The following is a 127500-nucleotide window of genomic DNA, read 5'->3' on the forward strand; positions in this document are numbered from 1 at the left end:
CCACTTACCAGCTGTGAGACCTTGAGAAAGTGTATTTCGTCTCTATAATGGGCATAATGCTCCATTATATCTACTTCCACACTTTGTGAGGATTAAATGGGATAACACATGTAAAGTGCTTAACCCAGTTCCTGGCACACAGCAGAGGCTCTGTATGTTTTAGCATTTTTTTAATGCAATTACTTGATTGCTGTGCACTTATTTAATCAACGTTTATTCAGAGCTTATCCTGTGTGAGATATTTCTCTAAAGTACTTAAGGTACCCAAAATGATTTAAAATTTTAAACATTGAAGTGATACTTAAAAGTTTAACAACCATCCGAGTTATACTACTAACTTTTTGAGCAAAGCCCCCACAAATGCAGAATCTTCTAGGATCAATGAGTTTGGGTATTGTTCTAAGCTACAGACCAAAGAAATTCTTTCTAAAAAGTTCATGACAGTGAATTGACGTAATTGAGATGGAATTTTTCTTGAAAGCAAATTTTTAAGTAATGATTAAAGTTCATAGTATTTAAATAGACTGGGAAATTATGCCAAAAGAGACACCATCAAGCTTCAGAAACCATACACTGCTTAAAAGTTTTGAAACTGAATAATTTTTTACATGACATTTCTTCTCAAAACAAACATTTTTCCCCCTTGAATGAAAAATGCTATGCTAACTCATATCCTCCCCAAACACTCCTTGCCCTGCAATAACTTATCAGTGTGTGCACAGGATGGGGAAAAAAAAAAAAAAAGCTAAGGAAGTAGTTTTCAGTTTCAAGTTTCCAAAGTGTGATTATAAATAACAACCAGTGTGTTTGAACAATGGTGTTTTCTAGTTAATTTAATTTTTTTGTTTACTTGGGAATTAACTCTGATACCCTTTCCATTTTGATCCATGTTGAAATTTACTGGAGGATGGTGAATGGTGCGGGGTCATGAGCAGGGCTCTTAATTCTTACACAAGACATTCAAGAAACATTTGTTGAGTGTACTGAGCTATAGATGTACACGGTAAAGAGGACTGGGCAGATGTGTTGACTCCAAGATATGCTCGAGGAGTCTTCAACCCCTTTTATAGCAACCCACAGTAAAAAGATACATTTTATATTGCAAACCATTTACCAACACACACACACACACACACACACACACACACACACACACACCCATATAAATAGTTGAAAGAAAGCTTTTGCAAACCTGTACTTACCAGCTGCAATGCTGTATTATTTTTACACTAATCTATTCTATTTCCTTTTTGAAAAGAATGCTATCTGTGACCTACTAAATTGATTTCATGACCTGTCATTGAACTATGATGTATAGCTTGAAATACTCTGTTTTGAAAAACAATTCTCTTATGTTGGCCTGTTTCGTTGTCATTTGCATAATTCACCTAAGCATAGTACTCAGGAGGATAAAGCTTTTCTAGTTATTTCCTTTCTCTTTAGAAAAACTGAACCAAATTTCTTGTTTAGGTTACTATTACTTCAGTGACAGCCTATTCCTGAAGATTTGACCTTAAAGAAATTGCTAAATTTGACTTACCAAAGTATCCAAAATGGAGAGGATTCAATGGTTAATGAAAATTTTTGAAAGTGAGAAATTGTAATATTACAGTAAAATAACCTTGAAGCACCTGACATGAAATTAAGATTTAAAAAGAATCTAAGAAAGAACGCCCCATCAAGCTAATGAATGACCTGAATACATTCTAGAGTCCTTTCTTTTGTGGTCTACTCATTTTTGCTTTTTCCTGGCATCAGGAATCATTACTGTGGTATCCTGGTCCGATTCCCTGTTACGGGGTATGCAGTGCATATGTTTTTCAAAAGAGTTTTTTTTAACACAAACCCAGTATGTCAGAGCCTTGAGATTTGCAGAGCTTAAAACCTCATATATGGACAAAAAACAGCTTCTTCCACTTTCTTTGGCTCTTTGATTAAAGGCTTAATTTGTCATGGGTGGGGAGGTGACGGAGGGGTGGAACAGAGGTGGTTTTCACAAGCAATGATGTGGCTAGTTGTCCAGGGTGGGAATGTTCTATCAAGCAGGCAAGCTCCCAGGTATTTATTGAGTGCCTGCTGGATTCTTAGCCAGCCTCATGCTGCTAAAACCATTAAGTGCTAAACTGTCATGGTACACATTGCAAAACCTCCAATTTCTTTTCCTACATCTGCCGTGTGGCTCTTTATATAGCCCGAGGGGCGTGTTGTGCAACAAAATCCTGCACTCCAGGCATTGTGTTCCTGGTGCCAGAGGAAGTGATGGGGCAGACCTGAAGGATCATGGAAGCAAATATTCAGTGCACATTTATTCCCAGGCCTGACTCAAAAGGGCTGTGTGATTTGAGGAATTACCCCAGCCGTGCTTCCTTATTCCCAGAGCGTCAAACCACAGGGCAGTTGGGCTGATGCGTTTGCACCTGTGTGGTGTCTGTACCATCGTTACTGTCACCCTGAGTCACTGGGCGTTAGTGACCGCCTTGTGGGCTGCAACAGTGTAGGTGGGGACGTCGGTCGCCGTAGGGCTGGGGTGGGTTGACTTTGGTTCATATTTTGATCCTGCCACACCACACCAGCTCTGTGACGCCCGACACTTCACTGGAGTCCACCAGGAACTGGTTTCCCTAGCTATAAAATGGGGCAACAGTACCTGCCAAGTAAGGTTGTAGAGAAGTTAAAAGAAAATAAAAAATATGAGTTACCCTGTATCTACTGCTTACTCTGTGCCTGGCCGGCACAGTTCTGAGGGCTTTTCCCATTACACGTATGAACTCACTCAATTCCCAGCCTGACCCTATGGGGTAGGTATTATCGTTTGCATTTTCCAGAGGAGGCTGAGTTGGATTTGTGCAAGATGGCACAGGCAGGGAGCAGCAGAGCAGGGATACGAACCCAGGCAGCCCATCTCCAGAGCCCACACTCTTCACACAGAGTATTGGTGTGGACCTCAGGAACACAAAACTGTTTTGGAAAGGTTCCGCGGCATCCCAGATTCATTCGTGAATAGTCAACACACTTTCCTCAGTGCCACTTGGGTGTGAGGCCCTGTGCTGGGTGCTGTGGGAAAGTCCAAATAGTACGTTGTTGTCACATATAATGGGTTTCCCTCTAAGGGAGGGAGCTAAGTGGAGATGGCTACATTAATTTTGGGGATAAGCAGGGACTGGTGATGAGTGGTGGAGGCTGCTGATTGGCTAAGGGTGAGGTAGAATGAAGGGAGGGCTCAGGGATACTGCCGAAGTGTCAAGGCTTGGACGTTAAGAGAATGGAAATGCCATTAACGGCATGGGGGAGGTGCAGTGGAGCCTAGCACCCTGGGCAGGGGGAATGGTAAGGGGAAGGTGGTGCTGGTCACGGTGACTTTACCTCTAGTGTTGGTTGTCAAACAGAACATGCAGTGAACACGTTTGTTCCTTGTTAATTCACTCCACAAATGTTTAATGAGCATCTATTTTGTGTCATGGGCTCTTAGGCAGGCTCTGAAGTCCTTCCCATCCCAGAGCTCACATTGATTGTGAATTTATAGCAAAAGGCTTTAAAACTGTTAGTCTTTTGTGGGTGATTTCCCCTCTCAATTTTATTTGCTGTCTCTGTCTTCACTGATAGCTCACATTAGTACCTGGGGCGAGAGCATAAAATAGGGGTCTAGGTACTCGTCACTGCACACCTCTTAATTTTGTAAGTTACAGTCAGGATAACAAACTGTTAGATAAAAGACATTCTACCTTCCTACTTGGACAAAAGTACCCCCTAAGCACTTGGGAGGCCAGGTTTGAGTTAACCATAGTTACTCAGCTTGGGGTTTTCTGTACTGTTTAGAGAGATAGCACAGGTCTGTGGCCCCTCTTCCTCCCTGCCTCAGGCACTAGTTGAGCGACCTTGGGGGCACGCAAGGGGGCATCCCTCCTGCATGTTTAAGCCTTGTTCACCTCCCACACGCCACTAGTAGCCACTTGGTGGCAGTCCTTTGGGCCTAGCCCAGTCTGCCCTCAGGAGAACTGACCCAAGAAAGGCTGCAACTGGCCCTAGAAGTGGGATTGAGGCCATTGGTTTAGGAAATTCTAGAGTTCCAAGAACCTGGAAGTAGGGACACAGGCTCTGTGGACTTTTTGCCTCGTGTGGAGGAGCCGATAGCAGAGGCCTGAACGTAGCCTCTAAGGTGTGAAGCTGAAGACAGGACCCCACTTGCCTTATGTCTGGGATGTTACTGCTTTATTAGGATCTTGTTGTTTGTGCTTTGATAATCTACCAGTAAACAGTACAAATATATTCCTACAAGATTAGTGTGAGCCCTTATCTAAACTTTAATGCCTGTCATAAAGTAAAGTTTTTCAGATATTTCTTTTTGTAAACCTTGCCCAGAAAGCAAGCAAACAAGCAAGCAAGCAACCAAGAAAAAGAAATGGAGGGAGGGAGGAAGGAAGGAAGAAAGAGAAAGAAAGAAAGAAAGAAAGAAAGAAAGAAAGAAAGAAAGAAAGAAAGAAAGAAAAGGAGAAAAGAAAAGAAAAGAAAAAAGAAAAGAAAAGAAAAAGAAAAGAAAAGAAGAAAAAGAAAAGGAACAGCAAAAAGGCATTCATGACTCTGGTCTTAGTTTTAGCAGCTGCTAAAAAAAACGTTCTTGGGTATTTAACAACCAAACCAAACTGAGACAGACGCTGCTCCCTTTGCTGTAACTTCTGCAGACGTTGTCATTCCACATAAGTTCAGGGAAGCCCCTGATTTGCATTGTTGCAATTTTCCGTTTACTGCAATTTATCTCTCTCACGATTCCTCCTAATAATTAATTTCCTACACTTGTAATTTGTTGCCCGTTATCAAAGCTGCTTCACAGCACCTCATTGTTTGCTGAGATCTCAGTCTGAAAATCAGAAAGCATCACCTTTAGATGTTGTTAACGAAGAGTTCATTAGTTCCGTTAAGTTCAAAACCATGCACTCCACCCATTGTGCCAGATTTTGTGTTTGCCCGTAGAAAGATCTGAATGGCTGGGACCTGGTTCCTCCCTTTCAAGAGCTCACAGGCTGGTGGTTGAGACAGACGTGTGAGCACATCAATTACAAGAACACACAACAAATATTACTACAGGGGGAGCTCTGTGGGGAGGGAGGACTACAGCGTTGACACTTAGACCTGGGGGATTCTGAGAAGATCTCACTGAGGAGTGGGCATTTCCGTTGGGTCTTAAAGATGAGTAGGAGTTGGCCGGACAAGTAAGATGATCATTGTTGTCCATTTGCCTTTTGAATTATTTTTTTTTTCTACTTGTATATAATTCATGAGATGTCTGGATCTTCTAATGCCGTTGCTCATGAATTAGATTTTTCTGTGTTTTCTTATTGTTCACCCAGTGTCTCACGTATGGAACAGAGTTTTGTGTATAAGTGTCAGTGTTATCATCTATAAAATGGGAACAACTAGTACCTACTTCATATAGTTGTTTTGATGATCCCCAAAAATATGGTGTGTAGGTGCTTAGCACTGTGTCTGTGTGGGAGTTAGACTTGTGTTTGGCTCTTAGAGCTCCAACTCTCATGGCTTAACAAAGTCGGGGTTTGTTTTCCTGGCGAATTAGGAAGTCCCGGGGGAAGCAGTGCAGGGCTGGTGTAGAGACTAGGATAGTTCCAGTGTCCCAGAATCCTGTGAACTTTCGTCTCTGCCTTTCTTAGCATATGGCTTCCTTTTTTATGCTTGTTAAGTCATGGTAACAAGATGGCCACTCCGCCTCCAGCCTCATGTTCTATTCAGGGAGAAGGAAAGAAAAAGGAAAGGGATGCCTGTATCGGGAAAGCCAAAACTCGCCCAGAAATCTCTACGAGACTTCTTCTATTTAGATGTCACAGGCCAGGACTTTTCTCATGGCCTCCCCTGACTGTAAGGGAATCTGAGAGGGCAGATATTTCAATCCACCCATTTTGACATCATAAGCAGGATTGAGGGTCTCATAGTAAAGAGAAGGACCGAGGATATTGTGCAAGCAGCCAGCAGCCTCTGCTACCCTCAACAGTTGCTATTACCTTGCAGAAGACTCTCGATAAGTGTTTGTACAGTTGGATTAAGCCATCACTCTTCCATTCTGGTCCAGGTTGCCATCATCTCTTGCTACGGTAAGAGTGTCCTAACTGATCACTCCTGCCTCCATTCTTCCCTTTCTACAGTCCATTTCCCACTGGGGGTCAAAGTGATCTTTTAAAAATGCAAGTTGAACCAAATGTAAGAGCTAAAGCTATAACATTCCTAGAAGAAAAAATAGTGTTAAAGCTCATGACGTTGGATTTGGCAGTGATTTCTTGGATATGTATGACAAAAGCATAGACAACAAAAGAAAAAAAAACAGATAAGTTGGACTACATTAAAACTAAAAACTTGTGCATCAAAGGGCGTAACTGAATAAAAGGCAATTACAAGAATGAGAGAAAATATTTGCAAATGATATATCTGATAAGGAGTTAATATCCAGAATATATGTGAAGAGCTCCTACAAGTCAACAACTAAAAACCAAACAACCGAATTGAAAAATGGGCAAAGGATTTGAAAAGAGACATCTTCAGGGATGATATACAAAAGGCCAACAAACACATGAAAAGCTGCTCGATCTCATTAACCATTAGGGAAAAGCAAAGGAAAACCACAATGAGACCCCAGCTTACCTTCATTAGGATGAGTGTGGAAAAATAGAAAATAACAGGTGTGGTGAGGATATGGAGAAATTGAAACCCTCACGCACTGTTGGTGGGAATGTAAAAATCATGCACCCGCCGTGAGAAACAGCATGGCAGTCCTCAAAAATTAGAAACAGAGTTACTTATGTTCCAGCAATTCCGCTTCTGAGTATATACCCCAAAGAATTGAAAGCAGGGTCTTGAAGAGATATCTGCACATCCATGATCGTAGCAGCAATATTCACAATAACTAAAAGGTGGGAGCAATGTAAGTGTTCATCAGGAGATGAATAAACAAAATATACACACAAGGGAATATTATTCAGTCTTAAAAGGAGGGAGATTCTGATTCAGACTCATGGTACAACAAGGATGAGCCTTGAAGACATTTTGCTAAGTGAAATAAGTCACAAAAGGATAAATATTGTAGTATTCTATTTATATGAGGTTAGGTATCAAAAGTAGTCTCATTCATAGAGCCAGAAAGTGCAATGGTGGTTCACAGGGGCGGAGGGAGGGAGGCAGGAGGAGTTTTTTGTTTTTTGTTTTTTGTTGTTTTAGTGGGTATAGTTTCAGTTTTTTGATATGGAAAAGTTCTTCAGATTGGTTGCACAACAATTGTACACTTAAAAATTAAGATGGCAAATGGTACATTTTGTGTTATATGTACTTTACCATAAAAAAGTAAGTCAGATCACAGCATTCTCGCATAGAATCTTCTAGTAGCTCCTCACTGCACCGGAATAAAATCCAAATGACCCCTTTTGAACTATAGGCCCCACTGATTTGTGAACTGCCTACTTCCATGACCTCATGTAATAGCACTGTCTTTACATGGAATGTGCCAGTGTCACTGATCATCTGTCTCATAGATCAGACCTGCTAAACTCCTTCCCGCCATAAGGCTTTTGCTCTGCTTCTGTCTTTGCTTGGAACATTCTTTTCTATTTCCACACAGTTGGCTCCTCACCATCCAGATGTAGGGTCAAATATTTCTTCTTCAAAGCAATCCTTCCCTAACCCTGTCTAAGGGAGCCCTCTGTCACACCTTAGTCACCATCTATCATATTGCCTTGTTTAATTTATTCATAGCCCTTTTTTGCTGTGTGAAATTATCTGATTTGTTTATTACCTGTCTCCTTCAGCAGAATCGTAAAGCCAGATGAGAGCAGAGACTCTGGTGTGCTGCTGCATTCTCAAGGTGGACACACATAGGCCCTGAATAAATATTAAACAAATAATTGAATTCAACTAACATTTATTGGGTTCTCATTATGTTCCAGGGAGTGTACTAGGCACCAAGCAAAATTAAACATTATGTGATTGGCTTCATAATGATCTAGCAGTAGGGTAGAACTTTTCTTAAGACCGGAATCTCAAGGACCACCACCTGTTGAGGACCTGCCTTAGAAAGAAAGCAGACCTGTGTGATGTAGGGAGACCCCGATGGCTCAGTTGAGTCCCTGTTTCAAGTTTCATCCGTGGTTAGCACCCTTAGACTTTTTAATTTCATGAGCCCTTAGATTCCTTTGTATGCTTCTGCCAGTGTGAGCTTGGTTTCTGCCCCTTGCAGACCAGAGTCCTGACCCATAAATATGTAAGAGAGTTGTAGTGAAGAGGAATGGGTTCCGTGCATTGTGAATGTAAGTGGACGTACATACAGAGATGGAGACAATTGTATTTTCTAGTTCCTCTTAGGAAGGACACAGCATTTATTTGAGAAGGAGAGAACTGAGAGAGATAGAAGTTGAATTTCTTTACATGTGAGAGAAAATAATCCCCTTATTAATCCAGTAGGAGAGGAAGGAGGAAGAAGAGAGGAGGGAAGGGGTGATGTTGGAGGTCATGAGATGATGAAATTAATTCAACCTCATAATCCCTACATCATCAGTAAAGTCGTTAAATCTTCAATGCTTGGGTACAGGTGGATTTGTATGGGTGGGAGGTCCAGGGAACATGTTGCAGGGGCTGGACTTTGTAGTCTGGGTGGACAGGATATAGGCAGTACAAAGGGCGGGGTAGAGAAAGGCCTGATGAAGGACGTCCCAGAAGTCATAGAAAATGTAGAGGAGGCGTTGGAGCCTCTCCAGGCTGTGGATTTGGGCTCCTGTTACGTTGCTCAGGATCTCCCAAGAAAGTGCGAGGGGCCCAAGGTGATGTCTATGTACATGTTTTTTGCTTCTATTAAATATATTCTCAGTACCCTGTATTTCATTCATGTGTTAACATAAATAGTTATGTATATACTTATTACAGTCTTTTGACCGTATGTTTATTTTTTATTTTATGCAGAACTTTTCTTCCAAAGCCTTTCAGGCTCTTTTAGAAGTTTCAGTGTATTTTATACGTTTCAACCTATTTTAGAAGCTCCATCCTTCTGTTCTGTGATTGCCATAGGGTTGCTGTGATCATCCCACTTTGAATGCTTTCACAGGAATTTGTTTTTCTTCTAGAAACATGGCCCCATGCCAGAACCTGATTATAGAAATCTGAGCCAGTGGTCAGTGTCAACTCCAGAAGGAAATGTTATGAATTTCCAACATATTGTATAATCCAGCCTTTCTGAAATGAATGATGCCATTTTAAAAGCAAGAAGTAATCACAGCACATGCTGTGCTCTGTGGCTCGTCGTCATCGTGGATCCGAAGACAGACCCTGGACGGATCTTGTACCTGGGACCCAGTCAAACAAGACCCGAGGACAGAGCTGCTGTCCTCTGTGAGGAGAGGCTCATGGCCCTCGGGCTGGAGGATGGCGGTGCCTAGGGATGCCGGTCACACTGCTCTCACATCCTTGTCATTCGGTCCTTTTGGCATCTATACCATTTGCTACAGAGAGTAAATAGATGGAGGTGATAGGAAGCAGTTAAAGACAGGCTCTGGTTCAGTGCTAGTTTCCTCTACTTGGAGCCTCTTTCCTCTTTAAGCCCCAGTTTCTTCATCTGTAAAATATGCTAGTTAACACCTATCCTGCAGAGTGTTGTAAGGATTAGGCACGGATATGGCATACAAAGCACGTAGCCTGGGGTTCGTACTTAGAAGCCTCTCAAAGGGAAGCCATTAAATGTTCTTACTATCATCAGTGCATGGAGGAAAGTTTTCATTGGTGTGAAAAGGCAAATGTATGGAAATAATGAGAGACTGGCAGTAAAAACAAACAACGGGTAGCAGAAACATCTACACAAAATGGGTTACTTTACTAATAAGAAAAAGAAAAGAAAATTGATTTTGAAAAAAATTCAGTTTACTAAAGCATCTCTGGTGGCCTTATAGCCAATAGTCATGACTCTGAAGATGTATATTTCTTCCAATATCTGACTGCACTAGAACAGATGGTTTGAAAACAATACAAGCTAAATTCCAGGAAATTCTACATATTTGGGGGATGATGATGTGCAACATTTTGAAATAACGGGTAACAGCGCTCACCTGAAACGACCTTGAAACTTGACAAAGCATTTAAAAATAGACTGAACCAAATTTTAATGTTCTGGAAATATGCAGCATCATGAGGCTAGAGCAAGTTGTTCACGGATTAGTTTCATGTCCTGTTCTGGGACTTTATCTATCTGTTTATTTTTTTGCACTTAATACTACCAAATGGTAACTTGTGTTATTCTCTAGTGGTATCATGTGTTTTCATTTTATCACAGGACGAGATTATGTTGTCCTTCAGAGCAGGGACCAGATCTTAAAATTCTTTTGCCACAGTTATAGTACCTGACTGTGAGAGAGTTCGGTATGTAGGAGGTGCTAAGTAAACACTGGAAAGAGAGATGTTTCATCTTTCTTTCAGGCTTATTATCCAATTAATTCATTCTCATTCCACATGAAAACCCTAAAATGTCTTCATTATTGTACTAGGAGATAAAGTGTAGAAGGAGCTGGAGAAGTCTTAATCTCAAAATGTTTAGTTATTCCTGCAGATTAAAAAGTAAACCTAGGGGCGCCTGGGTGGCGCAGTCGGTCGAGCGTCCGACTTCAGCCAGGTCACGATCTTGCGGTCCGTGAGTTCGAGCCCCGCGTCGGGCTCTGGGCTGATGGCTCAGAGCCTGGAGCCTGTTTCCGATTCTGTGTCTCCCTCTCTCTCTGCCCCTTGCCTGTTCATGCTCTGTCTCTCTCTGTCCCAAAAATAAATAAACGTTGAAAAAAAAATTTTTTTAAAAATAAAAAATAAACCTAAGCTTCTCTTCCATAATCAGATATAGATGTTTATTACTCAAAAACAAAACAAAACTTTCTCACTGATTTAGTGGCTGACAGATCTCACACTCTATGGTGCTAATTGCCCTATTTATGTCTGTTTTTTTTTTTTCCATTTGAAACAGAAGTACTGAAGCAAATGCATGACCAGACTGAAGGATGGCTGACTTTCTGTATCAGTTGCTATACTCTGATGTCTTCTAGAAGAGAGGAGAGTGAGACAGGAGGCCGCTGGAGTATCTCCAACAGGTAAAGCCCATGTTCTGATAGGGCAATGGCGGTGGAGATAAGAGGTGGGGCCAGTTTCCAAATCTGGATTGAGTTTGTTTGGTTGGAAAGACAGAATTTGTCGATGGCTTGGTGCGAAGGAGAAGGAAGAGTGGAGGGTGAAGCCAAGATTTCTAGCTTGGGGGACAGGAGACTGGAAAGACCACCCACAGAGTCAAGGACAGAAGGAACAGGTTGAAGCATGGTGAGGAACTGGGTAAAATAATTCATATAAGGACACATTGGGTGTGAATTCATTCTGAGACATCTATGGTGTGTGAATACCCCACCTCTTGGTTTTCTCACCTGTAAGGGGTATTATCCCTCCTCGGGCTTTCCTCCACACTCCTCCCAGAGGGTGGAGCCGAGCTCTGATCTTAGCATCCCTTGATTTTTTTTCACTTGGCTTGAGTGTCTACTTTCTTCATCTTCAAGATTTATTAGAAAGATTCCAAATTATCTGCAGCCTCTTCCTAAGGACATTATCTTGGAAACAATGTTAGAACATCTGTTTTTCCAACTCAGTATGTGATCTGAGTATCTTCTATTTCCATCTACCTGGAAAGGTTTCAGATTGTGCTTACGTTATGACCTCCTTGAAGGCAGGAAGACTCTCTCTCCTGACAATTGGTTTGAAAGTCTTGCAAGCAAATGGAAATTGTATTCCAAATCAGGGGAGCATTTCATTGAGATCCTGGGGCACGAGAATAAATCCAGTGCTGTAATAGGCAGACCCCCAGAGTGAGGCTCAGAATAATCTGATTTATTGCAGTTGCTCTGCTCCTAATTAGTTGCTTAAATTATTTAATCTCTCCAGGACTCAGTTTACTCAATTATAAAAGTAAGGGACAAGATAATCACAAAAAAACCCCAATATAGTTAATATGTTATAGTTAATGTTAATAGTTCTATGTTATAGTTCTATGTTAATAGTTAATATGTGTATAGATTACTTACTACATGATAGGCACGGTGCTAAGCATATACATGATCTCACTTTCTTATCAGCAATCCTTTGAAGTGGGTACTATTTTCACTTTCCAATTGCAGATGAAAAAACTGAGGCTCGGACAGTTTAAACAAGGTACTGAGGTTCAAAAGCTAGCAAGCGTTGCATCTGAATTCCAATCTGGATCTCTCAAACTCCCAAGCCTTTGCCCTTATCCACTGGATCACTTTTTCTCAAGGTCCCTACCACTTCCTTCTGACATTTTCAAATTTGAAACAACAACACCAAAATTGCAGTGAACAGAATCATGGTGATTTCTTCTCCCCTTGCCCAAATCTAACAAGACTGCTGGAGAGCCAAAAAGTCCTTAAAAATGTGAACAAGGCCAGTTCTCGATTTTAATTGATCCTGTAACATGTCGGGAGTCTAGCCCTGTACCCAGGCGAAGATGGGAACCACACACCTCCCTTGTTAGCTCTGAAGGCAGGCCAGGAAGTGCACGAGTGTTTATCATAAGCTGCCACTGTCCTTGCCTCCACGTACCGCTCGTGATTCAGAGGAAAGCACTGTGGACAGGATGTAGATATCATAGCACTGCTCTGAAGCTTCGGTGGGTGCCCTGGTGACTGAGAACTGTTGCCTTGGGAACATTCCCGAAGTGAGTTTAAGACATTGCTTGTAGTTACTTGTTGGATGTTGGTTAATGATACCTGCTAGTGCAATAGAGTCTAACGTCTGTGTCGAATCAGTAAGTTTAGAAAAACCACAACACCCTCCCCCCACCATTAATGCAATCCCTAAGCACCTCCTTGGGACCAGTCACAGGGTAGGTATTGAGGACACAAATCTGCACTAGACGTTGCATGTACCCTCGGGAGCCGTGGGGAGGAGACAGACACACCAAAAATACAGCCCTGCTGAGGGAAGCACAGTGCACTGAGAACAGAGTAGGCTGAACCTAAAATAATTCCATGGAGGAGTTAAATTTGTGGCTGAAGGTCCCTAAATAGAGGTTCTATGTCCCCTTTCTGGATTCTCATCACTGAACTAGATATAAATCTATAGCAACTTTTATGCTGCTATCTAAGAGAGAAGCTGATGGATAGATGTGGCTGGAAAGTGAAAAATATGCCATCAAACCAGAGAAGACCCTTCAGGGTCTTATGAGTGCCCGTGGAAGGCTTTCTGTCAAGAACCATGTATTTTCAGAAACTAGGCCACAAACACTGGCAATTTTTAATATAACAAGACTGTAGAAATGGAATGCAGGACTGTGTTACCTCAGACTTGTTCTTCAGTCTGCTACAGCATGTAGCGAAGCCCAGATGGTTCCAGGTGGGTCTGAGGACTGTGCTCTGCAAATGACTTAGGGGCCAAGGTTGATGGAGGTTCCACCCCCTTTAATACATACTTTCCATCATTGTCCCGGGCATACATATCTGGCCAGGGTAAGGGGAAAGAGCATAGGGGATATTACATAAGAGGATTTTACAGGCTAGGCTGACCGGGAAGTGATACAAATCACCTCTGGTCACATTCAGTGTCCGGGCTTACTGCTAAGTGGCCAACGGTGGCTGGGAAAGGCAACCCACCCATTCGTGATGCCAGGAAGAGAGGAAATAGTTGGTGGATAGCAAACAGTTTTTGCCACAACCATGAATGGGGAATGGAGAACTAAGCCAGAGAGGCTTCTGGAGACCCACCTGAGAGAAGAAAAAGCTGGAGGGAAGAGAACAGGATACCCTCTGCTGAAACAGTTTATGTTCCCCACTTCCTCTCCCAGGGAATAAGGCCGAGTCACAAAGCAGCAAATGCCTCCAGAATTTGCAGCCTGAAGTCGTCTAGAAACCTGCGTGTCTATATGCAATTTATACCTTTAGTGTATGCTATGAGTATTACATGGTGTATTCTGATTATTATGCTCCTTGTTGGGAGTTCAAATGTCACCCATCCCTTAACCATAACCATAACCATAACCATAACCATAACCATAACCATAACCATAACCATAACCATAACCAGAAGAAGGAGGAGGAGGAGGGGGAGGAGGAGGGGGAGGGGGAAGAGGGAGAGGAGGAGGAGGAGAGGGAGGAGGGAGAGGGGAAGGAGAAGGGGAGGGGGAGAGGAGGGGGAAGGGGAAGAGGAGGAGGAGAAGAAGAAGAAGAAAAGGAGCTATTAGATATTGAACTATCATTGGCCAAATTGAGTTTTCTCAACAAAACAATCAAGTAGCTACTATTATTATAAAAATTTTGCAGATGGGTGTGCCTGGTGGCTCAGTTGGTTAAGCGTCCAACTTCTTTTCAGGTCATGATCTCATGGTTTGTGAATTTGAGCCCCGCTTTAGGTTCACTGCTGTCAGCGCAGAGCCAACGTCTGGTCCTCTGTCCCCCCTCTCTCTCTCTGCCCCTCCCCTGTTCATGAACGCTCTGTCTCTGTCTCTGTCTCTGTCTCTCTCTCAAAAGTAAATAAACTTAGGGGCACCTGGATGGGTCAGTTGGTTAAGTGTCTGACTTCAGCTCAGGTCATGAGGCCGCAGCTCTTGGGTTCGAGCCTTGCGTTGTGCTCTATGCTGATAGCTGGGAGCCTGGAGCCTGCTTCAGATTCTTTGTCTGTCTGTCTCTCTCTCTGCCTCTCCTCCACTTGCACTTTGTCTCTCACTCTCTCAAAAATAAACATTAAAAAAACTTTTAAATTTTATATAAGTAAACAAACAAACAAACAAACCTAAAAAAAAGAATTTTGCAGATGAGGAAATTCAGGCTTAGGAAAGTTGTATTATGAGCGGTTAATATAAATCAGATAATGTTACTCTTATGCTTAAAAAATTTAGTGGCTTCCTGTTGTGATTAGAATAATCCAGTCTCCTTACTTTGGCCTCCATGCTCTCTATAATATGGCCCAACTTATTTCTGTCGTTCCTTTCCTTCTTTCTCTATGCTCTAGTCTCAAGGGCCTTCTTTTTGTGTGAAACCCCAAATTAATCTTGCCTTAGAGCCTCTGGACTTTCTTTTCCCTTGGCCCCGGATTCCTCAAATGCCTAGATTGTTTTTGTTAATCAGATTGCAGGTCAAATCCCATATCTTGAAAGAGGCCTTCCCTGACTATTCTATTTAAATTAGCATTTTCTTCCCCCGAATTGTTCTCTGTCATCTCCCTCTGTATCATTTTCTTCATGGCATTTATCTCCCTACAACTATTTTGGTAGTACATCTAGTTTGCTCTCTCCCCTCTCACTATAAAGCCCCCAAGAATGATGCCCCTGCCCATTTTGTCCGCTGCTGTGTTCCCAGAGCCTAGGACAGCACCTGGCACAGAGGGCACCTAGTAACTATGCTGAATGAATGAAGAAAAGAGTAATGCAACCCATGTTGTAAGATTAGCAAGGGATGGAGCTGGTATTCAAACTCTGTTCTTGCTTATGTTAAAAGCAGTTTGTGACCATCTACTATAAAGCCCGCTAGGCATTCAGTAAACACTGTTGTTTGGACCCAGCAGCAAGAGAACTTGACACATCTTAGCGCCATTAGTGACTGCTGGTCAGGATGCCCCATTTGCGGGCTCTGTCATTTGCGACAAGCTACACAATCCTCCAAATCTGAATTTCTCTGTCTATGCAAAGGGGTAAAAATACCACTTATCTCATCCGTGTGGGGATTAAATGAGACAAGCATATGAAAACTTCTCTGAAGACTTTAAAACATGATATGAATGTTTATTTTTGTCAGGAAGAAAAAGAAATACGCATTGTCTTCCTCAGTCCTTCCCATGGCGTTTTGTAGGAGGGCAGGAGGATGTGGTGGGAGGAGGAGGGGGTGGGAAGGGAGACGCTGAGCTCTATTTGGACCATCTCAGCCTGGACGGGGCACCGAGGTTGGGCCTGAGTACAGTCCTGTCGCAGCGTTCACGTCCGCTGATGCTGGGCATGGTTTCCGTGGGGTAGACCTGCCGAAGGGAAAATTAGTTTCCCTGAGAACGTGACCCCACCAGTGGTTCACTCCGTAGTTGGAAGAAGTCTCCATGTCCCAGTGTGCAGACCCAATTGCGCCCAGTAGGGAGATGCTATGGGGAGGGTAAGTAATTGCATTTTGTGACACCAGGTTCCGGTTTACCACCACACAGCTTGAAGCGAAATTGTCTTTTTTTATTTTTAAAAATGTTGTTTATTTTAAAAATGTTTATAAATGTTTATTTATTCTCTGAGGGAGGTGGGGGGAGAGAGAGGGCAAGAGGGCCCGAGCAGGGGAGGGGCAGAGAGAGGGAGACACAGAATCTGAAGCAGGCTCCAGGCTCTGAGCTCTCAGCACAGAACCTGACATGGGGCTTGAACCCACAAATGGCGAGATCATGACCTGAGCCCAAGTCGGACGCTTAACCAACTGAACCACCCAGGCACCCCCTGAAGTGAGTTTGTAATAACAGTGAAGGTGACACAGAACAGGTGGGATTTTGCCAGATTTCTCTAGCGATTCTTTGAAGACTTCAGGACACTGAATTGTCTTTGCTACCTTTTTACAAGTTTGAGAATACACAAGCAAGGTGATTAATTTCTGCTTTAAACAGATTCTTAACTTGTTTTCCTGTGTGTTGAGGAGGAGTGGGCAGGGTCCTAAATGATCTCTTCCTCTTGCTTATTTTACAAAGAACACAATGAGATGCTTGTCTAAGCTTAGAAGCTCTTTGGTGGCAGAGTTGGGACTAAAACTCAAGTCCTCTGACTCTCAGAACAGTGTTCTAGCCACCACATATGTTCCACTAAATGTATGCTGGAACACAGTGGGTTTTTTGAGCTTGGACTTGTTCCCTTATTTGTCTCCTGTCACATGCGGTTCTTCAGTTTAACACTGCCTCCGGCAGAAAACTATGGACACCTCTGTCTCGTAAGCTTCTGTGTATTCCCCTTTCTGAAAATCATCACAGATTTAGAGGTTTGCTTGAAGAAAAGTCCAAAAGTTTTGGAGCTGTGACAGAGCTGGGGAGCTCAAAGTGTAAGTGGAAAATATGCTAAGTTTCTCCCTAGTAGTGCTTTTCAGCTGAAGGAGGCAATGACATTTTATTTTTTTTCTATTTGTTTTTCCTTTTTTATTTTAGAGAGAGAGAGTGAGAGAGTACGAGTGTGGGAGAGGGGTAGAGGGAGGGAGGGAGGGAGGGAGAGAGAGAGAGAGAGAGAGAGAGAGAGAGAGAGAGAGAGAGATTCCAAGGCAGCCTCTATGCTCAATGTAGAGCCCAACGCGGGGAGACACCAGGACCCGGGGGTCACAACCAGAGCCGAAATCAAGAATCAGGTGCTCGGGGTGCCTGGGTGGCTTGGTCCGTTGGGCGTCTGACTTCGGCTCAGGTCATGATTTCACGGTCTGTGAGTTCGAGCCCCGCGTCGGGCTCTGTGCTGACAGCTCAGAGCCTGGAGCCTGTTTCGGATTCTGTGTCTCCCTCTCTCTCTGCCCCTCCCTGTTCATGCTCTGTCTCTCTCTGTCTCAAAAATAAATAAACGTTAAAAAAAAAAATTAAAAAAAAAAATCAGGTGCTCAACTGACTGAGCCACCCAGGTGCCCCGAGGCCATGACATTTTAAAGAATGACTTCATATCTTCTATAAGCTTGAGTTAATAGAATTTCTAAATTATTTGCGTTGTAGACTTTCTTTCTCCTGCATGAATTGAGAAGCTAGTATTTTTTTTCAATTCAAAAATTCTAATTGTAGTAAAATACACGTAACATGAAATTAACCATTTCAAGTATACAATTCAATAGTGCCAATTATATTCACGTTATTATGCAGCCAATATCCAGAATGTTTTCATATTGCAAACCTGAAACTCCATACCCATTAAATAGCAACTCCCCATTTCTCCCTACCCCCCACCCCCTGGCAATCACCTTTCCACTTCTGTCTCCATGACTTTGACTACTCCAGGTACATCATGTAAGTGGAATCATACAGTATTTGTCTTTTTGTGACTAGCTTATTTGACTCAGCTTAATGTCTTTAAGGTTCTTATATGGTATAGCATGTGACAGATATTCCCTTCCTAAAACTGAGTAAGATTCCATTGTCTATGTATACCACATCTTGTTTCTCCATTCCTCTGTTGATGGACACTTGGGTTACCTCTACCTCTTGACTATTGTGAATAATGGCTTCTATCAATATGGATGTTTGACTATCTCTTCAAGACCCTGCTTTCAATTCCTTTGGGTGTATACTCAAGGAGAGGAATTGCTGGGTCATAATTAACTCTGTATTTTATATTTTTGAGGAACTGATAGGCTGTTTTCCATAGTGACTGTACCACTTATATTCCCACCCTCAGTGCCAGGGTTTCAATTTCTCCACATCCTCACCAACAAGTATTTTCTGTTTTTTTTGTTTGTTTGGTTGGTTTTTTTTGCAAGTAGTCATCCGAATGAACATGTGGCATCTCACTGTAGTTCCTATTGTATTTCATTAATGACTAGTGGTGTTGACCATCTCCTCATATGCTTACTGGCCATCTGTATATCACACCTAGAGAAACATCAACTACAGTCTTCTGCTTGTTTTAAAATCTCGTTATTTATTTTTCTTGATGTTGACTTGTAGGAGTTTTTTATGTACTCTGGATATTAATCCTTTCTCAGACATATGATTTGCAAATATTTCTCCCATTCTGTGGGTTGCCCTTTCATCTCTGCTGATTGTGTCCTTTGATGCGCAGAAGTTTTCATTTTTCGTGTGATCCATTTTATCTATTTTTTTTCTTTCGTTGCCTGTGCTTTTGGTGTCCCATCTAAGAAATCATTGCCAAATCCAATGTCATGAAGATTTTCTTTGGTTTCCTTCTAGGAGCTTTATAGTTTTAGCTCTTAGGTTTATGTCCTTCAATAATTTGGAGTTAATTGTTGTATAGGGTAGAAGGTAAGGATCTACATTTACTCTTTTGCATGTGGATCTCCCAGTTTTTCTAAAACCATTTGTTGAGACTGCCCTCTCTCCATTGAATGGTCGTGGGACCCTCGCGTAAAGTCATTTGACCGGGGCACCTGGGTCGCTCAGTTGGTTAAGCGTCCGACTTCAGCTCGAGTCATGTTTTCACAGTTTGTGGGTTCAAGCCCCGCATCAGGCTCTGTGCTGCTGGCTCAGAGCCTGCAGCTTGCTTCGGATTCTGTATCTCCCTCTCTCTCTGTCCCACCCCCACTCACGCTCTGTCTCTCTCTCCCTCAAAAATAAACATTAAAAAAAAAAAGGGAAGTCATTTGACCATATATACAAGTATTTATCTCTAGGCTGTCTGTTCTATCCTCTTGGTCTATATATACATCTTAGGCCAGTACCGTACTGTTTTAATTGCTGTAGTTTCATAGTAAGTTTTGAAAGCAGGGAATGTGAGGCCTCCAACTTTGCTCTTCTTTTCTCAAGATCGTTCCCGTCTCTTCAGAGTCCCTTGAGATTCAACCTAAATTCTAGGATGGATTTTTTTCTATTTCTGCAAAAATGCTGTTGGGATTTTGATAGAGATTGCATTATATATGTAGACTGCTTTGGGTAATATTGACATCTTCACAATAGTCTTCCAGCCCATAAAAATGGATTGTTTTTCCGCGTCTCTGTCTTTAATTTCTTACAGCAATTTTTGTAGTTTTCAGTGTATCAGTCTTTTGCCTCCTGGGTTAAATTGATTTCTAGATATTTGTGTGTATGTGTGCTATTATAAATGGAATTGTTTCCTTTTTGGATTGTTCAGTGTTAGTGTATAGAAATACAACTTTTTTGTGTGTGTTGATTTTGTGTCTTGCAACTTTGCTTGGTTTATTAGTTACAATAGCATTTCTGTGGAATCTTTTAGGTTTTCTACAGATGAAATCATCTTATTTACAAACAGAGATCATTTTGTTTCTTCCTTTCCACGTGGGACACCATATGTTTATTTATTGCCTAACGGCTCTGTCTCGAACTTCCAGTGCTGTGTTGAATAGGAGTGCTGAAAGCAGCCATCCTTGTTACTGAATAACACAATTATCCTGTGTCAAAGGAAATAGCAATATATAGCAAACTGATTTCAAAGGAGAATATTGAAGCTGATAAGAGCCAGACAGAGGGATTTCTGTAGGGATGTTCTTAGACTCACATTGCTTTTCCCCTCCCTGTGTGCTCCAGCAGGGGCAGTGACCTAGGCCATAATCATATTCATCAAATATTCATGGGTGAACACATGCTAATCTAGGCAGTGAAGGTTTAGGGAACAAGACGTCAAAGTCCCTGCTCTCATGGAGCTTACAGTCTAGTTGGGGCATATGTGTGTGTGAGAAATAAACTATAAGGAAAACTTGGCAAGTGTTAAGTCCTACAGAAAACGTGCAGTGGGGTTGATGAATAAGTAATGACGTGGAGGCAGTTAAGGGCATCTTATTTGGAGAAGTGACACTTGAGCCACGATGTAAATGAAGCCCCTGTGGCCTTGTGACAAGTGGGAGGCAGCGTTCTAGACAGAGGAACCACAAGTGCATGAGTCTATGGCAGGAACAAGTTTGGCATGCTCGAGCAGGAGAAAGAAGGCCAGTGAGGCTGGCGCAGAGTGAGTGAGGACAAAGTGACAGGAGATGAAGTCAGAGAGGTTGGCTGGAGCCAAGTCCTGGAGGGCCTTGTGGAATAAGGGAAGGATTTATTCCTAGAGTGGTGTGATTGGAATCTACATTAAAAAAAAAATTTTTTTTAACGTTTATTTATTTTTGAGACAGAGAAAGACAGAGCATGAACAGGGGAGGGGCAGAGAGAGAGGGAGACACAGAATCTGAAATGGGCTCCAGGCGCCGAGCTGTCCACACAGAGCCCGACGCGGGGCTCGAAGTCATGGATTGTGAGATCATGACCTGAGCCGAAGTCGGACACTTAACCGACTGAGCCACCCAGGCGCCCCGGAATCTACATTTTAAAGGCGTTCTCCATCTATGTGCTGCCATACAGAGTCAGTATGAAGATAATGGATCGTACCCATGTTGTTCTCACACCTTCCCTTGCCCAGTCGTTGTCATTCATTGAGCACAGGGCCCTGGCCCAGACAGAGGCTTGTCTTTATTCTCATACCAGGCATGAATTTCCAGCCAGCTTTCCAGGACTGCAGGGGTGATGAGAGAAGAATGGAAACAGAGACAGTGAAGAGGGAAGACCAAAACTCAATTTTCATATGTTGAGACTTTCTTTGACTAGAGGTGAAAATACAGTCGACACCGTCAGCACCTTGTCCGGAGGCCCTTAGCCCGCACCACCCTGTGCATTCCAAGAGCTTCATGGACTTCCCTTGACTGAAGGCAGGCCAGGGAGACATTTGCCAGGAAGCAGCCCTCTGCCAATGACCGGATGGGAATTTCAAGAGGAATATTCAAATTTTCTTGTCCTTCACGTGGGAGAACTCCGATGTGTTGTATCTGGTTTTCCAGAATTCCCCAGCAGGATTGAGCCCCAGTTGCCCACAGAAGAATCTTTCTTGCTTGATAATACGCCATTTCTGTCCCATTTCCTACATCCCTCATGTTCTTGTCTCAGATTCTGCTTCTGGGGTAACCCAACCTATGATAGAGAATATCTGGCCTGAATCCTGCTAACGATTATTACTTTGGCTATTGGGATCATGTCAGAGGATCCATTTGTTACATGCTTCCTGAACATTTTTTCTATGAACTTCTAGACATGGAAGCTTGAAAGCTTTAACTTGTGAAGAGATTTTGTAAATTACAAACTGCTCCTGCAGACTGGATACAGGGAAACAGAGTGAAATGAAACATTTTCTTAGTTTGTATCTCCAGCATTTAACTCAGTGTCTGACTCTAGTAGGCACTGGAGAAATATTTATTGAATGAGTGAGGTAGAAACTATGGCAACTATCCGAGATGAGATGAAATGTACATACTTTGGTATTTCTTAGATTCTTGGGAAATCCAAGGCAGCACAAAACCTTCCTTGATTCACTTTCCTTTTTTTTTTAATTAAAAAAAATTTTTAACGTTTATTTATTATTGAGAGACAGAGAGACAGAGCATGAGCTTGGGAGAGACAGAGAGAGAGGGAAACACAGAATCCAAAGCAGGCTCCATGCTCCAAGCTGTCAGCACAAAGCCCGACGTGGGACTGGAACCCAGAAACCGTGAGATCATTACCTGAGCCGAAGTTGGATGCTTTGCCGACTGAGCCACCCAGGCACCCCCTTTTTAAAAAAAAATTGTTTATTCATTTTTGAGAGACAGAGATGCAGAGTGTGAGCAGGGAAGGGGCAGAGAGAGAAGGAGAGACAGAATCCAAAGGAAGCTCCAGGCTCTAAGCTGTCAGCACAGAGCCTGGCGCATGAACTGTGAGATCATGACCTGAGCCAAAGTTGGACGCTCAACCGAGCCACCCAGGCGCCCCAGTTGATTCTCCTTCCTTTTATCTCTCTGTACGCAAACTACAGCTAGGAGCTGGGAATGAGGTGTGCGTTGGGCTGTAACATTCACTTAATTTTTCACTGCTAATTTATCTGAGCTTAACTTTCATCTAACTTATTAAACCAGTATTATCCAAAACCTACTTAAATGTCAGGTACTCCAATGAAATATGGGAATACATAGTGAAGAGAGACAATTGCTTCCCTCTGGGAACATAAAGATTGTTGGGGAAAGACACTGCACCATTTATTACATCATCTACTTTTTAATTCTAATCGTATTAAGTACTATAAAGTAAAAGTACATTGTGTCATAGAGCATACAACTAGAAACTTAATCCAGTCCAGAAACCTAGAAGAAGTTTATTTGAGAAAGTAACATTTAAACTGAAAATTACAAAGTAGAATGATTGAATTAAATATTTTGCTATTTCCTCTTTGGCTTTGAAATCCTGGGACCATATTCCCCCTTTAAACACTGTTTAAATTCTTATGCCAATCTCTGGACACAGCGGTGGGTTGTGGCTTTAAGCTCTGAAGCCAACTTCTTGTACCACAGACGACTCTGTAACGAGAGGCACACCGGTTCCAGGCCAAGATCACCCAACACTGTTCCCAGCAAGAATGTCTTAAGGATTTTAAAGACACGAGGTCGTGGTGTATCTGTACTTGTTCGGTCAGTTTTTCTAATTTCCTGTGTATTCATTCTTATTGGCCTGCCTTGCCTCTTCTGTTAACCCATCACCACATCTCTAGTTTGAATACTGAAAGGATATGACGGGGGACCAAATGCACACTTTTGGAGATGGAGACAAACATGATTCTGAATTTGAAAGAATAGGTTCAGAGAATTCTAGTGGACAGTCTCCATGTACTGGTGAAGATTCAAGCAGCTGTAGAATATGTCACTTTTCTGGACTCCCTTTGTGTGTGTGGGGGGGGGGGCTGATCACACAGTATTCACCATCACAGTAACTGGAGGATACTAAATTCTTCATCTGCAGATACAGCTCTTCTAGATCTATTTTCCTCCAGGGCCCGGGCAATGCAGCCTAGAGCTGCTGTCCAGCAATTGTGGTGAATCTTCCTGGCATTTTGTTATGAAATCTTGGAAGAATAAGGTATCTTAATCCAACTTTCACTGATTTTTAAATTTTCCTTACAATTTGCTGACGAACCAGTACTTCAATAAGCCAATATAGAAAGCTCATCGCCTCTAAGGCAAGTGACTCATTCCATTCTGCCAGTGGCTCTATCCCTGTGCTTAACTGATATCTATGTCCCTATATTGCTTTCTCCATTGCTCCTGTGTATTCCCTGTATTCTGCTCAAACTTGGGTCATTTTACGCGTGGCGTTTGAACAACACTGAAGTCTTCTCTTCCCTGGCATGGTCATGCCTAAAACAAACAGTCCGTCCACACAAATTGCGCAAACAGTAACTGCCTGGCATGCTAGAAAAGTGCAATGAAAAGAAGCAAAACAAAAACAGAAATAAACAAAAAACACCACAAAACCAAAAATACCACCTCAAAATCACCAGAAGAACGTGCCTTTTCACTGCAAATATTTTAACAGGGCCTGCTTTCTGCCCAACGGCAATCTTAGGGAGCCCTATGTTCAATGCCCAGAGCAGATCGAAACCATGCATGGTGAGCACCAAACACAGTGGTTAGTGGAACCAAAGAGAGAAAGAAAAGTCACATGTGGGTAGTAATTATGCTGAACTGGCTGCCCTCCTGGGGTCATGGTGCAAGCAGAAAGAGAGGTACCCTTCCTAGGAGAAATAACTAGGGCAAGGGTCTTTTTAAAAGCAGAAGATTCTCTCTAACGTCACTAGGAAGTAAAAGCATGTTTGGTGAGAAATAATTAGCTGTGCCAAATATAGGACATACTATACAAATGCTCGTACTTAAGAATGGCTGTCTAAATACCAAATGTACATTAAGTGTAACCATTAAAACAAGAAAGTATAGAAATAGAGACAATAGGGGGCGCCTGGGTGGCTCAGTCGGTTAGGTATCTGACTTCAACTCCGTTCATTATCTAACAGTCAGTAAGATCAAGCCCCGCGTCAGGCTCTGTGCTGACAGCTCAGAGCCTGGAGCCTGCTTCGGATTCTGTGTCTCCCTCTCTCTCTGCCCTTCCCCAGTCACGCTCTGTCTCTCTCTGTCTCAGAAATAAACATTAAAAAAAAATTAAAAAAAAAAAAAAAGAAAATAGAGTTAGTAGATGCCTGTGCATTAAATATAGCTTAAGAAGTTTACTTTTTTGAGCAATCTAGCTTCTCAGCACTAGAGGGGCAATGTTTGCACTGTAAACACTGGTTCTTCAAATGAATCTGTGACCCATACAACTGTTCTAAGGATCGTGTTAATAGCTAGCAATTATGGGCTGATATCTTTACACCATCCCATTTAGCCCTCAGCCCCAAAAGGCGGTAGAATCATTTTCTCACTTTATAGAGGCGGGAACGAAAGTTTTATGAAGTTAAGCAAATCGCTCAGGTTCACAGGATCAGCAAGTGGCACAACCAGACTTTGAGCTCAGGTGAGGTGACTCAGAGCTCGGGCATGGGATGTCCCTCCACATCCAGTTGTCGAATGAGTAAGGGAGACCAACGGGAGGAGGGAGGAAAGCAGGATGAGGTGGACCCTGCATCTCTTATAAGGACAAACTTGGATCTGAAGGGAGTGGCATCTGAGATGAGGCTTGAAGGACAAAGAGCAGTGAGGGAGAAAAGTCAGATACTGGTGGGAGCTAGAAGACAGGGGAAGATGCCCCAGTCAGGGGAATAGTATGTGTAAAAGCATGGAGGAAAGAGAGTGTATGTGGCACTGTGATGCATCTGTATGGACGGAGCACCGTTATGAGGCTGGGGACGCAGGAGTGATGTCACATCTTCTGCCCTGCACGCTCTTCTATGGCTTTTCCACAGCCCCCATCACCAGATGGGGTCTCATCCCCTCCCCCCCGAATATGGCGGCTTGTGACGCCTTGTACTGGTATCAAGTGATGGGAGTACATTAACTGCTTTCTGTGACTAGGTCACAAAAGGTGGTGCAACTTCTTCATTGTTAGCTAGGACACCCACCCTTGGAGCCCTGAGCTGCCTGGTAGGAAGTCCAGGGACTGTGAGGTTGCCTTGCCGTAAGGAAGCCTGGGCCCATGGAGAAGCCATGTGTAGGTGTTCTGACTGAGAGTCCCAGGTGAGATCGCAGCCAACAGACACGTGGAGATGGAGACACCAACCACTAGACATATGAGCGGAGGTGCTTCCAGGTTATTCCGTTGTTCAGCTGTTAAATCACTCCAGCCTTTCAGTTCTCCCAGGTGAAGCTCCACATGTCATACAGCAGAAATAAGTGCCTTTCCTGTGCCCCAAGCTCCTGACCCAGTCCATGGTTGTTTTATGCCACTCGGTTTGGGGGTGACTTGTCACGCAGCCTTGCTCACTGGGACAGATGGTTGTGTTGTGCAAGCAGCTGACGAAACATGTCTGCAGTCCAGAAGAGACGTTCGGGCTAGGGATGTGGTCCCCCCAGGTTTTCTGCATTGTAGATGATGGGGGACACCCTGGGAAGTCATGGGGTGATCCAGGGCAGTGTGTAGAAGTAGAAGAGGGTTAGGAATGTCGCTCTGGGACATATCCACACTGAATGCTGAAAAAGGACAAGGCACGAGAAGGAGGCCCAGAGGGAGGCATCGGAGGAAGGAGCAACACCAAGGGAGAGGGTTATTAAGGAAGACAAAGGGTGAGCAAATTTTATGAAACGTGCCGAGATCAGTGCTCTCAGATGCCACGGAGAGAGCGCTGGGAACAACAGACAGGTGCCCTTGTCCAGAGCAGTGAGGGCAGTGAGGATGAAGGGTAGACTGAGGCACGCTGAAGAGCGGTGGCAGGTGCCTAATAAATGTGTATTGAATGAATCTGAAGTGATAAAATAGAGACAAGTTGGTTGTAGATGGAAGAGAGACGTAGGTGACAGAAAGTGGAGGGCCTGAGTCTCAGCGAGGGGGGGGGGGGGGGCGGGAAGAGAAGTTGATGAAGCCTGTGTGACGGGAGCTGCTGCACATTCCTCCCCCAGCAGCCTCCCTTGCTACCCTGGGCCACCCTTGTCCAGAGCCCGTCGCAGGCACCCCACAGTGGCCAGAGCTGCTCTCTGCCTCCAACCTGGAGCTCTTTTCGGCACATCACAGCACGGCTGGGATGACGGGGCGTGGCTGCATCGTAGCCAGTACTTTCCAGAACCTGCAAGTCTTTTGTTTAATAAGAGCGGGGAGGAGAGAGCAGTCAGCCAACTATAAAACAGGTCACAAACTGTGGACTTATATACAAATGCCACAGAGAGAGTGAAGTACAGCATCTTTTATTCTGACAGCACCTTCCTTCTTCCAAGAGCCTGTAACACTTTATAATTCAGATTCGTTCCCCTCAATCACCCAACCCAGCAGAAACATGCCATTTCCTTTCTGAGTATCCTGGAGGGGTCAGGAAAAGGGGGGAGGGAGGCAGGGTAGTCCTTTCAGACGATTAATATTCTGATTTTTCACTTATATCCAGGTTTAGAACCAAAGACCTGTCTGTCTTTCCCCCGTTAAGTCTGGCTTTTTCACAGACTTTATGGTTTCTGTTTTATATTGTCAATTTAAGCTGGTTATGAGATAAATATGCCTGCCGCAGGTTCTTGACAAGTGGCTTAGGGATGAGTTATGTCAAAAACCTGATGTTTACTAAGTAGAGGGAATCCTTGTGTAAATATACCTGGTCATGCAGCATTAAAGGGATAGTACAGTGGCCCCCTGAACAACGCGGGGCTTAGACATGTCATCCCCCACCCCCATGCAGTCAAAAGTCTGCACATAACTTTTAATTCCCCCCAAAACTTAACTAGTAGCCTACTGTGGACCAGAAGCCTTACCGACAACATCATCGGTTGATTAACACGTATATCGTATGTTATATGTATACATACTGTATTCTTACAATAAGGTCAGCTAAAGAAAAGAAGATGCTATCAAGAAAATCGTAAGGAAGAGAAAATACATTCACATTACTGTACTGCATTTATCAAAAAATAAAAATAAAAACCCGTGTGTAAGCCGGCCTGCCCAGTTCAAATCCGTGTTGTGCAAGCATCAACAATCTTTCAGTTCAGTGGGCATTCAGGCTCTCTGCTGGTTCTCTTTTGGGCTGAGGTCTGTCCCGAGCTGGAGGAATTCTAGGTCAATGGAAAATTATGATTGCTTGAAGCAAGTTAGGAAAATGAGTGAATTATGGATCTTTGCCAAATCTTGTGCCTAAGAGGCCAATTCAGACAAACCAGGACAGCAAAAATCCTTTAAAGAAATGATCATTGAAGGACCCCTGCCTTACATCGCTTGCCAGATCTTGCAAGGGGATAGACTCCTTTAGGCTCTTTTATTCGGAAGCAGCTTCTTATGAGAAATGGTTAGAATATCCATTAACATCAAATAATCAACTTGTTCTAAAGAAAAGTCAGCCTTTCAGTCTTCTCCATGCCCTGGGACCTTATTTGCAGATGAATGTCTGAAACTGGTCTCCCCTTATTATGCCATTGAAGCCAAGTCAAGAAGCTGTCAACAGCCTGCTCTTTCTCCTGCCAAATCATTGTGAGACTTGTTTCCAAGTTTGACTCTCCACATCTCCCCACATTTATTAACCAAAGAACCTAAAAATGCTCCAGAATACTTTTTTTTTAAATCCTTTCTATATTTCTTCCCATATGGACAATGGCTTCATTCAAGAGGAATGTTAAAGTCAAGTCTAGGGTTTGTCGGAGTGGCCTCATCCTCAGTCATGTTGGGCTCCGGAATGGGCTCTGGACACCTGCTGAGATAGACTCCAGTTTGTGTCTGTAGTGACACGCTTTCAGGGGCACACCAGCTGAGAACCTTCCTGCTTCCTCAGGCCTTGTGATGGTTAACTGTATGTGTCAACTTGACTTGGTCAGGGGGCGCCTAGATGCCTGGTTAAACATTTTTCCGGAGTGTATCTGCAAGACTGTTTCTGGATGAGATTAACATTTGAATCCGTGGTCTGAGTAACAGATTGTTGTCCTCTATTTGGGTTGAGGTCCACTGAAGGCACCAATAGGACAAAAAGGCTGCGTGAGAGAGAATTCACTTTCTCTGTTTGAAGATCTTCAAGCTGGGACACCAGTCATCTCCTGACTGTGGACTCAGACTCAACCCCGGACTTATAGTATCAGCCCTCCCTGTTCTCAGGCCTTCGGACTGAAGATCTTAGGAATTCTCAGCCTCTATAATCATGTGAACCAATTCCTTAAAATAAATAAGTAAGTAAAACCTTGGTCTGCGAGCATAATTTGTTCCAGAAACATGCTTGTAATCCAAAGCGCTGTATATCAAAACGAATTTCAAGAACCATTGGCTCAGTTGTGATCATGTCACATTTGGTGTCACATACTACTCGTGTTGCATGACATAACTTATTTATCAAGTTAAAATTTGTTAGAAATGTTTGCTCGTCTTTCAGAACACTCGCAGAACAAGTTACTCGCAATCCAAGGTTTGACTGTAAATAAATATCTCCTATTGGTTTTGTTTCTCTGGAGAACCCTCGTTGTTACATGCCTCTTGTCGTGCTTTATCCTGGTCCCAAAATTCAGGTCACGCCAAAAGACAAAATGGATATCCTGACAAAGTCATTGTCTGGAATTGCGCATTGCGACCTCATGCTTCTCTCACATTGGGACCCTCTCTCATTGCACTGAGTGGGTGCTTCTCTCCTGTAACTCAGATGGTGAAAATGGTGGGGGGTATCACATGTTACCTGATAATCATATCACCCCTGCCCTCTCTCATCTTTTCTTGGAGAAAATTACAGTGCAGAGCAGATGACCAAGAAATATTTCTTCAAAGCAATTTTAAATTCTTGACAATCCTGGGTCTGGTTGGCTAGTTTGCCAATTAGTCAGGCTCTTTAATACCAATATCTCCAGCTGCTCACCTGCCTGTCGGTGATTTTAGTGCTAGTTCACAACTCAACTGGAAGACGGTCCTGGAAAAGAATGAAAGTTGGAGTGGTTCACGTTACTGCTTTCCTTCCTTCTGGTTTGATGGGGGTAAGACTGGGTTCAGAGATTATACCTGGGTTTTTTGGTGCCTTTTACTGGGGGTCAAAGAATGGGATATGCCCCACCTCAAAACATCGGTTCCCACCCCTTTGTTGTCACAATTTAGGAGGCATGCCTGTCAGCAAGTTTGTTAAAAATGGCACCTGGTAATTTTGTATATCCAAAAAGTGCTTGAGGAGAGAGCCTTGAGTGAGCCTTCAAAGGAAAGATACAGTTAAAAAAATACATGGCCCAGGTACTCAATACTTGGTTAAAATTTATGTGGAACATATGAAATATTTCCACCAGAAAGTTTAAATAAACCTCATCATAATGATCAGACTGACACAGACTGATGCAGTGGGAAGAAATCACAATGAGGAACTGGGAAAATGGGGCAGTGGTCTTATTTTTGCTGCAAACTTGCTGTATGGTCTTGGGCACATCCCATTACCCCTCTGGGCTCTAACTGTCATGCTATCACATGAATAAAATGAGGAGATGTGTGGTTTTCAAACTATGTCATGGTGTCCTGCTTTCTGCAGAGGTGAGGATAATCTGAGTGGGGCTCTGAGTCCCTGCTTCAACTAGAGAAGTTCTACTTTGATCAATTTCACGTACACGTGGGGCTTCCGTGTAAGATTTTGTTCGAAGAAAAGTGTCCATCGCTTTAAAAAAAAACAACAGATCTTACAAACCTTTGACCAGATGATCTCTAAACTTCCCCTCAGTGATGACATTTTGTGTAATTATTTCAGTGCTCTTCTCGAAGAGGGCAATCCCTGATCTGTCTGTGGGGCTGGGGTGGGAAGGGAAGACACACACCTACGTGCTTACAGGTGGCTGTTTTTTGTGTCCACACATGTGCACACTTTCCTTTTTCACTCACCCTACTCCCAACTTTATCATATATTTTTCTTCATGATATTTCTCCCCACTTACTTTTTTAAATGGTTGATTTTATTCTGTAGTATCCAGAATGCCCAGATGGGATATTATTTCGTTCAGAGAAAACATCCCAAAGATCCCCAAATCAAAGGTAAATGTTGCAGATTTTTTTTCTTCACCATTTGGCAAGCTAGTTAGCACACGTGGGAGCCAATTCACAGAAACTTTGTCTCCAGATCCCAGAAATCACATCTTGTACACAGTGTCTCGCTGGGGATAACTCAGGATCCTCATAAGCCTTCTCTTCTCCAGGTGGAGTTAATCAAAGTGCTGGGTCTTGCCGAAGGGCAGAAATCTAAATCTTATCTTGCCTGACTTTTTCTTTCTTTCTCTCTCTCCTTTTTTTTTTTTTTTTGCCATAAAAATACCTTAAGATGTTTTAACAAATGCAGATTATTTTATCCTTGGTGTCTCAACCAGTCTTTATTCTGTTGAAGTTTATTTCTTTTAATGTGAATACAGTCTGTTAAAGAAATGGATCATTTTTTAGGGTCTGTAAAGCCAGGTCTGTGTTTCCAAAGGGTGCCTTCAGATACATGGTGCCAAATGACACCACTACCTAAAAAAATAAGAATTAATCTTGTTGTTGTTTTAGCAAGTGATTAGTATTTAAAATATATTTTAATGCGAACACTTTCTATCTTTAAATAAAAATGATTTACATTTTTAGGGGCGCGTGGGTGGCTCAGTCAGTTGGGCGTCCAACTTCGGCTCAGGTCATGATCTCACAGTCCGTGAGTTTGAGCCCCGTGTTGAGCTCTGTGCTGACAGCTCAGAGCCTGGATCCTGCTTCAGGTTCTATGTCTCCCTCTCCCTCTTCTTGTCCCCTGCTTGTGTTCTCTCTATCAAAAATAAATAAACATTACAAAAAAATGTTTTTAAAGAAAAAAATGATTTACATTTCTACATATGAAACTGCTCTGGCATTAGGACTTAACTGCTTCCCGATCCACAGGATTTATTAGATGCCACCACACCACTAATCCCCCAGTGCTCTGGACGCACATGTCAGACATGTCCGCCTCTGTTGGAAGTCTTTGTGGCACCTTCAGGGAATTGATTCTTACCAAATGTTTAACCACTTTCAGTCTTGCACTCCCTGAAGGGATATCCTTGTGAACTTGAGGAGTATGTGCTTTTTCTAATCCAAGCATCTTTATTATATCTTTTCCCCAATATGGACGTCTCTTTGTACTCTTTATTCTGGTAACAGTACATAGTTTATGAGGGTGCTGTGGATCCCCACCATAGTTTTCATGATCTGCAGGTGAAGGCTGAAATACTTGATCTGGAATTCTTGGTAAATTTGTGACAAATCCAGTCCGTACAAATGAGAGATTCCACACCTTTTGTTTCAGTTTGGAGTCCATCTGGGGGCCTCTGAACTATTGAGCTACTGAGCGCAAAATCCCTGCCATGACTGTGGTGGCTGTTCTCTTCAAAGGTGAGGGAAAGCAGAGCAGACGGGAGGCCACATCGTTGTTATTTTTTTCAAGTACCCTAGGAAAAACTCATAAGGTAAAAATGTTAGATTTTGTTCTCTAGTCTTTTAAATGATTTTCCTTTTTACATCCAAGATTCTATGATACTGTGCTCACTAACCAGGACAAAAGTGGGACAGATTCCTATATGCGTAGTGAGGGAACTACCTTTTATCTGCTTTCAGTAAAGTTTGAAGAACTCTTATGCCAAATGTCTATGAAAGAAATTACCTAGCAAGTACTTAGTCAAGCATGACTGTCGATAGACCTGTTTTTCTGGCTGAAACCCTCATTTTCCAATCTCATAGCCACGTCCATTGTCATCAAAGCAGTGGAGACCAAAGCTTTATTTGCAGAGGCCACTCATCAGCAAAATTAATGTGGGAGAGGGCATTCGGTATCTACATCTACATCTACAGCTCCACCTACATTTGCTTCCATACCCACAGCGACAATCTATCTCTTTCGATCTCCACATCTATCTATCTATCTGTCTGTCTATCTATCTATCTATCCATCTATCCATCCATTTATCCACTGTACTGTAAGCCCCCAAAGCAGAGGGACTGTGTTTACTCATCACTGTGTGTCCCACAGCACGTCACCAGGGAATCAGACAATTTTTGAAGAATGAATTATGTAGCATCTTTTTCCACATCTCTGAAGACCAATGTCCAAGGTACAGAGAGATAGCCAGTAGATTCCTAAGCCCCATTGTCACCCTTTCTAACCAGATGAATTAAAACAGATATATTCCCAAGAAATTATAGCAATCATAACAAGCTGCCACTTGTACAAGTTGCTACAGTTTTTTAAAAAGCAGGACAACAGACTTTACCATTTGGTCTTAATACTGTGGCATGAACATCATCCTGCTCATCTTACAAATGAGGAATCTGAGGCTCAAAAAGATTAAGTGGCTGGTCTTAGATTACACAGCTAGTGGGTGCTTAAATCGGGATCATCTGCAGACTCAGTGTTCTTATCTGCATAATGCCCAAAATGAGATAAGGGAAAAACAATTCAGTCAGTGTCTTAAATGGTCCCAAATCCATATAGATACCTTGCTGATATAATGCTTCCTTCCAAAAGTCTGGGGATCAGAAAACCAACGAGTTTTTCTGAAGTCGATCAACTGTGAGCATAGACGTTTCTGTGGGGATCTGTGGCTCTGCAATAATTCTTCACTCATGAGTGTCTGTCTGGCAACATCCTAGGACTTGGCACATTGCAGCCTGTCTACTCTCTTTACCATTTCCTTCCGTTTGGAATTCTGCAGCAACTGGAACCAGATTGAAAGAGGTTTGGACTTTTGTAAAAGTATCTGGAAGAGCCCTTCTTCCTGGAACGTAGACAACATGGCTGTATAAAAGTCACACATTCCTTGGGGCGCCTGGGTGGCTCTGTTGGTTAAGCATCCAACTTCAGCTCAGGTCATGGTCTCATGGTTTGTGGGTTCGAGCCCCGCATCGGGCTCTGTGCTCACAGCTCAGAGCCTGGAGTCTGCTTCGGATTCTGTGTCTCCCCCTCTCTCTGCTCCTCCCCCACCCGTGCTCGCTCGCTCTCTCTCTCTCTCTCTCTCTCTCTCTCAAAACTAAATAAACATTAAAATATTTTTTTTAATGTTACACATTCCAGACTTCTATTAGGACAAGACAAAACAAACAATCTTGGAATAGAGGGTTGATTCTCTTGATTCCTTAAGGAGATAAGTGGCTACCAAAAAAAATATTAGACCAGTAGTTAAACAGTAGCTAAAAAGAGAAAACAGCAGACAAATAAAAGTACCTTCCTCCAAGAAAAGAGAAGGTGACCCCTGCACCTTCCCACCACACCATAGCAGTGGAGCCGGACCGCTCTTGGGTGTTTGGGCTGTGGTATTAGGAAATCTATTCCTGTCTAGCTTTCTCATGGAATTTACTGTTTTCTCAATGATGCCTCTTAAATTTTGGCACAAGTAGACTAAACTAACTGACCAGTCAACTGAATATTTAACTGAGCCCGAACTTGATTTTTAAAGACTAGGAACAAAGGCAAATGGGACAAAGGATCTCGTAAAGATCTTCCTGGGGTGACTTATTTCAGTTCAAGCAAAAGACGAAGCCTTTCAGCCACACTTCTTCCATAAAACAACACTCTCCTTCCTCTATATGGTCTATGCTCTCTGCTTTAGAGGATTCACCTCTCTAAATATTCCCTCTGACAGAACGGCCACTGGGACTCCATTGCCCCCGGAATAAAAGTCAAATTCCTTCACAGAGCATTTTAGGCTCCATGCTTCCAGGGCTCAACCTACCTTCCAGCCTTATTCCCCCTTCCTTTAGTCGTATTCCAAGCAGAAGAATGATTTTTATTCTCCACACAGGCGCTCCCAACCCCATACAGATCATGTGTGCGTGCCTTTGTTGTACTGTTCATTTTGCCTGAAAATACCACTTTTCCTATCTCTGTATCTCTAGATTTCTACCTTTTCTTCAAGACCCGCCCACAGCACTTCTTGATGAAGGCTTCCCTGATTCCCAGGCTCACACTAACGTACCTACTCACCTGTACACTGGAAATTCTCTCCTCCATCCGGATTCTGTTATTTATGTGCATGTTTTATCTTTCGGGGCCAGTTGTCTGTTTGCACCACCCCAACCTTCACCCAGATGCACTCTGTGCCTTTCTCTACCTTGTTCCATGCTCTGGGATACTGGTCCTCAAACACTTTGTCAGCTGGTTCCCTTGTTGGCCAGCTTCCACTTGACTTCAGTTCGTGAGAGGTACCATTAGGAAGATCAAGGTTGGGGAGGAGTGCCCTTTCTTCTCTCTCCCTGCATTAGCACTGCATCTGTGCCACTGGCTGCCTCCCTCCAGCATTGCAGCTTCTGCCAAGTGGCCCTTCTTTTACTCCTCACCTGTCATCAGGCTCTGGTTACACTCCTTCCTCCCTTTGTTCATTCAGCTGTAGAACTAGTACAAGTGGCTTACCATTTGTTGCTGCCTTTTGGATGCCTCAAAAGCCCTTGTTAATTCCTGTAACACACTCACACCTCTGTATGTAGTCTTTTCATCAAAATCTTTTCATATGCACCGTCTAGAGTGAGTTGTGTTTCCTTCTGGGACTCTGACTGATGGACTCCTTTACCTGATACTCATCTTGAAGGCGCTGTTTGCACAGCACGGGGAAAGGCCAGGGAGCAGGTGTTTTGCATTGCGGTCCAGCCCTGCCTTTTACTCCCTGTAGAATACTGGACATTCCCTTCCCCTTTCTTTGCTCCCATTTCATAATTTGCGAAAAGGCAACTACACAAGTGATCTTGCATGTTTGTTTTGAGGATCCCATGAGACTGTATGCAGGAAAGCACTTTGTACGTCTCTGTACAGGATTCGGTGCTATGATGACTCATCTTTTAATCCTCCATGATGTAGTAAGTGCTTAATAAGTGAGCCATTTCATATTGATCTGTTGGACGAATGGATGGAAAAGATCATTTTCCATGTATTTCTCAGGGTCAGCTCTCCAGACGCGTAGGAAGCAGGGCATCCACTTAGTAAGGATTCAGAGTAATCGAACGCCAGCATGTGTTACACATAGTCAGTAGAGGCCCGGATAGGGAGTTTGCTGTTCCAAATCTATTTTGTTCACTTGTTTTGTAGCCGTACTGATTTTTAATCTATTTGTTCTCATGATTTCCAAGAAATAAAGTATTGCAGAGATCTGTTTTGAACTTCGATAGTGGAGGAAGTGATAGAAAGGAAGAGGCCTCTGTATGTTGACTTGGCCTGGGGTGAAACTAAACGGGCTGTGGAGAAGTCTTAGCCTTCACCCAAACTTTGAAACCGGCTGGATCCATTAGGGAGACTCTGTTGCTGCCCACAGAGACCTCTTAGCTAACCTGTCCCAGTTTTAGAGCCACCAGCATCTCTAGCTGATTTTATCTGCAAAGACCACACACACCTTTCTCCGTGAGTGTGCAGAGCCAACTATGGCAATTTGGTACCAGGTCTGCCTTGGGTTCAAAATGGCCATGTGATGTCTATGGTGAACACGTGAGGGTGAGTGTCAGTTGTGTGTGGAGATTTGTCATCAGAATGTGGGATGTAGTGAGTTGAACGGTGGCCCCCCAAGAGCTGTGTCCATGTCCTAATACCCAGACACTGTGCCTGTTACCTTATTTGGAAAAAGAATACTTGCAGATAGAATTATATTAAGGATCTTGAGGTAAGATCCTCGTACATTACCTGGGTGGGACCTGAGTCCACTGATGAGTGTCCCTTTAAGAGACAGGGGAGGAGAACAGACACATACAGAGAAGGCACATCGGCTAAAGATGGAGACTAAAGGGTGTCAACAGCCACTAAAAGCTAGAAAAGCCTAGGACAGATTCTCTCCAGAGCCCCAGAGGTGTGCAACACCCCCAGCTCCTTGCTTTTGTACTTCTGGCCTTCGCAACTGTGAGGCAATACATTTCTGTCGTTCTTAGCCACCAAGTATATGATAATACACAGAGTAAATCATGTTTACAAAAACCCCACAGGAAAATCCACGAAGAGCCATTGTCCTCAGGGAGGGGAGGTTTGTTGGAACAATTTAGACCATGAAGAGCGCCATTTTGTGACCTCCTCAAGGACTCCTGAAACTCAAGAGCGTAACGACTGCTTCCTTCAATCCCTTGGGCAAACAGGAAAGAGAAGTCACCCCAAGTGTCTCAGGGAAGAAGCCTATCAAAACAGTGCAGGGGACGTGGGGCACAGAGAGGAGGCCAGACCGTGCTACCGGGGGAGGGAAGTGGCCGTCCTGTCATTTGGGAAAGGTGGCTTCACAAGCTACTTACTTGGACGTGTTTCGTCGTAAAATAAACAGGCTTGGGAACTAAATGGCCCTGCAAGGAGAGCTGAAACCTTTGAGGAACACCTGAGCTGAGGGACCAAAATGAAGGCGAAACCGTCCTTTAAGCGTCTGGAGAAGAATGCCCCTGAACACTCAGGGCCGCTCTGTTCATGGACAGGAAGTGCTAACATAGTGCCTAGTAAGAGCTGGAACCAGCGGCTTGGCAGTTTATCATTCGTGTGGAGAAAAAAAAAAAAAAAGTCCCAAGCACATTCCACTGAATGTCTCTAGGAAGGTGTTTTGTGGTTTGGAACCACTGCAGTTTCTGGGCATATTTCTTACTTCCAGGGGAGAGCTAAGAAACTGTCTGTCATTTACACCTCCTCAGTCTCCCTCTCACAAGCCAAAGATAATGCCTGATGGGATTTAATCCATTTCCCCCTGCAATAATTTACCTTTAGAGAGCCTCAAATATTCCTTTGATTGAATAGCAATGCTCTGTAACAAATCTGCATCTGTCCAAACCTCTTCTATTAAGACTTCTCAGTATTGACCCATCCGTGAACAGAAGCCTTTCTTCTTTCTTCTTTACCTTCTCTTTAAAATTCCTGGTCTTCTGAATTCATAACCAAGACACCAGTGTTGTTGTGTTCTCACTGTTAAGCACATTGGAAAAATGGCAACTTGGAAGGTGTATCTGGAGTCGGGGAGGGGGGGTGCGGAGGCAGTGAGTCTGATTCTCCCTTGTAGGGGACTGGATCAGGGGGCATCCCTGAGACCACGATTGGTTTTAAGGACACTGGTCAGCCAGGAGTAGATCCAAGTGGAAGCTCATGTGAAAGTCTGCGGAAGAGAAGAGTGGAGGATTTACAGTCAGGAAAGCCATTCGCGGCATTCCGTCTGAAAGCGGAGAGCAGGGCAAGGGTTCAGGGGCTACATGAGGGCCTGGAGAGGATAGAAGCTTGAAGCGAGTTGAGAATAGGGCATCCAGGACTCATTTTTATTGGGGGCTAGCTGTGTATGAGCAAAGTCAGAGCAAACAGGACCAGATCTGGGCAGTGTCCCGTCCTGTCTGCGTTCAAGCCTCACACAGTGAGAAGTGATGCTTCTTCTTTTTTTTTTCTTTTAATTCGCTGGAGTATCTGCTGTATTAAAGATTGATTAAGCAACATTAATTAATTGACTTCTAAATTTTAAGCAATAAATGATGCCTGGTTTGGGGACTAAGATAATAGAATTCACTTAATTTTTTGAGAATTAATAATCCATATGGTATCATTCAATTAGGGACATACAGTTAATGAGAACTACCTACTAAGTGACATCATTTACTTTCCAGGCTAGATCATAGGTGCCTACTTATTGTTATTTTACAATAGTACTTTTAAAAGCTCTTCCCATTTTGCCTTTTTACGTAGATCATCTTTGAATTCTAAGTAATGGCCAACGAATCTTGGCTGATTTCGTTTTTCAAGTGCAACATCTCTCTCAGACCCCCAGACAAAAAAAAATGCTTTGTGTGACACCAAAACGTTCTTTTACTATTGCTGTGGTTACCTTTGCCACATGTTCTGACCCTGACTTTCTGCGTACCTTTGAAATGTGATCACCTCTGACATATCAGAAAAATAAAAAATCAGGAGACATCTCATCTATGCAGCCTATTCCTGAAAGGTTCCCCAGAGACACTGAGCATGCCTAGATCCAGATGGGGATATATCATCTGAACTGCCGGTGAGGCCAGGCATGAATAGATCAAGCAGCAAAGAGAAGGCAGCTAAGCAAAATGATGCATGACATGTGGTAGAGAGAAGGCCGCAGCGGGGGCGCCATGGGGCGTCGCACCCTAACTGCTGGGAGCTGCTGTGCAGACCGCAGTCACTGAAAGAAAGCAAGTGTCAGATCAGACCCACAAGCACAAACAAAAGACAAAAACAAAACCCCCGTTCCTGGGTGGAGGTGGGCGGGTAACACTCTGAGCTGTAGAACTGCCTTAAGCAAAAGAGAGTTAATGAAAAAGAAACCTTCTGGAACTGAGTTATCCTAGGCAGGATTTCACACGGAGGCACCTGCGGCGAAAAGATCCCAGATATTTCTTTGGATTTCATATTCCAGAGGTCTGGATGCCCTTCAGTTGAGTTAGGTCCCTAGTCTTACAAATCTAAGGACCCGATTATTAGAGTGATTATTAGAGGACCCGTCACTTGGCTCGCATAGCACCCATTACAGTATTGGCAGAGGCAGTGGCTCCTTTGTGAACAGTGTAGGCAGTGTGGTATTCTTTAAAAAAAAAAAAAAAAATGCAGTAAGCATCATTGAATGCCTACTATGCACCAGGCCCCGGGCTACACTCTGGGAATATAACTGTAAGGCATTTGAGAAGCTTGTAGTCTGGAGCAGGGGAAACACAGAACAGGATATTAGAGGGAGATTTGCTTACCCTAAGAGGAGGTACAGAGCGGGAAATCAAAAAGCAGACCCCGAAGCTACATTCCTGGTCTTGCATCTGGGACTCTATCACTTTTAAAAGGTAAATTTCTCAACCTCTTTGGACCTCAGTTGCCTCGTCTGTGAAGTGGGGATAGTAATAATACTTCATATAAGCTGGTGAAGACAATGGATGAGTTAATGCACATGAAACACTCAGAACATGGCCTGGCACATAGTGAGCATGTAGATGTTAGTCTGATGGAGATACAAATGGGTGTCATGGAAACACACGCGAGGAGGCAGAGCCCTTTGTCATGTGGGTGTCAGGGAGGGCTTCCTCCAAGAAAGTGACATCTCAGTTGAGAGCAGAAGGGAGGAGGGGTGGGCGGGGCGTTTGGAGCCCGGGGAAGGGGGGAGGACGTGTGTAAAGATGGAGAGGAGGGTTGTTGGCACACATCCCCTTAAATAATTTAACGTCCTCATGTTGCCTGATTTGTTTGGCAAGAAAAACAGGTTCACAAGTTTGCTGCCTTCCCCAGATGACAGATTATCATTTCTCCAACACCTCTTCTGTGAATTGTCCCTGATAAATTGGGTTCGCCACTCTCCTTGCTGTATTTCCATATCCCTTAGTGACACTAGTCACATGACACTGCACTTGTTGACTTGTCTGTCTCCCCGATCAGGCTGTCAGCTCCAGGATGGCTGTATCTGCTTCTTCCTCCTACATCCTGGTGTTTCCAAATATCTAGAACAAGACCTGGTTTATAATAGGTGCTCGGGGTGGGGGCGGGGGGAAATGTACTGAAGAAACAATGTGACTTTGGGACAGGACAGAGACTGACTCTGAAGTGCCATGGTTTCTTGTAGCCCTTCATCAGAACCTAGTCTTAGTTTTTCCCCCACTTCCAGATGCTCTCTTCTTTCCAGATAGAGCATTTACTCTTTGATTTATTGCAGGTACAAATGTGTGGTGGACACAACTTTTCCATCCAAAATCGAGCAGCTAATTTCTTTTGCTGCAGTGCAATGAAGCAAGCATTATGAAAGAAAAACAATTAACATACCTGATATCAACAGATGCCGAAATCCTGCGAAACTTGCCATTCCCAAGGAGATTCTCACTGTGCAGCAACAATGCAAAGTAAACCCCACACTGAAGCCTCTTGTTAACTTTGCCATCAAATTTGGGACCATTCCCTCAGCATTTCTTAGGTTTTTCTCAATTAATTTCCATTTATGCACTTTCCAAAGGCCTGTGCAAGAAGCCCATGGGCAACTCACATGGGCATTTATCTTCTTAGTCCTTCTCTGTCTGCCCTCTTCATGAGGCTGGAGGTTGGGAGTTGCAACATGCATCGCACTGCTAGCCAAAGGACATTTTTCTCCTCACTCAGAACCATCAGCATCTTTTTCTTTAAAAATTTTTTAATGTTTATTCAGTTTTGAGAGTGAGAGGGAGAGAGAGAGAGAGAGAGAGAGAGGAAGGAAGAGAATGAGTGGGGGAGGGGCAGAGAGAGAGGGAGACAGAATCCAAAGCAGGCTCCAGGCTCCGAGCTGTCAGCACAGAACCCGTCGCAGGGCTCCAACTTGCAAGCTGCGAGATCATGATCCTGAGCCGAAGTCGGCTGCTCCACCAACTGAGCCACCCGGGCACCCCAGAACCACTCAGCATCTTTACATGGTTCCCTGAGAGATCATCTGAAGTGCAGGGACATCCCTCATGCATAATTTCGAAGTCCATTTCCACATCATAAATACCAGATCTTGTGACATGGGAGCAGGACACATACTTGGCTTGTTGACTCTTTGGACATGCACTGAAACAGGACAGGAAAAGACCCTCTAAGACCTTGGAATGGGAGGCTTGGGGACAGGAAAGTTAGGTTGTCAATGCCAGTGTCCTCCAATATCATGTGGAGGACCCCTCAGACCTGCCATGGCCATGGCCTTGAAGAATCCATGGAATTCCATGGAATACACAAGAATTATTGATTCATTTGTTTAGTCAACAAGGATTATTGGGTGTGTACTCTGTGCCAGACATTGAGGATATAGCATGTACAAGATAGACAAGAGCACTGTCCTCATAGAGTTTACATTATCATGTGGAGAGACAGACAACAAACAAGCATGGAGATAAAGAAGATAATTCCAGATAGTGGGCAACTGCTCTAAGGACAGGAAAATAGTATAGAGAATGATTAGGCTGGGAAGGTCAGGGAAAGCCTGTCTGTGGGGATGACATTGCACTTGAGGTGGAATGTTGAGAAGGATCCAGCCATGGGCAGGAGGAGAACGTTCCGGCAGAAGTTAGTGACAGATGAAGGGCCAGCTCTATGGTTTCCCGATTCCTGCAAGAGTCACCAGTCACACCAAAAAATAAAGAAAAAAGAAAAAGAAAAAAAATCACCACTTGGTCATTTCCAGGTAACCAGGGCCTCTGTGCGACACAAGTCTGTGCACACTCATGTACACCACACTCTGATGCCTCTTCCTCCTTTCGAAGGGTGTCAGAGCAAGAATGGCCGCCTTGTTGGAGGACAGAAGAGAGGGCTGTTGTGGCTGGAGCAGAGCAAACCTGAAAGAGTGCAGTTTGCTCTGCTTGTTATTGTCAGGACACAGAGCCTAAGAAAACTAGCTAACGTCACTAAGTCTGGTTCTCTTAAATGCGTTATCTTACTTGCTCTACAAAGTAAATGATGTCATGTCCTCCTTTTGTAGATGAGGACACTGGAGCTTAACAGAGCTCAGTTGTTGGCCACAAAGTCACAAAGCTCCCAAGTGGTGGGGTCAAATCTGTGTGTGTCCCCTCCAGAGCCCAGACTGTTAGGTGTTATGTCATACTTTGCTTTTGAGAGGTGCTGAATATGGGAGCCAAAGCCCCAGCTCCTTAACATCCACAGGGGCCTGGATGGAAGAGTGAACATCAGCAGAGATCTGGTTGTTTACATGTTCCCTCTGGCCATTCTGGAAGAGGAAGAGCAAGCAAACTGATTTTTCAGGGTGTCTTTTCCTCACCAGTAGAAAGAAGGAAAGGGTCTCCAAAGACCATTAAGAATAAGAAGCAGAGTTTACGGAGCAAAAATGGGAAGACCATGAAGAAGCAATTGAAAGTCATAGAAACAGTAAGAGTCCTGACTTGCCCTTTCATTCTGAGTTTCTGAAAGTTCTTTTCCTCTCTAAGAAGGACTTTCCCCTAAACTAACCATTTCCGTCTTGAAGCATGGGAATGAACCAGGGTGGATTGCACTTTCCGACGTTTGATTTGATGGCATTGGCAGGATCCCACTGCCAATTTTTTTTTTTTTTTTTACCTTCTTTGAACTATATATGATCCTGCATAGTGAACCTCAGGGGATGTGACTTCACTGGAATGGTATGATTGGAAAGAACTCCCATCGGATCATTGAAGGGGTGATTATTCTGTGTCATTTGGTTATGCATTTTGACAGCTGACATAGGACCTTATCTCAGGAGCCCTAGCGTTCCTCAACCCCAAGTTTTCTTTTTACTGAAGGGGAGCTTCAATTATAAGAAAAGACCACCCTCTAGACTCCAAGAGCATGTGGGCTGCATGCCAAGGCCCAACCTCATCGTAGAAGGATCTGGAGGGCTCTGGAGGTACCTGGAAGCAAGAAAACTCCCAAGAAGTTGCTTTGATAAACCTCGATGAGGACTCATCCATGTTTAACCTCTGATGAAAGAAAAGGATTTCGGGTAACCAAACGGCTTGGCCAAACTCTGGTCTTGACTTGGGACAAGGGCATTCCGCTGGTGGCCCTTAACCTGTAGCGCTTTTGCCACAGCAAAGGAGAAAGTGAGCGTCAAAGAGCTGCGTGCAAGAATTTTAGCAGGAGGAGATGCCATAGGATGCGTTTCTTCTCGTCTTGCATGCTTTAATTAGTGGTCCTTTTCGCCTAACTTACCAGAGCTACAGGAACATTAAAAAAAAAAGAAATGAAAACTTAAACTCTTTCAAAGAGCATGTGAGATTGAGTTTAACCAGTCTGATGCTAGAGCAAATTAAAAATTTTATTTTAATTCAAATAAATATATTTGGTTACATGAGTAGACTTATTTACCTAGAAACTCTTTTCTGCCTTCAAACACTGATTGATTTGAAATGATTTTTTTTCTTATTTGTGCAGCATGTTTTACTCATTTCCCCCAGAATGCCTCACATGTAGCGGGAAATTCTCAAAAGAAAAGGAAAGCTAAAAGTGAGTCCCGATGCTTGAGTGACATGCTTTCTGAAACTGCAAAACCGGGCACGTATTTATATTTATGTAAATTATATATACTAATTCTTTTAGCTTTCATAGCTCCTCTATGGCATGAGATTCTTGAACCCGTTTTATGGATGAGAACCCAGAGACTCGGTGGATTCCAGAATTTTTCTGAGCTCTCACAGCCAGTAAATGGTAGAGCCAGGATTTCAGGGGGCTCAGTCTGGCTCCAGAACCTGAGCCAGCCATCAGTATCTGAAGTTGCTTCTCAATGTCATTCCTTCTCTCTCTGCTCTACCACCAAAATATTTGACATTGTGCCTCTCCTAGACTATCTGGAACGTATTGCCACACTACTGAAATCCTTGCCTTAAAAAAATTTTTTTAACGTTTATTTATTTTATTTTATTTTATTTTATTTTATTTTACATTTATTTGTTTTTGAGAGACAGAGAGAGACAGAGCACAAGTGGGGGAGGGACAGAGGGAGAGGGAGACACAGAATCTGAAGCAGGCTCCAGGCTCTGAGCTGTCAGCACAGAGCCCGATGCGGGGCTCGAACCCACGAACCGTTAGATCATGAACTGAGTCGAAGTCAGACACCTAACCGACTAAACCACCCAGGTGCCCCACGAAGAAACAATTTTTAAAGGATTTTACTGGTGATGAGTTTGACTGTTCATTTTATCTATGTCTTGTTATTTATTCCCAGTGATTATCTGACGATCTTGTTCCCCTTTGGCTGTCCCTCCCCACCTACTGTTTCTCACTGTCTGGACTGCCTTCTGCAGACGACCTGAGACTCCCCTGCTGATGCAGTGACTAGATGTGGTCTCTTTCTCACCCTTATCTTGACGGTTCCTGAAAACTGAAGACCACGTGGGTGTTGTGTATGACGTGGATGTTTCCTCACCGTGCAACACAGAAACTGAACTGAGGAGGCTCATATGAGATCACATCCAACACCGCCACACATTTCTAAGCAGGGGGAGTTTGCTTTTGATTGACATTTTGATGAATTCGCTGGAAAGTTTTAGTATGTTAGAATCAGAAGACATCTGAGAGATAATCTAATACAAACCATTATTTTACAGATGAGAAAGCACACACTCAAAAGCAATGCAGAGGAAGGAACACATCCTTGGGCGTCAGACAGATAGAAGTTTGCATCCCGGCTCTGTGTGCAACTCGCTGGCTGTGCAGTCTTGTCAGTCCCCTGACATCTGCTGAGCCTCGGTTTTCTTTGCTATAAACTGCAAGGATCATTGCACTTTACCCCACCAGCACTGCCATCGCTCTTTCTAAACTAAACCACTGTAATCCCCTGTGTGGTTTCTGAATAGCCTCCTGACTTCTACTCCTTGTAATCTGTTCTTCACTCAGCAGCCAAAGTGCACTTTCCTGAAACGTAAATCAGATCAGACTTTCTTTTCATGAGTTCTAGGGTGAAATACTACAAAGCCCAGCATGAGCTGACCCATCCCTTTCTGGGCTTTGCTTCATTTCTTGGCTCCCCTCCAGCCCTCCAGAGGCTTCCGTTCTCTTCCAGGAACACGCAAACTTGCTCTGGCTCGAAAGCCTCTGCATTAGCTGTTCCTGTGTCTGGGATACTGCCCTTGTGGTTCTTCCCTGGATGAAATGTGGATTCCATTTCATTCTTCATGTCTCCTTGAACACCCACCATGGTCACTCTATAAGAAAAAGCCCATATATTGGCCTTTATATATCACATAGCACCTGTAAAATTTTTTCCCCGCAGCATTTATCATCATCTGTAATTATCTTGTAGTTACTTATTTACATCTATTATTTTATTTTTTGTCACACTTTGTTGAAGTTGCATTTATTCTTAGTGCTTCTTTGAAAACTACAAATGTTCCTACACCTGTAAATACGAAAATAATACAGAAGTACAAGAACTGAAACATTCAAGCCCTCTTTACTGCCCAGCAATAACCAGCATTAACAGTTTTGTATCTATATTTCCAGACACACATAAAAACATTCACACACAGACACACAGTGTTTTATTTAACCCAAATGTAATTATGCTGTAATATTGTTTCTGCCTTTTTTTTTACTGTCTAGTTTATCTGTACATGTGGACCTATGTAATTTTTTTGACATCTTAATCATATTATTCAGCTATATCATAATTTGTTTAAACCATTCCCTTACTGATGGATACGGAGCTATTTCTTCTTTTTTGCTTTTACCAACAATACTGCATTGAACATCCATGTACACATATATCTATCTGTGCATGTGCCAAAAAACAGTCTAGAGGAGAAAGAATAACAGAATTTCTGGGCCGAGGAGAATAAGAATTTTAAATCTGAATAGATATTGTCAAATTGCCTTTCATGTAATTAGCTTGCCTTTACAAGAAAATGGATTAAGCTTAAATTATCTGTATCTCTTCCCAAAATATAAGATCTGTGAAAATAAAGCCCTTACTTTGCTAGAACAGCTTCTGACACACAGGAACATTTCTCAAAATGATAGATATTTTTATTAGTAACAATAATGGCACACCTATGCATTTGATGTGAAATCATAGAGGGTAGCATCTTGTGGCCATGGGATTTCCTTTGGGCTAGCAGAGTCAAACGTTAGACTTTTTCTGTCCGTGGGACTGGGCAGACCAGCTCAGGGTGGAGAGGGGGGAATGTCAGCTGGGAAGATAGAAGAAAGTGGGCTGGAAGAAGTCTGGTGGGCACAGCCAAGGTCAAGAGGGTCAATGGCAGTCATGGTGAGTACTGCCAGGGTCTGGAGTCTGAATTGTGTTCAAACACTGCCTCATCCCCAACTCTACCCCAGAAAGTTAGACATGCCGAGGACACTGCAGGACCGGGGAGGCTAAGTATTACTGTCTGGGGCTCTCAGTGACCAGGTGCTTTTGACTTTGGCTAGCAAAAGGTGTAGGCATCTTTCTTCAGGACACATTAGACCCTGAGACTCCATCACCAAGTCACCCAGGAGGCTTGTCCAGAAAGTAAGAAGAGTCCCAAAATAGCACGTTCATAGAACACAGGAGCTTTTGAACTCCTCTCTGCCTGCTGTAATCTACCCTCCAGCACTTTGGTGACCCAGTTGCAAGTCCTCACTCAAGCCTGACCTCTTCCTGCTTAAGCAGGTCTGAGAAAGTAGTTAGCAAAAGCAGGGAAGAACTGCTCAACCCAGGGCAAAGGCTGGCAACCGCAGGATCTGGAGGTAGGCAGTAGAGAGATGCCCCGTTGGCAAGAGGACGGCCTGTTCTGCACCTTTGGGTTAGGCGCTGACCCTCAAGGGTTGGACACATCCTCCCCCCACCCCCAGCCAAGTTTCACTGAGATATGATTGACATAACACGGTAATGTGTCAATGTGACATAAAACGTACATATGTAATGATTTGATATATGTGTATATTGCAAATTGATCATCCTAGTGCATCCAGTTAACATACTTACAAGTTGTTTTTAAATTTACGAAGAGAACTTTTAAGATGTACTCTCTTAGCAACCTTCACATATGCGATACAGTATGATGACTGTAGTCAGCATGTTGTACATTACATCCTAGAACTTCTTTCTCTTATAACTGGAAGTGTCTACCCTTTGACCACCTTCACCCATTCTGCCCACCCACCAACCCCACCTCTGGAAACCACCTATCTGCTCTGTATTTATGACTTCATTGTATTTTGTTTTGTTTCATACAGATTTCGTGTATAAGTGAGATTGCACGGTATTTTTCTTTCTCTGTCTTATTTCAATTAGCATAATGCTTTCAGGGTCCATCCATGTTGTTGCAAGTGGCAATATTTCCTTCCTTTTTTTTCTGGCTGAGATGTATATGTATCTCCCATTTTATTTACCCATTCATCTGTTGGTGGGCACTTAAGTGGTTTCCATGCTTTGACTATTGAAAATAATGCTGCCACGATCATGGAGATGCAGACATCTCTTTGGGGTAGTGATTATTCCATTCAAATATATATGCATAAGTGAAATTGCTGGATCCTATGGTATTTATATTTTTAATTAAAAAAATTTTTTTTAGTTTATTTTTGAGAGAGAAAGAGAGAGACAGAGCATGAACAGGGGAGGGGCAGAGAGAGAGGGAGACACAGAATCCGAAGCAGATTCTAGGCTCTGAGCTGTTCAACACAGGGCCCCACGTGGGTCTCAAACTCATGAGTCATGAGATCATGACCCGAGCCAAAGTCGGACACTCAAGTGACTGAGCTACCCAGGTGCCCCTATTTTTAATTTTTTGAGGAACCACTGTACTGTTTTCCATAGTGCCTATACCAATTTACATTCCTACCAACAGTGCACATCCTCACCAGCATTTGTTGTCTCAGTTAAAAAAATTTTTTTAAAACATTTATTCATTTTTGAGAGAGAGAGACAGAGTGCAAGCGGGGGTGGATCAGAGAGAGAGGGAGACACAGAATCCGAAGCAGGCTCCAGGCTCTGAGCTGTCAGCACAGAGCCCCACGTGGGGCTCGAACTCACAAATCGTGAAATCACGCTGAACCGAAGTCAGACACTTAATTGTCTGAGCCACCCGGGCACCCCTGATATCCTGAGCTTTGACTTGTTCTTGACTCTCTCTTCTCTCCAGTGAAATGTGACTGCCTCGAGACTCATTCCCACAGAGCCTTAGTTATTGCTATAAGGCAATGCATGCTAATGGATTAGCAAACATAAAATGATTCAGACTTACACCTCCCCCTCACACACACAAAGAATGCTCAAGTCTTTGGAAGGCCCAGAGATGAGACACTAAGGACAAAGATTCCATTGATCATGACCTGCTAGGGAGAAGATACATTTTAATAGGCAGGCTCATTGGTGTACAAAGTAAGCTCTCAGCAAGAGTTACAGTGGCAGATAACACTGAACGCTAGGTACTAGGCTCTCTAAATGTCAGATAGGCACAATGACTTTTTTGAGGTGGGTCTTCTTATTCACATTGCGCCTATGACAAAACAGAGGCTCAAGAGAAGTTAACCAAAGTCACACAGCTAATAAGTGGCCACGCCAGGGTTTCACTACAGGTCGTTAGACCGTCTCTTGTGGAGGATACCAATGATACTTACTCCCAGGCTGTGCCGTAAGTGTTCGGGTGCTTGCTGCTCTTGAGTCAAGTACATGTTTCTGCCTAAGAGCAAGCTAATTTTAGTAATGTCTTCAATTGCTAGCGAACAGACAGAGGAATAGGGAGCTTTATCTCAAGACCAACCTAGTTTTCTGTAACTAAAATCCAAACGGACTTGATGTTTCCAAGACCACATAAGGATATGTTGGGGGTACTCTGAGTATTTCTTTCTAACTTAATGTCATCTTTTGCTTTCAGAAGAAATAGTTCCAGGATAGCTTCAAAAAAAAAGTTCTGCCTTTCTAAAAGTGAGAACTTTTATTTTTTTGTTTATTTATTTTATTTTTTATTTTTTTTATATATAATTTATTGTCAAGTTAACTAGCATACAGTGTATATACAGTGTGCTGTTGGCTTTGGTGGTAGATTCCGATGAGTCATCACTCACATAAACACCCAGTGCTCATCCCAACAGGTGCCCTCCTCAACGCCCATCACCCATTTTCCTCCTCCCCCACCAACCTGCAGTTTGCTCTCTGTATTTAAGAGTCTCTTATGATTTGCCTTCCTCTCTGTTTGACACTGTTTTTCCCCTTCCCTTCCCCCGTAAGCTTCTGCTAAGTTTCTCAAGTTCCACATGAGTGAAAACATATGATATCTGTCTTTCTCTGACTATTTCTCTTAGCATAATACCCTCCCTTTCCATCCACATTGTTGCAAATGGCAGGCTTTCATTCTTTCGCATTGCCAAGTAGTATTCCATTGTATATAGAAACCACATCTTCTATATCCATTCATCTGTTGATGGACATTTGGGCTCTGTCCATAATTTGTCTATTGTTGAAAGTCCTGCTATAAACATTGGGGGTACCTGTGCCCCTAAGGATCAGCTCTGCTGAACTTTTAAATTGACTTAGGTCACATTAGAATCATATCACTTCTCAACTACTTAAATGTCACATTCTATTACCATCTCTTCAGTCCTGTTTCATTTCTTTTTACCTGGATAATGTTGGCCATAGCTCCCTGACACTTTCATCTCCAAGGTGAAAAACAGGACAAGTAAAAAAAAAAAATCACTCTGTAGTTTACCAGCTTTTCCCCATGCCTGTTGCTCCTCAAAATTCACATTCTACAAATCTCATTTCCTCTCTATTTTTTTTAATGTTGAGTTTTTATTTTAGGGGGCAGAGGGAGAGGCATTTTTCAAAATTGTGAAATGCAGGGACCTCTCTATACTCTCTTTGCAACTTCCTCTGAATCTATAATCATTTCAAAATGATTTTTTGAAAACCATGAAATACACACATAAAAGAGTATATTAAAGGAAAATGTGTGGCTTAAAGGTAATACACATGTGCCTGCCCCCCTGATTAAAAAAAATAATAACATCTCCAGTGCATTGGAAGCCCACCACCCATGGTGCCATGTTCCCCTTTCTTTTTTTTTTTTTAAGTTAATTTATTTATTTTGAGAGACAGAAGGAGCAGGGTGAGGGGCAGAGAGAGAGAGAGAGAGAGAGAGAGAGAGAGAGAGAATCTCAAGCAGGTTCCGTGCACTCAGTGCAGAGCCCAGTGTGGGGCTCGAATCCACAAACCATGAGATCATGACCTGAGCCAAATCAAGAGTTGGATGCTTAACCAACTGAGCCACCTAGGCATCCCCAAAGTACCCCTTACCAGTTGTATACCCTTGTCTCTTCCCCAGATGTACCACCTTCTTGACTTTTAATGTTTACCATATTTTTTTCTTTACTGATTTACCAAAAATGTTTGTGTCTCTAAATAATTTTGCATGTTCATTAGTTTATATAAATGGAATAATTCTGCATTGTGTGAACTCTTCTAGGATTTTTTTATTCCTGAGATTTATCCATTTTATTGATATAATTGGTTAGGTTATTAAGGGAACATGTCCCACCATTTCCCCAGCATACCCATTTCAAGGATGCATTCTTGAGAGTAAGGTGTCATTGGAACCATCTGTATGGTATACATGTCTGAGTCTCAGTAAGGCCTCTACGTCAACTTTTAAGATTCTGGTGGCAAGGTGTGGAGATCTACTTGTCTCACAGCTGCTCAAGACAAGTCTCATCTGTGAACTCCCTTGCCTGTTAAACCTTCTGCCTGCTGAACTGGAGTGGTTCACTTCTTTCTTTGGTCTCTCCTTGCCCTCTTTGAACAGGGGCCAGATTGTGAACTAAGAGTATTTTACTAATTTTCACTGCTGTATGGTATGCCTGTTGTATAACTATCCCATCCAGTCTATTTATGCTTAACATTTGGGCTGTTCCCATTGTTCACAATGGTGCTTTAAATATTCTTGTGCACGTTTTTGAATGCACACAGACAGCATTTTCTCTAGTGTATTTAGTGAAGAGTGCAAGTAGTGGATCATAACATATGCACACATTCAACTTTACCAGGTGATACCAAACAGAAATTCCAAGAGTTATACCAATTTACTCTCCCACCCATACCAGATGAGAGTTTCCATTCCATTGTTCTATAGCCTCAGCAACACTTGATATTGTGGCTTATTTTTTTTCTCTATCTGATGCATGTGTGATGATGTCTTATTTTTGCTCAAACTTATATTCATTTGGTTACTAACAAAATTGAGCACCTTTTCAAGAATTTATTGACAATGTGAGTTTCACTTCTTGAGTGCCAAATTTTGTTTTTTCTTCTGTGGATAAACAGTTGCCTCAGTATCTCTCTTGGAAAAGTTGAAAAGTCTATCCTGTCCTCATTACTTTGATTTCCACCATAGGTTAAGTGTACATTTATGTGTGGGTCTGATTCTGGGCTCTTGGCTGTGTCCCATCAGTCTTTTTCTTTTCCTGTGCCAGTGCAACACTGTGTTAATCACTGTAACTTTATAATACATCATGAAAGACAGTTTCCTCACCTTGGTTCGTCTTTGAGTGATTTACCTTTCTTGACCTTTTTAATTATTAGAATCAGATTATCAAGTTCTATTTAAATTGTTTTACAAGAATTGATGTGTTTTTGATTATTGAGTTAAGTTTTGTAATCTAATCCTTGAATTTGATCATCTTTTTACTTTTTTGAGGAGTCTGTAATGTCTGTAATGGACAGGATAGGCCAGGTTATGTTGTGGTTACTGCCCACCTCAAAACCTCAGTGACTTAGCGTGAGGTTTATTTCTTGTCTCTGCCACCTGTCCGTTGTAGGTCAGCTGGGGATCCCCTCTGTGTCATCCTCACTCGGCAGCCTGAGCCGATGAAGCATCAGCATCTGGACCATTGCTGGTTTCAGGGGTGGTAGGAAAGAAAGATAGCTCAATAGCACACTGGTGCTTAAAGCTTCCACTCATCTTCCTTCACTCAAAGCAAGTCATGTTGATAACACCAGGAGCAGGGAAGTATATAGGATGGAAGAAAACCAAACATAGTTGTGAACACCAAACCATCTCTCTGTCAACTTTTATAATTTTCTCTATAACTGTCTTGTTACAGGTATTCCTAGATACTTCATATGTTTGACAACATTGTAAATGGTTACAACATTTAATTTTCTGTTTGTTCCTGGCATATGAAATACAGTTAATTTCAGTATGCTGATTTTTATTCAGCAACTTTGATAAATTCTCTTATTAATTTTAATAACTTATCTGTAGTTTATTTAGTATTTCCATGAACTGGATCAAATAATTTGTGAGTAATAACACTTTGTTTCTTTTTATTTCCATACCTGTTATTTTGTTTTCTTGCCTAACTGCTCTGGCTAGAAGTTCTAATACTGATAGATACTAATTTCTAATACTAATAGTAGCAGCCATCATTGTCTTCTTCCAATCTCAAAGACAAAGCTTTTTACTTTTCATCATTAAGTATGATGCTTCTTGAAGTTTTGTGTTTTTTTTTTTTTGTTTGTTTGTTTTTGGTAGAAACTCTTTTAACAGATTTCCTACTATGCCTAGCTTTTATTTTTTCTGTTGTTGTTTTTTATATCCCCATGACTTATTTATTTTATAAATGGAAATTTGTAGCTTTTTATCTCCTTCATCTATTTCACCTGCCCCCCATCCCCTGCCTCTGGCAACCACCAACCTGTTCTCTGTATCCATGAGCTTGGTTTTGTTGTTGTTGATAATGCTTAGTGTTTTTTTTTTTAATTTAATGTTTATTTATTTTTGAGAGAGACAGAGAAAGAGAGAGAGAGAGGAGAAGGGGCAGAGAGAGAGGGAGACACAGAATCAGAAGCAGGCTCCAGGCTCTGAGCTGTCAGCACAGAGCCCAACACGGGGCTCAACCCACAAACTATGAAATTACGACCTGAGCCGAAGTCAGACTCTCAACCAACTGAGCCACCCAGGCACCCCAATAATGCTTCATTTTTTAAGAGTTAAAAAAAGTCATGATTGGGTGTTAATGTTGGAACTGCTTTTGCTGTATCTGTTGGGATAATTTTATTTTTTGCTCTTCTTTCATTTGTTAATGAAGTGAATTACATTAACTGAAAATTACTGAAATTATATTTTTTATTATGAAATCAACCTTGCATTCCTGGGAGAAACCACTTTCATCTTGATGTGTTATCCTTTATATGTTTTCCTGCATTCTGCTTGTTAATATTTTGTTTAGGATTTTTATACTTGTATTCATGAGACAGACTGGTCTGTAATTTTCCTTCTTCCTATACATCATTGTCAAGTTAGGTACTGAGGTCATACCATTACGGTATAACTTACTGGTCAAACCATCTGGGCTTTTACTTTCTTTGAGGGGGATTTTTGTTAACTCACTAAAAATGTCCTTGTTTCAAATGGATTTTTTTTTTATTTTTAAAAAAAATTTTTTTTAACGTTTATTTATTTTTGAGACAGGGAGAGACAGAGCATGAACAGGGGAGGATCAGAGAGAGGGAGACACAGAATATGAAGCAGGCTCCAGGCTCTGAGCCGTCAGCCCAGAGCCCGACGCAGGGCTAGAACTCACAGACCGTGAGATCATGACCTGAGCCGAAGTCGGCCGCCTAACCGACTGAGCCACCCAGGTGCCCCTCAAATGGATTTTTAAATAAATTCTTGATAGTCTTCCCTCTTCTTTCTTTCCCCCCATTCTTCTTAGGCTTCACTTTTGGTATTATTTAATGTTATAATTATTAAAATTTAAAATGCAGCAAAATACTTGTGTAAGAAGAACTATGCACAGAAAACCTATTTTATTCAAGGGAGAACATGAGAGACAGAGGAGACTATGGCTAAAGTGTATTTGGACTGATATTAAGTCGAGTGAATTTTTTACAACTATATGATAATTAAACTGTATGATAATTGGGATAACTGATTGATAATTACAATATAGTGATTGAGAGCAGCTTTGTTTATGGAGACCTCACTCTGTTTGGAACAGTGCCCTGCAGGTATGATCTCATTTGTCTATGTGGGATACTAGCATAGACCAATTTATGGATGGAGGGACTAAGAATAAATGACTCATCCAAGGCCACATAACTACTAAGTGCCAAAGCCAGGAATCAACCCAGGCCTGGGTGCCTCCCCCAAACCTCGACCTTAATGTCTGCACTATACTGTTTCTGTCACACCTCAGCTCACATGCAACAAACAGTGGAGGGTCCCATTCCATGGGTGACTCAATTTCAACTCCAAATCTTCTGAAGATTTAGACAGAAGCTCCTAGTTTACAGGTATTTGTTTTTGTTTAACTCTAGATTCAGTTTAGACCAGAACGTAAAAATGGACCAGCCAGAAGCAGGCAGCACTGGTTAGTTTGAAAGCCAGACCTCTCAAGAGCCATAGCATTCTATCAGGCAAACGCTAAAGAATTAGCTGAAGCAGTGGGCAGATGGTATGAACCTTTCAGGTTAATGTTTGAATTTAAATCCCTGGTACTAAGAAGCAGCTTCTTTCGTGCTTCATGTAATTTCACCCTCAGTACCTTTTTCTTCTTGTACCTATAACAGACCTGCTACTATAGGTATTTGGGTGTGATGGGGGTGTGGATAGGCGGAGCACATGGGGGTTGGTAGATGTCCTAGGTGTCAATCATTTTGAAAATTCATTCAGTCGTTAACTCTCAGCTTTGTCTGGATGTGAGGAGCTCCTTGAAGAAGAAAGAAATCATTGGGACTGGCAAACCTGTGTGCCCTTTTTCCTCAGAACATTTATTGTAATAGTCCTGCAGCTCTTTACCTCTCATATTTGTGATGTAGGTTTTATCTAATGATTCTGGACATCAGGGAGGGGTCTGTGATTCTGAATGATGTCCCCTCATTTTAAGAAGCTGGAGTGCCTTGACCCTAGTAGGGGATGACTTATTATTGCCACAATCAAAAGAGGCCTCTGAAAACAGCCCTCTCCTCCCCCCTGCCCCAAGATGAACTATTCTAATCTGTGGTAATAGTTACATGTAGAAACTCAATCATTTTATGTCCCCTGACATCCCTCAGCTGCTTTCCATTGGAAGTGGGTTACTTTAGAGATTGTGAGGTAGGGCAATGGTGGGGCTAAACCAAGATGGGCTGTGGAAAGTGAATAGGAGAATAATTCTTAAATACCTGGGCTAGAGATATTGCATCGTGTGTCCTCTGAATTATTGGTAGGAATCATGAGATGAGTAAAATTTCTGAAGATTCTTTTTGCCAGGTTGGTGTCTATATTCAATGTATTATTCCATAATTTCACCTCACAACTGTCCCAGCTTGTTTGTGTGTGTGTGTGTGTGTGTGTGTGTGTGTGTGTAGGGGAGAGAGACATGGAGGACACACGTTCCTATGACAGCAGATAATTGGATTTGAAGAGAATTCCAGCCAATCACGGTATCCTAATTTACCTCTGTAATAGATCATTTTTTATGCCAACTTTGGGGATAATTCAAGAACAAAGGCCAAGACCGCTGAAATGTCTCTCTCCAAGTCTTGCCCCTCAGGAGAGTCACTGGTGAACTTGCACTGGTAAAACAATAGGTGTCTCCGATGGGTGGCAGCATGGATCTGGGTGGATCTGGACCCACAGTGGTCTGAAAGGATGTCAGGATCATCTTGTAATTTTATGGTGGAAATTGTTTCTGAAGGTGTCACAAAGAGGCATATCATTAGAATAGTACTGGATGGGGCTTACCCTCATCTCTCCATGCTGGGCCAGTGTCCTAACACATGGCTTATAATTAACATGAAAGGTAATGTACCCCTGAGCTCCCTTCACCCTCACCTTGTCCCTTTGAAACAGTTATCTTCTTACCTGTTCAAAGTAATTGAGTTGTACATGCTTTTGATTCGTGAGTGAAAGTTTGTGTGAGATAAAGCTGGAAAGAGGAATCGAGTCTGAATCTTAGAAGGTCTTCAATGCCTTCTTGAGAGTCATTGTGGGTCCTGGAGAAAAGGGACAATTGATCATAGTACACCTTGGGAAGCTTGATGTGCCATGGACCCAAGGGGGAATTGGAGGTGGAGAGCCTAGCTAGGGTGCTTTCAGAATACCCTAGAGAAAAGATTAAAAGGGCTTCAATTGGAGCAGAGGGAATAAGAAAAAAAAAAGGGAAATATTAAGAAACAGAAGAGGCAGAACTTGGAGATATGGAATGAGTGAAGCAAACCCAGCATTTACTTTCTGTTTTATTTCTTCCCAGTGAATTCCCAGTTTGGAATGTACCTCTCCTTCACATAATCCTGGCATTCTCAACATGGGGAAGGAAGCTGACTCCATCCATCCCAGGCACCAGTGAGTAGATCCTGCTTAGCCTATAATTATTTGCCAGGGATTGGTTTAGAGGTGGGCATGCATCCAGTTCTAACCAGGGTGATGTGAGGTAAGCTGTCCTGGGGCTTGGGAAAATGTCTCATTTACTTGTAAGAGGAAAGCACCATTACACATGTCCCACTTTCTGCCTCTGAATGTTGACATGTCTGGATGTGATGTCTGAATCTGTGCATCGCCATCTTGGTATCAGGCAAAGCCTAGAGGGTGGCAGAGCCAAGAGAAGTTGGAGATGTGACGATGGAGCCTTAAAGATGAATCTTTTCGTTTCTTGTCATGTGTGATAACACAGTTCCTTACTGCGGAAGCTCACTGGAGTCGGGATTTTCTGTGGCTGGCAGCTGAAGCCATGTTGGTGTAGCAAGCGAGTAGAGAGGTTTAAAGCGAGGGTACGGTCTTACCTTGGAGACTAGGACGATGGCGATTCTTTCGTCTTGAGGTGGGCAGCGCTTAGACTTTCGATTCTGGAAGGTATGGGTGCGAATGGCTGTTCTTCCACTTTCACTCTGCGACTTTGGAGAAACTGTTGAACTCCTCTTAGCAGGTTTTCTCTTTTCCAGAAGTATAACAACATGCACGTCCTCACAGGGTTATTGGGAAGCCTCAGCCACACGATGCGTATGAAGTGCCTGTTGCCAGCAGGCACTCAGCCAGTTTTGGTTTCCTACTTCCCCATCGGGCATGTGGTTCCAGAAGAGTAGTTTCTTCCTAAACCAAACCTACCAGCCTATTGTCATGGACCCTGGCCCTTATGCAATGCTCACACAAAACAAGTGATCAAGAAGGTCTGAACTGAAATGAGCCAGAGGTTAGGGACCATCCTTCCGTGTGGTGAGAAGCTGCAACCCGGGGAGGCCTCGAATTTGTGTTTGTGGTTAAAGCCTTCATATTCAGGCTTTTCCTGGGCAATCTCCATGCCCAGCGGAACCACAGTAGGTATATTATACATCCACTGCCACTGCAATAAATATAAATTGACCTCATTTGATCACTGCTTGGGTGTGGAATTTCTGGATGCAGAAGGACAGATTGAATACTAAAACAAATGACAGTTTTCAACGCTGTAATCATATTTCCTGGTTAAAATGGCTTGGGTGGATTTTCTGCCAACTGAATAATTCTCATCTGAAAAACACAGATGTATGTTGGCAGGTCCTGTGCTATCCCAAACATACTGTGAGAAACTCAAATATAGTTATTTAAATTAATGGATGAAAGCACGAGTCCTCACCCAGCTCAGCTGTCGTACATGCTAAGGAGATCAGAGTGCTTGGCCTGGGCCTTGGATCCTAATCCCAGAGGCAGGTGAGAGGAGAGTTATAGGAATGCAGGTCCGGGGAGCTGGGCATATGTGTCAGTGCTTCTTCATGTCTCCTCTGTCTAATAAAGAGAGACGTTGGGCAACTTCCACCGTGGAATGGGGCCTGGTGTCTTCACAAAACCATGGCAAGCATCCAAAGCAATCCTTTCTTTGCAGAGAGCAAGGAACCTCTGGCTTCCAATGTATTGAGTACTTGCTAAGTAACAGTCACTGAACTTTACATAGTTTATCTCATGTAATCCTGAAAACAAAACAAAACAAAACAAAAAAAACAAAAAAACAACAACCCTGGAAGGAGAGGCTGTGGTTGTCACCATACTACAGATGAGGAAGCAAAGGTGAAGAGACATTAAGTACCTTGCCCAGCACGACACGGACACTTAAGTGGCAAAGCAGGGATTTGAGCCTAAACTCAGGCTTTTCGTAGATTCCAAAGCCAGCATTCTTTTTAAAAAAAATTTCAGTGTTTATTTATTGAGAGAGAGAGAGAAAGACAGACACACAGAGCATGAGTGGGGGAGGGGCCGAGAAAGAGGGAGACACAGAATCTAAAGCAGGCTCTAGGCTCCAAGCTGTCAGCACAGACCCCGGTGCGGGGCTCCAACTCATGAACCATGAGATCACGACCTGAGCCGAAGTCGGACACCTAACTAACTGAGCCACCCAGGTGCCCCTCAAAGCCAACATTCTCAACCCCTACACTAAAATGTCCTTAGCCCATTGCCAGTGACTGTGTCATGTCATAAAAGCGAAGATGGCCAGTAACTCCGAGGCTTTCGGGAATTCTGCAGCACTGGAAGATAGATATTTGGAAAGGGGCCATGTGGCTTCCTGAGTGAGAGAGCTGTAGTCACAGGGTTAGCTTAATAAAAAGATTACCTTTCATCCCTCACACGGGGATAATGAAATAATATGGACTATGAGAACTCATCACCTGCTTGGCAAAAATCCCTACAGAGTTAGCCAGAGGAAACCCCAGGTGTTTTTGGCCTTGAACAAGGCACATGGAACAATTCTGAACCTGTGTCCAGTGCTGCTCTCTGTACAGGCCTACTCATGCTCAGGATGACCAGGGCTGTACGGATGTATTTTCCTTCCCAGCACTGTTTTTCCTCTTGTCAGGCACAGTGTTGGGTTCTATTCGCACCTAGACCACAGCAGAGAATATTTGGTTCTCCCCGTCTGGCAACAAATGGTTTCCTTTTGCTCATTCTCAAAAAGTATAAAGAGATCTTGCAGAGACCGTTCAATCACCCTAGATTGGGTACTTTTGCCTTATATGCTTCAGAAAAGGAGATTCCATCATTTTCCTTGTCTTCCATGCTATGGTCAACACTCTTTCCGAATCCCAACCTAAGTCTGTCCTCCTGTGGTTTAAGCTCTTTCCTTCTTGTCTTTCTTGCATTATTGTTGGGCAGTGGGGCAGCTGGTGGAAATGGAGGTTCTTTGTGAGTTTACCGAATCCTGACCCAAGCTGAGCTTTGTAGAAGTTGACAGCCGCCCTGCTTATTAAAGAGACTATATTCCCTGTATGTCTATTTTTATATCCTCAGAGCACTAGGAAGCCTTTGTTGGAAGGGAGGTGATCTCTCTCAAGAGACTGAGTAACTTGGAAAATAAAGCGGTTTGCAGGCTTTTCAGGTGCCTAGAAATTGCTCTCTTTTAGAAACAACCTTTTTGCTTTTGAAATAGTTAATTGAATAGCGTTTACATTCATAACACGACAAGAAATCATCCAACCCCATGTGCAGTTGTGACAGCTGGAAAGTATTTTGCAGTCATCTTCATGCATCAGACCTTACGGAACCTCTGTTGCCCCCTTCCTCTGTCCCTATAAGCCTATAAAATACATTTTCTTCTGCTGACACTGCAGCATGAACTCTCCATAGCAACTTATTCCCACACCACCTGTTAATAATGCCAAGAGTAATGTATTTAACTCCCTGCATACTGTGCCAAAATGTTTACACAATTCAGCTTATTTCAGACTTTAAAGAGCAGACATAAATCCTAAACTAGCCGTGTTCCTTCCAAACACTCAGGGACTTGGTTGCAATGTTTTTGTGGGTAAAATTGGGCCGATTTTTCCCAGCTATTTTTTAATAAAAAGTAAGGTACTCCTTTGGGGCTACTTTGCTAACTGTTTGGGGGTACTCAGAAATGAGCTGCTTTGCAGAACATTGTCAAATGTAAGAACGCACCTCTTCACTTAAATATCAGCTTTATTGGCAATGTCCTTAAAACAAGAACTAATACTTCTAGATGAAAAATTTGTCCATGTAAATATGTGATAATTTTCATAATGCATCACCTGAAATAATGATAATATGAATTAAGATTTATTTTGTATTTTACTGTTTATAATTTCAATTTCCATTTTTTGCTGTTCTTATGAAAATTCTGTACTGTACTGATCAAAATCTACATTTTACACCGACAGGCCTGAGACTCATACTAGGAGGCAGTCTGCCTAAGATCACACAGCTAGTAGGAGACAGAGCTGGGATTTGCACTCTGATCTGTTGCTATAAAGCCAAGAGTTTGCACCACATGAAAACTTGCTAAAATGGGTTTCTAGAAACATCTCATGAGGAGATATTAAGAGGCATGTCTCTAAAAGATTGTCCTGTCATTAAGGAATTTCCCTTTGGCAATTTGATACTATATTCTTCTCTTTGGAAATTCACGATGCACAAGTACACGTAAGGCTCTGATAAGTTTTGCAATAAAGAAGCCTGCTTAGTTCTGTGCAACCCAGCAGTTTCCAGGCTTCCTTGAGCATGGTGCACTTTTTCCTTCGCACATCTATTAACACTCAGAGGAACATGGTCCGTGGAGCACAGGGTAAGCGACATTGCACTCTGTCAGCCTGCTTCCCAATCAACGTTGAACACCCAAGGGTACGGCACCCCTGTGGTCTTCGCTCAGTGTCCAGATGCCTCTGAAGTGCCTTTAAAAAAAATTTTTTTTTCAACGTTTATTTATTTTTGGGACAGAGAGAGACAGAGCATGAACAGGGGAGGGGCAGAGAGAGAGAGGGAGACACAGAATCGGAAACAGGCTCCAGGCTCTGAGCCATCAGCCCAGAGCCCGACGCGAGGCTCGAACTCACAGACTGCGAGATCGTGACCTGGCTGAAGTCGGACGCTTAACCGACTGCACCACCCAGGCGCCCCATGAAGTGCCTTTTAAAAAATACATATGGGGCGCCTGGGTGGCTCTGTCAGTTAAGCAGCTGACTCTTGGTCTCAGCTCAGGTCTTGATCTCAGAGTTGTGAGTTCAAGCTCTGTATTAGACCCCATGTTGGGCATGGAGCCTCCTTTTAAAAAATTTAAATAATTAACTAATTAATTAGGTAAATAATTAAACAGGACACACATAAGACTATTATCTTCCCTCAGCCATTCCTTATTCATTCACTCAGGGTCTCTCCCTCTTGACAATACGTTAATCCGGCTTCCTGAAAGGGATAATTTTTCCACATTTTTTAAACAAATAACAAAATAAGGCCTGGATTCATCGAAGCTGAACTGGTTTGTCCAGATCCCCAGAGAGTCAAACATCATGTTTTCATCTGAAAACCTTTAGTCAGTCCAGCAGAACTCTGTGCCCGAGCAAACATGTTCATGAGACCCCACGTAATGACAAAGCCAAATGAATCGGTCCTTCAGAAAGTGCTTACTATCCTGCACACATGGTCAAAATCTAAAATGATGTCACTGCTGGGTAAATGGTCCAACGAGTAAAGAATTAGTAAATCCCAAGATTGTAAATGAAAACTTTTTCATGAAAGACTGTTGTCTCCTTAATCCCTAGCACTTAAAACTAAAAACAAAACAAAACCAAAAAATAAAAAAATAAAAAAACACAAACAAAACATCTTGCTTACAATCAATCCAAATATTTTAAAACCCCTTAAGTTCTAATTGGGATGTTCAGTTTTCTTGCAAATCCCTGGCATTGTATTGCTATAGCCAGGAATTTTCAATCATTGACTAATTCATTCCTTTCTGTTCTGTACCTCCTCCAGTGCATATCGTTCTGGTCTGGTGCTTTCTATTATGTTGACAATCTTATTATTGTTAGTTGGCTCTATGCTGAGACCTTTAGCTATAAATGTTAATTATTTTTTTTATCTGCAAATGGATAAAATGGGAACTAGGCAGAACCAGGAAGAAATCCTGTTCCTCTTGAAAGAAATCTGAGGCTAAAATCCATGGAAGTTTGCTGAATTTCTGTCTTCTTAGTCTTTTCACTGTTATCCATCTAAAGCTATAATGTCGGGTTTTTTCCAAGAGACTCTGAAACAAGATTCAAAAATGAAAACTTTAGAACCACGGTTTGGAAGATGCCTCATAGAAAAATCACCAGAAACTGTAGACCCCATATGACAAGAGCAATTTGAATCCATCGAGGGGAGAAGTAACCTGGCAAAGTAAGGTATCAAAGATTTTGGATCCAGAGTCACAGATGAAAAGGTCAAAAGCTTGCAGCTAAGGATAAAACGAGGAGTTAAATAAAAAAGTTGCTCCTCTGCATTGGATTCTTTCCAGGTCAACAACTACTGAGTCGTTAGGAAAAACTAGAGTCCAAGAGTTCCTGATTGCCTGTGACAGGCCTCCCTTCCCCAGATGGAGTTCGCGCACTGCCCTTGCCAACAGCGCTGACTCACCCACCTCCGCAGGGCGCGGACACCAGCTCCGAAGAGCAAAAGCAGAATCTGGCTGCGTCCGGTTGTGTTCCTGGTCAGCTTGCATTTTCGACCTCAGAGTGAGGGGCTATGATTTAAATGTGGGCATTCTCTTAAAGTTCAGTTCCTCCAGAGGGTTTGTGAAAGCCCGAACCGCAGAGCCGTGATGATTTTCCTACACCAGGAACAAAATTAAATGTTGTCTGTCAGCTGGCCTAGCGGAAACAAGAGATCCAAAGCCACCTAATACGCTATTAGCATAACTACCTGCTATGGTAATCACCATGGTCACCTCAGCATCGGGGTTGCAGTGGTTGCAGAGTAATGAGGTTGTACCCTGCTGGCCATACTCTTGGGCTGACCGAGTGATCATCCTCATGATTAAGGGCCTTGTAGAGCTTGCTCTCATTGGATAGACCTGCGTTTGCCCTCTCTTTGGAGAGCGGCATCTGTGAATACGATTTTCCTCTTACAGGGGAGTCTGTCTTACTTTCTGATGCACAACTTGCAGAATTCTGCTGTCATAGACTCCCAGAGCCAGCCGGGTCCCTGGGGGTCATGGAGGTTGCATGCGCATGCTGCACACAAACGGGGTCAGGACGGTCACATCTGGCCATTGCAGCAATTTATACAGCTGGAATCCAGAAACATCAGTTTCACTGTGCATGCTGTGCTGAGCGCCCCACAGAACCCTGGCCTCAAGGAGATGTGAAGGAAGGGCTCTGTCCACAGCGCTGGATTCTACACACCCAGGCTGCTCCTGGGTGGACCAGGTGACGCTGTGTGTTATGATTTTGGAGAAACCAGCACTGGTGTCCTCAGAATCTCCCCATCTGTTGGCATTTTGCCTGAATTTCCAACCATTAGAGTCATTCCTTCGGGTGAAGGCAGTGGTTCCCGACCTTTTTTCTGTAGTACAAAGAACCCTTTCTAACATCAAAAAATATTACAGATATCCCACATTATTAATAGCTATATTTTCAGTTTCCGATGATTGAAAAAAGATGCAAAACAAACTACTAAAATCTCAGCGGTGCTTTTACATGGATTCATATGTAATAAATTATAATAACACCTTAATATAAGGAAAAATACTCACCCATGTATCTATGAGCCCTATTATTTATCAGGTTTAGAGATAATGCTTTGTAAACATATGAATTCATGGTAGGTCCTCATTTTTACTCCCTACTCTCCCACTGGGGAGCCCGTACCCCGTGCTTTATCACCAAGATTTATGGCCCATGGAATGGGGCCACTGAGTTAACCAGGATTTTATAAACATGTGTTCTCTGGAACAATGTTGCAAACATTGTTTGCAAAATAAACATGCAAACAAAAAATTGGTGAAAGTTGGGTTATATGGAGTCAAATAGTTTTCTTTACTGCAGGACTTCTCAGAGCCTTAACTGCTGACATGCATTTTGAATCGCTACGAAGGAGGCACTGATTTCAGAATTCACTAAACTCTTTGACCCATGGGTCCTTTTTCCAGGCATACTTATCGACGTACCTGGGAACAGTGTTCTGAAGATCACCACTTTGGGTTAAAACATTATTTCCGAAATATCTCTGTTGAATATAAACATATAACCTGGGACACGGAAACCAGTAAGCCTTTTGTCTCCACTAGGATATTACCAAGATTAGCTCCTGAGAGAAGCTGTTGAACTGCCAAGGGAAATGTCCTGAAGGAATAGCTTATCACACATCTCTCTTCTAAGGAGCCTGAAACATGTGAACAGCAAGCTTCTTGTGTCACGTGACATTTATAGCTATACTTAATATCTCCTTAGCTTCCTCCCTCTCTTATAAAAATCACAGAGGCCAAGCGAACAAATGGCTGTCTGTCAGAAAATCAGATAGCACTGTGCACTAAAACATTTTGGTACCACAGAGATAAATGTCCTCTAGATGTTAAATGAGAAAGTCACATGCAGAATTTCTGTCTTTAGAGTGAATCCAGGTTTTGTTTGTTTTGTGTGGTGTTCAAGTTCCACTTCAGTGACCGAGTGGAGAGGCCTGGTTCTGTTAGAGGCTGTGTGTCGTGGGTAGATGTGGGCTGGCTTGAGGCTGCCTTCTGATGACTGCACCAAGTGTCCCCAAGCCTGAACTCCCCTGTGATGATCCACTTTCTTTCACCACCGTCCCCAACAGAAGCTGAGCCCCACCCTGTACCTATTAGAGCTCCATACTCTTTACATGTAAGATCTGGGCTCCTGTTGAGATTCTGACCTCCCTGGAAAAATTACAAATTTATTTATTTATTTAAAAAAAAATTTTTTTTAATGTTTATTTATTTTTGAGAGAAAGAGACAGAGAATGAGTGGGAGAGGGGTAGAGAGAAAGGGAGACACAGAACTGGAAGCAGGCTCCAGGCTCTGAGCTGTCAGCACAGAGCCCGACACAGGGCTCGAACTCATAGACCGCGAGATCATGACCTGAGCTGAAGTCGGACGCTCAACCGACTGAGCCACCCAGGCACCCCGAAAAGTTACAAATTTAAATGTATTAGTCTTTAACAACCTGAGTGTGTCATGGAAAATGGGATTGGTGACTTGTGTCTAGAAAGGTGGAGAGCAGCAGGGTACTGGGGACAACCCAGTGGCGCCACTTAAGAGAAGGCCTCTGGATAGAGAGCCAAGACTCCCGAGGGAGCCTGTTTGGTCCCAGTTAAATGGGAAGCTTCAAGAGCCAGATCACTTGAGGTAAAACAAAGGGCAGACCATCTGTGCTTGCAGACACGGCTGCACTAATGTGAGGGGGAAAATAAGAGCAATCATTTAGAAATTTTAAAGCCTCAAGCAATTCTTCCTCAATCAAGTGAATATATCAGGTTAGAGTGATTTTTGGACTTGAGGTTACCAGCAGAATTGTTTCAATTTGTCATTTTTCGTTCATGTGTAGACACCGCTAATAAGCACATCTTTGCCTCTCCCTTATCTCAGTGGAGACATAATTTTGTTTTATGGCCCTTTCACACGACATCGTGTTGATCAGTTAATAATTTATCAGGAACCTCTAGCCAAATAGTAAAACAAATGTGTGCCATAACACATCACTAGATCTTTCTTTTGAGCCATTCAGAGGGACAGGCATAAAGTGAAATTACAAAACATCTGTGCTTCTTCATGTTCTCATTATAATGGGATTTTAACTTTCCATGCAATTACAATGAAAACCATCCCAATTAAAAGGTTTGAACCAATGCCGCGTCCCTATTAAGGTGTTAAAACATTCATTCTGTCAAATAGGGGGAAAAAATCGGTTCCCTTTGAGATTTTCTCTATTAAGCTAGTTTCCTAATTGCTACATGCTATTTAAATAGCTTTGACTGCACTTACCTCAAATGATACAGTTCAATTAGCCTGTAAAAGAATTTAAGGTCTCTAGTGAAAAGAAATCTCACCAAAAATCCCATCTATATCAGAGGACACAGATATCTATTACACTATTCTTGGTAGCTTCCATCTTTACTGTTTTTCTCTTTCTGATCCCAAATTCAATTCCATTCTATCCTCTGAATATGAGCTATTATAATCAATATTAATAGAGGCATCAACTGTAATTTACTAGGCATCTCCTAGGTATCACCCATATTGCATGCGTTTTCTTATTTGGTTGTTTTAACAATAGTCCGATGATATTATCTGTGTTTTATGGATGAGAAAATGAGACGGAGAAGCATTTAGAGAGCTTTTCCACTTACTCAATCAGTGTCCAAAGTGAGATTTAAACCGAGGTCTTTATTACGAAAGTTCTTGTTCTTAACCATAAGACCTATTGTAATCTTTGTTGGCTCTTTAAAAACAACAATCATTCAATGTGATTATTCTTTCCTTTAGTTAATTCAATAGCAAATGTAGGATTAAAGTACAATTGTCCTTTATATTATGAGTTTTAAAATATGTACGTAAAACTAGAGGAAATAGTGTACTGGATCCCCATATACACCCAATGGTATGTGATCCTCTGTATACATAAATGTCTTCGGTTTAATTTCTCTCTTCACTTCTTTTTCAGGAGTATTTAAGGGCACACTACAGCCATTGTGTCATGTCACCCATGAATAGTTCAGTACGTATCTCTATCTGGAGACATTTTCCAACATAGCCACCATGCCGTTATCATGCCAAACAAAGTTGTGATCTAAGCACATAGTCTGTGGTCCTGGTAGTCAGGGTCCTGGTAGGAAGCAGACGGCTTATCCAAAAGAGATAATTGAAGAGATTTAAATAAAAGGACTATTTACAAAGCTGTGGCCAGGGTTAAAGAAAATCAGCAAGGGATACTGCAGGGCCTGAAGGCTAGCAGTAGTGAAATGCTGTATCCCCCGAAGGGCCAAAGAAGCGAGGGGTGGCGGGTTCCTGGAAGCTGGAGAGAAGCTGGCCCGAGGGAAAGAGATACAAGAATAAATCCTTTAATCTCTTTCCTTTCACTCTTACAGCTCTTCTTGGTGTCTCCCACTGGCCACACTCAATCTGAATTCAGAGGACAAGGGATCCCAAGTCATTAGTACAGGGGTTGGCAAGTCTTTGTTCTGCAGAGGGCAGACAGTTAAAATCTTCAGCTGTGTGGGTCACATGCACTCTTTCTCTCCCATATTCTTTTTTTTTTTTTGTTTTCCCCCCCCCCCTGTATAACCACTCCTTTCCCAGCTTAACCGAGGTAAAGTTGACAAAGAAAATTGTAAGACATTTATTTGTTTATTTATAAAATTGTTTATTTATTTCTTTTGAGAGAGACAGGGATAGAGAATGGCAGGGGCAGAGAGAGACGGAGAAGGAGAGAATCCCAAGCAGGCTCCACACCATCAGTGCAGAGCCTAACCTGGGCTTGATCTCACCAACCATCAGATCATGACCTGAGCCAAAATCAGGAATTGGCCACAGAACCAACTGAGCCACCCAAGGCACCCCCACATTTATATTTTTAGCTTACAGGCTTTACATAGACAGGTCACTGGCTAGATTTGGCCCACAGGTCATAGTTAGCTGATCCATTTTAGTTCATAAAGACTAGTAACCTGGGGCAAAGGGAGTCAAGTAGGGTATAGAGTGGTTCTGGAAAAGCAAATGGAAATTGTCTAGACACAGTCATATTCAAAGATGGTTTGTTCAAATGAAGATCCTAAAAAGATCCACACATTTAGCAGCATTTAGTAGCTATGTCTATTCTATAATCTCTTCTCTCTCCTTTTGGATAAATGCTACTGATTTTGGGGGGAGACGAGTTCTTTTGTCCTATAGACAAAAGATTTGACTACTTACTTTCCTGTAGTAAACTTCAACGTGTTTCTATTTCCTCTAAACTGTTAGAACTTGAGGCTTGATTAGATTCAAGTTCAAACTTTTAAGAAATAATGAATCAACGTTGGGACTATATGCTTCCTGTTCCATCATATCATGAGGAGAATGATGTTTCTGACTCTCACTTTTAGTGATGCCAAGGCGATTGGTGAGTTCATTCACCATCAGCTCTGTGTCTCCATTAGTAAATTTCCCATTAAATGTATGCCTTCTGCTTTACAACATCCATTGATGATTATTTCCTAGAACCATTATTTCATGACTCTGGATAATAGTGACATTTTAATTCCATAATTCTTTCTGCATTTATTAGCTAGCATTCTTCCGTAACGACTTTCTTGACCTTATTAGCTATTTGGTAACCCTGAAATATAGTCTGTGTTGGAAATGCAAGATAAACACTTCATTCTTCTCTCTACCAATTTTAACTTAGTGCCCTACTGATCTCCAGTTACAATCATGAGCTTTTTAAAAAAGCATTATTTTGAAATTTTAAAATAAATATTTCTATTATATATATATAAAATATATAGACAAATCCATAAATTTAAAATAAACACACACATATAGCATGTCACCCTATTGCAAACATCATTCTTTGTGTTTCTTATATTGTCCCATTTTGGGCAAATGGGCACTGTGTGTGTGTATGTGTGTGTGTGTGTGTGTGTGTGGCTCAAAACAACAGAAATTAATTTTCTTATAGTTCTGAAGTACAGAAGTCAACATATGTAGGCACTACCACATTATCTCTAGAAGCTCTTGGGAAGATTCCCTTCCTTGTCTTCTCCAGTGTCCAGTGGCTGTTGGCGTCCTTGGACTTGTAGGTGCATCACGCTAATCTTCAATTCTGTCTTGACAATGCCTTCCCTTCTCTATGTGTCTCTGTGTTTCTATTGTCATATGGATACTTGTCATTGGATTTAGGGCCCACCTGGGCCATCATGAGTTTTTAAAATTAATTACTTCGGCAAACTCTCTTTCTCCAATTAATATCGCATTCAAAATTTCCAAGGATTAGAATGTGGACATATGTTTTCGAAGGCTACCCATTCAATCCCTACAGATGTCTTTGTGATTTTTGCGATGATTGATCTACTAAACAGAAAATGGGTTTTTGAGGGCCATTAATGTATTATAAGCTATAATATTGCAAATATAGAAACACTGATTGACACTGTGTTTTATATCAACATGAAACATAGTAAAAGTTTACTAGTGAACTACAAAATATAAAATTATCAAATCGTTGATAATAAAACAGGAAAACTGAGAAAAATATACATTACTTTTGCTAATACAATTATTTGGTTTTCTGCCACACTTTGGTTCTCTATGTGTATTTTTGTGGCATGGAAGAAGGAAGTAGGGTCAGAAGTTAAAAAATAAAAGAATGCATCAAAAGGTTTTACTCCCATTTGATCACAGAAACTTGTCACATCTTTGAGGATTCACTTTTACTCTCTGTAGTAAATTTCCTATCCCGATGGTGTTCCTAACACTTTTGTGTAGTAGTAGAATGGATTATCTATTCTGTAATAGCACGAAAGAACTGGGAGACACAGAGGCACAAGGTGCGTTTTCTCTGTACCTTTTGGAAAAGAAAAGGTAGAGAAAGTGTTAATTGTTTTTGTTAGAAATTTATGTGCCTTTGTTTTGAAGAATCACTGTTTCTAAGAGAGAACTCTTGGTTGCATTATAAGCATTTCAGACAGAGGCACCTTATGTTGTCAAAAGTCTGCATTTTATCTACCAGTATCATGTAGGGACTGCAGGGTAGGCTCCTGTGTCCTTTGGTAGCTTTCTTCCTTCCTGGTAGGGCAAAATACCTCAGGCTCATCTTATGCATTTCCTGCCCTGCATCTGGAATCATCTGTTTCTCCCAGCAAATCCTGTTTTCTTAGTAGGAAATGGTATTGAAAGACTACTACATGGGTGCTAGCGATCCTCGCTCTAATGGGCTGTCATTGTTTTCTAGGCTTTATTTCCCTTAAAAATTAGGTGTCTGTTGTTTATTTTCCATCTGATTGGGTGAACTCACACCTAAGTTGGCTAGAGACAGTCTAGGTTTACATCTATTCACCCAGCACTGCCAATGGTACCACTTAAAAGTATCCTTGTTCAGATAAGTTATATGGCATTCTACTTACACATGACTTAGTCTGAGTCAGTTTGTACAACAGATGACTCTTCATCTCAGGGTTGGGAGTTCGAGCCCCACCTTGGGTGTAGAGATTACTTAAAAATAAAATCTGTAAAAAATAAACAAGTGACTTAATCTGGTTTTATCAGGTGCCCAAAGGATGTTTCCCTTACCTTTAAAGTTCTGTAGTTTCACGAGACTATGTCTTGGTATGGCTCTCTGGGTCAATTTTCTGAAATAAATACATGGTGTGCACTTTCAATATGTCAGCCTGAGTCTTCTCTTATTTCAGGAAAACTATCTTGTTTTATAGTTTATAGGGGTAGTTCTGTGTCTGGATTAGTCTTGGATGATTCTAATCATACATATTGAATTTTTCTTATCCATTTTCTATATCTATTGTTTTCTTTTGTACATTCTTATTTTTCTTTGATTTCTGCATTTTCTTCTTTCTGCCTTCCATTTTTCTTACTGTCCACTCTCTCTTTTACCAAGTCTCTTATGTTTCCTTTAGTTTCAGACTTCATTCTGAAGTGAGTTTTTTTCCCCTTTTTTTTTTTTCATAATTTTTTTCTTAAACTCTGACATATCCTGCTGGCTTTCATGCTGTCTCATTTCTGGTATTTTCTACTTGTAAGCTATGCTAAATTTTCATAGTTTCCGTACCATTCTTACCTTTACCGTAACCCTTTTGTAATATTACACTGTGGTTTTCATCAGCCTCATGGTCATGGTTTTCTGGTATGTATTCATCAATGATTACTTTCTCTCTTTTTTTTCATACACCATCCTTATATGGGACTTTTTCATGTTCTCTTGTTTATTTGAGATGCCCCCCCCCTTTTTGCCCCTTATTCTTTGAGAAGGAGATTCCTGTGGAGAAAGGTCATGGTAGTTTCCTAGGGAAGTGGTTCTAAGGCTCCCCCCACCCCATTTTGTTGCCTTGAAGTATTATAAAGAAGATGTGGTTTATATACACAATGGAATACTACTTGGCAATGAGAAAGAATGAAATCCTGCCATTTGCAACAACGTGGATGGAACTGGAGAGTATTATGCTAAGTGAAATAAGTCAGTCAGAGAAAGACAGATATCATATGTTTTTACTCATATGTGGAACTTGAGAAACATAACAGAAGACCATGAGGGAAGGGAAGGGGAAAAATAGTTTCAAACCAAGAGGGAGGCAAACCATAAGAGACTCTTAAATACAGAGAACAAACAGGGTTGATGGGGGTTGGGGAGGAGGGTAATGGATGATGGGCATAGAGGAGGGCACTTGATGGGATGAGCGCTGGGTGTTGTATGGAAGCAATGAATCACAGGAATCTACTCCTGAAGCCAAGAGCACACCCTATACACTGCATGTTAGCTAACTTGACAATAAATTATATTAAAAAAATGCAGCTTTTCAGCTCAATGGTCCTACTTCCTCTGGACCCCCTTTTCTGCGTAGGAGTTGAATTCTTCTCTCGGTTTTTCACCATTGTTTCTACACTGCTCTTTTTTTTTTTTTTTTTTTTTCTGTATGCATAGCAATTTTTCCTGAGTCTGTCTCTATCTTCCCAGAAGGAAAGGTTCCGGCTACTCCTGAGGCCCTTGGGGGATTAGGCTGCCCAGGACCTTGAGATTTTCTCACAGGGGTCAGTGTATCTTGTTTGCTCTCAACTACACACTACAGCTGTGGGGATCTCCCCGATTTTTACCAATTGGTTGTTTCCAGGTTGGCTTGCCCAGGATTCCACTGAGAAGGAGCTCGTCTCTCGTTGGGAATGAGCATTTGATGCAATTCCAGTGTTTCAAGTCTCTTGAGACCATCAGAACTCTCTTTTCTGTCCCGTCCACCGCCTCCATGAGTGCTGGTTCCACACATGTCCTGAGAGGCTTCTGTCATGGGTTGTGGTCTGGCATTAACCACTTTATGCTCTGGGGTTTCAGGGAACGCCTTGTCATCTCATTTTGTTCAAGATGCTATCCTTTTTATTTTTAAATCTTGCTATTCTAGTCTACCTATCTGTTTTGTTTTGTTTTGTGAGAAGATTTAGGTATATTTAAACAGTAATATTTAAACAGTAGGTATATTTAAACAGCTGCCATAATGACTTTGTTCTGACTGGAAATTTGAGGTCACTTTTAAAAAACTGACCTGACATAGTTAAGTTTGGAAGCATAGAAAATAAGACAGGACCTCACAGAATTAAGTCCCATGCCACCTGGGGAAAAATTCAACCTCAATCGGGAAGTAGCTTTCCCTACCAGGCCCATCCGTCTGCAGCTGCCATCAGTGCTGCAGGCGAAATGGCAATGAGGACACCATTTGTTTCTGCCTACCTCAGTCACAGATGTGCCTGGGCCAGGGGGCACAGGGGCTTGGGTCTCCTGAGCCTTGCTTGTATGCCATTACTGGGTAGACCTGAGGGGATATAGGCCATGCATTCAGAGTCAGGCCACGTCAGGCTAAGTCAAAAAAGTTGGAATTAGATGAAGGCAGAGGGATACCATCTGTGAGCCAAGGTACAGGCCAAGGAGTCCACAGGCAGAGCCCCCCAATTGCTTTGGAAGAGTTGAGGAAGCAGGTGCCCAGAATCAGAACAACAGGAGGGGCCCTGACAGGCAGCCACCCAGGCTGAGGCCACCCAGCTTCCCATTTGGCCCTATCCTTCATGGCCAGACCTGCCACGCTTAAAATGTTTGCGCACTGTATGTTGTTTGACAAGGCCATGTTCTTGCATGATACTAGGGAACATAGTGGAAAGTCTTCTCCATCTGGAGTCTTAACAACTGGTCATGAGTTATGCCCCCATCAATGGAGTTGCCATTCTTACTGCAACAATTACCTCGCATGCAACACTATTATAATTTGAAAATTCTCATGCTCAGTGTCTGAGCACAGATCAAAACCATTTAAAACAAGTACTCGTGTCTACCTTCTCCTTTCCTCAAAAGGACGCCATTTCTGCATCAATCTTTTTGACCCTCTTGGGTCAGAAAAAAAGACATGTCTCTTTCTCACCATAGCTAAAAGCTCAAGTGTTCTGGAGAAAAAAAACTATCCAGGCAATTTCCAGTGGAAACACATTGGTATCTTTAGCTAAATGCTTATTATTTGCTAAGCCCCGTAACATGAATGTTACTCACATTATCTAATGTAGTTTTCACAGAAATTTGCGTGGTTGGGGTATCAGTTAAGCTTTACTTGCAGGTTATATAAACCGCCCTCACTATTCTAAGTAGGAACAGAATTAAAACAGGGAATTAGGCGCTTAAAGAATCATTGAGAGGGTTAGAGAAGCAGGCTCTAAGCTAGTCCTTCAGGAATGCCTCCCGGAAAACAACACAGAACTGACCATGTAACCAAATGCGTCAGATTGGTAGAACCTAAGTTACAATAGAAATCCTTGCTAGAAGGAAACCATGGACATGCAGGTGCAGGTTTTGTCTTTTCTGGCCTCAGCAATATACAGGCAGGCATACTAGGAAGGCTCTAGTCCCATTCACTGATGAGGAAATGGAACTGAGCTCTGACCACGGGAACCAGTCATATGGCTAGAAATGGAAAATCCAGGATTGAGCCCAGACCTAAACTTACGTTCTCAACCACGTCACTCTTCAGCCTGCCCAAAAAGGCATCTGTGGTCAAAGAGGAGTGAGAAAGGCTACTTTATAAGCATGACCAGGACTTCCTTATCAACGAGCATCTCTCCTTGACTGTGCCATCAAACTACCAATCACCGGTTCCACCAGCACTTTTTATCCTCTCCCATCAAACTTCTCAAATGTGAGAGGAATCTTCTAGGATCTCATCATAACTTAGGAAAATGAACTTCCTAGCTTTCGGCCTGCCACACATGGACAGGTTCATACTCTGACTAATTCCACTGGACTGTTTCCAAAGGTGATAAATTCTATTGCTTCCGTTTGTCATGGGAAAGTAGTTATTTACATTAGTAAAAATTAAGCTTGACTCGAGATGAAATACAATGAAAGTACCAGTTCCTTCTGTAAATGGGCCGCAGAAAGTTCTAATCTGTATCCTAATGCTCCAGGTCATTCACTCATTCATTCATTCATTCATTCACTCAGTTCTTAATATCCTACTTCATTGGACAGTTATTTATTGAACATCTATTATGTGCCAGGAAGACAGTGACATATACACCTGCACTGTCCCTGTCCTCCCAGGGATTATAGACTAAATATGAGGACAAACATTCAGTTATTATGTAAAGAGATTTGACATAAGAGGGGAATGGTACTATGGGAGTAACAGCAGAAGGGTGAGCATGTGGCCTCCCTGGAGGAGTTTATCTAAGCTGAAACCTGAAGGGTGTGTAGAGTTTAGCAAGGCAGGGAAGGAAGGGACGAGTGTTCTAGTCAGAAGGTGGCCGCAAAGCCAAAGTCTTGGAGAGGAGAGAAAGCAGGGTGCACTGGAGATAGCAAATGAAGAGCAGAGTGGTTGGGATGTGGGGTAGGGAGGACAGTGGACCAAAATGAGCTGTAAGGATGGGCGTGGAGGGTCATTTGCAGACTTGACGGTTGATAGGTTGATTTAGCAGAATGAAACCCTCCATGCTGTTCACCGTGGTCACGGGAGGTTGCTGCTAAGCCATATGGAAACACATGCTGAAAGTGTAACGACCAGTAAGTTAACAGGTTCTTGTTAGTAAAGAGAAGCAGGTTGTACTGGAATATACGTGCAATTAAAACATCTTTTTTTTTTATCATGTGTTGCATATTTCTGACATTCAGTGAATATTCAGAGCAGTGACATAGAAAATTATCACCTTTTAAAAATGCACTCATAGTTTTCAGTATTCCAAAACATCAGGCCTTCATTGTTCAATGATAGAGAATAGATATTTCCATTTTTAAATAGTTAAATTTTTGTCTTTCATGTTTGTCCAAAGATTTCCTCTATGAATTGATGAAAGGTTGATTCTTTCATGATAATTTATTATTCAAACAGGAACATTTGTCATGGTAATAATTAACTATTACTTTTAGAGGGGAAAAAAAGAGAAAAAAGGTGTCTTTTTCCCCAAAGTTTTGAGTTTTAGGGTATCCTAGTGGTGGAGGAAGTGCTGGTGACTGGGCGTGTGGTGGGGGTCGTCCTAGCTGTGGGCAGTGGGATAGCTGGAGGCAGACTATGCAGACAGGTGGGGTGAGGTCTCAGCAGAGTGCACCAGCCCACATGAGGCAGTAGCTAGGCAACCATTGGTATCTCTGGGCCGTGAAGGGAGCCCTGACCTATAGCTGATGTAACCTTGAGGTTACTCCTTTGATTATCTGGCTCCCATCGGCATGGCCATGACACCAGAGCAGGTTAGAAGACCTTAATAAGGTCCATAATAAATTTACTCCCACATGTGTGAGAATGAAATGAGTGACAGTTGAATGGTGGCCGATGAACACACGACAAAACCATGCTCTGAGGGAAGTCTTGTTTCCACCTTCCTGCGACTGGGTGAACTTTTGCTGCTCTCTCTTCCATCCCAACTCACTCACTCTCTCAGAGAGTGTCTAAAGAGCCCCTCCCAGGCACCAGGCTCTCTGCTAGGTATTGGGCCAACAACAGTTTATTAAATCATTTAGCACTTATTTCTTGAACACCAGTTATGTGCCAAGCAATGTTCTGATCCTTGGTAAACAAGGCAGACGAGGATCCTACATTCAGGAGATATTTGAGATGTAGAAAAGTGCCAAACAGAGAATTTAAAATAAGGTAAATAATTATAACATGGCAGCTATTTTACTTTGGATGGTAGGGAAGTCTTCCTAGAGGAGGTAACCTGTGTGCTGAGATCTGACTCTGAATAAGAAGAGTAAATCCTATGAAGATCAGGGAGAAGAGAATTCCATACAGGGGAATAGTTCACGTAAAGGCCCTATATCAGGAATGAATGTTGCATGTTGGAGGAAAATGCCAGTTCTTGTAGCTGAAGCTTAGTGAGGGAGAGAGAGGTATAGGAAAGGCTGAGTTGGTGGAGGAAGATATTTGGGGCCTCATAGGTGAGTGTAAGATGCTTGATTTTTCTGAGTGCATTAGAAAGCCACTGGAGATTTTTCTTTTTCAGAATTATGTATCTGATCTATCTCTATCTGTCTATCTATCACCATAGAAAATACCTTGCTTTGTTTGCTGTTGCATACATGACATGTTACTCTAGATATCATTCTGCACCTTGCCTTTTTCGCTTGATAATATGCCATGGAAATCTAAGCCACTGGGGATTTTTAAGCAGGGAAATGACATGATATGATTTATATTTTTAAAAATATGTCTCTGGCAGCTAGGGGGGAAATGCATGATATGTGTTTTTGTTTCAGCTGCTGTAACAAAACACAATAAACTGAATGGCTTAAGCAACAAACATTTATTTCACACATTTCTGGAGACTGGGAAGTCCAAGATAAAGGTGCTTGCAAATTTGGTGCCTGGTGAGAACCTGCTTCCTGGTTCATAGACAGTTCTTATTGTGTCCTCATATGGGGGAAAGGGCAAAGGAGCTCTCTGAGGTCCCTTTTATGAGGATACTAATCCTATGCATGAGGTCCCTGTCTCATGACCTAATCATTTTCCATAGAGCCCCTATCTCCAAATGCCATCACGTTGGGGATTAGCTTTCAGTGTGTGAATTTGGGGGACATAAACATTCAGTCCATTGCAGTATGAGAGTAGCATTGTATGGAGTATTAAGAATGCAGAATGAGTGAGAGATGGGTCCCTGCCCTCACAGGGCTCATAGTCTGCCTTCTCAGCACGTTCAATCTCGGAGTCAGTATAATTGCCTGTGTACTGGCCCTTGGTCTCTCATGCTGAACTGTGGGATCTCTGGGGGCCAAGCCAGTGTCTTTCTTGTTCATCTGTGTGTCTCAAATATCTAACCAGGTGCCTGACACTATACAAGATGATCACTGAACTTTAGTTGGATGGGCAAATTAACAGGTCTAGGCAGTTTTATTAATAACTCACTTTGCTGTGGACAGCATGACTTTCTTCCCATGATTAGTCAGTATTTGTGATGGAATATCAGTGTGGATGTCTTAGAGAGACATCTTTATGTGACAACAAAATGAAAACCAATGATTAGAGAGTTTTGTATTATCTCTTTGGGATGATGGGCAGCATTCAGGATGGTGAAAAGCAGAGAAACTAATTCACATAAAACGACTAAGAATACTAAGGGCTATTGATGCTGGAGAAAACTTAGGGGAGCATGGCAGCTGCATTCAAGTACGTAAAAGACTGTCATATGGAAGACAGTGTACTTCTTTCATGTTACTTGAGGGAAAGAGGCAGGAGCGCAAGATACCTGTCTCAAATAACGAAAAACAATTTTCTGCAGCTACCCTGTAATAGAATCGGTTTTCTTGTGAGGCAATGAGCACCTTGTCTCCAGAGATATTCAAACAGAAATTAGATATTAATTTGTCAGGGATGCTGCAGAAGTGACCCCTGCATTTTATATAACGATAACAATAGCTGCCATGTCTTTAGCTCTCAACCCTGCTCCAGACAGTCTGCCAGAGAGCTTTACAAGTGTTATCTCATTTACTTTTCATAACAACTCTATGTGATAGGAGTTATCTATTTTGTAGATGCAGAACCTCAGGCTTAAAGAAGTAAAGTGATTTTTACAAGGGCACACAGTTAGGGAGTGGAAGACCCAGAATGCATCAAGGTCTCTCTGGCTCTAAACTCTTTGTCCTTTATCATCCAGGCTTAGGCATGCCTGGGAGGTTTCTAAACCGTGGCCTCCTTCTCAGTCCTCCCCAGGGTTAGGCCATAGCATTTCATTCCTCTCTATGACCAAGGATAAGTGGTGCTCAAGGAAGGGTAGGGACATTTACCAGCTACTGTTGGCGGGTGTTCAAGGCTAGATGCAGTGGGAAGGGCCCTTCTGTTTCTTCTCTCCATGAAGCTGGATGGAGAGAGTTCTGGGATGACTCTTCCTGAGAGAAGCTCTCGTCATTTCTCTAATGCTATGGTTTCCTCTAATCCTTTCTAATTCTTGTTTCCACAAGACAAGTCCCTAGGTTGGCATCTACCAGTACTGTCTGAGGGTGCCAGCACTGGGTCGATTGCCCGTAGAGACCTCACAGGAGAGATAGCTCGTCAATGGCAGGGTTCAGAGACTCCTGAGCCCCAGTCCAAAGTCATCCTGACCTTATTCCAGCACCCTCAACATCTCCTGAATCCTCCGACTGTTGAGTTTCTTCCATACTAAGATTTTAATATTCTAATGCTCTTGGGGCCATAAGATAATTTCTGTTGAAGATTCAGAAAGGGGATGACGGTTATAGACTCAATGTTTGTGTTTCCCCCAAATTCATATGTTGAAGCCCTATTCCCCAATGCAATGGTATTTGGAGTTGGGGCCTTTAGAGGGTAATTAGGTTTAGATGAGGTCATGAGGGTAGAGTCCCCACGGTAGGATTTGTGTCCTTCTAAGAAGGAGAGATGAGACCTTTCTTGCTCTTTCTCATTTTGTAAAGAACACGGAAAGAAGGCATTGCCAATAAACCAGGAAGTGGTTTCCACCAGACACCAAATCTGCCAGCACTTCGATCTTAGATTTACCATTCTCCAGAACTGTGAGTGATAAATGTTTGTTGTATAAGCCGCCCAACCTATGATGTTTCGTTATAGCATCCCAGGCTGAAGACAGACAGGAAGTGGTTTTTGCTTTGGTTTGTTTGCATTTATGGAAGGGAATTGTTGGATGAAAGGACTTTTGTTTTTTGGCCTCTGTGGTGGAGAATGTAACGTTTATGTCCACAAAGCCAAGGAGAAGTCATATTTGGATCTCTGATGAAGCAGCAATTCTGAAGCGCCTATCTAGTATTCATGCATAATTGACAACTTGGTGATGAAATCAGCATGGTACCCCTTCCTTTCCCATGCTGTCCAGAGCCCCACATGGACAGTGCTGTTCCCAGGGCAGCTCTGGTAGAAGCCCCAGCAGAGAAGTGCTTCACTTATGAGTACTGGAACAGATAATCCCTGCAGCCAATGAAAACCAAATAACTAGTTTCCCTCAGTCTAAAGAGGACCCTGCTCAGTGTATAACAGTGAAAATGCTACCCAGTCATGTACCTAAGGAGAAAGATATATGGCTTTCCCAAAGGAGAGAGAACTCTTAGAAAGTAGGTACCCATGGATTGCCCTGTGAGATCAGGGAAGAGTGGTTGTAATCAATTTTTATGGACTGGCTACTCAGTGTCAGGAGTTTTACAGGTTCAGACAACATAACACCCCATAACAACCCTGAGAGGGTGTGTTGTTCTTTACTCCAAAAAGTAAATGGGCGCAAACCATGTGTGAGGTTCCACTGAGGACACAGTTATAAGTGAAACCCACAGAGCCCCTACTTTCCAAAGGCTTACCTTCTTGAGGACATAATAACAATGCTAATGTTAAATGAGTAATGGAGTACCAGTTCTATTTTATGTGCTTTGCACACACTATTTCATTTAATTATTCAAAACCTCACAAAGGAGGGAGTAATATCAGACCCCAGTTTGTGACTGGGGAAACTAAGGAACAGACAGGCAATTAACTTGCCCCCGTCATAATCTGGTCAGTGGCAAAACTGGTATTCTAATCTGACCCAAGGGGCCTGCCATCAGAGCTCGTGCTCATGACCTCATCCTTTACCACCTCTAGGATAGGAATATGCTCCAGAGGAAGAGGGTGGAGCCCACATGGCCGGTGATTGGCCGAAGTGGGACTTGAACTCGGGTCTGTCTGACTTTAAAGCCCATGCTTTCTCATCAGGCCACTCACTGATGATGGTAGAAATCTGCACGTCACTGTAATAATATGCCCTTCCTTCCTTCCCTCCTCCCTCCTTCCTTCCAACAAATGTGTAGTGAGCTCCTTCCAATTATCAGGGACAGGACATTGCTAAAGACTACATTCCTGATGTAGATTAAAAGTCTCTTTAGATACTTTGTGTTTGGTTATCAAGGGTGGAGTATGCAGAAGACAAAAATGCATTCACTCCTCAGTGATTTAGTCAATCATGCATTCAGTAGGTTTGAAAACTTTTCTTGGACATTAGGAAAAGATGATTCTGTTTGCTCCCATCGCAGTTATTTTTAAGTTGACAGATGTTACTTTTCTTTCTTTTTCTATCTCTTGAATGTTTTGGAATGTGCACAAGTCAGCAAAACTTGGGTTTCTTTTCTTTTCTGTTCTATTCTCAGAGAGGTTTTACCCTGGAGGGCAGGGCCTGGCATTCTGGGGCTGGGATTTCCCCCTCAGTATGTGTTTCTTCAGCTGGTCTTGTCACTTCTGAGCACACAGCAGTGGTGTGCCCGGCCTGGTCCGAATCAAGTGTTGACTGTGTTTTCCCTCTTATCATGTTTCCCCTACAAGCAGACTAATAAATGGAGACAGTCTTTCAATCCCGCCTGGTAGGTGCACCGCGAAAGCAGGGACCTGGGGGGTGAAGGAAGTAAGAAGGCTGGTATTCCGCAAAGCGGTAGGCCTCACAGACACTCACAGAGCTCTTCTGTGGACCTGACCATCGTGTAGAGGAGAAAAGCCACAGACACAGGAACACAGGAGAACATGGGCTCTGTTCCATATTCCCCACTCTCTCTCCTAGCCCTTCTGGGAAGATCTGGAACAGGCTGGGGAATCTCATCACAGACTCGCGTTAACCTATTTGATGAACACAAAACAACAACAGTCTGACAGCTGTTACCTATGACTGGTCAGCTCTGCTGCATATGTACACCTTGCTCAGGATGGCGGCAGATCTGGAAAGGCCTTCTGCTCTCCGTCTGTCATTGATGTGTGCCTGGCCTTTCTGAGGTCCTTCCCCTGTCTCTGGAAACCCACAAGGCCCCCGGAGTTGCTGTCTGTCATAGCCATTTATTAGAGGTCCCATCATCTGCTCACAAACCCCACAGAGTTTTATTTTATAACTACAAGCGCTTTCCTTGACTCTGAGCCCTCAGGTCTCCCTCCAGCAAAGCATTTATGATATTTGTGTATCTCCAATCCAATTGAGTGCATTTATCCAGTCTCATTAGGCTGCTGTTCTTTCGGTCACTGTTTGGGCTCCCAAAGACCAGTTAGTCTGTCCTCCTAAGTCACTGTTCAGGTCAAATCTCTGTCTGTCTCCACTGTCTCTCCCCTCCCTGGTTTGGGATGGGCAAAAGCCAATTCACAACTGCAGTAAAAGGCAGGTCACATCCTAGGGCTGGTCAGGACTTGGTGACAGTGTGAATGTGGAACTTAAGGGGAGGGAGGAGTCAGAGATGGCAGCTCGAGTCGGATCCCAGGTGGCCTGGGAATGACGTTTCCATGCACACCCACAAAAGGGCAGACATGGGAGACATCGGTAAGAGGAAGAAGAGCTGGTTTACGAAACGGATACCTGTGACGTGGTAAGTTTAGAACACGATGAGTTTGAAATACGGGCCGGACATTCCAGTAGGACTACAGGTCCGAGGTTTAGGAAGAGATCAGAACATACAGATTTGGGGTTCATCTGCACAGACATGATGGTGGTTGCTGTCAGATTTGGGCATCATTTGAGAGGAATCACTGAGAGAAGAGAGTCAAGTCCAGCTTGGACCAGCACCCCGTGGAGGAACAAGAGAAGATTGGAGAGGCTGGGGATGAGCCAGGGTCTCACCAGGTCACTGAAGACAGGGAGAGGAGAACTTCAGAACGTCTAGATCAACTGTAAAAATGGACATTTTGTTGCGAGGTAAGCAGAAGAACAAAAAAGGTATTAAAAAACCCACGTGAAAGAACCAACAACAAGAAAGCAGCTCTGGAACTCTTGTGGCCTTGGATGTCTCTACATGTACCCAGTGCAGACAACAAACAGAGGGAGCCTGAAGTGTAACCACGCAGGAGACAAACAGCAACACGAATCACACACACATCAACGGCGTGATGTGACGGTCCACATGCCTGGGACACAGCGGTGAAGAATGCCTTGTTCAAAAGAGCCACAGTTCACAGACGGGACCAGGAAGATGATCACAGCAGGACCATTTACATCAGATACCTTTCTGACTGCATCGCTGAATGTGTTGATCACGCCTTCACTTCCTGATTTAAGGAACCCGAAATTTCTTGTCTGAGGGAGCCAATAATATATTATTACTTCTAAGTGCAATTTGAGTTGTCGGTCCTGTCATTTGTAATTGAATGACACCTCACTGATATGGCTTTTTATTTGGTCTTCCTGATTTTAATCCTCTGGCCTCCCTTCAACTACAAGGTCTCCGGTGTCTTCTTTCTAAACCATACATGTAACAATATCACTGCCTTGCTTAAACCCCGCTACAGGCTCCTCAGCAACTCCTGGATAAAGTCCAGACTTCCTTGGGTGTTATACAAAATCCGTTACCTGGTTTCAGATGACTTGTCTCTTGCCACTTCTCTTAGATGAGAATTTAAGTGACTGAACTCTTTCGTTTTGAAAAGTTCTATTTGGTTCTTTTCCAAACTCGTCTGTTTCATCATGCTGTTATCATCTTTCGTGTTACTAGCTTGTTTTAGCCTCTAGTTTATAATTTTATGGGGTGAGCTTGTCTGCAGGAGGGATGTTTTTCTCTGGGAGTCCCACACATACCAGGTTGTAGACGCTTCCTTCAGAATGGTCGTGTGTTAGCTTCTGCTAGCGTCTTGTGGACTCCAGTAGCCTAGGACCAGATTTTACGTTAATCTCTTTGCTTGGGGTTCTTGCACAATGGGGGTAATTATGTTTGACTGCATCTATTCATGAAGCACGAAGTTGGGGTTTCTTCCCTTGAGAACCATTCTTTTCTACCCATGTACTGTCTCAGACAGGCAGAAAATTTCCTTTTTTCTTCCCTGGCTTGTGGAGTAGAGGGTGGTGTTAGTTTCTCTTTCACAGTCAGGGTAGCCCTTTGAGGCTCTGGTTTTATGTAGGGGTTTCTGTTCAATCCTCCCCTGACCCCCATACTTGGGTGGGTCCGGACCACGTTTCCTGTTCCTTCATATGCATTAAAGCCTTAAACCTCAGGGTCTAGAGCCAGTATACTTGTCTGACACCCCCAGGGCTACAGCAACACCAGAGCTCTTTAATTCTCCATCTCTGGGTTCCTTCTTTATTTCTGGCATATGGAATTCCCTTGATTTCTTCTCCTGCCCTTCCTCCTCTTCCTCCTTTTTCTTCTTACTTAGGAATTTTTTCCTGGATTTTTGCATATTCATTTCAATTCATTTTGTTTCAATTCATTTGTAGCTAGAGGAGAGTCCTCTCATGTAAGTACTTTTTTTTCTTTTTTAAATCATATCCTACCTCTTTAGCCAGGTCATACTCCTCACCATTTTCCCTAACGTGTTACTTGCATTGTCCATTCATTCACCCACAAATACACGTGAATATTTTTTTAGTGTGTACTTTGTACCAGGCACTGTTCCAGGTGCTTGGAATATAGCATTGAAAAGAATTAGAAAAATATTCCTGAGCTCATGAAGCTTACCTTTAGACAGGAGGAAACAAAAATGTGATGAACTAGAGCTCCATGGATGGGTATGAACAAGTATCAGAAACAAACAGTTGTATAAAATAGTAAGCTTCAAAATAATTTGTGCAGCGTGATATCCATTTTAAAATGTTAAATATGTGTAACCCAGTATTATTTCTGGATACGTCATAGCCAGTAAACTAAAAGTATACAGAGGAAGGAGACCCACCATGTTTAGGAAGTGGTTGCCTCCAGAAGGAAGAGAGGACTATGCGGGATGCATCATCTACTTCTCTAATGTTTTGATTTCTTTTAAGCTTATTTATTTATTTTGAGAGAGAGAGCACAAGTGTGGAAGGGCAGAGAGAGAGGAAGGGAGAGAATCGCAAGCAGGTTCTGTACTACCAGCGCAGAGCCTAATATGGGGCTTGAACTCATGAACCACGAGATCATGCCCTGAGCTGAAGTCGGACACTTAACCGACTGAGCCACCCAGGCACCCCTGTTTTGTTTTGATTTTAAAGATTTTAAGTAATCTCTACACCCAACGTGGGGCTCTAACTTACACCTTGGAGATGAAGAGTCATAGGCTGTACCAACTGAGCCAGCCAGGTGCCTCTCTAATGGTTTAAATATCTTTTAAAATGATATATGTGAAGTAAAAGTGACAAAACGTTAAGATTTAACAAAACTGGGTTGTGGTTACACATATGATTACTATAATAGGCTCTTCATTTTCTGTATGATTGAAATAGTTCATAATAAAATGACAAGGCTAAATGACTTTTAAAATGAGACTTAAAAAGAAGTCAATAGTAATAAGTGTAAGTAAATAAATTACATAGTGTGTTGGAAGGTGGTAAGTTATATGGAAAAAAGACAAAAGGTAGAGCAGGGTAAACGGTACAGGGAGGCGTGCGGGTGGCAGACAGGCTGAGAATCTGGAGTAGGGTAGCCAGCCTAGTGTTCACTGAGGAGGCATTTTTGAGGCAATTGTGAGAAGATCTTAGTGAAGAGATGACCTCTTGCCTGTCTTAGATATCATTTATTCTACTGAAACCAAGATGGTAGCCCCGGGAGAAGCTGGGTGGGCATGTTACAGCCATGAACTGGGAGAACTTGGTGACAAAGATACGGAGACAGTCTAGAGTGCACGGCAGGTGGGTGTTGCTACCTTTCAGCAAGACAGGCCATGTGGGAAGACAATCAGGCCTGAGAGGTCTTCAGTCGTTGAAGGGAAGTAAGGTTTATCTTGTAATTAGGTCAAAAGGAAATTACCTAGGGAACAAGAAGCTATATGTGGGACAAATCTACAACCATATTTTTCCAATAAATGCACAAGTTTATTTTTGTATGGATTATCCCCTGTGTAACCTGAGAACATAATAGAAAATGATGTCTGTAAAAGTAATTTGCACAGATCCAAGACCATATCATTTGAATAATTAGCCTTCAGCTACCTCTCGATCTAGGGATACATTTTTTAGGACTTAGGCTTGAGGCCAGGATTACAGAGTGATACCAGTTATGCCAGTTAATGTGGCTTTGATTTCCTGCATTCCACCCAGACCTCCTTCTCCATCAGACCACTCCCTACCTAGTTCTCTCTCTGAAGCCTCGTGGACTAGGTGCGACCGATCTCTGCATAGCAACTCTGAAGTGTTTGAGGACAGTTACCGTAATTCCCCAAGTCTCTTCTCCCGGAGAAGGGGCACTCATTCTTCCAACCAGTCGTCATGTGAGCCATGGCATGTTGTTCAAAGACAAACCCCATCACCCCCACGGGCCACCTTCTTGCTAAGATATCCCATTGTGTCAATGTCTGTCTTAAATGCCAGATGTGCACAAAATGCACTGATCCCTATTGCTATTAATGCAGCCCAAGAGTATGCGAATGTTTCAGTTAACTCCAGTGTATCGTTTTCACATGGACAGCTTACCATGTCTGCATGCTTATTCCAAACTTCACCATTATCTGGGTCACATTTGCATCTTGTTTGCAGAAAAAAACATGAAAGAATGTATCAAGTGTTTCAGTTAAGTAAAATAAGCATTTATATCGTCCCCCAATCTACTGGAACCTTTTTCATAAAGCCGGTAGAACAGTTTTGTGAGTCTCCTTCCTAATAATCCATGCTGACGTCATGTAATAATCCTTGCTTTTCTAAAGGCTCACACACCACATATTTTAAAATCCATTTTAGAATTGGATTCAGATTGATGTCATATTTAATGATCTATAGTTTCAGGAATTTATTTATCCTCTCTTTTTTGAATTCAGAAATACATTTTTCCCCAACTTTCACCACTGTGCGTTACCACTGGTGTAGAAGGAAGGACAATGCACTGGTGGCCAGGGACCGGTGGGTTCAGACCAGATTTGCTCCTAGCTAGCTGTGCAACCTTGAGCAAGTCGCTTGACTCATTTGTAAAAATTAATGTTTGGGGCTGTAACCACTCTGAGTGCCTCTTGCTTACTTTTTAAAAATATGTTTATCCTTTTTGATAATAAATTACCTGTATCTTCTGATTCCAATGTATAGTCTTAGAGTGAATTGCTTCCCCTTGTTAAGAATACATGTGCCACACTGAAACATAGTTCAATAACCAGGTTGATTGGGCTCCTTTTGTTCTTTTTAAAAAAAAAAATATCTTTATTGAAATGTAATTCACTTACCATACAATTCATCCATGGAAAGTGTACCATGCCATGATTGTCGGCATATTCACAGAATTGTACATCACCACAATCTAAGTTTAGGACATTTTCAACCCTTGTTTTTAAGTCACCTCGAGCAACAGCTTACCCTGTGGTCTGTGCATGCTGGGGTAACAGACTAAGATCTGGGGCTCAGAACCCTCTTTCGATTGTTTTCCCCATTCCTAAATTGTATTTCCTCATTCAGAAGTACGGCTGGCACTTAGAACAGCATTGGCTTGCCTAGTATGAATGAAAGCCTTGGGAAATGCCTATATACCTCTTCATTGGCCCACCCACTAAATGCTTATTCACTATGTTTTCCCAAGGTGGTAGAAATTACATGACTCTTTCCGTAGCCTAAAGAAATGGACTCTTGGTACCACAGGGACCTTCCCCCATTCCTTAATCACCAAAACACACTTAAGTCTCTCAATTCATGAACAGTTATTTCTTGAACCTACCATGTACCAAGTTCTGGACATTCAAGGCTCTAGAGATTCAGGAGTGAATAAGATAGCTATTGTGGACCCTGTTGGAAGAGAGAATCAGGAAACAATGATTAAATTGATATAGTTTCAGGTAGAGATAAGACTGTATATAGTCCCCATAACAGTTACAGGAGTAACAAAAACATCTGTTGAAAATTAAATTTGTAGAAGGCAAAGGGCCAATTACTTGATCCTCAAAAGTGGGAGTTCATGAAAGACTGGCCTCCTAATGGAGAAATCACCTGGGTCAGAAAAAAAAGTCTCAAGAGCTATATTCCCTCTAACAAACAAAGAAATGGAAGTGAAGAACCTGCCTGTGCGCCAAATAGAACTGTCTAGCAGGGAACACGTATGGGCCATTCACTTGCTCTGGGTCCATAGAACAGAAGACTTGCCAGATAAAGTCTCTCACTGGGAGACTTTGAGTGCAGTAGGTAAGTCAAGTTCTAATGGGACACAAATGGAAGGCACACACGGGGATCCCTTGAGGAGAGACTTGAGTACAGGCATAGGTTTTGAAGGCAGGGGAGGGTGTGGGGAAACCGCCAGAGATAGCAGTAAGTACGGTGGCCTGGGGCTAGTCACAGAGGGATGCTCTTATTGCCCCCAGACTGAAGAAACGGGAGCCTTGAGGAGAGGGCTGCCCTACAGGAGATGTGACTGTTGCCCTCCCCAAGAAGAAGGGATTAGATAACTTTCCTCCTCCCCCCGCCACAAGTTGGCACTTTTTTCCCAATGTTCTCTGATGGCTGAACTCAGCAGGAAGCAAGAGGGCAAGGGTGCTCTTTTGTGTCATCCTTGCAGATCAGTCTCCCAGGACACAGCAGGGTGGAGAAGGATAGAGAGTGGATTTGGAAGGGCAAAGGGAAGACATCCAGTCCATGGTGGAAATGGGGGAAGTTACATCCTGGCCTCTCCCTTCTTCACAAACTCCCCTTCCTCCGCTACCCTCCAGTTCCTTAACGAGGTACTTGGTGTGTTAGGGAAGGAAAAGCAAGGGCAACAAAGGTCTGGAATCTGATACTCAAAGATTCAAAATCTCTGAGTCCCTTATCATGTATAAGACACTTAACTTCTCTGAATCTGTGGCCTTTGTGTACAGGTTAAGAGCATGGGCTCTGGAGTCAGACTACTTGAGTTCAGATCTTGCCTCCGCAACTTATCGTGTAATACTCTTTTCACTTGTCATTTGATTCCATTTTAGAACACAGTGCTTGAAGGTACTGAGTACTACAGATGGGCTTTTCTGTCTGTCCATGGGGATTATCTTACCTAGATGGGAATTACTCTTATGGGAGTCAAACAAGATGATGCACACAAAAGGACGTCGAAGATGATAGAGCACCACATAACAGCACTGGAGCCACGACTTCCCCTTGTCCTTCTTCTATCCTCCTTTGTTCCTTCTTTCTTTCATATCCATTGAGCAAATACTTATGGAGTCAGACACCGTCCTGGGTACGGAAGAACCAGTGGGAAACAAGGTCGTTGTGATCCCCAAGCACACATCCAGTGGGGCGTGTGGGTGATAAGCGCACAATGAAATCAATCAGCAGGGTGATGTCAGATGGTGGCAGGTGCCATCAAGAAAGTAGAACAGGTTGGGGCGCCTGGGTGGCTCAGTCGGTTGGGCGGCCGACTTCAGCTCAGGTCATGATCTCGCGGTCTGTGAGTTCGAGCCCCGCGTCGGGCTCTGTGCTGACAGCTCAGAGCCTGGAGCCTGTTTCGGATTCTGTGTCTCCCTCTCTCTGACCCTCCCTCATTCATGCTCTGTCTCTGTCTCAAAAAAATAAATAAACGTTAAAAAAAAAAAGAAAGTAGAACAGGCACTTATGTTAGGGAGTAAGAGTGGGCATTTGGGTAAGGAAACTACATAGTGTGTTCAGGAAGGTCTTCCTAGAGGGGGAATTTGAGCTGAGACGTGAACGACAAGGAATATTCTGACTTTGGGAAGACTGTGGCGTGAGGTGATGGAAGGGTCTAAGCTGAGGGAACACAAGTACAAAGTCTCTAACCCAGGAGCAAGCTTGGTGTACTCCAGGGATGAGAAGAAGGCCAGAGTGTTTGGAGCCCGGTAGGAGATGAGGCTGGAGAGGTGGACAGGAGTTGCAGTTGTAAGGCAGGAAGTAAAGGCACATCATGATGTGAATCTGTTTCTTCATCTTGCTTAGACACTGTCAAGGTGGGTGTGAGGATTCAGATGGCACAAGGAAGACATCTAGCATTGTTCTGAGAAGAGGGCCGGCCCTGAGGGCTAAGATACAGGGGTAATGCTTCCCAAGAAAGGGTACTGCCGCTGAGCTTGAGCCAGGGAAGATGACCTATGCAGAAAGCCAGAGGCAGGGTGTTCTCAGCCAGAGGTGGGGCCACTTGGATGCAGAGGAGGAGATGCACAGAAAAGGTTTGCAGAACAGAAAGAGAAATAATCCAGGCATTAACGCCGAGGGTGGGTGCTTAGAGTTGGTTCTCAGATCCAGGGAATATGTTTGCAGGGCTGAGTGTGAGAGCCATGCCCTCGCCCTGTCTTCTATTGTGTGATGTGCCCGTGGGCGAAGTGGCCACCAGGTTTGGCTGAGATCTTAGGCTGTGGGACAGAGCCCAGTTATGTGCCCACTGGGGAGTCAAGAGACTTCTCTCACACCCTCAGTTGATTCCAAGAGGGTACCAGTCACCTTCCAGAAAAGGAAAAATCATCATACTTTCAAAGTAAATGAGAACTGGGACACCTGGGTGGCTCAGTACGTTAAGCGACCTACTCTTGATTTCAGTTCAGGTCGTGATCCCAGGGTTGTTAGTTCGAGCCCTGCATCAGGCTCTATGCTGAGTGTGGCGCCTGCTTAGGATTCTCTATCTTCCTCTCTCTCTCTCTGCCCTTCTCCTGCTCATGCTCTAAATAAATAAATAAACAAACAAACAAACAAACAATAATTAAAAACAAAATAAATGAGGATATTAGCTAGTGTCATATGGTGGAAAGAGCTCTGGAATTTGAACCGAGTTATGCCCCTCTATTTATCCTTTTAACCTTTTGCAAACCACTTAATTTCTCTTAAGTCACTGTTTCCTCATTTGTAAAATGGAGACATCACCTACTCCCCAGGGCCATTGGAAGAATTCAGTGACATAGTGTATAAAAAGCTTTATTTCCATTCCCTCCGTCTCCACCCCTGTGTGGCCTCTACAGCCTATAAGTAGATTCCGAAGCTTGTTGGATATCCCGTGATTGTCAGTCAAAGAAGCGATGCCAGAGAAAGCGGCCGAAGAGCAGGTTTCCTCTGGGTTAAACCCTGCCAGCAAAATTAACTCCTCAGACTGGTTTCCTTCCTGCTCGGTCAGATATCCAGAAGCGACGTGCTTATTCTCCAAGGCAACAGCAGATGCTTATATCAACACAGGGGAGAGGCTCAGACATTTAAAAATAGAAAACAAGGTCAAAACGCTCAATTTGGCCAGTAAACACTGACCTCTCACAAACATTTTTAAAACCCCAAGTATAGATCCGGCGCATTTTCATACACTCTGCTTCAGCTTCTTGAGATGCACTTAGATTCTCCCGAGTGGCCAGGCCGAGCGCACCCCCCCCCCCAAGAACTTAACAGGACGATAGGATCTGTGATCTGTCTTCATGCAGGAAATATTCTATGCATTTAGATAGAATATTTTTTAGTCTGTTAGCCTCTATTTGAATATTTGAGTGGATTCTTGCTGCACAGGATGTTTCATTCCGACTCCAGCTCAGTGGGTTGCTAAGGTGAACGCGTTGATGATTAATTCTGTTCATAAACACACTGGAAAGAAGGCGGAGGTGCAGGGGGGGTGGGGGGGAGAAGGCCCTGGTGTATATCGGCATTTTAAATGCTGTGAATTGGATTCAATTTAATTATTTCCTCCCCACGGCTTTAAATTGAAGGGCTTCAAAATCAGGAGTTACTGCTCATACACTGAATTATTTTCCCCTGGTAAAAGAGAATGGACTCTGAAATAAAAGCGCTCCAAAGCAGAGGCAGTGCAAGGGCAGGGAGCAACCGGAGCCCCGGGTTCTCCCTACCTGCTCAAGTCTTCCTCGGTGCCTCTGACTCTTCATTACTAAAAATAGGGCCAGCCACCTCCAAAACCTTTTCCAGTTGCGGCACCAGTATTTGGAGATTTTGACTCTCTCCCAGTACCATAAATCCTGCGGCGCCCTCGAGTGCTGGAAGGACAAGGTGATCTGGTGTGTGATCTGGGGGAACAGAAGGCACCTCCCCCCTGAGCCGCACATCCCTACCTGCACAGCCAGAATCATTGTACACACATGCCCCCGGCCACCTCTCGGAACCGTCGCGAGGATGGAAAACCAAAATCAGGTGATGAATGCAGAACAGCTACCCGGAGCACTCCAGAGAGGTTGGGATGTTGAGAGTCTCCGGAGGGGAGCGTGAGGCGAGGGCCGAGGGCAGAGGTGGGGAGGGTAACGGGTGAGTTCACAAGGACATCGGGCAAAATGGCAAATGCTGCTCTCTGTCTGCGGGGGGCTGCAAGGGCTCAGTGGAAGCGGCCTCCAGAGACTGACCCGTTGTCACAGCATCACCTGGTGTGAGCATCTGGGCTCGGCCCAGAGCACAGCGGTCTTGGCCCCACATTGTTGTGCCTGGAGGTGGCACGGGGAGGCTGCGTGGACACGTCGTCCTCGCCACCCTGCCAGCCACACAGAACACAGGATTCAAGGTAGCTTCCACATGAAGATGTGAGTGGTTCCCCAAGCTCTACAAACATGTCGGACACCTGTAGTCTCTCCTCAGGGTCCGGTCATACTTTGTTAGGCTTCCGCCTCTGTTTCATCTTCTCCCTGGCCCCGAGGTGTATACAGGTGAACCTCAAAGGCACGCTGGGGCCACAAAATCTCAGGAGATCAAGGAGAAAGGTGAAGGATGTTTGCAAAGAGGAGCAGGTTTTCATTTCTTCCAGTCATTCCCCATCTTTTCTTCTCCTCATTTACTTTGAAAGTGTGATCGCTTCTCGGCCTTTTGGCTAAGATCAAGTGTACTTTGAAAGTGTGATGACTCATTCTTTTCTGGATGGTGACTGCTGCCTTCTGGGAATCAACTGAGGGTATGAGAGAAGCCAAGAAATTTCTCTTGGGCACCTGACTGGGCTCTGTCCCACAGCCTAAGAGTTCTGTGCTATGTACATTGGTGTTTTTTTTTTTTTTTATGCTTTAATATGGGGATACTGTTTCCTCTGGATGAACTATAAGATTAGAAGTATTCTACTAGCGGGAGTAGGAGGCTCCACGGTAGGGGTAATCAGCCTTATTCTCTTGGGTCTGGACCCCTGGGGTTCTAGACTAGCTTGAGAGCTCTCTCCAGGGCAGCACTGAGACCTAACTGCCCTTCCTCACAGGGAAATTATCTTTCTCTGCTCACTCTGGATATGGGGGTGTTGTCTTCTGTGGAAGTGATGAGTCCCTTGTCCTCTCTGATCCATCTTTCTACCCCAATGTCGGCCACTTTCCTGAATGACAGTCTCATCTGTCATCGGGCAGGACGCTGGGTGGCAAGAATAAAAACTCAGGTGCTGACCATTTTCTATCCTTTGTCCATCATCATCATCATTGCTGCAGACACTATTGGTTACCCAGTCAGCCTGAATTCCCTGTTTCTTCTTTGCCAGCAGAGCCCTGATTTTGTCCTGCTGTCTCTCCTCCTCTGTATAACCATACGCCTGGGGAAGATGGTCCTATCTCTAGCTCAAAGATAACTTCTGAGTAGTCATATTCCATTCTTGCTGTCAGTGATCATTTTAGGCACAGATTGTGACCTAATCCTGGCCAATAAGATATGCGGTGGGGGGGGGGGGGCGCCTGGGTGGCTCAGTCGGTTAAGCGGCCGACTTCGGCTCAGGTCACGATCTCGCGGTCCGTGAGTTCGAGCCCCGCGTCGGGCTCTGGGCTGATGGCTCAGAGCCTGGAGCCTGTTTCAGATTCTGTGTCTCCCTCTCTCTGACCCTCCCCCGTTCATGCTCTGTCTCTCTCTGTCTCAAAAATAAATAAACGTTAAAAAAAAATTTTTTTTTAATAAAAAAAAAAAAGATATGCGGTAGGGGTACTTCTGGGAAAAGTTTTCCTTGTTTTTCTGTTGGGCTTTGTGATATCTGCATGTGCTCTCTGGAACCGCAACAGCCGTCTTTGACCAGCAAGAGAGCTTCCCCAAGGGCAATGCTGCTGTGCTGAGGATGGCGGAATAGAAGGCTAAAAAGCACTTGGTCCTCTGGGTGGTATTCAAGCCCTTGAAATAACGAGCCCTGAAGCCACACTACCTTGGGATTTCTGATTTCTAAAGTTAGGCAAGTCAGGGATCCCCTTTATTTGTGGCCAAAGGAATTGGATTTATACAGAAATTGGCAACAACAGGGAAATGGGGGAATGTGGGATCAGTTGCTCACCTGGCCAAAGGGACTTGAGGAGATCATGGCATAGAGTTAATTATGAGTGAATTATCAGCCATGGTCACCTGAAATGGAGTGTCCTGTGAAGGCAAGGCTTGGGGGGACCAAGTAACAGCTGCTCTACAGTTTTATAGAAAGCTCGAAAAAATCACGTTCTATGGACAGGATGCTTCTGTTTGAACTGGACATCTGTAACAGGGAGAATATCAAGTTCAAATTTCTGATTCAGGCACAGGCTGAAAATCGGGAATTATCTAATTATGTAAGGTTGAAAGACTAGAACCAAACACCAAGTTTGCTCCTGCAGATTGCTGAATTACAGAGTAGTTAATATCACTTCTTTACTGAGTGTCCTATGTGAAAGTGAGGGCATGTATCAGAAAGAGGTGAGCCCTCAGCAAAAATAGATACCTATGGGAAGAGCTGGATGATGTATTCGTCTGGGTTGAGAGAGTCTCTCTGTGTATATACAGAAAGAGAGACAAAGACAGAGAGAAACAGAGAGAGAGAGAGAGAGAGAGAGAGAGAGAGAGAGAGAGAGATTGAGAAAGACTGATTATAAGGGATTGGCTCACGCAATTATGGAGGCTAAGAAGTCCTGAGATCTGCAGTCAGCAAGTTGGAGGCCCAGTACCACCAAAAGTGTAAGTTCTAGTCTGGCTGAGGAAGGAGAAGACCAATGTCCTAACTCAAAGACAGGCAGAGAGAGTGAATTCTGCCTTACTCTCTTACCAAAGGAAATAAAAAGGCCCCTTTGTTCTATTCATGCCTTCAGTGGATCCGATGAGGCTCACGCACATTAGGGAGGGCAATCTGCTCCACTCTGTCTACTGATTCAAATGTTAATGTTGTCCAGAAACACTCCCGCAGACACACCACAGAATAGTGTCTGAACAGATATCTGGGCATCCTATGGTCCAGTCCAGATGACACATCAAATTATCCATCACAGATGGTTTAGAGTCCTCTAAGCCCTCAATTTCCCCTGAACCTTCTTTGCTCTGCATGCAGAGCAGCCCTTTCCCCCATCGATGAAGCCGTTTTTCCTAGTAAAAGCATCACAATGACTGACTAAGGAGACAATTCCCCTCTTTCTCAGCTGTACCCATGTCCCCAAACCCTGCCAGCTTCTTTAGAGTCCTATCGCAGAGTGTATCACCCCCAATTACAAAACTAAGCCCAGGAGATTATTTTCACGCCAAATCGAATTATGAGAGTTTGCTAATTATTTCGGCAAGATCTAGCAAAGGTCAGCAGGAGAGAATTCTGAACACACAAGATCAAGGAGAGAGGAACATAATTGTAAACACGACTGAATTTGTTAATACGAGCGAACCAACCAGAGATTCTGAATTCAATGTGTTGGTTCAGTATATTCTGCCTATTTGCTTAACTGCATAAAACCTAGATACAGTAACGGGCCATGCTCAATGAAAATAAGTTGCCAGAACTTCATTATTATAATGGAGAAGAGAGAATTCAAAGACTTAGGGCGATGACAGTATTAGGATGGATTTGTCCAGTAAGGTTCACAAACCCACACCTTTAACTGCATGTCCCCTGAGAGGGCCCCCAAGACACTCCCTGCACAAGCGCTTTAGGAATACATTGCTTAGGGGAGCACTTTTACCTTTTCAGGCAATGTAGTGACTGATCTCTGTGGACCCAGGATGCTAGCTTCTGTCTTCCCTGTCATGTTTGAAGTGGTTAAACACTGAACCTTAACTGGGAAGATAGATAGCAATCAGTTTAGAGAGATTACAGACTGCTGTAGCCACTGTGGGAAAAGAGGACAAGAAATGATCAGAACTATGTGGAATATTAGAATTATTAGAAATAACGTAGTAACGCTAGGGGCCTGGATGATGTTGGGAAATATGAATGTTAGTGGCGCCAATGCCCCTGGTCTCGTGTGCATGCGTGTGTGTGTGTGTGTGTGTGTGTGTGTGTGTATGCTTTCCTAAGAGCAGCCAGCAACCTAGTTACCAGAGCTGAGAATGAGAGTGGTTACATTGATCTGTGGTTGGTACTTTTTCAAATATGTGTAAGAAAATGACAAGAGGGTAAAGGAGTTATTGGCATGGAAAGGGTTCAGGTGTTCAGTCATGGGGAGTAGGCTGGACAAGGCAAGGAAGACTGGGGAGAGGGCTGTCAGGAGGAAGTAGGATTAAAGGATTCCACATCTCGATGAGGCTGAAAATAGAAGATTAGGTGAGATAAGGGAATCGCAGAGACTGACTAGCTATTTATCAAGCCTGGTTTTTTTGTTTTGTTTTTGTTTTGTTTTTTTTTTTTTTCCGACTAGACCACAGATTATTTTCCCTTGTCTTTCTTGTGAACATGTGTCTGAGTTCTGGCTAGTGGTCTGTGGGGCACCAGTTCTAGGCCTGATCCATAAAAACTTCCTCGTGCAATCCACCATTGGCTTTCCTCTCTTTATCAGCCTTGGAAGCCACAAGGTGAAGATGTTAGAGGCACAGATGGAAGGAACCTGCATCCTTGAATTGCTGCTTGGATGAGAGCTGCCTACTAATCAGCGGCACCCACTGGGGACTTTAAGAGGGTCAGAAATTAATTTCTATTGTCATAAGATGCTGACATTTTGTGTTTTATCTGCTACAGCAGCTAGTGTTCCCTAACTGGTATAGCTGTGTTTTAAAAAAATGGAGGGAAAATTGTGACTCTCAGTTAGGATATTCTGGAGGTGACAGCCAGTTGATAATAAGGACTGTGGAGTAGTCGTGTACCTGAAGTGGAGAGGAGATGGATGTCAATGGAAGGAAGAGATTAAAAACACAGGCAGTTGAGTGTTGGATGTCAACATAGATATTAATGTTGTCCAAGATGATGACAGGATCAGTGGAGAAGAGTAGACTGTGAATTAGAATAATCTGATATCAGCTAGTACTTACTGGGTGCTGAGCATTTTGCCTTTAATCTTTATAACCACCAAATGTGGTTGGTATGACTATTACCCTATCTCATGAACAGGGCACCTAAGCCTTCAAGGGATTGAACTTGAATTCAGTCTATTTGGCTTCAAATCCATGTGCTTAAGTATTATATTAAAATTTACCTGAACCATATGAATTTAAACAGCAAAAAAAAATTCACCTATGTCATAGATCAAAAGGTTTCAAATAATTAGAACAAAAATCTCAGTCAAATATTAATGTCAGGATTCCTAAACAAGGTGCATAGATTAATTTCTCTGCATCTATTGGTGCAGACCCCAGAGTCTAGGCCACAGTAGTCTCTGATGGTTCCCTTTATGCTATCGTTGAGTCTCTTCAGAATTTTACGAAAGACTCTTCGTTGAATTTCTTTCAGTGACCGCATCATCTAATCAAGTGAGCCTCACTATACTAAGGACTAAGCAGGGTCAGAGAGGCGAAGTGACTTACACCAAGCCCAGATCAACCAAGTCAGGTCTTCCGATCCCAGCCCTGTGCTTTTTCCCCTGTGTGAGTTAGATCAGAGATCAGAGGTTCCCCCCCCCCCCCCCCCCCTTTTTTTTTTTAAGTCTATGGAAGTTTTTCTTAAAATAAAAATGTGTTTGGAAAACTAGCATATACAGTGGATAGAAACAATTGTGTATTCTCCTCTGTACTTGTTTGCGTGCCCATAATATTTCCTAATAGTAAAAACTACTCTGCTTGGATGAACAAGGGTAGGACAGGTGCCCCCTTTTTCCTACCTTCTTCCTACAGCAACCCCAGAGACATTTCCCGACTTCAAAACCTCCCTCTGCAGAGCACAGGTGACAGTAAGTGTAGCTTTTAGTTCTCTAGTGACCAATGCAAAGAAGGAAGCATGACTGTTTGCAGGAGTGATAGAACCAATGTGGTAAAACCAATCCATTGATTAAGAGAAGCAAAATAGGTTATTCCAAATATACTGAATACTAATCCTCTAGAAATATATATATGTGTATATATATATAGATAGATATATCCTCTAGAAATTTATATGTATACATATATGTATATATATGAATGTGTATATATATATGTATGTATATATATGTATACATATATATTTCTAGAGGATATATCTATCTATATATACATATACCGATATTTCTAGAGGATTAGTATATATATAAATATATACATATATATTTCTAGAGGAAATTTTTATATAAATAAGTAAATACACATACATAATGTATACATAGAATATTTATTTATTTTTAACCCAGAAGCCATAAATGGTATTTAAAGTGTGTATACCAAAGAAAATATTTCATATATAAGACTGTCAAGAACATCATTGTTCTCACTAACTCCTAAAAGGGAATTATGTATATACGTACCAAATGTAGAATGGGTAAATAAATTGTGGCACTTTGAGACATGGGAATAACATATAACCGTGAAAATAAACAAACTACAGGTACATTTGGGAACATGAATGAATCTTACATAATATCGATATATATAATGTGTATAAAACAGTATGTGTGTGGGGAGCCTGGGTGGCTTAGTCGGTTAAGTGTCCAACTTTGGCTCAGGTCATGATCTCATGGTTTGTGAGTTCGAGCCCCACATCAGGCTCTGTGCCAATAGTTTAGAGCCTGGAGCCTGCTTCGGATCCTGTGTCTCCTCTCTCTACCCCTCCACTATTCGCTCTCTCTCTCTCTCTCTCTCTCTCCCCCTCCCTCCCTTCCTCCCTCCCTCCCTCAAAAATAAATAAACATTAAAAAAATTTTAAAACAGTATGTGTGTTTAGAAAACTGTATTGCCAAGGAAGCATACGTAAGTTCAAAACTATAAAGGAAAGCAAAAAAGTGATTATAATGAGTTAAGATACTAGTTACCTTCCAGGGGCAGAGAGAGTATTAAGGAGGGAAGAGAGGGGTGCTTGGCTTGGATGGGGCTTCACAAGATTGTTCATTTGCCAAACTCTGTTATTTTATACACTTTTCAGAAATTATTCACCACAATTAAATTGTTTCGAGTGGTGTGCACCCACACACAGGCCCGTGCATGCACACACACCCCGATTCCCAAGGAGAGAAATCTTTGGTGGATTTCCCTGCAAAAGATGCACTGTAACGAATAGCAAATACTCATCAATATCACCTTCATAATAAACATAGCCATGTTCTTCTTCAAGACTTCTTTTTACAGTGGTTCTGCTGGCACCACACCAAAGCTTGCTCTGCTGGCTTGTTTGCTTTAAGCTAAGATTAAATTCCACAGAACCTAGAGGAAATCTGGGTTGCCAGATTAATTCTCTTTAGGAATTACCTCTTTTACCAGAGGTTTGCAAGGGTTTTCTGACAGTGAGGTCAAGATGGTCTCTCTCAACAGGTTGCTGGGATGGGCCTGTTCTCAACTGCTAGGCATGAGAGAGGATCATCTCCCTACACTGGGAACTGAAGCATCATGACAAACAAGCAAACAAAAACAAAAAACATCTGCCTGAATGGAAGGCCATTTCCAGTTTTGATTGAAGAGAGCTGGAAAGTCCCTGCAACCAGGGCCAAGATTTCACTTGGAAAGTAACTTTGAGTCTGTGGCAATTCATAGAAAAATGGAAAGTTGAGACGCTACAGTTCTTTGTCATGAGGCATGGCTATGGTTATTTGAGCCTAGACAAAAACACCCATACAAGGTCTGGATTTGGTAAATTTAGCTCCTTGGAATACTACTCTTCAAGACGAAATAGATGTGGACTGTCCATCTAGATACATCAGTGCAGCTAATTGCTCTGGGGTTATTGGCTCTGTTAGGAATCTTCCTAAAATAACTTCAGTTTTAGCACAGTAGAGCCAAAGCCTGTCTTAATGGTGATAATAAAAATGGGTATTTAATGTCTGTGAAAACCACTGGTAGTTCATAATGATAAAGCCATGTCATTGGCATCTAAGAGAACTCTTAACTTTCTGTTTTTTGCTGCGTATATATGGGCATATATGGGCATCTAGCTCATCCCCCCTCCTCCCAAATCAAGTTGTTAATGGACACATTAAAAAGAAGGGGGAGGAGCACCTGAGTGGCTCAGTTGGTTAAGTGTCTGACTTCAACTCAGGTCACGATCTCATAGTTCATGAATGCAAGCCCCTCAATGGACTCTCTGCTGTCAGCATAGAGCCCACTTTGGATTCCCCTCCTCTGACTCTCCCCCACTTATTCTCTCTCTCTCTCTCTCTCTCTCTCTCTCTCTCTCTCAAAAACAACAACAACAAAAACACTTCAAAGAAGTAAAAAAAATAAAAATAAAGGGGAACCAGAGCATATCTTTCTTTTATCCCATTAAGAATTATCTGATCTGTCAAATGAATTTTCCTTCCATTTCTTAGTCTCAAGGTTGTAGACTGGTGTAACTTTATTACACATGTCAGCAACTGGGAGTATTAACAGCCAATAGTGTGTGGTGAATACACACAGTTTAGTCCATAACTGAATCTTACATACAGAGTCAAAGGCTATTGAAACATCTCTCCACATAGAATGCTCACTGCATAGTATCTCAGGCCTCAGTGGTGATAGACACACCCATAGTCATCTTCCTAAAGATCATGGCCCTAGGCCTTCTGCACTTCTAAGACATCTTCTTCATCTAGGATCGCCAGGAACTTTTCTCTGAATTCCTTGGTTTCTTTTACTTCTAAATACTCTTTTCTCATCTGTCTACCCTGCTGTTTCCAATGAAGCCAATTCTGCCTGTGCCAAACATTGGGAAGGGTCAGGAAGCCAAAACTGGGCAAGAGCCCCTGCTTCCAGTATTCACCCACATGTTTTCCTGCATCTCTTTGAACTGTAGCACCCAGGTCTCAGTGCCTTGAGGGTTTGAGTTTTTGGCCTGTGTTTTATTTAGTTCCTGGTATCTACCTTAGGCCCTCCTTGTCATCACTGGTATAGATTCACTTCTCTGGCTTTCCAACCCATGGCCTCCCACTCAATGTTTGCATTTCCTCCTTGTCTTGACATTTGCCCTGTGCTCCTGTGGCCAGTCTGGACCCTGCGGTTACCCACATCGGCCAGGCCACACCCACCTACCCATCACCACACCATACATCTAGGGCAGCACTTATCACTGGGTTGGAAATATTTGGTCTCTGTAATTTTAATAGACCATGAACTTCCGGGGGCAGGAATAATCATATTTATCTTTGATTTTTCTAGCACAATTCATGGTACATAGGACCAAACTCATTTTGTAAACCGTCCTGATCTCTTTGGGAAGAGCGCATGAAGTAGTTCGTTTACACTCTGGTAGTTTACTTACCAATTGGCAGAGAAGGTTATTTGGGTTGTTGTTTTATTCAGTTATTAATATGAAGTGTTTATATGGAAAGCACCATAAGTACAATACAGGAAAATATATCTATCTTTTTGTATTGTAAAAATGAATCATCATTTTCTCTTGACTCCAATCCCAACTGGGCTAAAGAAGGAAAACAGAATGAAAGAAATTCCTGTATATGTGTGTGTGGGAGGAGGGATGGTCTATGCACTAAGAGTGTGATCTCCCTAACATTCGCCCTTGAGGCCCCTCCCCTGGCCCCAGACCCTGTCCATAACCCCCCACCCCCAGTCTTTTATCATCAGCCTCCAGCCATCTTCTCCTCAAACCAGAGGAGACTCAACCTTTAGGTGGGAGACTGGAGAAGATGACCTGGAAGGATCATCCCCACCAGGAGGTCTTATAATTCCATGAATAAGTAATTTTTGTCTGATTTTCTGGAGGAACATAAAACTACTGTCCTCCTTTTCAACAGACATTGATAATAAAGACTTTTGGTGTTTAGGTTAACACGTTTCCTAGAAATATCTTGTTTTCAAAAGCTACTGTGTCTGAAAGAGCTACCGCATATGAAGCCTCTTGTATTGCAATAGTGCCTTTGAGGGGTGCCTGGGTGGCTAGTCGGTTAAGCTTCCGACTTCAGCTCAGGTCACAATCTCATGGTTTGTGGGTTCGAGCCCCACATCGGGCTCTGTGCTGACAGCTCAGAGCCTGGAGCCTGCTTCGTATCCTGTGTCTCCCTCTCTCTGCCTCTGCTTCTCCCCCACTTGTGCTTTTTCTCTCTCTCTCTCAGAAATGAATAAACATTAAACAATTTTTAATAAAAGAAAAGAAAATAGTGCCTTTCAAACAACAACAGCAAAGCTGAAGAGTTTAGAGTATGTGTGCAGCGATTTGACTCTTTAATCATTATAAGTGACTCACTAGTCATTAGCCTTCTGTCTAGATGATGAGACTTTCAGGATAAGGGTGTGGTGAGAGGGAATTTGAAATTCTCTGTCTTGTTTGCTTTTCTGTGTGCTGTTCTCAGTAGTCAGTGCACTATTTGGCACCGGGGGGAGGGGGGGCACCACACACCCCTTTGTTGGATAAGTGTATGTGTTTTAACTTCAGGTGTAACATCCCTAATTAGTCACCTAAGGAATCATTCCTGCTTACATGATTTTTAAAAAAATTATTTTAACGTTTTTATTTATTTTTGAGACACAGAGAGACAGAGCATGAGCAGGGGAGGGGCAGAGAGAGAGGGAGACACAGAATGTGAAGCAGGCTCCAGGCTCCGAGCTGTCAGCACAGAGCCTGACGTGGGGCTCGAACTTACGGACTGTGAGATCATGACCTGAGCCGAAGTCGGACGCCCAACCGACTGAGCCACCCAGCAGCCCCTCCTACTTACATGATTTAACGAATCAGTGTTGGTTATATGAACAAGGACTATTGTAGGAAATGCCAGCCAATAACATAATTATCACACAGGGACAGTGGCCCAAGGATAAGACTGTCCTTATGAGAAAAATACCTTCTGAAGCCAAACTAGGGACATGGGTTAATAAGGAATTTTTGAGTTGCTTTCATACGCAAGATGAAACTTGCACCCTCTTCCTACTCCGGCACATAAAAATGTACTTATCTGTCTCCCACACCACCTCTCATCCCTGCTGTTACAATAGAGGACCCGTCCCCTCTTCCTATCAAATTCTGGCCCCTTCACCTATGTCTGGGTTTTCATTTCCCCACTTGTCGGGACATGCATGCTACTGGAACTTGTAGATCAGAGCTGTTGTTCTCTTTTATTTTTCAAATATGCTCAGATAGTAGTCATTTACAAAACCAAAATAAAACTTTACCCCATGATCTCCTCAAAACACGTCCACTTTGCAGCCAGATTTCTAAAAGCCATCCTCAGTACTTCACCCCCACCTCTGTCCTCAGGGTCATCCGGCTTCTGACTCCATCACACCATCAACAGCTCCCGAGAAGGTTGCCATTGACCAATCTGTGTTGGCCCTAAAGGATGCTTTCAGTCCTTACCTATTTAACTCAGACTCATTCAGCACTGCTGACAATTTCCTTTTCCTCTTGACTTTTGTGGCTCAACAATCTCCTGATTTTCCATGGATCTCCTGGCCATTCCTTCTCTATTTCCTTTTTCCTCCTCCTCCTCCACCAGGCCATAAATATCAGAATTCTCAACTCTTCTTTCTAGCACTAATTTTCTTTTTTTAAATTTTTTTAAACATTTATTTAATTTTGAGAGACCAAGCAAGACAGAACCCGAGTGGGGGAGGGGCAGAGAGAGGGGAGGACCCAGAATCCAAAGCAGGCTCCAGGCTCGGAGCTGTCAGCACAGAGACCACCGCAAGGCTCGAACTCACGGGCCGCAAGATCATGACCTGAGCCGAAGTCTGCTCAACCGACTGAGCCACCCAGGTGCCCCTCTAGCACTCACTTTCTGCTCCATGTTTTCCCTCCAGCCAGTGGTGCACCTGGGGAATCACGTGGGTAGCCTTAAAAAACAATGATTCTGGGATCTCCCAGAGATTTTTTTTTTCCAGAGATTTTTATTTAACTAGTTGTGTGGACAGTCTGGCCATTGGGATTTTTAAAAGCCTCCCAGAAGATTCTAAAGTGCAGCCCAAGAATTACATCTCTTGGTTATGTTATCCCCACCCAGGGCTTTCATGACCACCTTGATTCAGATGACTCAATAATTTTTCTCTCCATCCCAGAAATCCCCTTTGAGTTTCTGACCCCTAGAACACACTGTTGATTTGACATTTTACTTGGGTGCATCAAAGGAGCAGTCCTACATTCCCAGGCTCGCTGCACATCACACCCTCCCTTGTCACTTGCCCTCTTTTCACGCTGACCTTTCCATGCCCCAGAGTCTCTTCTGCTCTCAGGCCTTTGTGCCTGTAATCACCTCCCCCTTGACTACTCCTCCTCTTTGCCATTATCTCACTAACTCTATTTCTGCAGTTTTGAGTCCCAGGCCATTCCCACTTCCTCTGGAAAGCCTTACCTGGTCCCCAGGTATCCCATACAGCACCATGTACCATCCTTTCAAAGCACCAACCACAGTTATTACTGTAACTTTATTTGCACGATTATTTATTTAAATCTGTCTCCATTACCAGGCTGAAGCTGCACATTTTTTTTTTTACCCTTTTACCATGTTGTGTGAAATCTAAGACACTGACTGTAAGATGCATTATTATTTTATATAATAAATATATCTTATATAATAAAATATTGTATATTGTTTAATATATTATATATTATAACTAATATTTTATATAATAAAGAAAAAGCACTGACAAGTATAAGACTGCCATCTTATACTAGATGGCCATCTATTTTAAGAGAAATACAGATTTTAGATCTTACAAAATAAAAAAGGTGTGTTAGTGAAACACCATGTTACTGGAGTATCACTGATCACAATGATCAATCCTAATAGACCCTTAACCATTTCTTTAAAAAGTGAAAGAAGAATTTGTGGGGGTGGAGCTTCTAGTAGGTTCCAAAGGTTTATGGAAATATGGGAAAGAATATTTGAAAGTTGGGAAATGTAGTTCTTGGATGCTAGGATTGCTGAAAGGCAGCTCATAATCCAAGATAGCTCTTGTTTTTAAATAGACTATTTTTGAGAGCAGTTCTATTATTGCAAAACTGAGCAGAGAATATAAAAGGTGTCCTATACCCTCCACCCCCACACATGCATGGCCTTCCCATTATCAACATCCCCCACTAGGGTGGTGCATTTGTTACAATCCACGAGCCTACACTGACACATCATAATCACCAATAGTCCACCTTTCACACTGTGGCTCATTCTTAATGTTGTACATTCATGGGTTTTTCAAATGATTAATGATGTGTATCTACCATTATGGTATCATGCAGAATGGTTTCACTGCCTCAAAATTTCTCTGTGCACTGCCGATTTATTCTCCCTCCTTCCTAATCCCTTACAACCACTAACCGATTTACTGTCTCCATAAATTTGTCTTTTCCAGGATGTTATAGAGTTGGAACCATACAGTACGTAGCCTTGTCAGATTGGCGCCTTTCTCTTAGTCATAGGTGTTTAAATTTCCTTCATGTTTTTTTCATGGCTTGATAGCTCATTTCTTTTTTGTCTCTCAGTTACATTCCACTGTATGGATGTGGCACACTTGACCCCTTCACCTACTCAAGGGCATGTTAGTTAGCTTACAAGTTTTGGCAATTATGAAAAAGCTACTATGAACATCAGCGTGCAGATTTTTGCACAATTCCTTTGGGTAAAAAAAAACACCAAGCGGCATGTAGCAAGAGTGTGCTTAATTTTGTAAGATTGTCAAACCGTCTTCCAAAGTGGCTGTACCATCCTTACCAGCAGTGAATGAGAGTTCCTGGTGCTCCACACCCTTGCCAGCATTTGGTGGTGTCCGTGTTTTGGATTTGGCCGTTCTAATGGGTGTGTTGTGGTATTTCCTTGTTGTTTTCATTTGCATTTCCCTGAGAACATACAATGTGGAATATCTTTCCATATGCTTATTTGTCACTGGTGTATCTTCTTGGGCAAGGTGTCTGCTCAGATCACCTGCTCAGTTTTTAATTGTATTGTCAAGTTTTTTTGTTTTGTTTTTGTTTGAGTTCTTTGTATATTTTAGTTCTTTGTATATTTTCGGTAACAGTCCTTTATCAAATGTGAGTTTTGCAAATATTTCTCTCTCAGTCCGTGGCTTGTCTTCTCCTTCTCTTCAGATGACACATTTTTGGCCTCCTTGTTCAAGTTCTTCAGGTGCGCTTTCTAGAGGCCACTCGAGGAAAGCATGAGCCTTGCTCTTTATTCAGGATCTCCTAAAGGAGAAGGAGCCCCACCCCCGGTAGTTATCCACTTGCACCCAGTGTTCTTGTCCTACTTGCAACACGTAGGTCAGCTCTCCGCTTTTCATTCTGACTTCACTAAGGAGGAGACATCTTTCCTGTCTGGGTCAAGAAGGGAAACCCCTCAAAGAAAGTAATTTAATACAAATGAGAGCAGCCCCTGAACTCCAGCAAGTCCCACACCTCCCTGAAAGTCCTTGTGTATTCATTCCGGAAGCAGCGCGTTTCCAAGTGCACTGGCCAGGACTAACTGATGTCCTAAACCAGCCCATCTCTGAGCTATGATTCCTTCAGCTTTTCCACCCCAGGCTTCTCCTGCTCAGTGTCCCTGTAATAGCAGCCTTCCTGGTTAACATTAATATCATTTGTTTTCTTTTAATTTCAACCTATAACTCAGCAAGAATTGGAAGGAATGGAGACTTGAGGCTGCCTCTATTTTAAAACAAATGATACCTTGTTCCCAGCAAGGTGCAAGTCAAATGGGAGGCATTTTTCAAAAGAGAAAAGGCAATTCTGTCCTCGTGGGGACTTTGAGGGGAAAAAAATCTATGAGTTAATATTGTTCCTCTGGAGTGAAGCAGGGAGGAATGAAGCAGGGTAGAGAATGAGGAAATTAGATACTTCTGGGGGAAGTCTTCTGTGTGATTTCATTAGTCAGATTGAAGTGAACTACCAGAATTTTGGGCATTCACCTATTCAAATGTAAATACAAAAGCAAAATGCTAGGTCAACTGTGTTTGAGGTTTATCTTTTTTTTCCCTTTAGTGTCCCAAGCTAACACTTTCTACATTGAGGACAGCAAAATGGAAGCTACCTTTAGGATCACTGGTGAATGGACCACATGGTGAATGGTCCAGATAGATAAAAAGGCCCATGTTACTCTCTTTATACAATAAATGATGCATATTCAGAGCTTTGCAGGGAACAATGAGTGCCTTCTAAAATAACTGATTCCTGTTTCTTTCTTTTTCCCTTTGGTCTTTGCCTCCTTCCCCCCTTCCTCCCTCTCTCTCTCCCTTCTCTTTCTTTCTTTTTCTTTTTTCCCTAGAATATTATGACTTCATGTGCATATTTGACGGATTTTCTTTCAAATATAAGAGAAGTGTGATTTTCAAGTAGCCCTTGTAGACATTTGAATCATGCAGAAAAGGCAAAAACCAAAAGGTAGAGACTTGAGGCAGCAGATGGGAGGGCAGCCTGATTTAAACAAGTTTCCAAGGTGCTTTGTTTTCAATCAGTTGTGAGTAATTTTGTTTCATATTTCCTTCTTTCCTCTGTTTACTTTGAGAGAAAGAAGTTTGGCCGATCAGTGGGTTTTTTCCCCTTGAGTTACTCAGATCAATAACACTCAGTTATTAATCACACGATTTCCTTGGTGAAGAGTAGGTCATGGAAAAAGTTCCTTCCCCCCCTCCCCTCAACTATTGTCTTGTAATTGCAGTGCACTTTATATGTGCAAAGCTGTTTATCAAAGCCCCGTGATGCAGATGTATGATTTTCACCTGCATCAGTCTCAATGAGCTACGTCATGCTCTGCCAGTGAACAACCCCATTTCTCACTGGCTTAAAACAGCAAATTTAGTTTATTGCTTATGGTCCAAGGGCATCTTATACTCTCAATGTGAACTTCTTACAATAGATACCTAGTGCAGGCCAACAGAAACTCCATCTTAACACATGCTTTCAGGACAGAAGAGTCAGGAAAAGACCTGAGGGTATTGCCATCATGTCTAGTCACCTTTTATTGGTCAAAGCAAGTCATAGGGACAAATTTGGTATTATTAGGGTGGGGAATTATAAACATCTTCCAGAGAGGGGCACAAAATATTTGTGAATACCCACACCAACCTCCATGATACCTTACAGGTAAGAAACCTAAGCTCAGAGAGTGAGACACTGACTGGCACAGGGTCACCTGGGTGATTAGAAGGGGAGCTATGTCTTCTGACCTCAGTGTTGGGTGTCATTGACCCTAAGTACTTGACCTGGATTTACAGAGATGCCCTGCCTTCTGGAAGATGCAGGAGACATTACTAGTACTTGAGTATCACTTACATCTTGTTGCTTTTCAAGCCCTTTCATATCAATGTTAAAATATTATATTGAATTCTGAAAGGCATATAGGGGTCACGTGGTTGTCTGGCTTATCATTACTATACATGTGAGTAGGCAGCCATCTAGTCTAATTTCAGAGAATGGAAAAGATTCCGTGAATACTCCTCCACCCCTGCTCCTCAATGCCTGAAGCTCCCCTAATAGCTACTACTATTAATAACTCTCATTAATTGAGGTGCTTATGTGTCAGGAATTGTCCTAAGTTCTTTACTTTTACAATCTCACTTAATCCTACAAAATGAGGAACATTAGCGCCCCATTTAACAGACAAGGAGTTCACGGTTCTTGAAATTCCCCAAAATCGTACAGTGAGTGAGGGATAAACAATGTTTTTTCTGATTGCCAAATTGATGCCTTTGACTTCCATGCTTTTTTTGCTTTCCCCAACAGGGGACAATAACAAATAAGATTTCAATGCAGGTACCTGTGGGAGGGGAACAATGCCTTGGAAAAGTACACATGAAGCTCCTTTGAGGACAGTCCAGTTTTAAATGGAGAAGATTTAGACAAGACTGGAGGAAGGCTAGGGGAGGCATTCTATGGGATGGGAGTAGGAAATGAGAAGTTCCCCATATTAATTTCCTAACATAGTAGCAAAGTACTACAAACTGGGGGGCTTAAACAACAGAAATTTCTTGTTTCACAATTCTGGAGACTAGAAGTCCAAGATCAAGGTCTCAGTAGGGTGTTCCTTCTGAAGGCTGTGAAGAAGAACTTGTTCCATGCCTCTTCCCTAACTTCTGGTAGCCTCAGGCATTCATTTCTTGGCTTGTAGATGGTGTTCTCCCTGTATCTTTTCATATTGTCTTCCCTCTATGTGTGTCTGTGTCCACATTTCCCCCTTTTTATGAAGACATCAGTCATATTGGATTAGGGACCCATCCTACACTAGTATGATCTCACCTAACTAATCACATCCACAGCAACTATATTTCTAAATAAGGTCATGTTCTGAGGTCCTGGGGGTTAGGACTTCAACATCTGAAGGGAACACAGTTGAACCCATAACGATCCCCAGTGAGGGACCCTCATACCTCTTGACTACTGGAATAGGTCACTTCACTAGAGACTTCCTACAGGCTGCCTGGGAAGCAGGTAACCCAACCCAGGAGAAATTAGGGGTTGCTGGTGCCTGGTGTGGTGGATTCTGACCAGTAGGAGGCATGGAATTGGAGGTCTCTGACTCCACGGTCTTAGAAGCAACACAAGTCATCAAAGAATCACGTGGTTCTGAAAGCCAGGCAAGTGTGTAAATCTGGAGAATAAAACAAACAGGCACAACAAGCTGCCCCAGAGTCCCTCCATCCTACCCCACTGGGTTTCACCACCCCATCTTGTTCTCCATCCTTTGCTCCCCGAGGATTACCCTCCTGCATAAGGCCACAGCTCATAAACTTTCGCCTCAGGCTTTGTTTCCTATGGGAACCCAGGATCAGTAGTCTGCACTGCAGGGGAAAGGGCACTTCTAACTAGAACATTTTTCAATGTTTTTATAGCCATTTTGTAGCTTTGTTAAAGCCCCCTTCCCTGCTGCCCCCGAAGCATGATATCTCATTCCCCAAATAATCACTTTTACATTTTACTTTGAATAATTCCCTGGGTGGAAAATTGGAGATACAATATTTAGGCAACACATTTGTATTCATGGAAATTGTGTTTTTTTGTCTTTTTGTTTTTTGTTTTTTTATGTTTCTCATTACTGGCTATATTTTCTGCTGAAAATCTTCTGTCGTGCTCCCCAAAGGTGGCATTATCTTAAAGCTACATTGAATGGAGATAAAGACCTGAAGACTGAAAAAAATACTTTTCTTTAAAGTTTTTTTTTAATGTTTATTTACTTTTGAGAGAGAGGGAGAGACAGAGTGTGAACAGGAGAGGAGCAGAGAGATAGGGAGACAGAATCAGAAGCAGACTCTAGGCTCTGAGCTGTCAGCACAGAGCCTGATGCAGGGCTTGAACTCACAAACCATGAGATCATTACTTGAGCCAAAGTTGGACGCTTGAGCAACTGAGCCACGAAGGTGCCCCTGAAAAAAATACTTCTGAGCAGATTTGCACACCTCCATTTTCTTCTCAACCTTGGTCTCTCAGATGCCTTCTAAAAACATCAGAGACTTAAGGGCAGATTATTTAAAGAGAAATGTAGCTGATCTCTTTGGAATCAACAGATTTCGTAGAAAAATGGTATGTGCTAAAATAAATTGCAGTCATCTTCTCAGATGAGTTAACTTTGTAAAAGTGTAATGCGTGTGTAACTTTTATGCCCAGGTGTTGGGAATAGGGCTTAGCTGTTCTTGCTGATACAGGTTTATAACTGATGGGCAGGGTCATGTGCTGGACTGGACCTGAATTCAGGAGGCCTCAGTCAGGCTCTAACTTTGCTGTAATGGGATGTGACCGTGGCCAACCACTTCATCTTTGGGCCTTATAGTCTTCATCCTGTATAGTGGGCGGGTAGGGGGGGTGGGGGTGGTGGGAAGGGTGTGGATCGCCTTCAAGGCACTTCCTAGTACTAACATTCTGCAATTTTTGGTTCACATCAATTATGAACATAGTCAAATCACTGGTTCACTGAGTGCGGAAAAACAATCATTCTTATTTTATGTGTAACTGGATCTTATGCTCACAACTTTTCTGAAATAGATTTGTTAAGACCAGCAGGTCTTTCCAGCAGGGAAATTCTTATTGTCTAACTTGGTTTAAACAGCCAGTTTCATCAGAGGGGGGTCCTCTTCCTGGGGATGAGGTGTCTCTTAGTTAATAAAGACTGCAAAACTGGTGGCTTGGACTAGTAACAAATGAGAATCACAGCCAGACCTCAGAAGAGTTGTTACATGAGAAGGAGGCCATTTCAGCCAGGGAGCATGCTGGAGTGGAAAAAATAGACCCAAGTTTCTTCAGCATTGGAGAACATCTCGGTGCTTGGTACCCAGGTGATCGAGGAGCATAGCACCAGCTGTGGACAGGAAGGCCCTCACCCCTCCCCCAACAAACCCAGAAGCCTTCCAAGGATGGAAAGAGGGGCAAGGTAGTTCTCAGAAACTGCACCTTAAAAAGAAACACTTAAATGTGTAGATTGAAGATTAAACTCCTCTGGACACTTATCTAATTTTCTCTTCTCTGCTTGCCATCAGATGAGGCTTTGAATGGGGACCCAATTAGCTATAGATCAAGTAAAGAATTTTCCTTGTGCATCAAAGGAGCTATCAATGCTGTGAGCTCTGAACTTGAGGAACACCAACATATATAAAAGAGGTAAACACAGAGAATTCTCTGTAAGAAGCAGTGATGAACAGCCTGAACCCTGTTTCCCTGAGACCCTCCAGGGTCCCAAGGCACCTCTGAAGGACAAAGTTTAAAACCATTGGTATTAAGGGTTTGTAGCCACCTTCGCCCCTGGTGTCATTCCAGCTCCCATACTTCTTAGCTCTGTGGCCACAGACATGTCACCTAACCTGTCTGGCAGGATTAGTGTGGGCTTATATGAGAGAATGAATGTATTTAAAGCACAATCAAGGGCCTGTACACACAGGGGTGCCACATTAGCAAGGGCGTGACAGAACCACATTGGGAATTATGAGAAATGCCATGGTTGGTGCTTCTGGAAATTACATTTTGTTCAACTTGGGATTTTACCAGCTCTTAACTGATATAACCCAATAGCTAAAAGTATGGGGAAATCGCTTTACCCTCAGTCAAAAGTCTCAGCATTTTGTCCTCCAAAAAGAATTTCTCACTTCAAAAGGAAAATGAATCCCACTATGCTAAATTTATAATCGCCAAGTATTCCAGTAGCCTTTCGAATGGCAAGGTTTGGAAATATTTTCCCTGTCACTTTGTTTCATGCTTTATCACTTCTCAGTAGTGAATGAAATGATAATCTCATATGCCACCATCAAAATCTAATTTCCACCTTGGCAGAATTGTTCCCACACCTTCCTTCACGAAATTTCTCAAGATACTCAGGCTACCAGTAAAAAGATCTCACTGTTCAGGCACTATGGAGATACCTAAGTGAGGTAAATAGGTGCATTTCTAAGTAGTTTACTAATATTCAAGATGCTGTGCTGTGGTGGGGAGAGCCCCCATGTACAGGAGAGACCATGGGTTGGTTCCTCCGTTTACAAGTGGCCCAATTGGAACAAACCCCCTTCTTCTCATTTATAAAAATGGATGGCAGTATCAACTCCCCAGGCTTTTGAGACTTTTTGGTATTATAGGTAACGTTTAAGAAAGGAAGTTGTAAATTGTAAAGCTTTGTTAATTTGTATTGTCTGGGCCATCGTGATAGTCATCAATAATGCATGAGTCTTCAACACTATTGCTAGTTAGTACCCATGATGAATTTCCTGGTGAATCCATACACTGAAGGGACTTTTCCACCTTGACCGTTCTGGTATGATTATTTAAGACCGGGATCAACCCAGCAGCCAGCCCCTCTCTTTGACCATCACCACACCTGCGTGGACCTACTTACCTTAAGATGAATACAGACAGAGAGGGACCCAGAATGCTTAAGGTGCAAGTAATTGTAGTTTTGGATGGAGACAGCCTCTGCACTGCCTGCCATCCTCAGTGCGGCTCTTTGCAGATGGCCGGTCGACAGGTTTTCTTATTCTGGAAGTAGGCATCAGATGCCTTAATTAAAAATATTTTGTACACTGAAAGCTAAGAGGGACAGGACATGTTTTGTTCATCACTCTATTTGCCAGCATAGTCCCTAGCACAGAAGAGGTGTCAAAAAATATATGCCAAATGGATAAATAAAAGAAGTCTAAGTGAATAAATAAAAGAAGTTCAGAAATTGTTTGCAGTGTATCAAATTGCCATTAATCACTACACCAGACCAGCTTCACACTTCTTTCCTTAAATAGGCTACTTCTTTTTTCTTGTATGTTCATCCTCATTATCCCAAATCCATACTTTGTCACTATCCATCAGCCCTTAGAGGAAAGATGCATTCAGGTGCATCTGTCATAGTCCCTTGTGATCTAGATTGAAACTCTATTTTTAGTTTTGTTCCTAGCCCATAATTGCTCACTTAAAAAAGAGCTGCTTTCTTTTTCAAAATACCTTTTTGCAGAATACTGAATAGGTTTCACAATAACAGAAAAGGAACCAAACTTTATCTTTGGTCCCGCCATCACAGTCCACCTGGCCAGGCTGCAAGAGTGTGCTAACGCTGAGGTCCCACCTGGACCAGCCTTCTGCACACTGAGTGGAAGCTTGTCAGTGCACTTACAGTCCTACCTTTATTAGGTGACACATAGTACGAAATGAGTGAGCAGTTCTCTCATGAAGTTTGGCTTAAAAATAATAAAAACATGCTGGTGCCACAATTAATAAATTGGGCATTTACTCAGAAAATTGTGGGGAGAGAGTACAAGAGAAAGAACAAGAGACAGAGAAACCAAACTCTTTTACTGACTTATTGGAGAAAACATGCTTTTAGGATTGTGTTAGTAGATTTTTTTTTTTTTTTTTTTTTTGCAGAATTTGTCTTAAACTTAGCTTCTTTTCTTCTCCCAGCTGTTTGTGTGTGTGTGAAGTAAGGGGTTCGGTTGGGAACTGGTGCCCTGGGATCTCGTGCCCCACTCACCTTCTGGGAGACATCAGAGAAAGGAGACCAGGCCCCCCTGCAGACCACGAGGAAGCCTGACTAGACTTGATGCATGAGGACTTGTGGGAGGGGGTGGCGGGAGATCTCGGGCTCAGCTCAGAGGGTTCAGCTTTGACAGAGGCTCAAAAAAGTGAATGCTTTTGCCTGTTTCATAACTCATCTGCCCCACTCCCTCCCAGAAAAGAAGGGGAGGGGGTATAGGCAGAGTCGGTTGGCAAGGAGTAAGGATAGCTTTAATTGGAGAGATGGAAAGGGCGAGTCTGCAAGTGTGGCCCTGATCCTGAGGTGGGTGGACTCAAAGGTCTTAACAGGTGATCTTACCTTTGCTTTTGTGGGTTTCTAGCATCTTGGAATAAGTAGCATTAACCTATTAGCCCTGGAAAAGTCTCTAGAGGGATCAGGGCTTTTTGCACATCTTCGTACCAAGACTTTGCTTGGTTCTCTATATTTCTACCCAGTGCTCAACAGCAAAGTATAAAAATTTTAAGAATCTTGACCCGGACTATATGATTATGTTCAAATCACACAAGGAGACTGTAAACACATCTGTGATGAAAGAATATATAGAATGTCACCAGATGGCAAGTCAATAGTCCCAAAATCAAAGGAGCGAGAATTGTAAGCCAAGGTGAATTTGCCATAGCACCTGACCACAGACTCTTGGATTTCTGGCTTTCTCTATTTCCAGCTGGTCTCCCTCATCCTGTATACGTTGACTTCTTCCATTTGCCTATCAGATTCTCGAGGATAAGCCTGTAAGTGTATCATGAACATACCTGTAAACTCTTGAGTCGGGCTCTCTCACTAGAATCCTCACTCCAGAGGGGCTTTGTCTTAGTCGTGACTGCATCCCCAGGCCCAGGCACATAGCTATGGTCGCTACTTTTTTTTTTCTTTTTTTTAAATGAACAAACTGATGCATGTGTCTTCTGGGATAGCAGAGTGCCTGGTAATCAATAGATTCTTGGTAAAGGTTAAACTGAACTTGGAGACGTTTCTCACTCCTTTGCATGACCTGTGTCCAGTTTGTGAACCAGAGAATAAGGCTAATTAAGGAAAGGACAAGGGATCAGGTGCCAGTCAGTGTACTGAGCAGATAAAAATGAAGTTTCTCCAAGCCTTCATGCCGTCAGTTTTTAAAAATCTACTTTGACATCGTCAGAGTCTCTTTCTATCTTACTCATCAAATTTATGTCAGATACGGCCACCAACTGCTCTTAAATCAACTTCTGTTTTCACGCGGATGGCTGGCTTCCTGTGTTATGTAATCAGAAGTCAGGAAGCCATAATCCACACAAATCACTTCTCTCTCTGTGCTCTTCAAAAAGAAACAATATTTGTCACGATAAAACAACAATGACCACATTGGTTCTGTGCTTCCCCCCTATCTTTGGAATATATAAAATGAAGCAATAATCAGCATTTTATGAGGCAGAATGAGGCAGGTCTCCCACTCAATCCTCAGCTGAGACCAGGTGGCAGTTGGATCCTCTTTCCAGTGATGCCCCATTAGGTCTCAAGTACCTGTTCAAGATCTGGTTCAATATATGATAAGAGCAAGGCTGATGCCCTATTACAACTTTAAGTAGTCTTCCTCGCTTTATATCCACTTGCTTCACTTTATCTCCAATTTGGAAGGACAGGTTGAAAAACTGCAGTAATCAGAGAGAATTTGGGCATAAATCTTGCTTGAGAATCTCCCAAACTGCTGTTTATCTAAAGCCTCAAGCCAGGCTTCTACTGAAAAAGGCTTTTATTAGTAGCTAGAATCATGCATCTGTTGAGACTCTGATCAGAAAAGCAATAAAGGGTAAGTCCTGAATATCAATATGGAATGTTGTCCTTATTTATTTTTTCTGGAAAGAAAAAAGTTATGGAAGGGGCTTATTGATCAAAGAGGCAGCTGTCTGCTGATTGAACTTCTTGGTTCTCCAGAGAAGGAAAGGTGTATCACAGACTTTGAAATGTAGGATCATGATGAAAGGTGACTTTTATCCTCAATTGACAGATTTTAGTCCTCAAAAGTAAAAACCTACAAAAGATTTTTTTTCTCATAAAATTATCAACATTTCTTTTATTTTGTCTTTCAAGGGACTCCTCAGAGCAACATTTGTCCCATGGAGGTTGGCTTAATGCAGACCTAGCTCATTCACGAATCCCCCAATGCTTCCAGCTCCAGGGGCTGGGGACTAAATGTGTCTTTTTTTTTTTTTTTTTTAACATTTATTTATTTTCGAGAGACAGAGAGTTAGTGGGGGAGGGGCAGAGAGAGAGAAGGAGACACAAAATCCTAAACAGGCTCCAGGTTCTGAGCTGTCAGCACAGAGCCTGATGTGGGGCTCCAACTCACAAGCTGTGAGATCATAACCTGAGCCAAAGTTGGACGCTTAACCGACTGAGCCCCCAGGCGCCCCGAAGTGTGTCTTATTCTTCATAGATTCCCAGAACCAAGTCTGATGCTTAGCCCAAAGTGGGTGCAAATGGCTGAATGAATGATTTTCCGTGTTTGCTCATGCTCTTCCCACTGCCTGGAAAGACCTCCGTCACCTTTTTCTATCAGCTAAATTCAACCATTTCCTAGTTTAATGCAAATTCTTCTGAAGATTCTTTCTAGGCAAAATTGTTTCCTTATTATTAATTCATAGAGAACTCATTTTCTTTTAGCACTTCAGGCCTTGATTCTGTTTACTGTCAAACACTGTCTTCCAATTACTTTTCCCCCCGCTCAACTGCAAATTCTCTGAAGACTGGAAACACTTATTATTTTTCTACTCTTATAGGGCCTAGCATGATGCAGGCATATCATAAGCAATTAGTAACTTGGAATGTTAATGATAGCAAGTCTTCAGACAAAACGTCCCATTGGTGAAATCTGGTAATAAATGGGTCCATAATCTCTTTAGATTCCTTCCTTCATCCTAGCCCACAAATCACTGCTTTCTTTCTGCTTAATCTTTTAAATCCTGAGGCCCTGGTGTTTTAGAAATGAGAATGTCACTGTTGTTGACACTGGGCTCTATTGCCTCATTCACAAGGTTGGTGAACCAATCCGTCTGTCCAAGATGTCTGCCTGGGGGGCTACAGATTCTAATGGAAAGTTGCACTGAAGTTATAGAACAATGAGAACACAGTTTAATAAATACATGACACATGAAGTGCCACTTATAGTAATTATTTTTTGTGTGTGTGTGAATGCAAAGATTTGAATATTATTATTCTAATATTTCCTTCAAATTTAAGTCTTACAAGAGAAAATCTTACACTATTCAGGGAAGTGATCAACATGGGTAGGTTTATTTTAGATGACAGTTTTGAGGGGGCTGTGTCTCAGCCTGGGTTCTCCCCCAAAGGAGAGCTTGAGAGAGGCTTGTGTGCAGGTAGTTCACTTAGAAAGTGATCCCAGGGAGCAGGAAAGAGGGACAAGGGTGCAAAACAGAGAAGGAGGAAAATCCAAAGGATGGATATTGAACTGGCCACCATTAAGCTCAGTCCTATGGGATATTGTAAGGAAACCACAATCACCCGTGAACAGGGTGGCAGTTGTTCATTAGCCCCTGTCCTCTGCGTGTCCACACCTCAGAGATGTTCCGGGGCAGGTAGCAAGGTTGGGTGGGGGTGGGGGCCCGGGTAGGTGCCGTGAGGTGGAGCCTGCACAAAGTTGGCTGAGCCTTGTCCAAAGCTATTCCCCCATCAGGGCCAGCGGAAGAAGAGGGGCTGAGAAGGTCTGGAGCTGTGCCCAAGGACAGCTCTACTCGGGGAAAGTCCCCTTTGGCAATAACACTGCCAGTGGGTAGATCCTCATAGTACAGAGGGGCCTGGCCTCTCACATGCTAACTATCCTATGCCATGATAGGCCTCAGCCAGATATGGCCCAAACACAGAGCCTGTTTAATTTTATATAAATTCAGTTTGTTAAGACAAGCCTTTCCCCTCCAAACTAAGGCACTAGCCCAGCTTACAGAGGAGGCAATTCAGCATTGCTTACTAAGCAGCCTGACTCCCATTTCAGACTTTCACAGAATTTGTTATCACATCTCCATGGAAACCATTCCAGTGTCTGAGTGTCAGAACACCCAGGCACCCTGCATATCTCAGAGACAGGTGCTAACAAGGATGAGGTGGGACAAAAATCAAAGGTGCCCTGCAAGAGACATTGTGTATACTTGGCTCACTAAAAGTTTCAGTATTTATTATTCACCCCCCCAAATTTATCCAATTGCCAATTCAATTATGTCCATCTACTCAAAATTAATTTTAAAAAATCTGTCTAGTCCTTTGGTGCTAGGCACTCCCATGACAAATTTAAAATCAATAATATTTAAAGTAAAACAAATCCACCTTCTAAACCAGTAACTAGGAAAAGTGACTATTGTCATATAACATCTAAATTTCATTATTTTTAATCCCTCAGTAGGAGCCAAGCGAGCCCCAAATGCAGAACATTACAATTTTTATGAAAAGGACTTTGCTCTGTTTCCATCCTCAACTTTTAGGATAGTCATACTTTTAAGCAAAAAGTGAGGACCATTACTCAAAGCCATTCCCAGCCAGGGGGAGGATAATCGCTTCCTTTAAATAACTCAATCAGAATACTAATAGGGGATACTAAATGGTGAAAACACTAATCTACAACAGTGTTTTTAAAAAGCTCTTCAGACTGTGAACCACATGCATCCGTCCATGGCGGACAGTTCCTGTTTTCCCATGATGCTGGGGCTGAAATGCTTTTTGTCCTTGTTGAGACCTGGTTCTCCAGCTTTTTTCTTTGATTCTGTGAGTTGTCCTTCCCACCACCACCACGTTTTCCCAAGACATTTTGTTTTAGCCATTCAGTTTCTATTGTTTGCTTCTTTATAAACAAATAAGCCCATGTTTACTGGTCACTGGTATTTCCTAAAGCAAACTCCAATAAAATATTGAGGTACAAACAGTAAGAAGCTTACTGAGAAGCTACCTGTGCTCCTAGAACATTGTCTGATTTGAAATTTACTGTATGTTTTTGTTTCCTTATTTGTTTGTTTGTGCTACAAAAGAAATGCTGCTTAGAAAAAATGCTGTAACACCAAGCAGCTACTATTTACTCCAAGTGCTTGGCTAAGTACGTATTAATATTGGTTAATTTAATTTTACAATAATCGTGCCGGGTTAAAGCTTGTCACCAGTTTTCTGAGACTTTATTTTTTTAGAGCAATTTAAAATTTACAGCAAAATTGAGGGGAAGGTACAGAGATTTTACATATACTACCCATAAACAGCTTCTCCCATGATCAAATATCCCCCACTAGAGGAGTACATTTGTTACCATACATGAACCCGTGACACATCGTAATCACCCAAAGTCCATAGTTTACATTACGGTTCCCCCTCAGTGTTGTTTATTCTGCGGGTTTGGAGAAATGTATAATTACATGTATCCATGGTTATGGTATCGTAAGGAGTATTTTCCCTGTCCTTAAATTCCTCTGTACTCCCTTCCCTCCACACCCCTGGAAACCACCATTCGTTTTGTCGTCTCCATAGTTTTGTCCTTCCCAGAACATTACATGGTTAGAATCACACAGCATGTAGTCTTCTCAGACTGGCCCCTTTCACTTAGTACTGTGCACTGATTGTTCCTCCATGTCTTTTCATAGCTTGATAGCTCATTTCTTTTTAGTGCTGAATAACATTCCATTGTCCAGATGCAGTTCATGTATCCGTTCATCTACTGAGAGACATTTTGGTTGCTTCCAAGTTTGGGAAATAATGAGTAAAGCTGCTGTAAACATGGGCGTGGAGGTTTTTGTATATTCACAAGTCTTCAACTCCTTTGGGTAGATACCAAGCAGTGTGACTGCTGGATCATATAGGATGATTATATTTAGTTTTATAAGAAATCGCCAAACTGTCTTCCAAAGGGCCATACCATTTGGCATTTTAACCAGCCACGAAAGGGGGGTTCCTGTTGTTCCACATCCTCATCACCATCTAGTGTGTCAGCATTTGGATCTTTGGCCATTCTTACAGGTGTATGGTTATATCTCACTGTTGTTTCAGTTTGCATCTCCCTGATGACATATAATATTGTGCATCTTTTCATAGCTTATTTTCTACCTGCATATATTTTTTGGTGAGTTCTCTGTTAAGGCCTTTGGCCTATCATTGCCTTTTTGAAAATGAGCACACATAGTTTTAGAATCATTAAGGAACTTGATCTGTAGCTTAGTTTTTACAAGGCATTTGAATCTAGAATTTTGTCATTCAAAATTTCATCCTTTTTACACAAAATTTTTAAAAAGAGAAGTTTAAATATGGGCAGGAGGAAAAGGCAGCTGTTTTCAGAATAACCATTTTTTAGGACTTTTTTGCACAGTTTTGGTTCAACCATGTATATAAAACACATTTTGCCAGAGAACTTCTAATTTCAAAACTTTTCAAAGCTTTCACTTCAAAATCTACGTAATTCATAAGGCGTGCAATCCACAGATCTCTAATCTGGCTACCTTAAAATCATCAAAATATCACCTGCCACAAACTGCTTGGGGTCTGAGATGGCTTTTGTGTTTTTAATCCCAGCCCAAATTTTCCCCCTAATCCCAAACACTTGCTAATAAGGAGTGATTTCTGAGTCTAAAAGATGTGAATTTAGTTTAGGTTCACGACCTGCTTAGAGAAAAACAGATTGTAAAATTTGTAAGTCACTTGTTAGCTTCCACGTGTTTGCACAGAACCAGAAACACTAGGACACAAAAGAACCATCTTGGGGTTATTCCCCCTCTTTATGCTTCTCCTCAGCTGTGCCTCCTCCTTCCTACTGAGAATAATTACACGTTCATGGAGTAAAATCCTTTATCTTGAAAGAAACTCAAAAGAGCTTCATATCTTCACATTTTTAAAGGCATTATTGTTTCCTTTTGACAAACAAGGCCCCTGGAGCCCAGGTGGTGATAAATTACATGCCTAAAGCCACTAAGAAATGGAGTAGACTTGAACTCTTAACATAGAATCTTTTTCTTTTTTCTTCGGACATTTTCTTATGTTGTCAGTCCATTTTTAAGGGCTCAGCTTTTGGGTTGGAGGAAACTAAAAATAAGTTGGGCACATCTGTTCTCAGGGTGAATAAAACTTGGCTTGTGTCAGTGAGCACTTGTGTAAGTTGAGCACTGAGCAAGTGCTGAGAATTTCATGGGAATAACGGTACATGACCCTGACCACCTAGACTCAGGGCTAGTGGGCCAAGTGGGCACGTGATCATGCTGTTACTGCACCCCATGGTGGATGCCCTGATAGAGGAAGTTCATAGTGTTCTGGGACCCTCGCCACATAACCCTGATCTGCTTTGGGGGAAGGGAGATGGGACTCTTCCTACAAGATGTGACATCTAAGCCAAAATTTAAGGGATAAATGAGATGTTGTTCAGTGAAGAAGTGAATTTTGTGAAGGGGAGATTTTTGGGAGTAGTATTTCAAGAAGAGGACAGAACATGTGTAAAGACCCAGAGATGAGAGAGAGCAAAGTGAGTTCTGGAAACAAAGAAAGAATGTTTTAATGTAGGGGGCCAAGGCCCATCATCTAGGCCACAGAATCAAGAACTCAGCTTTAAAAACACCCATGGTGGGCGAGGTGTGGCAGGCCAAAACTCACTCAAGGAGCCGGGCAGAATCAGTCACAAGACTGGTGATGAGGCCCGAAGTCTCTCTCTGGTTGTGTCAGATCTCTGCAACCCAGTTAGGCCCTGGCTGTCCTGACCAGTGCCCACTACAACTAATTAAAGAATATTCTGAGGCTTGCCAGTTGCCTGTGGACCATTTTACTAGACCATTTTACTAGATCACAGTAGAAAGGGGCACTTAAAAGTGCCTTTCCATAACCCAGCAAAGGTAGTCTGAACCTTCCATATCTGAAGAAATAGAAGAGGAATACTTTAGCTCTCTTGATTTTTCTGGAAGGAACGTATTTGGGGCTTGGGGGGAGGAAACACATTTTTTCAGGTCTTTATTTTGGGCATGAAATCGCTTTTTCCAAAACGAGGACTCTGGAAGAAGATGCCAAGTCCTTGTAATGGCAGCTTTGTAGGGACTGCTAACAGAAAGCCTGTGCCTTCTCTGCCCTCTGTCTGATCGAGTGGGTTCCAGAATAAGAACTGCACCATCATTTACCTGCCAGCACATGCATAATGGGGCAGGGAATGGCCTGGGCATCTCAATGTACCCACTCAAGTGTCACCTTGCACTTACAAACCAAAACAAACCAACCTACAACAGAAACCAAAAAGTTCTTGTATTGCAAATATTTGCTCTTTTATATAAGAGGAAATTTTCTTAATTGGCCAGTTGGCCCCATTTCTCCTAATTGGCTCTTAGTGGAGCTTGATTTAACTTTGACATCTTGCCCAGTGCTATATGGCACAGAATAAACAAACAAAACTGCAGAACTATGTTTTGTTTGAGCACTTAATGTATGCCAGGCACTATGCACTTTTATCTTCATTGTTATTTAATCTCCACGATAACACTGTGGGGTAGATGTTATTTCCCCTTTCCACGGGAGAGGAAGCAAAGGACCAGAGAGATCAAATGATTTACCCTCAATCACAGCTGGAGGGAGTCAGAGGCAGGCTGGACAGGGAGCCCATCTGATTCCAAAGCCCAAAGCTGTTCATGACGGCACATTGCCTTCAGAAGGGGCCAAAGAGAGCTTGGGGTCACAGGAAACATAATATCTCTTGAGCAGTCACTTTGGGAAGACTTAACCTTGGCCTGTGCTGGCAAACTGATAAAGACAGTAGAGGAAATCAGACAATTTAAGTTGGGGGAAAAAGAAAAGGAAAAAAATAACTCCCCTCCCCTTCTCCTGTTCCAAAACATTCCTTTAAAAAATAAATAACAAGGATCTCATCCTGGAAATAGTTGCAACTGATGGCCCTCTTATTTCAAGGGATTGTTCACCTAACAACAGTTTCATGCAGCAACAGGTGACAGTCCTGGGAGGCTGAAGCCGAAGAGCTGGGTCTGAGCCCTCCGCGTGCCCATGTGGCCCACGTGACCTCACAACATGGCTTCGGGGGCTGTCGGGGGAGAAGCCTTTCTGTTGGCGTGTGGGTCCAGTGCCCCTTCCTTTCTGCCAGAATGAAGGGAGTCTGTGCGATGTCATTTAAGGCACCAGAAACTAGGCCAAAGCATCTAAAGCTTCAGTGAACTCAAGGACCAAAGATCCGCCCACAGTTGTTTATTCGAACACACTGATCCAGTCAGTTCAGCTAAAATGGCTGATCCGAGAAGTCCAGAATGCAGAGTTGGAACCCAGAAGATCCAGGAGATCCGGTGCATTAGGCCATTCACACCCACTCACCCAGCCTATGCCACTAAACTTGGGGTCCTGCTTTCTCTCCAACTTCCAGCCCTTCTCCCTCCCACTGAATTCACTCTTTCTGTTCTGTGCAGTGCCCAGCTCAGAGAGGGGAGCACCACACAGGCTCAGTTAACTTGGATCCCAGCCAGACACCTGGGACGGCAGTGCGTGAGGGTCATACGTGTGTCTGTCTTCAATAGCCACACTTCCAAGCGGCCAGTGGTACCACTCTGTGGTTCCTTTGCAATTACGGACATAGCAAGGGCAGTTCAATATTTTGTCCCCTTCAAAGAATTGTCACATACTTAAAAAATAATAATAATAAAGCTGTTGCATTTTACATAGATGGGGCAAAACCCACCAGTGTGGTAATGTTCAAGGATTTCCTTTCCCATTTGGTCTTTACCTGCCCACCATCTCCCCTCACATCATCTCCCCCACCCCCACAATAGTTCTCTTCTCACCATCTACCAATGGTTTTTTGTTAGTTGCATTGTTTTGTGCTGCTACCTTTATCATTTTATTAGGCTCCCATAAGTGCATGAGTCTACTCTGAGCACATTAATTTATCTTATGAGTCTACTTGTTTGTTTTTGTACTAGTACCATCCTGTTTTTGTTAACGGGGCTTGTAGTATGATCACAGCCAAAAGGGCCAGTTTGCTTTCTTCTTGCTGATCCTCCATTTATCCCTGTTGACTTAGCTATTCATGGAAGAATATAGTCTTCCACACACATTTTCCCCATCTTTATTGAGGTAAAATTGATTAATAAAAATTGTATATATTTGAAGTGTGATGTCTCCACCTGTGTTCTTCTTGACCAAGGTTGCTCTGGCTATTTGAGGTCTTTTGTGGTTCCATATGAATTTTAGGATAGCTTCTGAAAATTTTCTGAAAAAATGATACTGGAATTTAGATAGGGATTGCATTGTGTCTGTGGGTCACTTTGGGTAGTATGGACATTTTCACAATATTAATTCTTCCAATCCATGGACACAAGATGTTTTTCCATTTATCCATGTCTTCCTTCATTCATTTTTATAATTTTCAGTGTACTACTTCTGGGGTTTTATGGTTTCAAGTTTAAAAAAAACTTTTTTAGGGGCACCTGGGTGGCTCAGTCGGTTGAACGTCTGATTTTGGCTCAGGTCATGATCTCGCAGTCTGTGAGTTTGAGCCACGCATTGGGCTCTGTGCTGACAGCTCAGAGCCTGGAACCTACTTTGGATTCTGTGTCTCCCTCTCTCTCTGTTCCTCCCCTGCTCACACTCTGTCTCTCTCTCTCTCTCTCTTTCAAAAATAAAGATTAAAAAATTTTTAAAAAGTTTTTAATGTTTATTTATTTTTGAGAGAGAGAGAGAGAGAGAGAGAGAGAGAGAGAGAGAGAGAGAGAGTTTGAGCAGGGAGGGATACAGAGACAGAGACACAGAATCCAAAGCAGGCTCCAGGCTTTGAGCTGTCAGCACAGAGCCTGATGCGGGGCTCAAACCCAAGAAACATGACCTGAGCCAACGTCGGATACTTAACTGACTGAGACACCCAGGTGCCCCGGCTTCAGGTTTAACATTTAAATCCTTAATCCATTTTGACTTGACTCTTGCATATGGTATGAAATAAGGGTCTTAATTTTATTCTTCTGCAGGGAGACATCTATTTTTCTGCAGGTAGATATCCTTTTTACAAGACTGTCACCTCTTTGTTTTCTTTGCTTAAATTTATTCCTAAATACTTTATTGTTTTTGTTGCTATTGGGAATTGAATTGTTTTCTTAATTTCCTTTTTCAATAGCTCATATAGAAATGCAACTGAGTTTTGTATGTTGATGTTGTATCCTGCAACTTTACTGAATGGGTTTACTAGTTCTAATTGTTTTTGGTGGAGTCTTTAGAGTTTTCTATATATAATATCATGTAATCTGCAAACAGAGTAATTTTATCTTTCCTTTCCAATTTGGGTGCCTCTTATTTCTTTTTCTTATCTAATTTCTCTGGCAAGGATTTGCAGAACTGTGTTGGGTAGAAGTAGTGAGAGCAGGCATCCTTGCCGAGTGTGTTTGTGTGTGTGTGTGTGTGTGTGTGTGTGTGTGTGTGTGTGTGTGGTGGGGGCAGGGAGGGTATGCTCCTACTGTAGGGAGTGCTGTAGCCTGTGTTCTGAGCAACTCCGTCAACTGGAATCAGCATCAGCAACAATGACAGAGGTCGTTAATGGCAAAAGCTACAGTAGTCCCTGGTGGCAGCAAGGGCTGCTGAGGTCCTCCGGCTCTCCTTGTCCCTGGAGGTGGTAGGTCATGGTCAAGGGGAGTCCTCTTGGCACCAAGCTGTGCCAGCTTGGGAGATGAAGTAAAATAGGTAAAACGCTTTGTATGCTTTTCTATGTGTCTATCCTCAGTTTTTGTGCTCCTCCAGATTGCTGCAGCTTCTAATTGTACTGTAGGGTTCTCTCAGTGATTTTCATTGGTGTGTGGTTGTTAAATTATTGTTTTTGTAGGGAGGGGGAGAACAGAGGCTGGGAATCCCTAATCTGTCATCTTCTGAGGTCACTTCACATGCATTTTAAAATAACTATCACATTCCTCAAAACAATCTTGCTGGAATTTTGATTGGTATTGCATTAATTTATTTTAAACTTATAGATTAATTTCAGCACAAATGGACCCTTTTTATAGAACTAAATCATCCCATCCAAGAGAATGAACTATCTCTCCATTTAGTCAGGATTTTCTTCTATTCTATAATAGAATATAGAGGTTTTAGACCTTCTTTGTCAGTTACTATGTGCTTTATAACTTTGGCCAATATGGTGAATGCTAATTTGATTGTATTTTGTAGTTGGATTTTGCTGATATAGAGAAATGCTATTGACTTTTTGTGAGCTGGCCTTATATTTAGCCACCCTGTTGATCTCTAATTAGTTAGGAATCAGTTATTACAGGTAGAATTTCATTTCTGCCAGCTCTAACTAGGTTTAGTTCTATTAGCCTTTATGGTGGCAGTGTCTTACAATCCAGGCATTTTTTCCCCTAAAGCATATATTATTACAATTAAGACTTGCCTGTACAAATATAAAAATCCAGAAGGAAGACTGGAGGGTAACTGGGCAAATGGATAATAGTTTCTTTATGACCAAGGAATATACAAATACTTGAGCATAAAAACTGTGAAAAAGAAAACCATAGGCCCAAAATGGAGTCACTTAGGTCAAGTCACCAAACCAGGGTGTAATACCTAACTTAACTGCAGTTTCAACGCCCCCTCCCCGTCCCCCCCCCCCCCAACACACAAATGTAGTCTTAGTTGGTCAGTCAGGAATTTTTCTGGTCAGCAAATGATGTAATTTGTCACATGGGTGTCCTCTCTATCCCCCAAAGGATGATGAGGTAATCTACCTAATAAGAGCCTCTGTCCTTCTCCCTAAGGGATGGTGACCTTGCCTGAAACAATCCTTCCTTTTCTTTTGCTGATTGTCCTACTCCATTTCTGCCTATCCAACCCTTCCATTTTGTGTAGCTCCTTGGGGCTCCTTTCTACTTGCTAGAAGAGATGTTGACCAATTCTTGAATGGCCTAATAAAGCCACTTAGATCTTCACATTTACTAGGTTGAATTTTTGTTTTTTAACAAACCAAAAGTCACTGGTCCAGAGCTGATACTCAGAGAATCACTGATCGTAATTCCTACAAACCACCTAATTCCCTAAGTTTCTTCAACTATGTCCTTTCTCACTTTCACATTTCTAAAACATTTGGGGCCACAACCTGAGGTAAAAAGAGCCAAGTCAACAATGGGCCCAGATCAGCAGCAAATACTCTGGAAATCAAAGTGGAAACCCTCTATCTTCCCTCCTTCCCAGGGAGTCAAAGAAAGAAGCCCTGGAGCAGAGCTTGCAAACCCAGAGGGCAGGAGGGGTCTTTTCCTTTAGGAAATGTGCTGAGCATTTTTCGTACCACTGAATTATAAAAGATGTCTCTATAGGCAGAGTGAAGGAAAGAGTTACAGAGGACACAGAAGAGCTCAGTGATTTGCCCAATGTCACAGGGTGGGGGAATCCGAGCTATCCACCTTGGAATCTGACCTGTGTTATGAGGCCAGCAAGGCTGTGGCACCACCTTTTTATTTCCACTGTAGAGTTTTTTTTTTAAGTTTATTTATTTTGAGAGAGAGAGAGAGAGAGAGAGAGAGAGAGAGAGAGAGAGAAAGGAAGAGGGAGAGAATCCCAAGCAGGCTCCACACCTCTGCGAGCAGACAATATGGGGCTCGAACTCACCAACTGCAAGCCCATGACCTGAGCTAAAGTCAGATGCTTAACCGACTGAGCCACCAGGCCCCACTATGGTAGGTTTTTAAACTTGAGTTATCCAGGCAATTTTTTTTTCAGCTCTTTGCTTTATTTTGCTTGTACAAGTAGTCCTTGAGGTGATTTAAAAACAAAAACGAAAACTCTGATAAATGTATAAAGCTGTTATTCTCCCGCAGTGCTTTAAAGGGCCACCATTAGTAAGCACATTCCCAACATTTGGACCCAAGCCCTGCGCTCACTGCTTCCAGTAATAATTTGTTTCAGATAATTTTGCTAGTGGAGTGTGTTTTGAGATAGGGGCTCCTACACCTCAGAAGGCAAATTCCAAACTCTTCTGGAAATGATTTTGTAAAAGAGAAACAGTCATGAGGAAGGATTACCAAGAGAACTTTTGGAAGCTGGCCACCCAATTAGGCAACTTTTCTTCTCCAAGGATCTGTAACTTGTGCTCACGGTTTCAGTATTTATATGGACACAGCCCTTGAACTCTGACATTTTTAGAAGAAACTAAGCTGTACCAGAAATCTGGGATCAGTGACAGCCATGTTGGTCTCCTTGGAAAGCAAAAGTATTCTCAGGAAAAGACAAGGGATTCACCCCTTAATCATACTGCCAGTCACTTCTTGTGAGTAAGGTTTACAAATGGGTAGGAAAACACAAGTGTTGTTCTCCATTTAGGAGATGAAGGAGGACAAGAGGGAGGAGAGGGAAAAAGGATTAAGGGGGAGAGGAGGGAGAGGAAGGAGGGAAGAAGGAGGTTTCGGACTCTGGAAATTCACTGAGGGAGAGACAGATAAATATTGCTGAAAGAAGAGAAATGTTCATGCAGAATCTATAGCGAAAGGACTCAGCGGGGCATCAGGCAGATAACCAGTAAGGAGAGACCACTGCTTTTTAAAAGCACATCTGGCATTGCCCTTGGCCATGCGAACAGAATAGAGGCTTTGGAAGCAGAAACAGCTGAGTTCAAATTTTGACTCCACTGCCTTCCAGCTGATGAGTGTGCTGGACTTGTTACTGAACAGCATTGGAACTCAGCTTCCTCACCTGTAAAATGAGGTTAGCACCACCTGCCTAACAATGCTGTCAGAAGGATTCAAAATGAAGTGTATATCAATTCTTGCCCCTTGTAGTTACTCTAGTATAATATCCCTGTCAAAGACAAA

The 127500-nt window shown here is 42.7% G+C and overlaps 1 pseudogene; it reads right to left on the reverse strand.

Annotated features, from left to right (window-relative positions):
* Window positions 1–31441: 31441 nt before the first annotated feature.
* Window positions 31442–62380, reverse strand: LOC121035310 (39S ribosomal protein L30, mitochondrial-like; annotated as a pseudogene).
* Between the last annotated feature and the right edge of the window lie 65120 nt (window positions 62381–127500).

This window comes from Herpailurus yagouaroundi, unplaced genomic scaffold, assembly GCF_014898765.1.
Source record: "Herpailurus yagouaroundi ecotype Mexico unplaced genomic scaffold, PumYag 161, whole genome shotgun sequence".
NCBI lineage: Eukaryota > Metazoa > Chordata > Mammalia > Carnivora > Felidae > Herpailurus > Herpailurus yagouaroundi.